This window comes from Calonectris borealis, chromosome 2 (genome assembly GCF_964195595.1).
Source record: "Calonectris borealis chromosome 2, bCalBor7.hap1.2, whole genome shotgun sequence".
In the NCBI taxonomy this organism is placed as follows: Eukaryota; Metazoa; Chordata; class Aves; order Procellariiformes; family Procellariidae; genus Calonectris; species Calonectris borealis.
In genome coordinates this window covers 91678130-91818750 of record NC_134313.1, presented here as the reverse complement: position 1 = coordinate 91818750, position 140621 = coordinate 91678130, and the positions used below count along the sequence as shown (strand labels likewise).

Here is a 140621-nt window from a genome sequence, read left to right as displayed (position 1 = left end):
AAAAGCAGCCATCTCCAAATCCAGCAGCACTTGAAAATGCTAATGTTTTTCAATATCAATTAAAAAGTCCCTTTTAAAAAAAAAAAAAAAAAATCCAATTAAAATTCTCTAAGGTAAGAATTTTTAATGACCTCATTGGACAAGTCATCCAAAATTGCTGCTCTTACCTTCTGTTCTTGTGATGATAAACATTGTCAAATATATGAGAATCTTTCAGCTTTGTCATTAAGAAAGAGTAAGTATCATGCCATCCAAAGGAAAAAATAAGAAAAAAACCTGTTTTAATCTTTGATGCTTAAAATTTGTCATTCAATACTGTTGTCTCCTTCCTTCTTCCAAAAACCAAACCAAATGTTTTAAATACATTTTCAACCTGTAAGAATATTTCAGATTTTACAACCAATATCATGGCTCAGTAGGTGTCTACACTAACAATCGAAAGCAATCTATGTGTTACTGCTTACTGTTTTTTGAATGAGGGCTTGACCAGACATCCAAAATGGTGGGACACCGCCAACCTTATAAGCCCTCAAAACTTTCAGAGAACTCAATGGCTTTACCCAGCAACTAGTTTTGAGGACTTCACATTCCTTTTGCTCCCATTGCTACCAATGTTTTTTTCATTTTTCAATGTTTTAGTTGTTTGTTTATTTGGTTTTTAATGTGGTCCCTAGCACTACTGTCTCCTATTTCACAGTTCCCTTATCCTTACTTTTGGTTAGCAGACACAGCTTCAGTCCTTGCCCACTGTGAGAAAAGAAAATAAATGACCTTGACCTCTTTGCCCTTGCAAGTCCCATGTCAACATTTATATCAGAAATCAAGTGCCAACAGCAAGAACAAAAGCCTCACTGCGCACCCACGCAAATAAAATACTGACTCTTTCCAGTATAATTTTGGGGGATTCTGTCAGACATTTTAAGAGAGATTGTGAAGTCTTCAGGCATGTAGTGATGTACTTTTTGCAGCTTATGTTGTGAATTTATGCAATTGGATTAAGTTTGGCATCTATTTCAGCTGGCAGCTTATAAATGGACATTTATACATGTAAGCAAGGAAAGAGAGGTAAGAAAAGGCAGAACTGTTGCCTAAAACACTAGAAAAAGGCCTATTTCAACACTGACTGCTGAGAAGCAGATTTGGATAGAAAAATATGTTAACCACTTTCAAATGCATGCTGAAAAATAATGAGGTTTCATTGTAACATAAATACAATTCTGTGCCATGTGCTTGAGATAATGATGGCTTTAAAAAAATGCATTAAGGGTTGAGTTTTATGCGAAGCCAGAGTATAAATCAGAGTATAAGATAAGATACAGCAAATCAATACTTTTTATTAGAAGTGAGGTGATGAAACTTTAATATCTTAAGATACAGGGGTGGGAAATAATCTAGCAAAGCTGTAATAGGTATCTGGAGTTTAATTAGGAACATATTTGAATAAGTGTTTGGGGTAAATGCAGATATATATGTACATATTTATTTATTTATGAAACATCTGAAGTTTTCACTCATTGCAACATGATACTTTTTTACCAAGGGAAAAAAGTCTCCTCTGTGTTCATTGTTTAACAGGTATTTAAATATTGTTTGTATTGTACAGTATCCAGAGATCTTCACTAGCACTGGGGCTTTTCATGCCAGCCACTATATGAACACAAAATGACAGGCAGTCCCTGACCCAGAAAGAAATAGAAAGAAAGCAACGTCTTGAAGACACCAACCAGGTCAAGGGTAGAAATGAGAACAAAACCTGAGTCTGTCAAGTCCCAGCTGAGATTTCGTCCTCTCTGCATACCACATAGTTACTTATTTACAGCATTTAGCTTTAGATATAGTAGTTGTTTTATTTCTGTGGGCATTTTTATTAATGTGGGCATTTTAAATTTCACGCACAGTAGACTAGAATGTGGTTTTACGTAATCTCTTTCATACTGAAAGCTTATAAAAGTCATTTTAAAAAAGTGAAAGAAAATTCAAGTGGCTGGTGCTGCATGGTAGGAGTCTCTCTCTGCAGCCAGCACGTTCACGTTTGCCTGCCTTTGCTGTTGAGCTCCTGCTGTGGTAGCTGGGGCTCGTAGCTCCAAGGCCCACCGTGATGGTGCGTGTGACAAGCGTCACTCAGGTAGTAAGAAACAGTGTCCTTGTGCTGCGGTGGAGCTGGCGTTGGCTCCGTTATATACACGCACAGACAAGGCGGGTCTCTGTTCTGGATTCACGGCCAGGCGTTACGGCTGTTGGTTTTTTAAGTCTGATTGTATCCTCACCAAACCCATTAGAAGTTAGTATGGCTTTAAGCACATACAATATACTTCCAACATGGTTACAAAAAAAAAAAAACAACATGCAAACAGCTGTGCTTTCATTTATGCGAAGTACTTGATTTTGAAATGCCTAAGCAATTTCCTTGGTTCCTTGAAAAGAAATTCTTTGAGAACTGTTTGCCTTCCAGTAACAGCCACAGATAGGTAGAGGGGGCCATGGGTTAACGTCACTAAAAGAGAAGAGCGTCTCCTCTCCTTAGTCTCCTGCTGCCGTGCGTACTTGCTCCTGCAGGAGGACTAGCAGCCACCCACCCCGGTGGCAGTATTGGGAGGTGGAGGTGGGGGCAAGAGCACTCGCCGCACGCTTCAGCGCGGTCCCCGGGCTGGGAGCGTGGGGCGCCGGTGCCGAGGCAGGCTAGTGGGAGCGCATCCAGTGCGTTTTCAGCGGGTAAGGCAGGGAGAGGAATAAGCATGGGTTTTAGCCCAGCCGTGACTGGCAGAAGCTGATGAGACAGGAGTGAGAGCTTAAAGGTAAAAGCAGGACCTCTCTCTTTACAAGCTGTGGTTAATCTCCGACCGAAACAGTATTTCCTGCGAGGTGGTGAGGAGGAAGACTGGAGATCCAGAGGACAGTATGCTTGCAAAAGAGCTCAGTTTGATCAGCTCTTGCTTCCATACTGTTTGGTAACAGCTTATCTCATGGCTTCCCATGTTTTGAGGGGATTTTTGCCTGGTCCCACACGTGCATGCATTGTACAAACATATGTATGCATACATGTGCATGGAGTTAAAGAGAGGAGAGTATGTGTGTGTATAAAGAAGTTTGGGACTGCAAGTGTGGGAGTGAAGGAGGCCCAGAGAGACAGCTGCATGACTCCTCCGCCTCCTAGGCAGATCTGTCATTTCTGGCTATAGGATTGGTTTGTTTATTCTGTTTAATGATACTGACCTTTGTGTTGAATAGGTTGGCCTGTTGCAAAGCTAGGATTTGTGGCCTTTTGGGACTTTAGTTGTTTGGAAGACTGAGGATATTTTTTACTACATCGGGTCCAAAGAGAACGACTTCTGATGACCCAGCTGCCCTTATAACTCATTTGCCCTTTACCTTTTGACAGACAAAGTGACTTCAGATTTAGTCATATGTTAGAGACTGTCTAAATTTGAAGAACATTCTGGTAATAAATGATGTCTTATGGCAAAGGGAAATTGAAAGTGGGTTTGAAAATTCCTATTTTTATTATGTATTGCATGTACTTTCTTGGGGGAAACTAATCCTGAATTTGTAGTGTGAGTTTTAGAAAGCACTTATCTTGAAAAGTAGAAAAAAAAAAATAATTTGGATACATTGGAGGGAGTATTGCCTCAAACTGTCTTCCACAAGAGATCTTATGTGTCTCTGAAAGAGCAATCAGTTTCTCTCTTACAAGGTAAGAAATTGTCCCTGAATCTTATTTGATTTTGGGACCCCCAATCTGATTCCACAATCTATTTTAGCTAAGCGAATGTTTTGCAGCACGTCAACAAATAGCCTTGTTTGTTTTTTAGCCCCTAGACTTGTAGTGGCCCTGATCCTGCAATGCTTATGCCTAAAATTAATTTTAAGCACGTGACTGACTGTTAAGTTGAGCACACCAGCTAGGATTGGGAACTCGTGTTGTTTTGACTTGCATGTCATCACTGGCAACAGCTTTGCAAGCTCTGCTTGTACGTACAGCCCTCCGCTGTCTGCAGCGGGAGTGTAACCGTGGTCACAGTCCAGAGACCGGCGGGCTGCCCGGGTAGCCCTGCAGTTCGGTTAACAGTCCCGTAAATACACAAGCCAAAAATCCTGTCCTATTTCCTTCCCCTCAGCGGTATTTGTTCTGCTGGGTGAAAAGCAAGGAAGGGGGGGAAAAAAAATTTTTAGTACTTTTAATGGTAAGTTAAGCAGCACTCTTCCTGCCTTCACACAGGAAAGGGATCTGCTGAGCAAGAAAATGCTAATTTCACATCGTTGTTTTTTGCAGTAGAATTCCACTGTAAGTACCAAGCCTGAGAGGAACGTGAGCATAGTCAAATTAATGAAAAATAGGTTATGATGATAAATTATTCAAGTGGATAAAATGACTTCGGATTCGGAAGACGCTGAAACTTAAGGACCAGATCCTTTTCTGGTATAAAAAGATTCAGCTTCATCACTTTCAGGGAAACAGTGGGAACTTATATCATTCGGTTGAGAATCTGACTATGATTGGCAGCATAAGCAATCGTTTAAAACTCGGTGGCACATATTTCATCTACTTTGGGTGACAGCCATAAGGTGAATGTTTTAAATTCTGACGTGGCATAGCCTTTCTTTTGAGATCTGTGGTGTGATTTTAAAGGAGACGAGATAAAAGCCGTGCCTCTCCAAAGGCACCTTTTCTCTGATGTTAAAGGAAACAATGTAAAAATATGCCCACTAAATAAATGATCAGGGACTTTCAGAACAGATCATATCCTTCTGTCTTAAAACTTGTAATACAACTCAAGATGTTCACCTTAACTCAGTTTCTTTTGTTCAGCAATTTTTCCGTACAAGGAGGCATACGTAGAGAAGGCAAGTCTGGAGGAGAGACACCCCATCAGGAGAGGTTCCAGCGAACAGAGATCAGAAGCTCCAATTTTGACTTCTGGCATGGCACTTTCAGAAGTTTAATCCTCACTGATGCCTCTCACATTTCCAAGGAGGGGATAGTGGAGAAAAGACTGAGGGCTGTTATTTTCTGCAGGTGAATACCAGTGAACATACCTGGCTCTGCAGAATAGCCTCTGTTTTTTTAAGTACCTTAGCCAACATAGTGGAAGTGTGCTGATTTGGCTTGCACTGCTCTAGGATGAATTTTCAGTAACATTTGTCTTCAGCTTGCATGCACGTAAGCACGCAGAGCGGTGGAGGGAAGCATAGGCTGGCACGACAGGTTTTTAAGGACCAAGTCTGAAGTTAGAACTTGCAGCAAGTTGTATCTATAGAACAAGAAAATGCCCCAAACTTAAGAACTCCTGGCAAGTTCATCTACTGTATACTAAACCCTAAGGCTGAAACACATCCTACCAAATAGTAGACACTGAAGTCATAGCTATGGCCCCTAGGCCCCTGCTGTGATAAGTGGAGAGAGAAAGCAACACCTCCAGAGACTCGTTCATGGCTTCGGCAGGATGAATCAGCCACTCTTGTCTGAGAACCGAAGGGTGACAGCTCTTTTTTCTTTCTGGTTAGTCCAATGCCCATATTTAGATGAGTTGAATCTAGGCTTTAAACGTTTGTGGCATGTAGCTGTAATAAGACACAAATACTCAAATTGAGCCAGCATGGCATAACTTCCTTAACACCCTTGCATAGCTGTTGCTGTGAGGAGAACGCTGCTTTATCCCCAGATGACTCCTTCAACCACCCCCTATGTGCAGATATGAGGAGGAGTGACAGTTTCTCCAAAGTGAGAGTATTCTCAAATGTCAAGAAGCTTTATTTTTTAATGTGTTAAACCATATAAAATCCCCAGATAATATACCTCATAAATGAAACGAGACTAATTAGTAGGGAGGTAATGAGAGAGCATTTACAGAGGTTACATCCCAAGGTCCGGTCACTGCTATGGAAAACGCAGGACGGGTAAAAACTGCAGTCTGCTTTCTTCCTCTAGCACCGGCATGCACAGTTGTTAATTAACCCCAGCAAGGGCAACTTTAGAATGGCAAAATGAGGAGAAAAATGTTAAGGCACTATGAACTTTGTCATTCCTTTCTCTCCCCTTTGCCTCCCGTCAGTGTCCCTGGGCTGGCACGAGCTCCTTACTGCTACACCAACCTGCCCTTGCATCCATAGCAGTGCTGGGGCTCCATCCAGCTTTCCCTGCGATACGGGCACATGCTGGGGAACTCGGGTTCAAGTGCTTTTTCCAGGAAAAGCTGAAGAGCTACTGGGACACCACAGAAGTCCTTTTGGCATAGGTCATTTAGGTTATGTAGGCGCTCAACTGCTTTTTAACTGAGAGTCAATTGCCCATCTGCAAAAGCAGAAAATAACACTTCTTGACCTTAATAGTATTGGAAGTGTAAGTCTGTTCCGGGTTTTTGAGCACTTGCATACAAAGGTATGGAGAGTTGTGTGAGGACTTAAAACGGACCGTTGAATTAGAATGCAGTCTGTGATAGCAGAAGTGGAAGCTATTCTACTGACTGCATGTTAAAGGATCCAAATGGCAAATTTGTGTTCTGGGTTACTTAAGCTTGAATAGAAGTAGAAGGTCTCATTCTACACTCATCTGAATTGATAGGATCCTTCCCTTGACTTTAATAAGTGTCTATACTGAGCTGAAAGTTGAACCTTGAAATGAAACCTTGGAAGCGAGTAACTCAGACTTTAAAAGCATGAATTTACAGTTTGTCAAAATATCAAGGAGATACTGCTGATGAAACAACATCTATGCTGTGTACTAAATCATCCTGTACTTAGTGAAACACAGATGTCTCTTGAAAGAAAAGACCTATTGAAAACCAGCCCCATGTTGAACAAGGGTCATCCATTTGCACAGCTTTTAACAGTTGCCACTTACACCTGAACAGCTACAGGCTCTCTTGGAACATGACAGAATTCAAAATGATTGAGGCAAATGCAACTGAAGGAACATACAAGTCAAATCAGTGCTCACTGCAAAAGAAGCATCTGTGTCTATATACTGATTGAAGGAGCTGGATGGAGAGGGAACAAGATGATGAGCTGAGGAGATGCGGTGACTGAAGTATATCTGATGAGAAGTCAAATAAGTTAAAAAGAAAAGAATAGCACTGATGTCAGCTGTCACAAAAGAAAAAAAATTACGAACAAGCAGGTGTAATGAGGAAATAGGTATATTGCAAGTAACAGAATTTGAACACTGTGCCAATCTGAAGCTGATCAGACCATTGTGGAGAAAAATCATAGACAGGGTGCTAGGAAGACTTTGTTCTTTGTTTCCTCTCAAAACTTAAATTTCACAGATCTGCTCTCTTCATCATTTTATTCTTGGACCAGTGTTCTTAAATATGTGCATTAATTCCACCTCAGCTTTCTTTGAATTTTTCACTACCCTAATTACTCTTAGATTTTTGCTCATGTTTAGCTTAAACTTTTCCTTCCACTGCTTATGGCCATTACTTCTTTTTCTGTTTTCTTCTGAGACTTAGCGTAATTTCCTTCCTTCATTTACATTGTTACCTTGAAGATATTTACAAGCTATGTTCATTTTCCTCCTGAGGTTTCTCTTTTCCCCTGTGTTGCTCTTTTCGGTTCCTTTCTTTTTTCTTCTCTTTGCCTAATTTGTATGCTCCCCATCTTTTTTTCTCACCAGTACAGCTAAGCATTTTGACTAATTTTACATGTGATCTTTTCCTCCTATGTTTAAGACTAATAGTTAAGTAGCAGAACTGACCTTAAAATGCTGTGAGGCACATCTCCACAAAAACACTGCATAATATTCTCTCTTTTATCACACTGTTTTGTGCTTTTAGTGTCCATCAGCAGCAAACTTCTTGTATTGTTAACCCAGCGGCCGCAGTTACACACATATGCAAAAAAATTCTATAGCCTTCATTTTTTTCAAGTAGAACTTTATATTCCCATTGCTTTAATTTCTTACTGGTGCATATCTTATTTGCAAACTGCCCAGACTTGCATAGGTTCTGCATAACTCGTGGTACATACATGAGTCTGGTGCGTGCATTTGAACAGGCAGGCAGAGTCTGTGCGCCGCAATTAAAATGCAAGAATGGCATTCAGTATGCATGTCCTGCTTCGAATGCTTTTCCATTTAAGAAATGCCAGGCCAGGTTTACAGCTGTATTTAAGCACGTTGAGCTGTGTGTAGATGTCTAAGAGGATTTTCAGAAGTGACTAGGCAGGCTGAGTTCCTAATCCTTTATTTCCTGCTTTTATCAGTTTACACCTGAATTCCTTTGGACATCTGCTACCTGTCCTTGGTAAGTTTGCTGGGGTGGGAACTGCCCTTTTCTCCGTGCAGTGCTGAGAACAGCAGAGCCCTGCCCTTACCAGTTCCTCAGCAATACCAACCTGAAAATGCCTAACAGCAGCAAAACAAAAGCAGAGTGATGCCAAGGGGCCATGCAGTGGGAATTAATATGAAGTAGAAGCAGCCAAGCAAAAAGACACCATGCAATCAGTTCATCTGATGTTGAGAGAGTGAAACATCTTTCTTAGCAATTCAAGATGAGGCATTGCCTTTCCATTCCTTGCAAATAGACTGATTAAAAATATCCCTAAATAAAGAAGTAGGTTGGATGTATAAAAAGTGCAAGAATGTACTTTTCCTTGCAATCTCTGGCCTCATATTTGTTTGTAAAGATTATCTAATAGAGGGACAGCTGCAATCTGAGAACGTGCCTGCGCTGGCAATCCAGCGCCAGGGAATGGGAATCTCGAGCCTGTCAGAAAAAGAAATGTGTATAGCAGTCCACGAGCTCGAGAAGATACAGCTCCTTCGCCCTGAACCCCCTGTTGTCACTGGCTGCTGTCAACCGGAGGGTTTGGTTTCAATGTTGTGAGAAACCTTAGGCAATCTCACACAATGCAAGTGAGAAAATGACAGCCCTCTGATGATGCAGCCAGTTTTCCTGATCAGCGTGATTGTATGAGAGCGCTGTACTTAGTTATATCGATTTGTCTCTGAGAGCTCTTTCTGCCACATAAATCTCATCGAAAATCTTTAAAGACCTTGCCCCACAAGGCCACTATGTTTTCTTTCTCAGTAAAAAGAAGCAGAGCCAGGAATTCATTTCTCAAAGTTTTAACTAGAATGGTCCATTTATGAGGCAGGTCTGAATGCATCTCTCTTACATTTTGAAACATTTAAAAACAGTGCTGCACTTTATGATTAACGTTCACATCTAAGCAGTACTACAAAAAGCTGTATCTATCTCCTCTCCCTTTCTTTCTTAGTTTGAGAAGCTTGAATAAAGAAAATCACCTTTCTTTTAGCTGGGGGAATTCGAAGGAGCATTGTGCTTATTGTAGCTCAAGACTTAAGTACAACAGGCACCACATTATAAGGATACTATTTGTGCCACTCTAGTTAAAAAGACTAATAGTGCTTCCCTGATGAAATTTTTCTTTTAGAGTAACTAAGATGATTTTCAAAGTAAATAAATACTTTAAATTAAGAATCAAGTTTTTCAACTTGGCCAGAGCTAGGGAAGCACAAAATACAAATTCATACTAATTCTCCATAGAATTATCAACAAGCCTGAGTCATAAACTGTGGCTTTATGCCTGGCAGACTCATTTCTTCTAACATATATAGAAGTAAATACAAGAAAACACAAGAAGTTTGAGCTTTTTTTTCCCTGACAAAAATACTTTTTTGAAAAAAGTAATTATTGGGTCTGAATTATCTGTAACACAGAAAGAACCTGTTTGCGTAAACACGTACACGTGTGTGAGTTTGAGGCTGTTCAGGTACAGAATAGCTTGTATGATGGGGCTATAAATGTTTCAGTAACACTAAATGTTTGGTAACATTATTATTTTTTCCTCTTTAATAGCCTGGTAAATTATTCCTTGGCTTACTCTGTCGCTCTGCACAGATGCAGTGGTCTGTCCACACACTGTAATAGGAGACTGGGGACTTAATTTCTTTCTTCTCTTTTTTTCTTCTGAACAAACTCAAAGACCTTTTACAACCAATATATGCCACAGTGTCATTTATTCATTTAAACTGTGCAGCCCAGTGCAACTTAAATATAATTACCGCACAGCAAAACAAAGCTAACTTCATAAAACCAGGACATGGCAAGCAACATCTGGTCAGACAAGCATCCTTCTACAGGTGCAGGACCATTGGCAGCAAAGGAGGGTATTGCGTTAATCCAGGACGTAATAGGAAATTAAACAGGCCATCATTTTGTCATTTATTGCAGAGGGATACACCAGTACATTTGTATAGAGCCAGTTTCAAAGAAGTGAGTGCTGTAGCAGTCCCCCCAAAATGGAGCAAGTTTGTGGATATGGCATTAATTGTGTTAATGAATCCTGGCCTAGAATATATTCACGTGTTTGTGAGTTCTCTCCAAAGCTGCTTCGTCTAAATATTCTTCTTCTGACTTTATGGTAAATGACTTGAAGTTGCTACAGCAAATGGATGAGAAATCAAATGTAGTAAAGCAGGAGGGTTTTTGAGGATAGGAACAGACAGTGCCTAACAGTACATGTGATGATTTTGTCAGGAGTATAACCTCTCATACCTGCAGCATATCAGCATGTTTCCACAAGCATGGAAGTGTTTTTACAAATAACAGTCCAGACTGATTAGAGTTTGAATCCTTGTCCCAGAGTTGAAGAAAATATGCCCAGATTTACGCATATTTTTCATTTTATGCCCCACAACTAGTGCCTTTAGTTTCAGTGAATTGACAGACTGAATAATCATAAAATACAAAAAGAATAAAAGTCAGTTTCTGAGCCCCCATCAGGTTTTAGACACCAACTCCATGTTTTTGGGAGCAGTCTTTGGATTTCTGAGTTCCCCTTGATCAGCTCTTGTGTGCCTGCGATATCAGTGGTTCAGGATTATGGGAGAGATGAAAATATGTCCTCTAACCCTTTTTGACACTCCAAGTTGTATTTCTGTCAGGAACAGCGTTTCTCCAGCTGACCCTCAGCACTCCTTTACATTTCCTGCCCTGTCAACCCCTTTTTATCCTTAGGCGAGACAAACACAGACAAACTCTTGTCTCCCTTTTCCATGGCTGGTACTAGGGGGGTGGGGGGGTAGGAGGAGAGCACTAGCTGGCCACTGTTTTCATAGGAAAAAGGGCTTCCTAAAGCTACTTTCTGGGCTTTCCTTTCAGTGTTGGAGGAATGGTATTTGTGTCTCCCTTTCTGTACTCAACACCCCTCACACCAAATAAAAAATGTGCCTTATTTGCTAAGGAACCTAAAAAGAGTTCTGGTGGCCTCTAACTCACTGCTGTCCCAAAGAGATTGGGCAGTGGGAAGGCAGTCTAAGTGGAAAGCTTTTTCCCTTGAGTAATCAAAATATCTTCTGGAGCTTGCATTTTCTCACTTCATCACAATACCAGCTCCAGCAATGACAGGAATAACTCGCGTGCTGGCAGTACTGCACATACAGAAACAATTGGACTTTACCAACGATTAAAAGGTACTTAGTGAGTGCCCAGAACTATGTGCATCAGTGAAATGTGAATAGTCCATTCACACTTGTAGGGGTAAACCAGAGCGTGGGCTAAGTACCCAGCAGGGTTTCAAAAGACAAGATGGAGTAAGATGATAAGACTGAGTAATCATTAGCATAACAGCTTTATATGTGTATAGTTAGTATATAGTGTAAATGTTTATGAACATATGTAGGCTATCCAGAGGATAAAAAAAAAAGGAGATGCAAGAACAAGAGCTGAATGAAACAAAAGTTTGCAGTTCAGCTTTGGTCCAGTTGGTCTAGAGGCTGGCTGTGCAGGAGGGGTGGCCAGAGCTGGCACAAAGCGAGCACTGCCTGCAGCAGGGACATGACCTTCCAGTGGAGAGGAATTGAGAGAGAGAAGGGAGACAGGATTTGATGATGTCTCAGCTGACATACAGTGAGGGTTTTTTTTCCTTTTGCGAAGTAATTGTTAACGGGCAATAAAATGAAATGCTGAAGTCTTGGCACAATGTTTTATATATCCTCCTGCCAGAGATCTTTATTCGTATATGGTTCTTTTATTTCATAGTCCTCAGGAGCAACATCTATAACCTGGGTCCCTTTGTCCTCTGCTGCACTTCATGCTGGTCATCAAATAGTTAACCTGTATTGTCTTTCAGAGGTCCCATTTCACTCCTGCAAGAATCAATGATAAAATTCTGACTGCGCAAGCGAGTGAGCCCATGGGCCAGATGGATATTTGGTATCAAAACATTTGAAAGGCTCTTTCTGCAATAAAGAGCTATATGAAGTATTTGCTCTAAAGAAAAGTACCAATCTCTTGTCTCCAGGGCATTTGTAATCAATATTATATTACAGGTTGATTAAATACCAAGATATTAGAACGGTGAGTCTCAAAATGTAGTTTTGACTTCTCTTTGTTACTCAAAAACAACTGTAAAAATTGTTTAGAGAAATGTTGACAATACCAGAAACCAACAAAATCAAAATAGCATCATAGTTACTGTTTCTGAACGTGTGAACTTGGCAAGGGGGAAACAACACTCATCATTGGATCGGTACCTGGCAGATGCTGTACGTGGGCAGAATATTATAACCTTGTGGGCTAAATATTTTGCCCGTTTATCCTGCGCTCTGTGCAAGTAGATAGTAGAAAATGTGGAATAATTTCTACGCATAGCTTCTTCGACTAATATCCAGCATGTTGGAGCGGCTTCAGAGGAGGGCCACAAAAATGATCAGGGGGGTACAACGCCTCTCCTTTGAAGAAAGGCTGAGAGAGTTGGGGTTATTCAGCCTGGAGAAGAGAAGGCTTTGGGGAGACCTTATTGCAGCCTTTCAGTACTTAAAGGGGGCTTACGAGAAAGATGGGGACAGACTTTTTTGTAGGGCCTGTTGCAACAGGACAAGGGGGAATGCTATTAAACTAAAAGAGGGTAGATTTAGACTAGCTATAAGGAAGAAATTTTTTACGATGAGGGTGGTGAAACACTGGAACAGGCTGCCCAGAGAGGTGGTAGATGCCCCACCCCTGGAAACATTCAAGGTCAGGTGGGACGGGGCTCTGAGCCACCTGATCTAGTTGAAGGTGTTCCAAGGGGCATTGGACTAGATGACCTTTAAAGGTCCCTTCTAACCCAAACTATTCTATGATTCTATGTGCATAAAACGTGGGTGCCTCTCAAAAAGCTGGTGGCATCCATGGGAAGCCAAATAGAAAGGTTGAAATCTGTTGTCTTCACAGATATGTAATAAGGGGTGTGTCTGGTACAGGAATCTCTAGATTTGATGCATTTGCCAGTGTGATAAAAAGTGGGTAAACAAGAGAACAAAGGCCATGTGAAGAGGCATGGCTAACCCAGCTATAATTTGGAGCAGTAACAGGTGGCTTGGCCCTCTTGTCACTGGATTCCTTTTATCCCTTTAGGCTTTCTGTCTTTGGCAATAGGTATTAGGTTCATGTCCATCTGAACACGAGTGATAAAATCTGGGACCGGTGTGAGAAGGAGGAGGCAGAGAGAACCTGGCTCCGTACTCTAACTATAAAAAAGTTGGGCCATCAAAATGTCCAGCAGTGGCAAAACAAAGGTGCACCTCACACTGTTTTTTGGTTCTGACAGGGATGCCTTGGTACGTGGGGGAGAAAAGTACATGAAACGAGCAACAGGGTGAAGAGTGCACCCCCTGCGAGCCAACAGTAAGCAGACTTATAGGAACGCTGTGTCAGAGGCTGAGCCAGTTGGACCCCCACTTTCTCCTTCTGTCCCTGCACCAGCTTCCTCGCTCTTTCACTTACCAGAGCTCTTTAATGTCTTGTAACCAAAGTTTAGGTTTGTTCTTTGGGGGCGGTTTTGGTTTTATTTTATTTTATTAAAGGAGGTTTGAGAGTTTGTTTATTCTAGTAAGCTGGAGCTGTAATTGGCAAATAGGTTAAGCTTGCTTCCAATTAAGATAATTGATGTGAAATACCCAATTGCATCCTGAGAGAGAGAGAGAAATAAGTTCCCCAGCTGAGTTGTAGAAGAGAGCAGCTTTGTCTAACAATGTAGGTAGAAGCAGATGTTTAGAAAAACATGTAAAAGCAATCAGGAGGGGATTTATTAATTTGTTTATTAATTAAGATGCATGCATGAGCAGACAGCCAGCCAAGTTCTGAGTTAAGAAAGGCAAAGTTCCAGCAGGGGGTACAATGAAAGCTGTATACAGGTGATTCTTGTTTTTGGGTTTGGTGTTTTGGTTTGGTTTGGTTTTTGTTTTGGTTTTTTTGTTGTTGTTGTTGGTTTTTTTTCTTTTTAAAAAGGAGGAACCACCCCAAAGCTTTTCAGAAGATTCAGGTCAGCATGTTCCTGTGAATACAGTCTTCCTGACTCTGTTCCCCTGATCCTAGTAAGTTTTTTCTCTTTTGCTTAAAGTAAGATACATGATAAGGTCCTATCAGGCCATGAGTATGTCCACAACTAGTAAAAATATACATGGTTTTGTGCACTCTGTTGTTTGCCAAGGTTAAAAAATGCATAATGAGTAGAGCGATTCTGAAATAGTGAGTGACTGAGGACTTCTGATGATGCTCATGTTTGTGTTTAATTTGTGGGGAATAAGGAAAGTGGAATCAACTTTTCTGATTGGAGGGACAAAGACGCTTGGGGATCTGATCTGGAGACAGAAGCTGCTGAGAACCTGTTAGTTGGTGTGGTCAGTTTGGAGAAAAGAAAACGTAGAGGGTGGCTATTTGCTAGACAGCTGGCTGTGCTAAAAACAGGAAAAGATGTATTAGTGCTGGTAAGAAAGAGGAAAGGCTTCAAAGGCTTTGTATAAGAATATGTACTTCTTTTTTTTTTTTTTTTTTTTTTTAGATATCTGTACCTTATCCAACAAACTTGGATTTCATTTACAGCATCAAAAGTAACGTTATCTGAGATTAGAATTGGAAGGACCAACACTGAATTCACTTGGCTGCTCATGTAAGTGATCATTCCTGCAATTTTTATGCAAGTATTAAAGCATCAGTTAAATGTATTGCTCTTTTCTTTGGTTTCCTTGTTTGAGCTGTTCTTGAAATTCAACAGGGACTGGTTAAACTTTTTTAAAGTAAGAGACTGTAGGCTTTAATGGCTTGTCTAGCTAACTTGTCTCTGTGATGACTTTGGTAGTATTAATAAAAGATGAATATTGGGGGGTTTGTGTGTTGCTTGTTGGGGAGCAGATATTTTACATGAGTAAACCTGGTAAATTAATGTCTGAGAATCAAAAATGTTTTCTGGCTGAAATGCTAGCCTTTAGTTGACTTTTCTTTGTGATTGAGATGCTCTTTGATATAGTAAATCAAATAAGAAGGTAAGAAATATGGCAGATTCCTCTTTCATGTAAGTAAAAGTGGTAGGGTCCTTCTGTTCTGCTTCTGGCACTCAGAGCCTCAGTACACGTGTAAGGTTGCAGAGCCTGGACCACCCCTCAGCAGGTGGACAACCAGGATTCCTGCTGCTGCTGTTCTCTTCGTTTAGAAGCTGAAGAGCTCAAGCTGATGTTTTATGAAATCTTATAGGGCTGCTCTAATACAAAAAGTAAGAAAGCCAAGAGATGGGGTAACTGCAGCCTCTCTATGCTTGCACCTGCAAGTCTGTGTCCTTACGGGAGGGTGTGGAGGGGAAGTAGATACATCCCCCATGTGCAGTGCAGTGCTTAGGTTCTGTGATTTGGTGCTCAGATAATGAGATAGTTAAAAATAAACACTTTTAATTAGCATGTAGACCTATGTATTTATAGCCTTATGATCTACTATTGAGTGTCTGAAAAAGCTGGTTTCTTGGGCTATTGATACAGAAGTTTTCTTCTGGAGGTCCACCAAAGTTTGCAGATGGATAGTTAGGCTAATTCCTCTCATCGGTTACAAAAGTTACTCAGTTCTTTCATAAACCACATACGGGTTTCAATGTTAACCTGGTTGTTTTTGTGGATTGTTCTAATGCTTTTGATGAAGTATTGCTTTGCTGTGACCTTTCCCACTCTTTTCTTTATCCTTGTATTTAGGAAGAAATTTAAACATGATGGAATTTCTGGAGATGTAGACAGAAATTTTATTAAGGAAGTGTTAAAATGAATAATTTTCTCTGGAGGTTGTTATCCTTACGTAAAAAGATATTGCAAATGACATTTGGACTCTCCATAAGTGAACTGAGCCTTTAAGTCTCTTTTGGACCTCATACAATGAAAAGCAAATAACTGAACAGTGCTATTATAAATTCCATGATCTTTATATGCTTCAAGGAAGGTATTCCACATGCTTTACTTGGGCAAAGCTCCTGCTGACTTCCTGGGAAACCTTGGCTAGTCAAAATTTTGGCATGTGATCATAGACTAATATCGTCCTCATAGTAAGCATCACTAAATGATGCCTTCTGAAATTATACTGCTCTTTTGGGAGGCCTCACTCCCAAAATAGTGATCCCAGAATAGTGATCCTACTGCTCTTACAGCATGTTGCAAGCCAGACACTTACAAATGGCATTTGAAAAACTGAGCCAATTTACCCCTGTGTCTTAAAGTGATTGCAGAATCTTTTCAAAGGCTTAGCTTTATGATAGCTTTGTAAATACAAACCGTAGATTGAGAGAACTAGGAAAAAAAAAACCAAGTTAGAAAAAACAATTTATTAAGTAGTATCATATAAATAACTTGTTACAAAAATCCATTTGCAAAAAGGCAAATTCACTCTGTCTGTGAGAAATTGTTGTTCAAATTGGTTTCTCATTAAATCCTTAAATTTCATTTCCCCCCGCCCCCCACCCCCCAGAAAGAAGCCAGTACAGTGAATAGGAAATATAAGGGGGAGAGTGCACACTTGCCATCTGACTAGAACAAATTGCCCATCCACGCTGCAGAAGAGAGAATCATTCCAGCATGGGTCCCTTTGCAACACAGGGAAGCTTCTAGGTGTAAATTTCTTGGGTGACAAAAATCTTGTCGCCCGCAAATGTCCCTCTGTGCTGAGCAGTGACCGGATCCATCCGATGCTGAGGCTCCCTTGGCACAACCAGGGGATGACACCGTGAGAGACTGTGTGGCTGGAGCATGCCAGCAAGTAAATCTTCCCAGGTGGTGGCATCAGTTTCAATTTATGCTTGGAAGTAATTTTTAATTAAAAAAAATCAATACCGAAAAGCATTTATTTTAAGGGTTTAAAAATCACAAATCGCAATAGGAGTTTGCCAGATTGATTTCGCTCAGTAACACAGTTAAGATGCACATAGCATTTATTATAAGGCCTTTCTTTTAAGTTTAATTTTTCAAAGCAATGAAAGTAATCACAGAATTAAAACAGTACAGTGATTCTGAAGAGTTTTTTATGTGTCAAAATCCAGAACAATTTTGTGTTTGCAGTGTTGTTTCTTTGTTGTGTTCACCTGAATGCTTAATAATTCTATACATTTGTTTCTTTAATAAACACTAAAGTAATAGATCATAGAAAACTAAAAGCTTATAGAAAGTGTCTCCAGGTATATTTACATAAATAGTGCAGTCTCATAGGAAAGGTCAAAAGCCCATGGGAGCGGAAAGGATTTCTCTATATGCTGGACTTATGCCTTATTTGTCAAATTGACTTTGTGGAAGGAGAAATTTGAAGTTAGCAGCTCCTTTTTTTTTTTGTTGTTTTTTTCTTTTTTTTAAAGAAAGCAAAAGACACATGCAGAAAAAATATAAGAGCAGGTTCTGTAAAAACTCCTTTGAAATCCAGTAACTCTACATGTAATATGACAGCTTTGTGGCTTTTAAGTGCCATGGGCCTGCCTTGCATATGACTGATTGCCTCCCCCCGACCCCGCCATGCAATTCACTTTCTGTTCTTCTTCCCGAAATCCGCAGTTCTCTGACTCTTGTACTCCCTGTAACCCCAGCCACGGCTTTTGGATACCTACTGCTGAATTTTCTGAACTGTTGGGGAAAGTGTTTAGTGTATGACAAAGGCAGGTCTGGTCTGAAAAGTGTAATATTGCAAAATGATGGGCAGGATCAAGATTGTTTCAGCTGTGCCTAAATAAAACTATTAAGGGGAGAAACTGGCATTAAAACATTGCGTTGGCTGTTGTGTTTTTTCCCCTCCTTCTGGAGCAATGCATGAGGCTGTAGACATTAAATATGCTTTTGTTCCTCTTCTTTAAGTACAGAAACAATCTCTAGGAAAACAAGTCTTTCTGAAGAAATAAAAAAGGTGTGGCTTTGACATTTATTGGAGGAGGCTACTGTTTCACAGGTCTAGAGGGGTTGGGAAAAAACCCTGCCTTTCACAACTTACGACATAGTTCATACTCATTGGAAGTAGCTGAAGTAATGACTGTTAATTTGTCAGCTCTCATTCGACAAAGGAGCTCAGACTGCAGTGTTAATTGAAACACAAATGGGCAGGGGATGGCAGCATCCAGCTGGGACGGTGGTCTTCTGAAACACTTCGATACTATTTATAGCCAAAGGAAACATGGAGAGATTTAAAACAGATGGTGGCAGGAAGAGCTGACACGGTGGTGTTCGCGGAGAGTTACCTGCTCAGAACCACTGTCCGTAATTCACCTTGCAGAAGGCCATCAAGATAGATCTGCTGCAGAAATTTAACACCTTTTAATAATAATAATAATGACAAAGGGACTTTCTTTCCTAGAGATTTGCATGGAAATGGCCTGGATTTAATTTGCTTGGTCTGAAAAAGATGATGTCTTTCTTTCTATCCATGCAGATCTCCCTCTGGCTGCTGCAGGAAGCCTGGGAGTGCTAGAAGTGACTGTGCACTGTTGGCCCTGCTCAACATGGGTAAGTCTGGTTTTGAAACATGGCCAGCTTCCAATGTTTGTTATTTCTCCTCTTTTTATTCATGCAGACACACATTCCCAAAGCCATTTCTCCCTGCTCTACTTGTTTATGACTGTTCTGCTTTTTACGGTGCTACAGATATTCAGTTAGTTGGTTTTTGTGGGATTTTTTTGTTTGTTTGTTTTGTGACAGAGAAATGGAAATGTTGTGCCTTGTAATGTAGCCTGCTACTTCCAAAAGGTTGGATCTCTTGAAGGTTGCCTCTCCCATTCACATTTAACAGCTAGGAAATACCTGTCCATAGAATGAAGTAAGACCTGACAACTAACAAAATAAAAATGTCAGAAAAATATATCTGTTTCTTAGGACAAATTTAGAAAATATTGGTGTTGGTACAGGTGGAGTGTTTTACTTCTACTCAGAATCCTTCCCAGCAATTTTTTTACCAGCAATAACTGAAAAACACAGACAACTTGTTTTTCTCATTGTTAGACGCATCTCTATCTATGTCAGGTTTGGGAACACATCCCAGTCCTGTGGTACTGTCGGTGGAGCCCTGTGGAAACCCCTGAATTCCCTTGTCCAGAGCTCGCTGCAACTTTCTGCCTCAGCTCTCTTCCGAGCGCTTGTCTACACAGAGAGATGTCCTGGCACAACTGCATTGGAGGCATGTGCTGCCGTGTCTCCCCATACTGGTGCTGTTATGGGATGGAATTGTTTTTAATCTGACATAATCATTCTTCTGGAGTAAAAAAATAATTTTTCTGGAATAAAGTGGCTTTGGGAGCTGGGATGAAACAGCTATCCTAGAAACCTTATTCCATTTCAAGTGTAGAGATGTTATTGTTCTATTGCAGTAGCAAGGCTCCTCCACGTATCTGAAATCCAGATGGTACCTCCTGTGTGCCAGAGCCAGATTTCGGACAGGTTGCCTCCTGGATGCTCTGATTTCAAGGAAGCCATGAAGGGCTAGATTTTCAAAGGCTCTTATCTTAAATTACTGAGGGGCCCTCAGGAGGACATAATAAGGGCTTAGTCATGCCATTGCTGTTGTGATGGGTGCGACAGGCTCAGCCCCCCTAAGCGATGGAGTTGGGCACCTCACTCTGATGGACTGAAGCACCGTGAGAGGCCTCCATTAGCAAGACCCAGGGCTCGGGACCCTTTGAAACTCTGGGCTCCTCCACTCTGAAAACCCATCTAATATATCATGCTGGGCATCTGCAAGCCATCAGCTGCCTTGCCCTAAACCTGTAAATGCGCAATGCTCTCCACCGTGAAGGACTCCTTCCCAGTCCCAGCTGGCCACCGCAGCATGGCTGGCTCGTCCTCTTCACTGTGAGCTGGTTTGCAAAACCTGAAATTGTGTCGTCGTGCTTGTAAAAGTCTAATACTCGGGAATCTTACTGCTCTCTCTGTTTAACTCTCTAGGAGTAATGAATTCCAGGGATTAACTTTTAATCCCTTTTAATTTTCTGTTTATTAACTTTTTTCCCTTCTCTTTTTATTTTTAGAGTAAATTGGAACTATTGTTTAGTTTTCAAACTGATTCACTTAAGATTCGGGGGAGGGGGAAAATAGATCCATGCCTGTAATTCTGGTATTAAATACTGTTTCAAAATGAAATAAATGAGATCAGTTATGTATGAGGTATATTAAAACAAAACAAAAAAAAACCCATCCCCTCCCCCCCCCAAAAAAAAAAAAAAAAAAAAAACCAGAAATTCCTTCTTTCCTTGGCACAGTGCCATGGGCTGTGTCCTACTTTGGGACACAAGCTATTAGCTCCTGGAATTGGATATGTCCCAGGGCAGCCCCTTAGGGTTTTCTCCAGATAGCCTTTCCTAGATGGCTGGGTTTGAAGAGCAGTGACTGCATGCGTTTGACAAAGCAACAGAAAATACTGAGTGGTGCACAAGCTGTAAAGAAAATTGTTTTGGCCTGAGACTATGGCATCTTGCCCCACCCCACCCCTGGACAAAAATTACTTAGCTTGGCAAAGCAAATAAACACACACAGAGAGACTGGTGATTAAAATTTTACCTTTCAGTGAAGTCTTTAACAGCCCTGGCTGAGTAGTTTATTTAAAAAAATGAGTCATAGTTATAAACCCTACTTTTCAGGCCACTGGAATGACAATTGAGTCTCGCTTACTTGTGCATTCAGGGCTTGAATTGGGGGGAAAAAAAAAGAAAACAACCACCCAAAAGTATGAGAAATTACTTCCTCTGGCAGAATGCCAGCATTTTCCACCTCTAAAGCATTTTCCAAATGATTTATATAATTCTTGCAACATCCTGATGAGGTAGGCATTATTTTCCCACTTTACAGATAGCAAAACTGGGCAGAGAGTCAGTTCAGGAAGCCACCCTGGGCATCCAGGCAGGGAAGGTCAGGACAAAAAAGAGCACTCTTTCCTCCTTTGCAGTTGCTTCTTTTGCCCCAACGGGTGGCAGTCACCTTGAGGCTACTACTCACCTCCCGCACACGAGGCAGAAGTAGATGGATGTGAAAAGCCTGACTCCCACCTCCCCAGTGCAGCGGCCATCACTGAACTGACGTGCAGGTGGAGGCCGACCGAAGAAGTACGAAGAAAAGCACAGTTATGATCTGCTCCTTCCTCCAAGTCGTGATCTAATCTGGAGTTGGATTAGATGACTTTCCCCGTATCACAAGGCAAGTCTGGGTTAGAACTGGGAAACCACCTAAGAATTAGATATTGGGGCTACTGACCACACACACATGCACGCACACACATCTCTCCAGCAATGCTAGGTCAGAAGAATATATACATAGCAGTCAATGAACTATATATATGTGTGTGTTAGTATGATTCAGTGCATAGGGGGCAATGGCGAGTTCTAGAAAAACACTTAGGTTTAAATGACCATTAGGCCTTTCTACCCTCCTCATGAGTAAAATGGCATGTTTGATGTTTTTTCTCAGCTTACTCTACTTGTATAATAAACCTTCATTCCATCACCACTACTTTTGACTATAATACATAGGGTAAACTAGGGTACCTCATTACATTAGGATGTGCAATACACAATCGACAGAGCAGCCGTCCGAGCTGAATAGTCTGAATACAAGTAAAAAGAGCAAGTGAGCTTAAACAGTAATATACTCCAATTTACAATATAAGCAGAACAAGTAAAAACATTGCTCCCCATCTGATCCTTTTTTTCCCCTCCGCTACTGCCGTGCCTGTAAACTGGATGCACTAAAAAATAAGAATTTTGCCTCTTGGAAGCTCATAAAATGATACTAGAAAAAGTTTTCTGACAGCTGATCCACACAGACTGCAGTCATTATACGATTCGAACGGGTAGAACAGAGAACCCTTTCACACAGCTGTGGAGAAATAGAAAGAAATAGCCACTTCACATATCTCAATGCTGTTTCTGAAAATGAGGAAGGGGGGGAAAAAAAAAGGCAACATTTTAAGAGTCTTTGTCACTGTCCATTGCGCCATACATATCTGCCAGCTTTTTAAACCGAGGCCCCCAGTCACTGAGGTAATCGTAGTCCTGATCTCCGTCCGTAGTCACCGACTCCAAGGAGCTGAGGGACTCGGCCACAGAACCATTACCTTCGTACGCATAGGTTGCTAACGAGTCGTACGGGGGTGCCGTTGGGTCTGTATCATTTTCCTTTAACCTTTGGTTAATGAAATCTCTGACATCCGTGTTATCTCGCGCTGTTGCAGTCCGCCGTGGCATAAAAAGTGTTTCCGGCACAATGTCTCTGCGTAATTTATTATCATCTATGGCTTCGGGATTCCTCAGCGTGCCGATATCAAATGCCTGGGTGTCTTCCTCGCCACCACCTTCATCATTATAACTGACAATGTTGTCTCTGATGTCTTCTTTGGAAATAATCAGCGGCTCTTTTTTCCGCTGCCGTCTCAGAGCTGCAAACAGCACCACTGTAACTGGAAACAAAAATAACAGCGGGAGAGAAAGGGAAAGGTTAACCACTAACTCCATGAAAACCCAGAAGAAAGGCTATGCCTCTGCTCAAATTTGAAGTTTTAAAAGATGTTTTGCAAAACTGCGAATGCGCACGTCAGGGTTTCAGACTGTGCTTGCTCTGCCTGCGGAGATCACCTTGGGAGCTGAAATGGCATGGATATACACCAGGAGAAAGGAGACGTCAAACTTGTAAGAAGCCAAGTGGAGTATCTTTTTTTTGTCAGTAGGCACATTTTTACCCAGAGTCATATAGCAATTTTGTTGCCTTGAGAACAGAGCTAGTTTCATGAGAGTTGGGAAGGGAGAAACACTTTCTCCAAAACAAGTAACATCAGGTGTTATTTACCTTGAACCCCTGAGATGAGATGCAACTTCTGCTATGGACAAGGCTAATATGTACTGGGCTATGACAATAGGTTAGCAAAGCTGCATTTCAAGATAAGTAAATCTATCCTCCTCTGGGAAAAAAAACTGGAATACGGAGTGGATTTTCAGCCAGCACAAAGTCCAAGTTTTACTAACTTCCCTGAGATGTTTTTACAATGTACATTACCTTAAAAAAGTACATGACTTAAATCTTAGACTGATGAGATATGGTAATGGTATTATTTAATCTTCCAAAGGCATGAGATTTCTCAAACAGATAATTTTATGCCTTTCATTCTAAAGTGTATCTGTATATACATATATATATATTTCATTTATTTGGAGGGCAGGAACTCCTTCCAAGGCCCTGATCCAAATTTAAATATTTTTACTCAATAATGATCCCTGGTACTGTTGGAGAAGTGGGCACAGAGGGTGGGAAGGGGATATGTTCAAGATGTTATTCTGTCACATCTCTGATGCTTGGGTTTTCTTATTTTGTGCTGAACTTGCAGGCAAAAAAAAAAAAACATTAGAAGTTATATGTCAAAGTATATCACCTTTACTTGCCTGGCAGTGTTTAGCAGTATCTGAGGCCTCCTGATAAGCCGCTAGACTTGCTCAAACTGCAAATAAACCTAGCAATTTACAGGCACTTTTTTTTTGCTGCTAAACTTTAAGTTGTGATTCAGGTCTGCCCAGAGTATTGTTTTTCACTCAGTAGTGGTTGCACATGCAAACCCTGCAACCAGCCTGAAAATAGAAAATTATATAGCTGAGTTAATTGAAAATCTGCTTATGGTGCATGGTGGCGTGAGCAGTAATTGACATAAAGTGCTGCTTAGCACACAGAATCAATTATTTTCGATTGACATAAAACAGGAAATCGTTTAATGTCAGATTGATATTAATGAGCACAGTTGTAGTAACGAGTGCAAGACTATCTGCAGCATTAGATTTCTTTTTCTGGTAAGGAACTTGATACAAAGTGAGCTAAGCCCTTAGAGGCAATGATACCAATGATACCCCAACGAAAATGGGATAGTGCTTATTTGGGCAAGCCATGACTATATTGTTAAAGTCCGAGAATCACAACATGGTCTTTGACTCATCACTGGAGTGGGAAATTTTGTTAATAGTAAAGATCAGGGTGATTTTGCAGTGGCGATGAGCATGTCCAAGGAAGATACGAGTATGGTAGAAAGAAGTGGAATCACTGAGGAAACATTTTCTCCCCTGCTTGACCCTACTGCTCTAAAATTGACTCCATTCTTTTCTGGCCAGATACTAAAGGTGACTAATAATGTCTCCCTGAGAACTGCCTGTGTAGTATTGTACCGTTCTCCCCAGATGAATAGACTATGGCTAAAGGCCGAGGGACCTATTGTCTCTGCTGTACAAGAGGGGTGGCACCTGAGTGAGAGGAATGTGAGAGATGTTGCAAACTGTCCTTATTTTTATAAAAAAATAAATGTTGGTCACCTGTAAGTGCTGTAGCCAGAGATCTATACATCCTCCACATTCAGGATCCAACCTCTTCAGGTGCCTGAAAGGGAGGACCCTGAGCTTTTGAGAGAGTGCTTTAGTAGCCACCTCATTTCAGCATCCTTTTCCAGCAGAACAGAAGCGCTGAGACTTGTTTCTCCTCAGTTTAGACACAGGAAGTTAATTGCTTAAAACTAAGTTATCTGGCCTCCTTCTAAGATCAGCAGAAAGAGACGGACACCTGCAGAGGGTGATTAGTCTGGTCCCCCTCAGATACCAATAAGGGGATGGGGTGCATGTCTCTCTACAGGTGCTGTCTCTTTCCATTGACCAGAGGGTGGTGCCCAGCTGTCTTCTCTTGCTTGGACATTGCTAACTTTTAGATAACTAAGATTAGATAGAACATGTTCTATACACCATATCTGTGGCAGCCCTCAGGGGAGGAAATACAGTGATACAAATGCAGGATAAGAGAAGGATGTCTTTGCTTTGCTCTTGTCCTAGCCTTGGCATGATCACTTGTAGCAATGCAAAATAACCATGAAAGGAACAAAATGCCTCTGAGCTACTTACCGAGTAATATAATGATACAGAGGAGAATGGCAATAAGAGCCCCAGTGCTAAGACCAGTAGGATGAATCAAGGCTTCTGCATTACAGGACAGCATCTTTCCTCGGTGGTCACAAGCACATACTCGAATAGTCACCGTTTCAGTGCTGCTCTGGATAGGGTAGTCATTGTCTGATATTACCACTGGCAAGAAGTAGGTACTCATTTCATGCCGGTTATATCTGGTTTTTCGGGTGAAAATCCCTGCTGTGTTGTCTGGAAACACAAAGCACACATTAAATCTTCATCTGAAGACTGAAAGCAAGGATGAGATAATAAAGAAAAGTCTTCCTAGAAATTCACCTCTGTTGTCCTGTAGTGTAAAGTTTGAGCTGCTGGCTGCCTCAGGAGCTAAGGAGAATGAAAACTGATGTCCACCGTAAGAGTCATCTTTATCAACAGCACTTAATGTTTGTATCAGCTGAAACAATAAGAATAAAATTATCTTCAAAGTCAGTGGACCTTATGCTTATTTATGTACTCTAGGATTGTAAAGCAATCTTATTATATTCATTTTTTTTCTTCTGCTCTAAGGCAGCTGATGCTACTACAGCGATTTTAAGAAAAGTGATCCATGTGCTCCTGATGCTGTTTAGGATCACCACGCTATTGTATCCCATACCATCAGCCAGTAACATAATGAATTTGAAAGTTGGCAGGAAAATCATGTTGAATTCAAGAGCAAGCTTGGGTTGATTCCACTCCAGATGGGTAGGAAAGCTTTGCATGTGACAAGCAATAGAGATGAAAGGTGAGACAGTCCAAGCTGACTGTATATTTATCTACCCAAATCTCATGTCACAGGAATTGTTTGGCTGAATCTTCCAAGTTATCTGCTACTTTGAACCATTTAGTAATAGGACTGGTAGAGTGAGAGTTATCTGGCAGGAAATAGTTATACCACAGACAGGACCTGTAACAGTTATGGACCTGCAACTGTTTTTGAAGGAGAGAGTGGAGGTGCCTGAATAAAGCAGAGAATCACAGAATGAAAATGAATCAGGGATAACAAGGTGCAGCACAGAAAACAACAGTGTAAAACATACTGTCACATTAGCTGTAAGAATACTAAGTGTAATCAGATACTGTGCAGCCACTGTTTAGTTTAATTTTGCAAAACTGACAGTTTGATGCAATGCAAAGTATACCTCTTGATGAGGTGATGCAAGTGTAGTAGCAAAACTCAATTAATTTGGAATATTTTCGTAGTACAAACAGACAACACACCTGTTCTGCCTTTGCATTTTCACAGACGAAGGTCTCGTAAAACATGGCAAACTCTGGAGCATTGTCATTTACATCCAAAACCTTAATGAACACTGGGACACGGCTGCTTTGTTTTGGGTTGTCTGAAATGATAAAACCAGAAAGAATAGATATTTTATTTAGACCAACTACTGACTCAGTGCAGGAGAAGAAAAGGACAGACTTAGAGTCTCATCGCCTTAATTCTTCTCACTCGCAACACTCCATTTATATTCTGTTGATTTCTGGGGAATGCATTATGGGGTGAATTCCACAAAACCTTGCTGTGTTATCATTACTCTGATTCTGTGTAAGCTATACAGTTAAGATTGGGTAGGAGTCCAGGATTTACAAATTCCTTGAACACTCCAGGTACGATTATGAATGTATGTGTGACATACATATAAAAAAAATATAATACTAGAATTAAATGAAATCTGTTTATTAGCCTAACTAATACAGTTTGGTGGCAGCAAAGTTTCTAGAACATATTCCCTTCCTTAACTCTGAAACAGGAAGACTGAAGAGTCATGAAGATGGGATGGAATGGTTTTATTCCTCTCCACCTGTTATGTATAATATTCTGTCACCTACAAATCTCATGACACAGTTCCTTAAGCTACCATGATTACCATTATGTTATATAAATAATAACTGCAGCTGTGATCACAGATATTTTCTAACCTGTTGTGAATTGATTTGGCTGATACTCTAGAGTTAACACTAAAATGTATATCAGCTGAAGAACATAAGCACTATACAGGCTCTGCAGATCCCCATATGTAAACATGTTTTTTCCCCTATAAGGACTGTATATTGCCAAGAGATTGAATTTGACAAGGATATTCTTGAACATAAAATACTGATGAAAATATTGTTATCTTTCTAGATAAAAATGAAAACGTTTGGAAATGCACCACATTGTATAGACCATTACTTTTCCTGTTGGCCTATTGGTCCTGTTGGACCATTCCTTTTCCTGTGGGGGAGAGACGGGCTTTAGTCATGAAGATACACAAAATAAGGAAGAAAAGCAACGAGCAGCAACTTTGCCTAGGAGCCATGAATGGTGAAATAGGCAAGATTCTGAAGCAAAAAGTCACATCATAACAACCGTTGACTCCAAAAAGGTACAAGACCTGTCCCCAAACCAATTTGTTATCACCAATCAAAAGGAAACCAAGAGACATTGCCAGGACTTGATCTGTGTCCTTTGTGCTCTATATCACACAAAAAATGATCTAGGCCAGGTCACCCAGACATGCCCACCTCAGTGCCTGGGAGTGTGTGGGTGTGGTAATGGAAGAGAGTGAAAGCTATGAGGGAATGAGTGTGAACAAAATTAGTTTCATTTAAAACAAATACTTTCCCCCTCCCTTTCATAAGGGCTCACACCGAGTTTTGCGACGCTAATCTCCTACCCATGTTAATATAGTTTATTAATGCATTTTAACCTATGATTCAAGTGAAAAAAAAAAGCAATAAAATATAGCAGATCTAAGACTCTGTATGCTTCTACAAGCTTTCATTATAGTAGCTTATTGAGTTAGGCTTTAATAGAAGTCCTATTACTGTGTTTATCATACTTTTATAAATTTGAAAATGCCTTCTCCAAAATTGGCACTGTATATTTGTATTACAGAGCTCAGTCATTTGGACAAAATATTGAGCTTTAAAGCTGCACAGTCCCATTGAAGTTAATATGATTCCATTAAGGCATAAACCACTTTCTAATGTGAACCATTGGGCTAAATTCATTCAATGTATAAAATAACAGTTTATGTATAATATAGACTAGGCTGAATTCTATGCTAAAATACATCAATGTTAAATTTTTATAATAGGCAGAGATCAAAGGTACTCATTTGAAGTTCAGGACTATTGGCAAGACTATTTTAAAAGGACATACCATTCTAAAAAACACATTCAAATATATCGGCAAATGTGTTTCTTGTCCTCTCAAGAATTACAATTGTTTTCTTTCCTGCTTTTTGAACCATGAACTACATATTTTCATTTTACTTCTAGGTGCTTAAGATTCTTACAATTTAAAATGATACTGTAATAAATAGAAGCTTCATAAAATCTCTATGGACATGGGCCTCTTTTCTGATTTAATGGAAATGTAAGTTTAAATATATGTATACATCTTTAAGTCTTTTTTCGTCATCTTTCAAATTATTTTTGCAAATTAATTGATGTAAGTTAATTTGTTCGCATTATCCTTTAATTACTGCTGGGCTTCATCTCCAAAAAAAGCTCCACAGACTCAAAGAACTGCTTAAATTTATTCATCTCTATAGTGGTATGTTTTCTGTTGAGCCAGCAACCAAACTCTTAAAGTTTTTTAGGTTTTTTTCTGAATACACCCTTAAAGTCCTGCCAATGTTTGATTTACCCTTAAGTGTTAAGTAAAGAATATTTAAAATTACTCTGGGAATTCTCTCCGGTAAATCAGATGTAATCCTGCAGCTATGAATCAGTAGCCCTGTGTACTGAGTTTTATTGCCAGTTTGCCTACTGACTGTGGCAGATGTACTGACCCAGTGTTTCACCAACTATTTGTTTGTAACATTCACAGCATGATTCTCCGAGCTGCTGAGCAACTGCAGCTCATAATGTTTTAATGGAACAACATTAAAAAATGGAGCTATCTACACTTACTGACAATTCTAGACAATTAAAGGCAAAACGACTTCCATATTTTCATTTTTTTTCTACTGTAAAATAAAATCAAGAGCAGTCATCACTGAAAGGTGTTTCTCTTTATGACTTTATCATTTTTTTTTTACTTTTTTTAATATCAAAGGCAGCACCTATCCATCTGAATGCTCAACTTGCCTGTAACTTGACTGGATGTTTCTTTTAGATTACTTCAGTGAAATATACCTGAATTTTGACGTGATATTATGTCACTGAGAGCAATCAGTGATTAGCTGGAATTTGGTGGAATGGGACTTAAGCTAGCCTTGCTAGAAATTACTGGTTTTAGCTAGGAGCATTAAGCAGTGGTGCTTTCCAGTCTAGTCTCTTGAGACCAAAATTAGTGAGGTAGCCCGGATCAGACCAAGGCTTGTTTAAACAGTAGCTGCATTTCAACCAAGAAAATTGCCTTTGGAAGGTATCTACCCCAGTTATGCCAAATTTGGTCTAGGCTCAGTGAAGCACAGCCTGGGAAGTATCTTGTTGCAGCCTGGAAGGATTCAGACTAAAGAGGAATGGTAATTAAGACAGAAGCCTGTGTCAGACACAAAAGGTTTATTTGAGAGTGTTTGGCCCAGTAGAAGGTCTGTCCTTAGGGGAGGAGGCAAGGAACTAAATGAGTATTTCATATAGATGCTAAGTTGTTTTCAGACAGTATACCATTTTCTATACTGTATATTATTTCAGCTTCACTGAGATCAATGCAAGTGTGCTTCCTAAATGTTCTTGCTATTCTTTCCTTCTTAGGTGTTTATTTTTCCCTTCCTCCTCTACCCAGAGCTCAGTCTTGACCTTAGATCGCTCCTCAAAGACTTAATAGAAACACAAACACCTAATTAACAGTGAGCCAGAAGTCAGTGTTTGGTATGCTGAAACCACATACCTAGCATTAAAAGGTGCAAACTTTCGCAAGAGGGAGAAAACTATTAAGAAACATGATTCCTGTAAGCTCTAGCCCACTACTCTTTTACATAACCCCACCTGTTTGCCTCAATAGTATTGTTTCACATCACTTTTCAGTTTTAAAAAGACTTACAGAATAAAGAAAGCTGGAGTCAAGTACTCCTTAGACACACTTTTCTCACCGTTCAGCAGCTGATTGAGCCATATACACATATACACAATATAAGAAAGTAGAGCTTATACTGTGTCAGATTATGTTTAAAAAAAAAAAAAAGCCATTTAGCCTCTGAGTTGCCCAAAGACTTTGTGACGGTCATAGAACTGGTGTTTATATTAGATCTACCTACCATTCTACCATGCTTCACAATTATAGGCACTGTGACTCTGCAAAAGCAAATAGAATTGCATTCCCTAATATCTGAACATGTCACATGCCTATAGTTAATGTATTAAAATAAAGAGGATTGTTTATTAAGGCCACCTAGCATACATGTCCTTATCTAGATCCCTGGCATTTCAGCTCCTAAAATCAACATGACTAATATTATCACAAGATTACTTCTGAGCAATCCTAAACTAAGTGACAGACTGATTTGTAACTGTGGCTCGTGATTTCAAAGGACGTGAAAGGAGTTAAAAATGGAAATCCTTAAAACCGATTAAGATCTGGCACTTAGCTCAGCCCAGCCACCTTAGTCTTATTTGAAAAGATCCAGGCTGTGCTGTATTCAGGCTGGATCAGACTGAATTCAGCCATGGAATGCAATTTGGCTTTAAACCATCTTCCTTGCTGCATGCCAATTTCAGAATCCAACAATCATGTTCAAAATTAAGAATGGCCGTTACTGATTAGAAAACACAGAATTGTTACCTTTCCTCCCTGCTCAGCTAAGTTACCTCTTCATGAACTGTGTCTCTAGTAAACACAGAACTGCAGACCACCTCTTGCAGAGTTTCCACTTCTTCATTAGTATTGAGTAGATATCCATATAACCTGACATCTGTCCAGCCGTGCTTTTCACACGCTCAGCTAGAAGGCTAAATTCATTACATCAGGGACAGCAGTGGTATTTAGGTTTGACTTACTGATCTCTGCTGCTATTACTGTAATGTTGTGCCATAGCAGTGTTTCCCGGTCAAGGGGTTTTGAAGTAAATATCGAACCATTTCCTGAATTGATGTTGAATACTCTGTCCATATCAGTGTGTCGATCTACAGAGTACCTGCAAATACAGAGACGGGGTTAGGAGAATACATTACTTCTAATTTTGATGTTCTTAAACCATTTTCTAAGACTAGACGTCAAACAGCTAGTAAATGGGATTGCCTTTTGTTTTCAGCGCAGGCTTCAGAGTCTTTATATGTTCACACAAAGAGCTAGTTCTGAGGTACTGGATAATGGCACATTGGAGGTTGGATTTAGAAGGTGAAGCATTCACTGAATAAATGAATTACTGCGCAATTTACATACCTCTGAGAATCATCAAAGCTTTGTTTTTAGTGAGAAATGTGAAGTCTGTGTCCTGAAAGATATGAAGTTTATTTTAAGGCTGAGTTGGCTTTCCCATTATAAAACCCTCTTTTTATGGTTTGATATCTCAACTGTTCCAAATAATTTCTGATATAAAATTTGACAGCTGGGGTGTGTCTCTGCCTTTCACTTCCCAGCATTAAAAAAGACTGCCCCCCAAAAACAAGTCAGCATGGAACAGAGATTCATTATTCCATAGTACATATCACATAAAGGTTTGCTGTAATTCATTAAAACTAACATGCTCAGCCCTGCTTGATGGTATCTAGATGTGAAAATGAACGCTAACAAGCTCTGGAGGAGCTCAGAGTCTAAATACAGATTCAAATCTTCAATCTGATCTTTTGCTTTTTCTGCTGAACTAAATCCAACTTTAAAAGCAGAGCTCTCCAGTTCACGGGAGAGGGTGCTACTACCCTGATTCAAATGCTGTGACTTGGTTTCATCTCTCATGAAGAGAAAATTCTTGCATAAATTGTGGAGGTTTTGACAGAAACACGCCTCTGATGTTGCTAAAACAAGAATGCAATTGCATTGTTCTGCTCTTGTTTCAAGCCCAAATGTGTGCTGATGTACAACCCAGGACAGAGCCTTAGGAAGCCCAGTGTCCTCCCTTGGTCTCCTTGCAGGCCACATCGATGGAGACAAGGCAGCTACTGCTGCCCCTTGTGTCTAGATAAGGATAAAGAATTGGCTGAGCTGGTGTGCAGTCAGGTGAAAACTGGGCCAGGAGAATGGCTGGCAGAGTTTACTGCCACTGCAGAACTGAGAGGAAAGCAGAAGCTGAAGAAAAATTTCCGTTCTCTGCTCTGCTCTAGAAGCAGCTGCATGACATGTCCCTGATTTCTGCACAGATTTCCCAGTGCCCGTGCAGTGTCTCTTAGCTGCTGAGAAAGATCTTGCATGGAAGAAGGAGGGAATAGAAAAGTCCAGTTGAAACATGTGATTCTGACAAAGCTTTAAAATGAACTAACTTGCTAATTACCTTGTAACTCCATTTTTTTTCTTCTTTGCAAGTAAAAAAATGTGATATAATATCCCCAGCAAATTAGATTGGTCTTATTCTAAAATGAGAATTTTAGTGTAACCTACCTTCCTAAACAAAACTATAGCAAGTATTAATTATTTGCACTAAATTGTTTTTCTTTTTCCACGTTAAATTCCTATGGATACAACCAAATACGATTCAAAGGTACTCGCACAAAAAGCTCACTTTTTTTGGTAGGACTTGCATAGGCACACCTTGCTAGTTTTTCAGGAGTTGATTTAATTTTTATTTGTTGCTGTCACTTGACTAATAGTACCACAATTTCAGCTGCATGAAGTCAGCTGTGGTGTCACTAACCTAGTTCCTTCATGCAGCATTGTAACGTTACCATCAGCTTGAAAAGAGTATGTGAGAAGGTATGTAATACGCAGCGCTGACTGATGGGACAGCTCCAGCAAGCTGTGTGGTTTTGTCCAAATCTAAATACTACATGTGAATTTGTTGACTTAGCTGAAATGTTTGACGGAAACAAGTTTATACAAAACTGGCCTGACTCTCTTATATTTTGACAAAGTAAGTATTTGATATGGTAAACATTTCATTTTAACTTTCATTCATTCAGGCTTTTATATGATATTGTGTTGGTATTTTGTGAATTCAATTATTTTTCAGATATTCTGTAGCTCATTTCCACATCTTTCAGCTGGAATACTTTGGTATTTCCATTTTGCCGTAAATCTAGATTCTGCATTCCTATTTGAAATTAAATATCAGGATTTTCCATAGATTAGCTGTTCCAGCCAACTGTAATATTATGTTTCAGGCTCTTATTCAGCAAGATATTTAAGTAAGCAACTAGTTTTAGGCATGAGTTGTCTGTTCATTGTTTTTTTTTCTTCAGTTATGCTTTCACTCATGCTTCATATTATGAATGGACTTAAAAGATCTTACTGCCTTAGCACATTTTAATGCCTTGGCATATTGTAATCACTATCTTTGTAAGATTTCCCAAATTCAATCTGTGGTACAGTATCTGGAAGAAATGAAAAACAAATTGTTCTGGACTTTTTCTAAGGTTACCAGAGCTGTAACATTGAGGATTTCTTCTTCAAGATATTAAGAATTTTAAAATATAAGTCCTTGTAAAACCGTGTCAGTCATTTGTACAGTGGAAAGTTAAACTCATAAAAAACAAAAAAACCCAAAAAACCCAAAACAACCAGAGAACAACTTCTTAATGAAATGTTAATTTTATTTCTTCATATCCAAAAGAAAATACATACAAGGTCAATGCAGTTGAAGTATATTCTAATTATACCATTAACCCTGGTCTGGAAGGATTATTTTAATAAGCTAGACTGTCACTTCTGTTTCTCAGTTTGTATAATCCAGTCTCTTTTGATCAAAGACTGTTAATTATGTTGAATTGGTGGTGATTCTGACTTATGGATCATAACCTAGTAAGAATTAAGCAGACAACATCAAACTCATTTTTACATTTATTTAATGAAATTACTGGTGTGTATTTGTCAGATTTCAGGACTTCAACCCTTTCAAACCTTGAGGAATTGACAAGCTAGGAAGTTAAAAGGTATCTATGTAGATTCCAGTCTCTCCTTGTACATAACAGGAAGAAAGGGAGGGTGAAAAGGAGAATCTAACACATGCAAATATGTTGTCAGTAAAATACACAAACAAAATTAAGCCTTACATTTGTTTGCAGATCATTTTCATCTGGGATACTTTAGTAAATCAAATCACAGCAGGGAGACAGTTCCAGTGACTGATGAACTTCATTATGCCTCTGAGGAGTTACTATAGCAAAAAAACTCAACTAGCAATTTAAAAAGATCTGATGTACAATATAGCAGTGCCAGTTGCAGCATTATTTTTTTCAGTATGCAGCGGTTCATAATATTTCTGTTTAGATCAAACACCAGCAGAATGCAAAACTTTTTTTATAACACAGCTGGACAGTGGAGTGCTACTCAGGAGTGTATTAATGTCGCTACACATGGATGCATATTCAAATATAGCAAAACATCTATTGGTGTATTTTTGTATTTTCTTAATGTCATGTCACAGCAAAGCTACCAATACACAGGTCATGAATGATTATGCACTCTTACGACCAGGGCAGATATTCGTTTCATATTTGCTATTGCTTCATTGTCTTCTGATGTTCAGCAGCTTGCTGTCTAATGTAACCGCAAGTCAGGAAGATTTGTGGGTCAGGAAGGGATGTGTGTGTGAATTTTTCATAACGCATTTTCATAATGATATTGTGAAGGTTTCCTTTAATGGAAGATCAAAGGGGCTTTCATCTAACAGAGTTAGGGCTCAGTTTGTTTAAAAAGAGAATTCTTCACTCGAGTAGAGGAGAAAATGGAAGGTTTTCATTATAATATCAAGTGTCTAAAGATTTTATTTTTAACCATCAAGAAAAATTGACAAGCAAGTGACAAGTCATATATATAGTCTAATTGCATCTTCCCCGAAGCTCAGAGTGAAAATCGGATTTAGCATCTCTATTGCATGATGGAAAAAAAAAAATCACCCTGTCAAAAAGATGCAGACTCAACCCATGCCCCTAAATTCTAGGAGATACCCAAGATATTAGCACCATAAAATTACATTTATTGCAAGCTAACATCTCTCAGGCTGATTTCCTTCCCATCTTACTGATTTCCATGTTTCTTCTTGCAGTGTTTATTTCTATTACTCTAACCTCTTCCTCATTTTTCTTTTTCTTCTCCTTTCACCTTGATTGTTGCATGCTATTAGACTATAAAGGAGACAAGTTTTCTGCTGCACCGCATCAATTTTGACACCTCTGCTAAATTTTGCTCAATAATTATCTGGTAGTTCAATATGCAAAGTACTATACTGTATTAAATAACTGCCCTTTGAAAGATAGGTAAGTTTTAGCACACACGTTCAATTAATAGAAAAAAGCCAGTAGGCAGTACTCAACAATGAACAGCATAATCCCTGTCCACTGTAAATCACTTATAATTAGGAGCTGGTGCTGGTGTGAAATGCAAATGGTTGTAGTTATCACCACAGGGAAGCAGAGGGAAGCAGGGGAGCACTCCCCTCACTCTCCAATGCCATTAGATATAAAAAAGCAGGTTCATATGAAGACTGCAAGGGGCCTGGGTGTCACCCCAACCAATTTTTCATCCTCATGCTAGCATGCCCATGAAGACATGCTATAGGAGGTCCTCATTCTGTCCCTGGGCTTCACCAAAATCAGCAAAACATTATGTTGCTCTGTAAGTTACTATGCTCTGCTAGTCCAGAACTCCATATATGTTGCATGTCATGATACAAATGAAAGCAAACCTGAATTAAAATTAGAAGGCTTAGTCTTGAACAAGAATTCATGTGCAGGGCATTGCACGTAAACTGAAGACAGAGAGGGTTTCAGCCAGAAACGTTTTAGGTTTAGTTTCTTCATCTAGGAAATTAAGATGATAATATTTACCCCTCTCACTCTCAAGATGAGCTGAGATCTTAAAACTTACTTATGCCTCATAAGCATTGTAAGATATCTTGATGAAAGATAGTTGTTTGCGGAAGTGCAAATTATTGATGGACTGGATTTTTATTAAACCTGCATTGTTCTATTTTGATCTTAAGACTGCTATTGCATTTCCAAGGTGCCCAACCCAGAGACATGCTGAAAATTGACCTGGATTTAATATTGCTGTGTTTTTCATTTCCTCCTTTTACTGCCTTGTCAGTAGCAATGAACTTTAATTAAAGCACACACTATTTAAAAGTTCTTTTATACTCTATCCAATATGACTTAAGTACTCCAGTATGTTTTCAGATGTACTGAAACAATGTAGCTGTTAATTTACAAAAAATGAAGGCTTAGGTTTAGCTACTCCAACCTTAACATTTCCTCCACTTCCTCTAAGACTAGTTTATTGATTCATGGCAAGTGTAATTTATGAAGTCCATGAGACTGATTCTTATCTTACTAACCTTACACTGATACAAGTGAGATTAGAGTCCGCGTGTGCACATGAGCTGCTTTTAAGGCATTTCTACTCGCCGTTTAGAGAAGGTAAATGTGACCTCTTTTAAGCAGGTCTGGACAGATGGGAGAAGAAAGGACTGCTGAATCACCCCCCTGTCATATAGCCAAGAGGATACACTGCACTGCACTGGAAAATGTTAAAAGTGGAAGGAGAACACAAACATCTTCTTAGTGCTCTTTTTGCAGCAAATTCTTCCATGGTAGAAATAACCACAAACATTAGTTACTGAAGAGGATAGGATGTAATTCAAGATGCAAGGGCCATGCAAACACAATCACACACACCTAGATATGCTCAAGTGTGAGAGATCATTTACCATCTACAATACTCCATATTTAAGCATACCTGAACAATTTAATGATTAAAAGTGATTTTTTTGTGTGCTGACATGAAAAAAGCAAAATTAAAGCTGTAAAATTTTACACACAAGCTGAAATAGTCTATGCTTACTTGACAGGGTTCCTGGCAGCATCTGGATCCTGAGCAGTTATTGTTCCTATTACACTGTTTATTGGAACATCTTCTTTCACTTCCATTATGTATGCTGGTCTACTGAACACGGGGGGCTCATCTACATCCTCCACCTGAATTCTGACTGTAGCTGAGTCCTTGAATGGCCCCAGGTAGAGGAATCGAGGGTCCACGTGAGTATTGGTGGCTTCCACTTTCAGAATATACAGGTTTTTATTTTCAAAATCCAATGCCTGGGAAGAGAAAAAAAAAAAGTTTGAGAGGTCTGTGGGGATTGCTGTGGCTTGCAGCCAGATGAGCCAAATGAATGAGGGGATGTCATGGAGAGGCCTGTGCTAGATAATAGGAGACTGAACTGACTTTTAGACTAGATGTAAGGAAGAAATTTTTTACAATGAGGGTGGTGAAACACTGGAACAGGTTGCCCAGAGAGGTGGTAGATACCCCATCCCTGGGAACGTTGAAGGTCAGGTTGGACGGGGCTCTGAGCAACCTGATCTAGTTGAAGATGTCCCTGCCCATGGCAGGGGGGTTGGACTAGATGACCTTTAAAGGTCCCTTCTAACCCAAACTATTCTATGATTCTATGATTCTACAGAATTAAATGCCAGCAGAAAGGAGAAAAACAGGGTTTTATGCTACTGATGATACAGTACAGAAAAAAACACTTTTTCAGGGAATTCTATGCTTGGGACTCCTAAACATCAATTAAACTTTCCTTCTCAGTCTTAACTCTTCATGCCTTTTATTCTGTCATTTTTGGCATTTTGATGTTTTCTTGTCTATTCCTTGACCCTATGCACCACACACTAAAGGGGGGAAGATTTTCTTGGAGCTGCTTGTTTAAATATTTTCATTCCATCACTGAAACGAAACATTGTGACATCTAGTGTCTGGACATCCAGGACCACCCATCAAGGAAGACATGATTTTATGATAGGCTATGACTATATTACACTCTGTTAAAAGTATGAAGTCGCATTTAGCGACTCTTTGTTACAGTACTTAGAGAAATGTGGGGAGAGAGTAGTCACCCTGTTTTTCCATTATGTTGTAGAAGATTCACAGCTTCTGTCAGCAACAGACAGAAATACAAACAGAGTTAGACTGATATCATAATCAGACCCTGGAAGGCATCTCCTAAAAAACAAGTAATGACAGGTGTCGTACTGATATCAACAAGCAAGTGCATGTTCAGAAAATCTACACAATGTCTATCTAGTGATGACTGAACTTGAACTGATGGAAGATGATATCTGTAACCTTATCAAGCTTGCCTGATAACCCACTGTAAACAATATTTCTCAAACCTTTTCTGACAGTCAATGTGCAACCTAGTAGATGATGTCCATTGTGATCCAGCAAGGCGCTGTGATTTTTTTTCTAAAGCAAAAGCATGCTGATGGATTTATTAATTACATTTTTACAAAATGTGAGTCAAAAGAAATTTGTCTATGTACTTTAATTATTATAGCTATACAATTCAACACCTTCTGGTAATGCAAAATAGGCAATGTGATACTGATTATTTCTGTGGTCTTAACACAGCACCTTCTAGTAAGTGAGCAAATCCTGTAAGCATCATAGGGAGAAAATCACAGATGGATGGTGGTGCCTCCTTGAGTTATTCCATGGATATGTTCAGACTGTAGAATTTTTTCTCAGTCCTGTTTCACTCGCTAGGTTATTTACTCTCTCAGGTCCTTCAAAGTATGTGCATTGGTTTAGTAAAGGAAGGACCCCAATTGCTTGTTGTCCTGGTTTTGGCTGGGATAGAATTAATTTCTTCCTAGTAGCTGGTATAGTGCTGTGTTTTGGATTTAGTATGAGAATAATGTTGATAAGACACTGATGTTTTAGTTGTTGCTAAGTAGTGTTTACTCTAGTCAAAGACTTTTCAGCTTCCCATGCTCTGCCAAGTACACAAGAAGCTGGGAGGGAGCATAGCCAGGACAGTTGACCCAACTGGCCAATGGGGTATTCCATACTATATGACGTCATGCTCAGCATATAAGGCTGAGGGAAGAAGAAGGAAGGGGGGGACGTTCAGAGTGATGGCGCTTGTCTTCCCAAGTAACCACTATGCATGATGGAGTCCTGCTTTCCTGGAGATGGCTGAACACCTGCCTGCCGATGGGAAGTAGTGAATGAATTCCGTGTTTTGATTTGCTTGCCTGTGCGGCTTTTGCTTTGCCTATTAAACTGTCTTTATCTCAATCCATGAGTTTTCTCACTTTTACCCTTCGAATTCTCTCCCCCATCCCACCAGGGGGGAGTGAGCGAGCAGCTGTGTGGGGTTTAGTTGCTAGCTGGGGTTAAACCTTGTATAAACACCTGTATAAAAGAAACTTTACGTAGCTAATGTAGAGATTCCTAATAGACAGCATTCAAATTAATAAACAACACATGTTACACTAAAAATGGAAAACCAATAAGTGCTAGATAAAGTTTGACTGGTATTTCAGAGGCTGGGATTAAGTGTGTTAAGATGTGTACCTTTTTGACAGTTATAATTCCTTCCTGTGTGTCCTTGTCTGTGGTAATTCCAAACATGTCATATCCATCCCCCTCAGTAATGCTGTATTCAATCTCTGCATTTTCATCCACGTCAGCATCATTAGCTTTTATCCTGCCAACTGGTGAGTCAGGTGGCGTAGACTCAGGAGCTCTGAATTGGTATGTGCCTACAGCAGACAGAGAAGGAAATTTTGTCAGTCAGTCTCGTGGTACTTTGGACACCGTCTCTCAGCCCGCTGTCCATGTTGGGCATGCACAGATGAGTTAGCAAGTTGCTATGTCTTCAGGCCTTCCGGGGGCAACAGCCTTCAGCTTCTGCCTTACTTTCATGTGGATAAAAGTAACTTATTTTTCTATCTATTTTCTAGTATGAAAGATGGGTATTTTGTTTTGCTACATACATGTATCTTTAGCAATTTATCTAGACATTATCAGGGTCTCTGTTGGCCACATCAAAATTGTATATGAAAAATGTCTCAAGGCCAAAAGACAAATATTAAGAACTGCCAGAGGCCAATGCAGCTTAGTAATACTAAAACCAAATCCAGCCAAATGCCTATTAATAATGTGCTACGTTGAATTCTCCTCTGAAAAAACTCTACTTGGGGAATGTTGGCATTATAAAGCTGTATCTTTGGCTTTTATATTGAAGACACTTATGTCCAGAGATGTATAATTAACTCATTGGAGGCAGAGTGCTATATTTTCTCTTAAGTTGCTCTAATTTAAATGGAAACGCTTTGCCCACAGCTAAGAACAGACTTTAAACTTAAATGACAAGTTGCTTCCAATAACTTTCCCAGTGACTTAACCGCCAAAGCTTGCTGATTTGTCTGATGGTATCTGCAATTATTTTCTCTAACAGCTGCTCTTGACTTCGACACACACTGACACTGTGATACACACACATCACACACAGAGAAGTGGTTAGACAAATTAAAAAAGAAAAAAAAGAGGGAGAGAAAGAACGAAGAAAAGAAAGAAAGAGAGAAGGAAGGAAAGAGAGGGAAAGAGAAGTGGATTAAAGCTGAGTCACTTTGAATCATTTATGGCCATGAGTGGTCATTAATAGAAATTACTTTCTAAGAGATCTGGCTCAAGTGATTCCCTTAAATATCACACAGATATCTACCAAATGATCTGAGACAGAGGAAGGAAAATAGGTGGAATATCTGGTATATTTATGTACGTGCTATTCTGTATGCAAAGAATATAGGAAAATCCATTAAAGCAAATACTTCCTGGGTGTAAGTATTCATTTTGATAGAATTGCTCTTGGGATCATTTTACATACTTAAATAAATATGTTTCAAAACTTAAATATGTTAGATTAGAACAGATATCTTAAAACGCAGTCAATGACAAGGTCTAATAGAAATAATATTGATCAAGAAATATAGATTATATCAGTCAAAGCTATTTAATGGGTAGGAAAAATAATGTTTCTGTACATTAATTCACCTCTCAGACTATCTACTGCAATTGGAGTAAAAATATTAAAGATATGTTTCCCAGTTATTGCAATTAACTTTAGCATGATCCTATTACTTGCTTGTGCGTTGTCTTTTTCTTTCTTAAAGGAAGTCTGATACTCAGTAAGTTCATGACAGCAGAAACAATATCTGAGGTGAAAAAAAAAATCAATTTTTGTCCATGTTACTGTAAAGACATAGAATGTAAATATTCCATACTCTGGGGGAAGCGAGGTGGATTGTCGTTTACGTCAGTCAATGTGATGTTCACAGTGGTGGTTCCTGATAATCCGCCCATCTGGCCTCCCATGTCCTTAGCCTGGATGACCACTTGGTATTGCTCCCTGTTTTCACGGTCCATGTTTAGCAAAGCAGTTTTAATAATGCCTGAAAACATGAAAATTAAAGAGGAGTGATTCACAAGTAAGGTGCTGACTTTGATGGAAATTCTTATTGAAAAAACCCCACAGCCTAAAGAACAAAACAATCTCTGCGTAATAAGTAAACTTTGCCCAGTACAAATATTTACTGTTATGAGATGGCACATTAAATTACAGACTTGTCATATCATATCTCAGGCTGCTGCCTATGTGACAGACACAATATTAGTGGCATCCCCAGAAAGATGTTCTACCTATTTGTGAGCAGTGTTATTTTACATAACTATTTACCCCCTTTCAGTTCCATGCTAAAGTCTCTCACTGAACTGGAAAAAGGCTTGTTGTTCATTATAATGTGCTCCATTTTTTCTCTCCTGTTCTGTCAATATTTTTATTTTGACAGATGTGGTAAAAAAAAAAAAAGCTAACTTCAGCAAGACATCATTAAAGAGGCAGTACAAAACATTAAATGGGAGAAGAGAAATTAATTAAGAAAATTGTGAGCATTCAGGCATGCCCAAGTATATATATATTTCTATTTGTACATTGATTGAAATGATTTTGCCAGTCACTTCCTTCTTCAAAGGCACAAATATCAGTTATGAGGCCAACTCCTACTGAAATTCAATCAATTTAGATTTACCATGAAGAAAAATGTTTGCATTCTCACTGGGTCTCTTAAGGCTAAGAACTGACTCCTTTGTAGGCAAAAGGGGTGAAATTCAAGTACTGAATTCCATGGCAAACTTCACAGCAGCTTCGACAGAGACTTATTTCACTCTAGGAGTTTTGCAATTTATTTCCATGGCAGGAAGATCAAGCCTGTGGTTTACCTTGCTTCCCCTCTGTGCCCTATACAACCCTCTTGCTAAAAGATTATTACTGGTGAACTCCCAGCTACATTATCCTTATTATAACTCTAGATGGAGGAGCACATAGTGTACTGTCCAAGTCAGAATGAGTGCATCAGTGCAAAAATCCTTGCTTGTAGTATCTAATACCTTATGCTTGAAGGGAAGCTCCCTTTGATTTTGACTCTCCCTCTTTTCAGAATTATGTACATTTTTTTCACCTCACGTTTTTCTAAAACATCTAATCTCTCCCTCCTTTTCCCTGCGTGAGTCTCTAAGATTTATTTAAGAAACAATGCTAAAACCTGATTAATTGTCTGGGATAATCCATTCTTTTCCTGTAAGGATGCTGAGGAGAACCGATTTCTCTAGCTTCCAGCAACCTATCACAATGGATGTTCCCATTTAAGGAGTTTCTTGAGATCCTTTGTTTCTTGTTGGAGAATTTTGTTATAAATCTTGGGAAGACACTGTCGATGTAGTCAGATAGTCAACGGTACAGCAGATTCAGTCAGCCAGAATTAATTTGTTTTACATGCACGTGTTCCAAAGCTGTCTGTTATTCAGCCCATAAAAAATTCCAGTCACTGCGTATAATTTAAACATCTTCCAAAAACAGAACTCAGAAGTTTCGGATTCTATTTGTGATCTTCTAGTGTAGTGCAACAGCCAATTTTACCTCTTCTATCATTATTCTTAATTAAGATTTCTTTCATAAAATTAGCATTACAGTGATATGTTGCAGATGTACAGAAATTATAATTACTTTAAACAAGTTTTGAAGAAGCAGAAGGAGAAAAAAAGAAACCCACCTGAACAAAACCTCTGTCTTAATTTAGCCATTATGAAGATCTATGAGGATTAAGCACTTTTTTCCACACCCACCTGTTTCTCGTTTTCTTCTGAAAGCCAACCTATTGGTTTAATTTAAGCATCCACGGCAGTCTCTGTACCCACTGCTTGTTAAAAATGATTGAAAACTGGTGCACATCCAGTACTAATTGTATTTATTAGACTTTGCTGGTAAGATTAAAATAATGTAGGTGTCATGTTCCCAGATGTATCGCTCTATTAAGTTTGTCAGATTTTGCACTGAGTAAGATGTAATCTCTTTGAAGTTTTTGTCTAATATGTCCTAGCTTGGCTCAGTATGTCATTTTAAATTATAGACATTGTCATAGAATGACAGATAAGGTCCCCTGACCTGTCTCAGATTCAACGGAGAAATATGGTTGTCCCTGGAGAATGCTGTAGACAACTTTAGCACTGTTCCCATATGTAGGATCATCGGCATCAGTTGCGGTGACTTGCACAACAAAGGTACCTGCAATGATAAATTAAAGAAAATAAAAATCCACAGTTTTTTTTTCATGGCCAAGACAGTTTATGATGTAGAAAAAGCATAGTTCAGGTTCAGGTCAAACTTGTTGCAAAAAGTTAGAGACATTCTTATTTTGTAGAAGTTTCTCTGTTCATAAAGGACATATAGATACAAAATCAAAATGATAATTGGCTTATTCTCAGTTCATTAAAATACGCAGTTATTGATTGGATATGTAGATCCTTCATCATATTTCTTATGAAGAAACCAGAAACACACACTTCCCCAGATATTGAAGACATTCAGAATTTGAATCTAGGTCAAGAATATACCTTTGCAAATTTACTCATGCTTGCAAGGTGTTTGACATAGGAATGTAATTTTGTTTTTTCATATGTCTTCTGGAGAAAGAAATGGTGTTGAATCCCAGGCAAAGCGTTAACAAACATAAAAAATGAGCTTAGGTTTTGGCATTTAAAACAGATTTGTGAATAAAGTATTCACTTCACATATTAAAATGTGAGTATTAGGTTCTCTCTTCACCAGATGAGTTTTCATCCATGTGACAAGTCCCATGAATGAGAGGAGAGAGTATGCCCCAAAGTCTTTATTTTCATATTGCTTGAGCTTTATTTTAATCTCATTCTTGATTATGATTAATTAATGCTTCTCTCCCTGGATATTATTTCAGATTAGAAATGTGCTTCTTGCAGTTTAACCATCCATCGCTCTCTGACAAAGAAATCAAAATGACCTTCCTAAGAATGAGAGACAAAGAATCAAAACCTGTCAACTTCTCTGGAGAAGATCCAGTCTTAAAATATTCTTTCAAGGAAGTTATTTTCTTTTCTTTTCTTGATTGATTCTTACAGCTTGATACATTTTAAATCAATAGAAAGATTTCAGTGGACTTCAATGGACATTGGAGCTTTGTTCTTTTGCGTGAAAAGAGCAACAAAGGTCATAGGAAGTTAATGGCATATATCAGAATCAGTGATGAGTTGATTCGGGTGACAATTTCCACTCCTGAAGTGTGTACAACCCTTTTCCATTTGTTTTTACCCTCCTGAACTAAGGAAGGGTTGCTGAACAGATCTAGGGGTAGTATGGATACACTTAGGTGACCATGGATTACCATATTATTACACTGCTACTAAATCATGTTAACAAAGCATATTAAACTCTTTACAGGTGTCATGTAACACAGCTTAGCTCAACTCACTTTCACTGTGAGCTAAACTAGATTGTATTAACTTGCATTTTTTGTGGTACAACAGAGGGAGTGGGTTTTACTCAGCTGACACCTATGATTCCAGCAAACTCTTGTCACTATTCTCCTGGAGTTAGATTTTTTTTTTTTAAATGGCTGAGGTGCTTTTACTCCAGACTCAAAGAGCAGATGTCTGTATTCAGTGCCTGTAAACTTTGGGCCCTTCATTAAGTCCACAGAAAGAAGCCAGACCAGACACTGAAATCAATTATTAGTTAGCACCTACCAACATCTGACATTTCGGGAATGCTGGCATTGTAAACGTCCTTTGTAAACATTGGCTCATTGTCATTGATATCATGGATCTTAATGATGAACTCAGATTCTGGTTCCACTGGTCTTCCAGTCCTCCTGTTTATAGCCTGGGCACGGAGTATGTATACAGGCTTTTCTTCCCTGTCTAGTCTCTTTGTGGCCTGGATGTCACCAGTGTTTTCATTGATAATGAAGAGGTCTCCTGCTCCATCTCCAGAAAGGATGTACTTAAGTGATCCATCTCCTTTATCCTGGTCTGAATGCAGCTGGTGGTGAAATGGGAATAAAAAAACAGAAAGGAAAATAAATAATTGGGACACAATTCTAGATACTTTAACTGATACCATGATACATGCTTTATTATTATTATTAATACCCAGCCAAAAGGCTGTACACTGCTTTTGGGAAACGAGATGATACCACAGTAGCAGCAGTGAATTGATAGAGTTGTGTCTTGATGTTGGAATTAAAATGGTCTGCACTATTATAAGAAATTTCCTGAGGAAAACCATGAACTGAAGCTGCAGATCACTTTCCCAAGCTAAGCATACATCAATCGGATATAAATGTTAGTGGCTTAGGTTGAACCCCAGGAATATGTAGGACATTGAGATCCTATAGTGGAAAACCACTGGATTCAGGAATTGCAGTAAGCAAAGAATTAAAAAGTGGCGAGGCCAGCTACTTCTTGAGTTTAAATTCTGGATGCTCTGCTCTTACGCCCCGTGGACATTATGTAGTATAGCACACAGTGCACAACATAAAAACATACCAAATACATACATGAATAGCAGATAAATACATGCATTCACAGATGTGGCAAACTAAGAGCAGAGGCAGGCAGGCACACTAGACCATTCCAGCACTGGCAATGAAGAGATCAGTTGCCTTATTCAAAGGGACATGGACCAAGCTGAAACATGGTGGGGGCAGGGGAAAGAAGAGAATGATAGTAATTAGCATACAAAGCATGAGCTGCCCAAACTCATAATCTTTTTTTCCCAGGAGATTTCCGCATCTCTTGAAATGCTGCTTAGCACACACACAAGGTATGACCAATTGAATCATACTCTCATGGCTGTTCCTTTGGTAAAGGTTTATTTATCCCTCCTGACCTTAAAATCAAGGCTAGTCAACTACAATTTTTTTTTGTTGTTACATTAGAGAAAATAAAAATTAAAAAAATGAAACATTAAAATGACTTTGAAGGTTGGGGCATAGGTGATGAAATTAATGGGAAAAAATGAATCTATTAGGTAGCAGATTCCTGGAAATTGTTGATTTCATAGAAAAGACACGTTTATGAGTCAGGAGAGCTGGACTTTCTCAACCAGCTCTTTGCTTCTCTTTTCCTGCATACAAGTTAGAAAAAAAAATACCTAGTTGACTATGTGGCAAAGTACTTAGCATTGCTGGATGGCATTCTTTGTAGAAGAGAAAGATTTGTAGGTTGAAAGAATATAGAAAATCTTCACACAGACTTTACCCCTGGCTATGACCCTACCATGCTGGAAGGGCAGCCTCCACCATGACTGTATGGTCAATGTTTTGGGCTTCCTCCAATCTTCTGCCCAGATCAGTGCCATGCTGGCAGCTTACTGACAACCCAGTTGGTGGCACAGTGCTCCACCATGTGCACTTACGCCTATGGTCCCTACAGAGAGCATGCTCCATGCAACATGCCTTTAAGGGCGAAACTCTTTGTCACCACACTTTCCAAAAATGTCCAATAATACAAAATATCAAAACGGCAGCATGTTTGATCATTAGCAGATGTGCTGATGCACTCTTCTTAATATTCTCCTTCAGGGACAAAACAGGCATTCCGTTTATTTTTGCACAGAGCCCTTTCTCTTGATAATAAGAATACCAATAAGTAGCTTGTATGCAGCATTTTTCATAAGCAGATTTCAGAACCCTTCACAAAAGCAGTCAATACCATTTGCTCTGTTTTTTGGATAACAAAGCATAGAAACTTGAAGTTTTTCAGAACGCTAGTCTTGGAACCTGGAATAGAGTTCAGGTCTCCTGAGTCCCGTTCAGTTGGCCAATACACTCGGCCATAGGACCTAGAGGAATTACATGATTTACTAGATCTAACCTCAGCCTCTGATGAATATCTGTTAGACCTGCTTGTTAAGAAGTCAGACTAGAAGTCTACTGAGGGAAGTAATTTCAATAGGATTTCCTCAAAGGCAACCTGCAACAGAAAAGGCATGAAAAGAATTTTGTCTTTAAAACTGTGTATTTTTAATGATTGTTTCACATCAAAAATTCAACTTCTGTTTGCTTGAAAGCCTCTTTGACTTTGTCTATATCACATTGGGACAAAAAAACAGCCCTCAGTAACAGACTATCATTAATTCATATGAATCGTGGAATAGTGCTGTTGTGAGATTTGTTACAGGCTGAATTCCCAAACTTATTTTTATCATCATTTTAATTAAACCTGGTTTCAATGAACAAGGTAGAAAAAAAAAGTGAAGCTAGAAAAGGTGTTGGAACCACTGGGAATTGTCTTCCATAATATTCTTTACCTAGCCCAGACCACCTAAAGAGCTAAAAAAGGAAACTTGTGTGGTTTTTTTCAAGTCCATAGTTTATGAAATTTCCACTCTTCCTCCACAATTAATCCACCTATGTAAAATTGACTGTGACTTTGGATATCAAGACAAAGTATATCTCAATGTAATGACTCATCAATATTGAGAATGAGATGATATTCATCCAAGGTTCAATCTCTAGCCCTTCAGCAAAAGCACTAACTTTTGAAAAACGTTCCCTCTGACAAGATCCTTTCCAACTTCAATACCTTTAGTTTTACAGCTTTCCTAAGACATGACGGAACAAACTAAGTGTTCAGTTGGCCAGGCTGTGAATTATTTACTGTGAGAGCGAGACCTGGGGGAAGTCATGTCCTATGTACTGGTGTACATTACGTAGAGCTAAGGCTGGCTGAGTGCCTGCTCTTCAAACCAAGAGCGAACTTACAGTGCGTCACCAGGTGTGGCCTCAAGAACCTGGTTCACAAAGGGTCTCAAAAGGTATGATTACAATCTGTTTGATTTCAGCAAACTAGGATAGTTCTCTAACTGCTTGTCATCAGGGTTTTTGTGGGATAGGCCTATATTACAACACCAGCATCAACTGCTTAATAGCTGGGCCAAAATAGTTTGGATTTTGTTCCCTTCTTTTCAGAAAAAAAAAATTTGGTTTTATATATTAGAAACACAAGCGTATGTCTAGAAAGGTTTCTCATAGATGATAAATTTGTAACATTCATTTGTAAGGAAAATATAAAAAAAAACAATTTAAGTGTCAGTTTATCTTGGAAGCAATATTTTGTCTGTGTGACCTATATGAAGGGGGAAATTGCTACTGTAACCAGGTTAAAAAAAATAAATTGGGAATAAAATTAAAGGAGAAACCAAGGGTGCAAGTTGAGGCCAAAAGAAGGGCCTGGAGGCCAGATGCACTTAAAAATACAGTTGATGTTGTTGTATATAAAACTTAACACCATTGTTAAGTTCTGAGGACGAAATGAGTAGTAATAACTCAGTTGAAGTTATTTTAGACACCTCATTGCAAAGGAAGTTTGCTCTGATGAGATATGCATGTAAATTATACTGCAGATGCTTTTAGCAGGACCGATCCTAGCCAATGCAAGATATTATAGCTTCACTCTGTGTGCTAACCTATGTTGCAAAAAAATGTCCATTATCCTCTGCATAAAGTTGGTCAGATAGCCATGGCAGATAGCCATGGGATAGAATAAAACGTCTTGGGACACAGTGCTCATGTCATCTGGGCTGTATTGTATTACCATTCCTCAAGACAAAGTTACTTCAGCCAAAGGTTTTTAGCACTCTACATAAAGGTAGATTTTTTTATTTCCATAGGAACGTAGTGTTACTCAATGGCATTCATTTCAATTGGTGACTGAACTGAGAAATACCACAAAGGTAAGCAAAATTGTGAAGAAGTAAGTCTATGCAATAAAAAGTAAAGGCATCAGCAATTGCACTGTATTAATATTACAGTAAATTGATTCATTCAGAATCTAATCTGGACACGTGTGTGAAATTGTCCATCAATCACTGGCTAAGGCTGAGGATGAACGACAAATTAAAGATTTTACTATGCCCTAGGCATACTTTTACTCATTTTGCTTTAATACCACTGTTAAGTGAACCATCTGGTTTGCTTTTAATGACGTACAATCAGATAAAGACTGTCCAGCCTCTGTCTTTCTTCTGCCCCCACCCAAAATGTCCTGGCTGAAAACATTCAAATACAGCTCCCTGAAAACAGGGAAGGCTTCATGCCTCCAGGAAGAGGCATTTAAAGTGCGTGCAGGATGGCAGCATTAGCTGCCTGTATTTGACATTCTGCTTGTTGTCACATACATAATTACTTTAAAAGGAGAGTTGTTGTTTTTGTTTTCATATTAGCCACAATCTGGAGTAGCCTCCTTCTCTGCAGTGTCTCCGGCAGAGCCCTACGAAAGAGCCAAGCGTGGTGGCAACGGGGTCTCTTCGGCACGACGAAAAGGAAGAGGCAAGTGAAACCTGTGCTCAAAGTATTTATACTGTGAGCATTTTTTTTTTTTAATTTCTGGAGTGAATATATTTACAGCATTTGGGTTCGTGTCCAACAGATAGTATTGCTTCACTTTAAAACAACACTCCAGGATAATTTTACCAGCATTTTAAAAATTGAGTTGGACCCATGCTACATACACAGGAATTACTTTAGCAAAGCACGTGGGAAGAATTTAAGGTGTCTTTCATATGCTTTTGCAATAAGACTGTAAAATGATACGGCATGAAAACAGCAGATCCAATTGGCATTAAGTTGTACAACTCATTATTGTCCATCTCTGGTATTATAAAGTCATGAGCTATACTCCAAAACGTCGGCAGCACTTCCAAAAGAAGCAGTGTTCGTGTGGTTGAACAGAGGTGAGGGACGGTGGCTCCCTGGGCGGGTGATGGCAGGGCCTGGCAGCCAGGGCCTATCCCACCACTCCAGCCCCGGGCGCTGGGCACCTCCCTGGGGATGGGGACAGGCCAAGGCCAGGACAGGACTGGGCCCGCAGTGGGCTCGGCTCAGCAGGGCCCATGGCTGGGCAGGCAGGGCTGCAGGGAGCTGGAGATCAGCCCTGCTGCGGCGTCGCTGGGGCAGGGGCTGAGGCCCTGGGAGGCTGAAATGGGGTCCTGGGCCCTGGGCAGGGTGGGGGGAGCCCCAGGGGTCTGACATGGGTCCTGGGCCGTGGGCAGGTGCGGGGGGGCCCTGGGGGCGGGGCAGGGACAGTCAGGGCTGGCGGTGCCTCAGGGTCCTTTTCTAACCATGCTAAATTCACCTTGATATGAAAGCGTATGAAACAGCAGTACCAAAACTGTATAATGAAAGTGAGATCCCGTATATGTTAATAGGTTAAGGCTAAGCGCTAACTTTTTTGTGTGTTTAAATGGAATACATTAGAGAGAAGCGGCTTTCTAACATGCATATTTGTAACAAGGTTGCACTGAAAATGTACTTTTATAGCTGTGGTAATTAAATTCCAAAAAATTGAAATTGTAGGCCGTGGATATTCTCCAGAATGAAATAACATTCCTCTTCTACCTCACTCTATAACACTGATTTAAACAGCATAGTGAATCTCATTTATGAAGTGGCTTTAGGTTATGCAAGATGAATGTAAATTGCAGTTTAGCTCCCACTAATGTCATATTGCTGGTTATGATACCTGGCAATTTGGTGGGTAAGATGGTTTTCCATCCATCCTACAGACCAAGTTCTGTTTCCTGTTGTGAATGTAACACCCTACTCGCTGAATTTCAGAGCGGTTACTGAACCTGTGGAAAGATCAAAGTCAATTGACCTTGGGATGTACACACTGAACTATCAACCTACAATTATCCAGAAATAAGCTGCCTGTTGTGTCTTATTATTTGTTTGTATTTATAAGATGAACTTGCTATTCTGCGGTTGCTGTGGTCACATTTTTGTCTCCTAACACAATAATGAAATGGAGACCAATTTTTAAAATAGTAAGTAGGCAGTTGGTAGGTAGCTAACAAAGAGAATCACGGGTTTACTCCTGGCAGTATTCAGAGCACGTGATTTCACTCCAAATTGAACAGATCCAAACAGCAGAGTTCTGTCTAGTAATGAATAAATTCAACCACATATATTGCTTGAGGTTACACAGTGCAATGCTGCAGCATTCAGAAAAACTAAAGCACTCAGAACGAGACTGCTAATATTATAATATTGCACGCAGTTTCTATTTCAGAATAATAACAAACTTGCACTCTTCCCTGCCTCTTCTGGTGCTCTGTATCCCTATAGCATCAACCAACCTCCTCAATTAATATCATAATCAACACCATTAATATCATCAAATAATCAGCACCAAAGTTTTTACTCCACTTGGTGACTCTACGTTAAAAGGAAAATGGCATTGTTTTTGCACATTAGGTAATAAGTATTTATGTATATTTTGCTGAAGTTTAAGTATAGATGTCTTCCTAATGCACAAAAAATACTCCCAAAACACTATATATGTGTTCCATATACGTACATATACACACACTATAACATCAGGGCAAATACCTACACAAATAATTTATTTCAAGACATAAAAGATCCTTTCTTCTAAAAAGATATTCCACAAGATCCACAGCAAGATCCAGCACCACCAGAAATGACAGATCTCCTATGGATGTGTGTGCCATGTTCTTATGGCCTCAATTATGCCAAACTCTGGTTCCTTCCATGCTCCACATAACTCTCTCTCTCACTCACCCCTAACGCTGCTCTCCCTCATATCGCTTAGCCCACTGCATGGTATTTTACACTTCCTGCTCCAGCCCATGTCCTCAAAACCTCTTGACTGCAAAATGCTGCTACTTCTTGTGTTCTCTAAATACTGGCTGGAGAAGAGACAGCATGAGCTGCGGTTAGTGGTGGTTTATATGTGTATATTTATGGAACAGCCAGCTGACCAAACAGTCAAGGGACAGTGTAGCTTTATTTGCCTTATGCAGCTACTGTTCTTCCAAACTGTATATGAAATTAATGGTTTTGACACCTTTATTCCTCTATAAAATTTAATTGAAAGTGGTTAATGGACTTAAAAATTTTTTAGAGGAGGCCAATGGAGAGAGATAGAGGCTAGAGCGTTGAAGCTAGTTATCTGCTCAGGTCAGATATCTGGAAGGTTATGTCAAGACTTAGATATACCTACCCTTGAGGACCACTATTTCAAAAATTTAGCTTAAATTTCTGTTAAAAATGGGAGGATAGATGATAAAAAAGAATTTGAAAGACAATGGGAGAAAAATGCTACAGTGCTTCCAACTTTTCTTGGTGTTTAGAGAAACTAGAAGAGGTGATTCCTTTCCATTCTTACATAAAGTATTTTGAAGATTATAGGAAGATTTATACTCTACATCCTCAAAATAGCGGGAAAACCAGAGTTTGAAGTAAGATTCAAGCACTGTCATTTTCAAAGACAATAAAACAACAAAAAAAATTTGACAAGATTAAAAAAAAAAAATGCAAGCAGACTCAGCCTTACCAGATGACAGAACCATGATTCCAGATGTACAGCTGTCAGAAACAGCACTTCCACACAGGGGCTGTTAGACTGCTACAACAGACGCTTAAAGTAGATTCCCACTTTTTTAATCTCCTCACTAACCCAAGATCTGCTGTCCTAAGCAATCAGCACTCTTCATTGTTCATCACTTTCTTGACCTTACAGATGTCGCAGTTTATAGAATACTTAAATTAGTTAACTATAGTAAGTGATTAGTTTACTATAGTAAGTATAGTTACTATACTATAGTTAATACAGTAACCCTGAATATGGCTCAGTGTGACTGATTCCTGAATGTTTCAATTTGTTAATGCAGTTTTAACTTGCTTGCTTCCCACTATGCCTAGTGAAGAAAAAGGTGCAACAGGTACACAGTTCCCATTTGAAGAAATCGCCCCTCTGGTGATTAGAAAGAATCTTGTTTCCCAGATTAGATGTGCTGTTCTTGTCCCAGCATTGTTTTTCTGTTTTAACAACCGCCTCCCACATATATACATTCTTCCTTATCCAACATTTATAGATAATAATTCCATATGCTCTCATTATTTTTCTTTGCTAGGCTACCAGCCTATATAGAGTCTTTGCTTGCAAAACAGGCACTTCTGAGTCCTCAGCTGGAATCCGGTTTGCAACCCCAGTCTCTAGTTTTCAAGTCAAGTGGATTCCAAAAAAGGCCTATGAAGAGAAGGCCAGATATGAAGGGCTGGTGATCCTAGTAATTTTTCTGTAATTGCTGCATTTCAATTGGCCTTCCTTCTGTATGAATGGACACAGGTCTTTGAACAATGATGTCAATATTTTCCTATCTCCATTAGAAGTGAGTACAAACATTTGCCATTTTCATTGCTGTATCAAACTAGCTTCTTCCTGTCATCCCATGACTGACTAAAACACTCAAGTTTTTCTCCTTCTCTTGCTGTTTCTAATTTATGACCTTTCATTGTGTATTGGATTTTCTTTTAATAACTCCTATTTCAAGAACTTCATGTTTTTATCCTGTCTCTATTCCTTCCATTTTGAAGAACATTCTTTTCCTCCTGTAAGATATTCTGGTCAGCAATAAAGGATAAGATTCAGTACTGAAATCAGGCATGCAAACATTAAATATGTATTAAATTAATGAAATAGAACACTGAAGAATTACTGAGGTTATACAAGTTTTCTGCATTTTGGGGTGTTGGTTTCTTTGAGTTATTGGAAAATATACTATGTCCTATTTGCATTGTACTTACTTTTTTGGGTTTTGTTTATAAGAGGTTGTATAGCAGAACCAGAAATACTTTAAACCCTGGCTCATTCAGCTGTGGAATCCTGTTAATACAATAATACATAACAGCCTATGTTTTTATATAAAATTCATATCTGCTACTTTTTTTAAGGAAACCATATCAGCCCTGATTGCATGGAATTAGGTATGTTAGAAGAAAAACTCAATAAAAAATAAAATTAAAAAATTGGTAAACTATACAGGGATCCAATACTTGGGCTATTAAAATGCAAATGAAATGTTTTATTAAGATAACCACCTCAGAGTATACCAGGGAAAAAGTAAAACAATAATGCCCTCTAAGGGGCCCCTTTAACCTATGTACTGGTTCTTAGTTCTAACCCTGAGGCTTTTAACAAAAAAATTCCATGAGATTCAAAAAAATGAAAAAAAAAAGCTAAAATTGCGCCCACTGCAAATGGGGAAAAAGCTAGATGTCAGATAGAAGTGTTCAATAACAGCAGTATCATCTGCAAAAAAGATTGTCCTGATATCAAGGACTATAAGAGGAATAAAAAAACACCTAGGAAAAAACCCACCAGGGTGTTGCTATCTTTCTGTTTGTTGAGAGTATCAAAATGTCAGTGATCTTTCTCATTCACTCTCAAAAGTAGGAGTGCCAATCTATTCCCTGAAAATGAATGGCACTAAGAGAAGCTAAAAACCAGTTTTGTGCTGCTGAACAACTTCAGCAAATGAATGGACCAAAAAGCACTAAGAACATTTCAAGATTCAGAAGCAACTAGGTACTCAAAAGGCAAACTGAGAATAAAAGATGGTGGCACCCGATTTCAAAACAAACAAACAAAACATAGAAAAGACACTATAATAAGAATATAGAGCGTTGGAGTGAAAAAAAAAAGGAGTAAGAAATAGAGTATAAAGGGCACCGGAATAAGAATTTGTCATTACACCAGGGACAAGAGGCAAAGTGCTCTCACTTTGGAGCCTCCAGGCTCACACCCTCCAGGCAGGCTGGAAGACTCCTTTCATTCTCTTTTTGTGAGGGCCATATATGAAGCTGCATGGCCTGAAGTAGACAGGGACAACAGTTTGGCTGATGTTGTGATCCTTCGTTTATGGAACAGGCTTCCCAAAGAGTAGTTGGGAACCTGTTGTTCCATTTTAGATGTATGAAGCTAAGAATAAACATCAATACTCTGGTGACTCACACCTTTGTTACACACCCTTCAAAATCACAAATGGGTTTTCTAATCTGAAGTGCAAACATGCAGCCATAGCTAATCAGCTTTGCAAAAAATCAATTGGAAAGTGTCAATCCTTTCGACATTGCCTAGGGCCTATCAAGTCTTTTCCCTCTTGGGTTCCCCAACTGCTGCTGCTCTTCATTGTGATTAAGCAGGGACAATGGCACAAGAAACTTTTGTCCTGCACTGCAGTATGTCAAACTAGAAAGGTCCCTTATTCTGTTGGCCTTTCTCTCTAGGGGCAACTCGTTATCAAATCTTAATGAATATTTAGCAAAGCTGCAAGCTAGGTAAAGGTGTCTCCATGTTCTCCTGAGCTGAGTGCTGCTCATCTCTCCTGTGGTAATGCAGTTTTATTTGTTCTTCTTCCTATTATCTCTAAACACAATTATAGCAGGAATTTACAAAGTTTGCCTTTACAAAGACAAACAGGTCTTTAATTTATAAGGCACAAGAGACTGTGGTGTCAAGTCTGATCTCTATACGTATGGGCCCTTGAATATCATGTTCTTTTACCAAACTTGCTTTTCTTTGAACTACTGTGTAACAGTAAGAAAGATAGCCAATCTTCCTTTTAGACTCTAAGGAACTCAAAACAATTCTGCCTCCGAGTAATAACTGACCTCTCATTTAAAAAAAAGTAAAAATCCTTGGTTGTAAACTGAATTTTCCCAGTTTTACTTAGCAGTTGTGTTTCATCATGCCTTTGTCTGAAAGATTAAAGAGCCCTCTCCACCTAAACAGTAGTGATGGTAACAAAAGAGCATTGTACAGACTTCTGCAACTCCCCTCACAAAAGTGTGGAGATCTGGTTGTTCTCTTAAGGAAGGCCAAGGCAGTTTAAAAAAACCTGTTTTATGCTTTTTGGCCCATCTATTACAGCATCTGGCATTTCTTTGTCATACTGACATCATCCTTTTTTGCCAGTGTTTTTAAACTCTGTGGTAGTAACAGTATCTGGTAGTCATGAGGAATGGTTTTAGTTGAGGCATCAGCATTCACGTACTAAAAAGGACTTAGCCACCCCCAGACTTGTCATGCCCTAGCTCAGGTGCTAAGAAAATTCTTTTACATGAATATATAAGCAGAAGATTAAGAGAAATTAAAAGTTATTTTCTTACCTAGTGTATACACTTCAGTGTATACAGGAATGAAAATTATCAGGAATTATTATTATTATTATCATTATTATTATTATTATAAATTATTTTCATTCCTGTATCAGGAATGAAAATTCAAGCCTTTGAATCCTTGAAAGCCATAAAGAGCTGTACAAAGTCATTTTGTTTTAGGAGACAGCTTTCTCATCACTGCAAATTTACCACCAGAACTGGATAGTCAGTCATTGGATTCAAGTGTGAGTCTTAAAGACTAAATGGGAAAATTAGTTTGAGGCACCACTGATGATTTCCTTGGTATAAAAAGAAAATCCAAACAAGGAGTGAAGCACAGTTAAGTGTGTCTCTTTGACAAAACACAAGATATGCAAGGGAAAGATAGGCTTGTAGCCACAAATACAGGACTGGCAGGTTTTAATATTGTCTCTGTCACAGTCTTCCTGTCTGATCTTAGACAGATCACTTTTTGATACTTCTACATTCTCCCTGCAGTAAAGTCTGGGTTGTTAACAATGTCCAGTTCTGTATGTAATGATTATAACATGATCTGAGAGCCTTGGGTATAATTTGTTCTGTGTTAGTTTGTGGAAAGACTGAGGATGGTTTAACTGGAGTAAAGATTAGCAATACTGTAGCTTTGTCTCAGCCTCCTGCATTTAGAGGATGGGGGGGATGGCCTATTCCTAATCCAGCTGCAATGCTAGAAAATCTAATTGCTCTCAGGTGTTTGTTATTATCCACCAGCTGCAGGTTACTGTCACCACAAGTTAGCTAAGGGATGGGGTGGATAGGGGAGTTTCTGCACTTTGGGATGGCTATATTAGTTCAAATAACATTTTGAGGTACCTTAAGACTTTGTGGTAAAGTGAAAAGGAATATATGTGCTTTCATTTCTACCGGGTGAGCTATGGGGTTAAGGAAAATTAAGTGCCTAACTTGTAATGACTTTCAATGGGAATACAATGAGTCCCTAAAGGGATGCATACCTCCCTGGGAAATCTCTCCCCTAAACCCCCATTTTTTAATGAGAATTGTGCACATAATTCAAGAGCACCAGCTTTCGTTACAGCTTTTTTCCAAGTCAAAGCAAAATAGTTCCAATATCCTGATATCCTTGTATATCTAAAAGACAGGTATGTGCACATGAAAAGGAACCTACAGCATAGTTAATGTACCTCCACTGTTTAAGCTTACTAATTAATATATAAACTATGTCCCATTTTCCTTTTTTGCAAGAAAAGATACTCACTGAGCCAAAAGGCCTGGATATATACATTATCTTTTAAAAATTACACAAGAAAAAAAAAATCATATGAGTTTTTTTGTGTACCCAACCATTTTATGACAGAATAGTTTTGTGGGTTCGATCTAAATATTTTTTAGTTAATTTGAAGGCCTTCAGCCGACTATAAAGGCACTTCTGTCCTGTACTGCATTACTCAATCAAAAAGGGAACTCACATAGTAGTAGATGACAGCAGGTATTCTACTGAGATTAGGAGAATTTTTTTTTTTTTTTTTCAGAAAAGAGTACATTCAACAAACATGCACTTCTATAATTAATAATTTGTTTTAGTATATGTCCCTTAATCTCTAAATTATGTGATGTGTATAGTTAATGAAATCAGTCTGTATTATACGCCCAGCTTTGATTGCCTTTGATTTTTCAGGGAATTTACCCAGGGACAGTTGTTTACTTTTTATCAGTGGTCAGAATTATCCATTCCATCATTAAGAAAATGTTTTCTTTGGACTTATGAACTTTCAAAAATGCCTCAAAATTATATGGTAGGCAAATACAGCACCTTAATTAAGGTGTATGAACAAGTACGTTTCTAATTCAGTGCAAACCTCTGTTCTCCTGTGGGGGTAGGGAAGAATATAACTTAAAGATGAACTAGGAAAAAACCAAACCAAAACAAAAAAATCCCTTGGCCTAATATTGAAAAATGTTTTTACTGAGATATAGTTGAATAAAACATCAGGCTGCTTCAGCAAGTAACAGCTTCTGACTACTCCCTGATGGATGGGCTTGAAAGCAAATGCTCATCCTTTGCTTACTGACAAAGGTGACCCTTTGATATTCTGAGCACTTGATGCTGACAATCAAATCCTGAAATATGTGTATGAATTTTATATGCTATATAAAAGTGTGTGTGGCAGGGAGGAAAGTAGGGGGATGGAGAAGGCAGGATATAGACAAATGCTAAAACAAATGAGAACCTATTCAAATTTAAATGAAGACTTAACAAGAAGGAAATTAATTCATATCCACAGGTTTAGTTGAGACTTTAATCTATTTGCATGCCTGGGTCATCTAGTTCTACAGTTCAGAAGCTGGGGAAAGGAAAAATATCTCCATGCTGTCATGTTCCCCAACTTTGTTTCTAAACAAAATTTTGTGTTGTGTAAATAGATAATTAAGGATTTGTGTGAGACAGCAGGTAAAAACTAAAAGGCTGCACATTTAAATCTCAACAGGACCCTCTTGAGGAAGGCTGCTCAACCAAGAATATGTTTACGGGAAACCTTAGCCAAGGCTGCCGTTGACTTGATTCTTCTTTCAAATGAGTATTCCTCGAAGTGCATTAGTCAGGATGTGAAGGGATAGCTCACATGACTTGAATGCTGCAGCAGAAGGATGTAGACCCTTTAGAACGGCCAGGCCAGGAAGGCAAGGAGGTAGATTAGCAAAAGATCAGCTCAGGTAGATGGAGCTTTGATTTGGAACAAGTGACAAATCAGTCAAGAGATTGTGGATAAGAGGACAGACCAACACAAGACATCATGGTAAGCATCTGCTAGAGGCTGCCTGCTCAAAGAGATGACATAGATGAAGTCTTTAGACAGATGGAGGAAACCCTATGATTGCAAGCCATAGTACTCATGGGGGACTTTAATAATTCTGATGTTTGCTGGAAGGGCAATATGTCTGTGTGCAAGCAACCCAGGTTTCTGCAGAATGTCATAAGACAATTTCTTGACCCAGGTGATTGATGAGTTGACCAGAGGATGCATTGTGTTGGACCCATGACTCATGAATAAAGAAGAACTGCTCTCGGATGTGAAAGTGCAATTTGCCCACAGGCCCCAAAGATCCCTGACCCTAGCAGAAAATTTTGGTGAAGTGAAGCATTATCCACAGCAGACAGAAAAAAAAAATTAGAAGCTTTTTAAATAAATTGGACAAACTCAGTTCTGTAGGACAACCTTGGATGCAACTAAGGATGGTGATGAAATGTTTTCTTTCTATAATGTCTGAAAAGTCACAGTGATTGGGGAAGGTTCTTAAATTCTGAAAATAGGGAAAGTCACACCCATCCTAAGGAAGGGCAAGAAGAAGGATCTGGGAACTAGAAACTGGCCAGCTATACCTCTGTTCCAGAGAAGGTTATAAAGCAAATCCGCTTGGAAGCTAAATCCAGGTACATGAAGAAAAAGAAGGTGATTTGGAACAACTAACATGGATTTAGTAGTGGAAAATCATGCTTAACTAACCTGATTGGCTTCCATGACTGCATGGATGGCACTGTGGACAAGTAGGGAGCAGTGGATATTGAATGACTTTAGCAAGGACTTTGACACAGTCTCCCATAGTATCCTGACAGACAAATCAATGAGATATGGACTGGAAAAATGTCCAATAAGGTGGATGGAAAAGTGGGTGGATAGCCAAGCTCAAAGGGTTGTGATCTGTGTATGAAGTCTGACTGGTGGCTGATTACTAGTGATGTTTCTCAGAGGTTGATACTGGAAGTCAATGCTGCTTAATGTCTTTATTAATGACTCAAATGATGGAATGCATCCTCAGCAGTTTTGCAAATCATAAAAAAATGGAGTTTTTTTTAGTTGGTGAAGCGCTCTCAATATCGAGAAGGTAGAGCTGCTATCTGGAGGGACCTTAACAGCGTGGAGAAATGGACTGATGGAAACCTCACAAACTTCAGCACAGGCAAATGCAAAGTCCTGCATCTATGCTGGAATAATCCCTTGCAGCAGTATAGGCTGGATAGAAAACAGTTTTGCAGTGAAGTTCTTCGGCATTCTGGTAGACAAGAAATTGAACATGAATCAGCAGTGTGTCCTTGCTGAGAAGAAAGCCAACTGGTTTGTTTCAGCAAAAGTATAGCCTGTTGATTGAGGGCATTGATCACTCTCTTCCATTCAGTTTGTAAGAATACAATTGGAGTACTGCACCTAGTTTTGCCCCTCCTCTGTACAAGAAAGACATTAACATATTGCAGTGAGTTTACAGAAGGTTCACCAAGAGGGTTGGGGGGCTGGAGCATAAGATGTATGAGGAGAGAAGAGAGAAATGGTTTTATTTAGAATTAAGAAGAGAAAGCTTATTGTTGTTCACAGTTACCTAACAGGAGGGTGTAGAGAAGGCAGAGCTAGAGAAGGCAGTGATAGGATAAGAGGCAATAGACACAGGTTGCAATGAGGGAAATTCTGATTAGATATTACGAGGAAAAAAAAAAAAAGAAAGGAGAGCTGGTTAAGCACTGAGAGAAGTGCCCAGAGTTGTGGAATCTCCATCCTTGGAAATGCACAAAACTTGACCAGACACTGCCCTGAGCAACCTGCCCTAATTGGACCTTCTTTGAGGAGGGGGTTAGACCAGGTAGCCTTCTAGGGGTTTCTTCCAGCCTTAATTATTCTGTGATTCTATCTGGCAGAGTGATATTCAGTCCCAAGCTTCAGGTAATAGTTCAAGATCCAACATTGCCTGTCTAGGAATGCAGGTTCATTTTGACTGGAGAGTCTGGAATTCTTTTGGTGAGAATACTTGTGTCTATGCTCTCCCAATCATGTCTAGTATTCATGAAAGAAAAGAATTCTCTCTGAAGCACATATAATTGGTGTGATCCTATCAGTCTAAATAATCTAGAAGGAATTTTTCATAAAATATTTTCTGTAGGTAAAATAATAGATATTTGCATGAGGTGGGTTTATTAGATGAATGGTGTAGATCCCAACAGGCTTTGTTACTTGGAAGTAGCGTGAGGCTCAAGCTCACATCAGTTTACAATTACCGTGAATATATATACATGCAAGAGATTTTCATCCACGGGGCATTAACTCTTTGCCCACAATCCCCTTGGCAGTTGTTATTCCCTACGTATACAGGACATTCTGTGAGGAATTTTAGCAGTTGTAAGCAACATTAACTCTGCTTTAAGCAACTGACCTGAAATGTGTAAAACCACAGAAAGAGCATGGAGTGGAAAGAAACTACGAATGCTCTGACACCTCTGTTTACATGCCCTTTAAATCCTCTGCCGGTGCCCCGATCAGCTTGATTGCAAGGCTTGCTAGGTAGGAGGAAGCATGTCACAAAGCCAAAGGTACACTTATAGTGTTTGGTCCTGTCTTTTAGGGAGAACTTAACCTTCCATTAATGATAACATGATGCTAAACACAGAAGTTATACAAATGACTTGACTTAACTTGATGTTGCCTTCCAACATGCAGATATAGTATGGTCAAAGCTGACAAACATGCTAATGATGACTGAATGATCATTTTGTGAGCCTGTATGAGACAGCAAAACCTTCTTTGTTCCAATAGACATCTAATGGTGAAATATCGCTTGACGTTTCACAAAGAGACAAAGTAAGAAATAGTGCCAGATAGATGATATTCCTATACAGAGAGGCTATTCCAGCTGAGCTCTTCTGGAGCCCTGCTCTGTACAACACAGCTTATCAAGTTGGGGTAGAAGGACTGCAGTCTCCTTTGGATGATATGACTCCAAAATAAACAACTCTGAAAAGAAAACAGTGGGAATGATAGTTCTAGCATAAATAATTGCTTCTCCTTTAATGTACGTTTTTAACTTCCATCTCACTCAGTGTTTTATTTCTTTACATCCTTTGTTGTTGTGGGGTTTTTTTTGTGAAATTAGAAGAGAAGAGAGAAAGGACTGATATTTTTCCTTTCTCCTTTGCTTCCAGAGGGTGATTCTTCCTTTTCCTTCATCTGCCAACTCAGACTTTCATGATAACTACAAGCTTCACTGAATCCTGAAGTTTATTTCACCCCATTAATGGTGAAAGCAAGCCACAGTCTGCATTAGCGCATACGGATCAACAGTAGGTATTCACATCACAACACATTTTCAGTTTGTGTTTTGAAATGTTACACTGACTGGCCACAGCTCTCAATCTGCTGCTGCCCCACTGTGAGCCTATGTTCACCAGTGAGGGAAATGGCAGCAGAAGAAAAGGGAGTCACAGACAATATGAGTCGCATTTAACAAAGAGATTTCTCTAAGCTTTATGGTTTAATATTTTTGGTGAGCCAACTGTAAACAACAAATGGTGGAATAACAATGGTTCTTTGTCTTGAGCCTGAAAGAGGGATTTTTTTTAGCTGTCGCTAGCCTGCAAGTTCTATGTTCATGACATTGCAGCTTTATAGTGAGGAGTTTATTGCGCTATACAAACAAATAAGAAAATGTTAGTCACAGCTGCAAAGACCTGTGATCTAAGTAACCCAAAATAAAGCACAAACTTCACCTGCAGTCTCTCCCTGGGGAGGAAGATTAATGTGTGCAGCTGTTTTTCTATAGCTAGAAGTCTAGGGGCACACAATTCGGGAAGACATGCAGATTGCTAACGAGGGTAGGACAGGACGATCTGTGAAAAGATGTGGCCCAAAATGTAAGCCCTGGTTATGAGCAGATCATTAGCATATGGAAAACGAAATTGTTTAGTTCAGGGCACAAAAAATGAAAAATAAGGATTAACAGAAATATTGACTTGAGGATCCCAGGATTTGCTTCTCTAGGTGGAATGGGAAGAAGGAGAGGAGGTTATGTACCATTACCCTGTAAGTACCATCATGTGCCATAATGTAGAAAATGTGGTATGTTTGAAACAGATGGTTGTAAGGCTCTTACATTGTGTAATACATTTGGATACAAGGATGATGCCAAGTAGATTCACAATTATGATGATCGTAAACATTAACCATGCTATATTTCCTGCCTTTTCATTTTCTGAATAACATTCTTGCCTGTCCCACCCATTTCTCATTATCTCCTTTCTTAGCCCCCATATGACGGTTTAAAATCTGCAAGCTGTTTCTGGATTGTCCTCCTGGGCCTCTAACCTCTCAACTGTCCCTCATTTCAGAGTTATCTCTATTCCACAGAGACTGACAGTACAGAGAACTTCTATCAGCGCCAGTAAATCTTTCAAAGAGGAATATAAGACAAGTGTGTGTATGCGTGTGCAATTCAATATAGGAATGAAGGGCAGTTGGGAAAGTCAAGTGGTGGAACATAAAATATGAATGATGGATAAGGAATAAAGGAAGTGCAGATGCGCCACGGCATTTGTTCTACCTTTTAAGAGAATGACAAGTATTCAGCCTATTGAAGCAAGAGACAGGTGACCTAATAATTTAAACAGGGGGTGAAAGGGCCTAAGAACTTTGATTTTTTTTTTCTTTAAAAATCTCAGTTTAGAAATTTCTGACTTTTAGCTGTGCATAAAGTTATTTAACCTCCCTGTATATCAGTTTCCTCATGTGTAAAAGGCTGGTTTTAATGCTTCTTTCACCACAGGGTTAAACATAGTATTGCAACTAACTAACATTGGTATGTGTAAGGGACCCTGTGACTTTCTTGTCAGGAGCAAGGGCTGGAGTGCCATAAATCGCCCACAAAAGCCCTGTGCCCTGCTAAGAGAGAAGTTATTCTGCAGAGAGTGGTGCAGACAGCCGCTAGTGCTCTCCGAGGACCACAGCACCCTCACACAGATGGTGTGCTGGAAGGAGCCTAAATCTGGAAAGGTGCAAAACTTTAGTCCTCCTCCTTCTGCATGGTGAAGGATGTGTAGGTCCTCTGAGAAGCACAGTGTAAAGTCAAATTTCATGTGCACATTCAGCTGTGAAAGAAGACCATTGAGGACTTGCCAGGGACAGGGGTCCAGCCCAGAGCCTTGTGTACACTGTGGATGATGCTGCAACCCACAGAGCACCTCAGATTGACTGATGCAACCTAGGGATGACTGATAACTGTCTTCTGTTTTGCTGTGAGCTACTTCAAGCCCAGGAATTGTTCAGGACTGAGAGGTCATTCAGAGACTCAAAGCCTGGCTCTTGGACTGCCAATTCTCATGGAAGCGGAGTGCAGAATCTAGACCCGGAGAAAGGATATTCAGAGCATCAAAATAAATTGAAAACTCTTTTGAGTAGACTCCCTGAATAAATAGAAGTCACAAGTGGAACTTTTAATTTTAGGCCTCGTAAAGATAACAAATAGTCACTGTGTTTGGAACAGGAAACTGAAGGCATCAGGTGTATATCATAGTGCAAGTTACAAGGTAAAGAAAACAAATACTGAGCGAGCGTTTGCCAATAGAACTGTATAAAGGATGTTAGAAGTGCAGATGGGAAGAGTCATTTTAGTTTGACTTTTCACATCTTGCTTTTTTGGGGGAACAAAAATTTTGATGATAAGTACAGAATGCTAGCATACTAAAGATCTGAGAGAAGGTGAAGGTTTCTCTTGCTAGTTATCACGTCATCCAATGAAGATATGATACCTTCTAACCATGGGAGTAATGTGACCATTACTGTCTCACATGCTGAAAATGCACAGACTGTATTACACGACAATAATTTTCCTTGTTTAAATAGCCTCTTGTGTGTGCTCACAGCCAGATATTTTTGTCTCAGTATGTGACTGAGTCCCACTACTTGCAATAGTTTCGAGATATTCCACCTTTTGTTTGATTTGCTTCTGGTGAAATACACTGCAGGGAACGGTTCTGCTTGCCTTCAGAATAGTTGTAGCCAGAAGTAAAATCAGGGAAAAGACAGAAAAACAGTACTGAAACTATATTGTGATACCATTTAGTTCATCCCCTCCTCCTCCAAAGCAGGATCAATGGTACCTTAAACCACTCCTGACAGAGGGGAACTTTTCTTTCCCAGTGGTTCTTTCAACACCAAATAAAAGGATTCTGGTTTTGCCTAGAAAGGAATGCAGTATCCTTTCAGCTGTGGCCAAGCCACACAGCAGCAGGACTTTGACTTTATCTTCCTTGAAAAATGGAGATGTCAGCAGAGAATGATTGTTTATGACGGGTTGTACAGGTAGTAACATCAGATAGCTTCCAGGCGAGCATACTGCTTCAACTATCTGAACATCAATAAGACACAGAAAAAATGAAAAAAGTATGTCTGGAAGTTTCCTTTTAGTGCCAGACAGACAGAGTGTGACAAAACCATTCCACAGTTGTGCCTGTTATTAGGAAAGCAAGTTGCTCCTTTCCACTGTAGGCTGCCAGAAGCTGTTTCTGGGTTAATGAGTAAGATTTAAGACTTGTTCAGATCTTTCTTTAGTCTAAAGGAAAGAGGCATCCTATCTCTTTACGTAACAACGATTTGCAGGTTTGTGCTCTAACAAGACCACTCAGTGACGGATGCCAGTACATCGACTTTATGTAGCCAGTGGGACAGCCATGCAAAGACATCAAGTGCATACAAATGGTAACTATACCTTTGAGTATAATCTTGGAACAGGGCAGATTTTTTTCACTCTTTTGCCCAGGAATATTTTAAGACCTCTAGGGAACGTAGCATCTCTTTCTATATACAGCTGCACTACGACTTCATCGTTTACCTGTGATTTAGAGATGCATTCATCCCAGCCCTTTAAAATTGTACTAAGCAGCCACAGGTACAACTAGATCTCTTTTAAAACCCAACTCAAATATTGCAGATTTTGGCTAGGTAGTAGCGCTGGGCACTTCTCTACTTTGATGCTCATGTAATCCTTTTATTTTATTTTGGGATCAAGTCCCTGCCAAGTGCCATAATTTCTGAACCAGAAGAAAAGATATCTTCAGGTTAAAATGTCACTGTGCCCATCAATCACACTTCAGTGAATAGCTGTAGTTCACAAGTTATTCAGTCTAGAACTTTTCTGCAAGTTCCGTATATTATTATGTCTGAGACTAACCAAGACTGGAGGTGTGAATTTCTAATATTTTTAAAAGGTTTTATTTCATTAATATACAGGAATGAAATTCAGGAATACAAGAACTGGATAATAAAATGGTGGATCTGGTGACAGGACTGCAGCACACAATTAACTTGTGTTGATAACACAGGGAGCTTCTTGTCGGCAGCCACATATTCTTGTCCAGTGTGATAGAGCAGCATATTTGGGCTGACAGTAAAGTGTGTAGCATACAAAACTGGGGAGCACTTTTTAATAGCTGACAGTACCCATGGGTACCAGAAAAGGACTACTTTGTTTCGTAGGTAATTATCTCCAAAAGGATGGAAAGCATTTGGGTTCATTGGATATAAAGTATATGGGGTATGGAGCATAGTAGTGCTCTGGTCCATGACTCGGATGATGCTTCAGCGTTGTCTTCAGTATTGCCTTGAGCTCTGTCTTCAGAGAGATTACCTTTCTTTTTTATTATCTCAAACCTGAATGCATTCCCCTTCACTTTTTTTCCTCTTCTCTCTAAAACTATTATGACATAAATGTTGATTTTGTAGTATAAACAGTTACAGAATTTTAGAACTGTAATTTGGGCAGTTTATAGAAGTAATGCTGTTAGAATCTTTCACAACAGATGACTTACTTATATCTCAAATGTTGATGTAGATGTTTAAATTAAACAGATGTTAACAAATGAAAAGACTAAAGTAAAACCAGCCCGAGTAAAAGAATTTTTTTTTCCTTGTAGATTATATGGAATAATTTTTTTATAATTATGTTGTTAATGCCCACCAGCTTTAACCACAAAACACAAAAAATACCCCAGAAGATCCAGGTCTGACTGCTTATACAGTAAGACATAAGCACAATTCCCCTTTACATTTGTTTTATTGTTTTAAAATATTTTCCTGTTCACATTTCTTTATGATATAAAAGAATAAAAAGACTATAACCAAATATTCTTACCATTTTTGGTTCATATTTAAGGTTAACATTTAGTCCTCTGGGAAAAAAATATGCTTCATAAACATGTTCATTATCCTCATTTGCCCACACCAATCTAGTTTAATTGCTCAGTTAAATTGCCTGGTTACCTCAATTTGGAGACATTCAGCTGTTTCTATCATTTATCCTCACACCAATACTCAACTTTCTCTAATAATAAGTGGCTGCTCTTCCATGCCTCTTGGCTAATTGTTCGATTACAAGGGTGTGAGCAGTTCTGGCATTTGAAAGACGTGTGAAAGGCCACTTGTGAACAGCCCAGGGACACAGAATCAATGACATTTATGTGTCGTTTCTATGCTTTGTAATAGTAAGCGTATTAAAGTACCAATAGGCAGAAGAACAACTTTTAAAAATAACATCCACATTTTTTTCTCTCTCAATGACTCCAGTTCAAACTTTCTTGGTTTTCTGGTCCAACTAGACCATTTTTTAACTGTTTCTCAGCAAACTCATCCTGCAGGAATATTTGCTCCCCCATCAATTCCTCTGAAGACAGTAGCTTCTACTCTAATTCTGCAGTGGAGAGAATGGGGGACTTGGGGCTGAGCAGGTTTAATGTCAAAATTCATAGTGAAAATGACAGGCTGTAGGACTCGCCTCAGCACCACATGCTTTATCTTTGGAGAAAGAGATCGCCATTACCCTGACCCCCCGAGTAGACTGTGAAATAGGAGAGTGTGTGGAAGACTGCTGACTTTCAATTTGTTCTCTTTTTTTTTTCCTTGACTCCATATTTCTTACCTGTTGGGTTTTTCTCCCTTCACTGTCTCACCTTCTGTTTTTATTTGTGCTCTCTTTAGGTAATGTTTTTCTCCCAACTGCTGTCCTCTACCCCCATTTGATGTCCCTCTCCCCTCCTCTATCTTTATTCCTCTTTGTAAAGTTTCCTCTCTTTCCACCTCTGTCTTTCTAGTTCTTCCCTCTTACTCTCTTCTGGCTTTTTTTCTTACCCTCTTATCATCTTCCTTCTCTACTTCTCCTCTCTGAGGACTCTCTGCCTTTGGCTTTTTCCTGTAGATTGAGCTCAATGGTACACTTCATGAATGCTGATTATCCTGGTCAGAGCTCTATGAGTGTTACACCAGCTGAGTAGCTCTTCATTTGAATCATGCCTTGCAGCCATTTAGCAGGAAAGGAGTGTCACATCCAGCTTTGACTGACAGCTGATTGGCAGGCAAGAAAAGCAGCCACCATCTTTCATGGGAATGCTCAGAATCTTGCAGAGGGAGATAAAATGTCAAACCACTGTGATCTGCAGCCTTTGCTAAGAGGCTTGAGAGATCAAACTAGATCAGACACAATCCCATTTTAGTTTGGAAAACAAAACCGTATTGTTTCTGTTTTGAATGTCATCATCAATAGCGTAATTTCTGCATTCTGCAAGAGAGACTCCTATAGACTATGGCACCTTGGGCAGTGTAGACTCTCTCTAGACTTACCACAGGTGCATTAGCTTTACAATTCACATAAAGGTTGTTACCTACATGGGGGTCTGCTGCTCAGGGAGGTGGATATTCTCAGAGTTAAGTTGTGATTTTTTTTTTTAATTATTATTTTTTACAGACCCTTTTCTAACTGTCAGCATGTTTTGAGCTTAGAAATTTTCAGCTGCCTGCTGCTTCTTAGTGTGTAACCACAGTGTACTTCAACTCTCTGTAATAGCGTGGCTTGTGGTATTACGGTCATGTCACAGAGTCCTCAGTGGCACCACAAAACCTCATGGCTGCAGCATTGTGCAGTGGGGAATAAAAAGGGAAATGGGTGCCTTTTGCTGGGTAGAGAGAATCTTCACCAAAATATGGGTACTGTGAATCTTAAATATCTTCAACCAAAACCTCTTCTGGTTTATATAGTTTGACTCTAGCAAAATTAATGAGCATGAGGGAAAAACATATATTACATTTTAAAGCTAAAAATGTCTGGTTTAGACAACCCTATAATTAAGCTGCATTATTTCCAGACACAAATAAAAAGGAAAATCTTTAACATAATTGTGCATGATTGGTCATGGGACTTGCTGGTTAAATGAGGAACTTCCTGTTGTTGATTACAATTTGAAGCTGAAGCGTACTAACCTTTCCACTGAATTATTGCTCAGCAGAAGCTGGGCAGTCAGGAAGGCAAACTAAAAGTTGTAGCAGGCATTGTTCTTAGCTACTTGCTGTTGCTGGCTTTCCAGTGCTTCTAAAATCAAAACATAGATGCGTATGAAAGAATCTTACCTTGCCAACATATTGGTAGTCAGTTCCCGTGTATTCCTCCAATAAAAAGAACTGATTCCACATCCAGCTCCTTTTGGAACGATGGAGGTCTTGCCTGCTGCTTCCAGACAATACCAGAACCTTTTCCTTTTCTGGAAAGCCACTAGTCCTTTTGGATAATGGAGTTAAGAAACTTTGGTGGGGCTGACCAGCCCAAAACAGCAGCCAGAAGCAATGGTAAGTTCTCATCACGGCAACACAAGAAGATCTAACTAATGGCTTTTGTTCTTGTCCTCAAACTAACCTACTTTACTGCACTGAATCCAATCTCATACCGTCTTCCTTCTTTAAATAATCTTTGCAGTCTTGAAGGATCTCTGAAAAGAAAAATGACAACTTTTTGAGCATTTTCAAGGGTACTTAACATTCATCACTACAGCAAATAAGTCCAAAAAGTAGAAGACTAATAGTGGTTGTTGAAAAGCTGGGCTGTTTCTGGTTCAAAACGTTGCAAGTGATCCTTCAAATAATCTGAGTGAATCTATATTGAGTAGGAAGAAGGAGTCCTGATGTTTGGGTTTGTGGTTTTTTTTTTCCCCCTTTAACTCCATTTACTTCCATTCATCGACTAAGGCAAACCAGACATTTCTCTTTTTACTGCCTGGACTTTGGGATGTAACTGATTAGTTTCTGACTGCAGCTCTTGATGAGGTTACCTTATTACATTGAAGAAGGGCTAGCAAGAGTGCACACTGTCTTCCCAGGAGGCATTCTGTGGCTGTAGTTATGGGCTGAAGAGCCTGGACTTAGATCTAACTCCAGGATTTTTCCCTCACATTTAAGGAGTTTTGCCTTTGACTTAATTTAGGAAGGGTCAGGTAAACAGGTTAGTGAAATAAATGTGCATATTTGTCAATATCTCCCACATACTAGACCTGTTTGATTCTGTGTAGGAAGTTAAGTGGACATTTTGGTTTTCTCAGTTACCTACTGCCAGAGTTTTGTACTGAGTTTTGGATCTTTAAGCACATAGTTATATACGTAAATGCTTTCATTAATAACTTCTAAAAATTAAAAAAAAATCAACTAGTTCATCTCTACCTGTGGGTTCTCACTAGCTCCTTCTTCCTACTATTAATAATACTAAATATCTGTGCACCTACAAAATAATTATGAAAATGATACCTATCTCTGAAGATTGCATGATTTTCATCATGAAAAAAGCTACACATAGAGTAACACAGAGTATGCAGACAGTTCGGTTTTTAAAAAAGTTGAAAGCTTCTATTCAGGAAGAAAAAGTGATACTATGTGTCTCAGGTCATGCAAAATGCCTAATGAACAGCTTTGGAACATTTTATAATCTGAAGAAATCAGAATTAGTTGAAAGACACATTCCACAACATATATTTTTCATAAACATTTTGTTAAATTTTTAGTTCAAACAGATCCGTACTCTTAGAGAAGGATCATTTGATTAATTTTCATTTGGTTTCACACAGATGCTCTTTGGAAAAGTTGGTTTTTTTTCAATATTCTGATCAAAAAACAATAAATCATTCTGAACCAACCAGAAATTCAACACAGCAGCTCTCAATATTTGTAAATAAAGATTGTGGAATGACAGTCTGACTACTCCAGATTGAAAAGAGAAATTTTTTTTTGTTTTATTTTGTAAGCATTTCATACAACACTGCTTGGATCATATTCTATACCAGAGGCCAATTTTTCCCTATATAATGTGTGTTTTTTTAAAGGTGTAAATCAGGCAGAATTTAGCCTGTGAGCTACACTGATGGAGTTAAAGCATTTACAACGCCTCGGGGTAGCCACTCTTCTGGTTGTCATTGTTCTTAGTAATAAATTGTATAAAATAACCTCAAGTCTCCTACAGTTCCTCTTAGTAAATAATTTTCTATAAAGAAATAACCACTTAGCTTTTAGATGGATAGCAGGTAATGGAACAGGGCTGTTCGAACAATATTGTTTTACTGCTTCACGAGGTAAATTACTGTAAAAAGGTAACTTCTGGGTGAAAAGGAGTCAGGTTTTTAGCATTAAGAGGAAGAACGGAAAAGGTACAATTAATTCTGAAGCAGTGTAGTTTCCTCCGGAGAAGAGGGAAGGTTTCTAGTTAGCTCTTATTAATGCCAGTGAACTTTCTGTAGGTAAAACCTACAGAAGCTCTGTCCTGCAGGTCATGGGAGCTGCGTCCACGTCAGGCTTTGAGTGTTGTGAGATAGGCACAGACACATAGGCATATATATACACACATACATGTAAACACGCACACACACACACACAGAGGTATAACAGCAAGAACAGACCCGCTGCCCACCACAAGCAGACCTTCACAGAGGAGGAACAGAAAAAGCCAGTGTGACTAAGCTTTACAATGTGTTCAACAATTGCCTTCAGTGCGATCCATAGAGCACCGGCAAATAAATGTGCAGGTCGCTAGAGGGGGACACAGGCAGGTTTGGGCACCGGGCTAGGGAGAGCTGAGGTGGCTTTAACCCCCTCCCAGTTTTTATAGTCTCTCTTATCCTCCTCCTGTACCCTTCCGAACTGCGTAGGGTCTTGTCCTTTATGGCTCTGCCAACATCCACTCCTCTAACCACCGGCTCTGAGTGGAGTCTCTTCTGGTGGGCATCTTCCCTGATGTGATATGAAAGAGGAGATTATGTCTCGTGCAATATTTTTGACTTCAATTTTCTTGCCAGGTTTCTTTGTGGGGAGGTTGGGGTCTGCCCAGGTGAGTTAATTAGTGCCCCGGGCAGCAGCAGAGCTGCCATGTAACAGCCCGCCTGTCATGATCTCTGCTTGGAGTGCAGATGTGAAAAGATGGATGAGACTTTAGCTCTGGCTGTGTACACGTGGCTCGCCTTATCGGGGAGGCAGGGTCTGAGGTAGGGAGCACAGCATATGAGCAAACCTATTATTTTGCTATTAGTGAAGTCTGCATGGGTTACTGAGGTGTGAGGGAGTGAAAATCATCACTTGACAGGCTCCCCCAGTGCTCGTCTTATTACCCCTACGGCCAAATCCCACAGCGGGGCTCCATATCTCTGCTCCTGCACGTAACGTTTCCTGAGCAGTGCTGCCTGGAGCAGCATTACCTGGACAGGATTTGTGCCAGCCTTTTAAAGGCTCAGTCCTTCAAATGCCAATTGCCAGGAAACAATTATTCCTGCAGGGGAATTTTCTGCACTTGAAGTCAGATATATTTCACAGCTCTGATGTCATGGGAGAGGTTTTATGGTGGCTCATGTTGAAATGTAGCTCACGAGAATGATATCATAGCTGTGAAATACAGCCTTTTACTCTTTTCTGCAGAGATGTGTCCAAAATGCTAGAATAAGGGCATGATCCCGTAATGTCCTTCTTGACTGGGTAGTCTTCATGAAGCAGCAGAGCAGCTAAGCCCCAGCCTCTTCACTGTGAGTGGCAAGAGAGGAGACATACCCTTACAGACCTCGGCTTAAGCGTGCAATTGGGGTAAGTACCCACTGAAGTCCAGGGTGTCTTTGCCCTATCGGTGCGGATAAGTGTTTTACAGGTCATAACGATAAATTCAGTTGAGTGAATAAAAAGGACACAAGCACTATACTCTGAGCAAGGCTTTAGTAGAGGGCGAGCTCCTGTGGCTCTTAAATTCCATTTTGTGCTCCAGTCCCAATGTCTCATGCTCCAGACAGGTCTCTGCAATGTAATAGTTTTTTTCATGCAATCTCCCCCCTTTATTTTGAAAACAAGTCATTCACCAGGGATATTTTATTTTCTTTAAATGGAGATGTGCAAATATAACTGATGGGACCTTGGTACGGGGGCTAAAATTTCTTTGTTTTCTTCACATCGCACAAAGACAGGCAGTAAGACAGAAGGGGTGCTTTAAACATGGCATTTCTCTCAACCATCCGCTGGTCAGCTGGTTGGGAACTTGCTGTGTTAATCAACTGTCAAGAGTGAAAAACGATTTTACTGTACAACAGCCTCAGACAACTGGCTTAGCTCTGTCAGCTCAAATATATAGCAAATCTGGGCTTTTTACGGGAGAAGGAGGAATCTGCACACCCAAGCTTAAAAAAAATTCCAGCCTAACTTTAGGTATGATGATTGTTAACATAAAAACAATGTCACTTGCAGTCACAGAACTGTCTTCGGTGTGACAAGTTGCAGATTTAAAGTTTGTGTTCATGCCTCTTTGAAGGATCAAAACCTCAGACAATTGCTTAATCATTATAAATATCAACTTACTTCAAAATTATTTCGCCTAGGTGATGATATTCATAGTCAACCTTTCTATTCACCCTCTCCCCCAGTATCTCATTAATGTAGGTAATGTCTTAATACCACCAATGTGAGAATACAGTGCAATTTACACCCTTGCAGAGAAATACTTAATTATTTCAACTATAAATTGAAGAGGAAATGCATCCATTGGAGTCATTCCTATGAATCAGGGACCTCTGCCCTGGAGATGCCTTTTTGGCACCGTGACAGGCATCAGGTACAGGTTCTTGACATGAGGAACTCCAGAGAGGTTCCACCTCCACTCCCACTCAGCAGTGTGGGTGTGCTGCTCTTCCCAGTTGGTGGTTAAATAAACCAGACTAGCAAAGAGCCTTCCCATGAGAGGCATCAGCAAGGAGAGGGCAAACATTTTTTCTTCATTACTTTCGGTTCAGCCCCATAGTACTCGCCTCTCAATAGACCCTCAAAGGAATATGCTTTATAAAGTGTCCTAGACTCTGGACTTGAGCATAATTTCTTTTCAGATCCCATGCGTTCAATTATGTTTCTGTACGTATTTATAGATCTCGGATGTCATGGGCTCCTAGATTTTAAGTAGCCTCTAAATATGCCAACAACCATCAGTGTCTCTAAAGTTTCTGACATAACCTTTATTCAAACAGAAGTGCCAGTATAATAGATCTTTTATTCCCTAGTCATCTAGGTACAGTTTTATTGTTTGAGGGTTGGGTACAAAGCTTCACATATTAGGATTAAGATCCATTAGTACACTGGAAAGAACATTAATTGTATTTTCAAGAATTGATAATGTACTGTTATTCTCACACTGAGACTGAATGAGGAGGTGAAAGTTAATAGATGATGTGGCACAGTAATTTAGGAAACTGAGCATGGGAAATGATACTGGTATACTCTGGCTGAGGGTAATATGGATCTGAAAATTCAGCTAACAGGAATAGTTAGTTTTAGGTTTTGGGGTTTTTTTTCATTCATGTGACACAATAAACTGCACCCATCCTCATGGGGATTGCTTAGGTTCTTGGGGAAAGATGCACGAAGGCAGAGGATAAACCCTGCTCTTTCATTATAGCAGATTACACTATGAATGCACCAGTGTATGTGCCTTTACTGCCCCCGAATCAGGTCTGATTTATGATCGGTGGTGGAAAGATGCACTCTAGTCCCTGGCTTCATCAACAGCCATATTATATGAAGTTTCTACCACTGCCTTTGGAAGAAAAGGAGGGTTCTGCCCTGGAAGCTTTAATTTATATTTAATTTTGTAGAAGATGTGGGGATGCACTGGAAATATTCTGATATTGTATCTTCTAGATGCTTACCCAGCCAGCACCAGTTGAGTTTGCCAGGCAAACTGACCCTGCTTAAATCCCAAACAATTCTACAGAGCAAACTGCCAGCCACAGTAACTGGACCACAGGCTTCAGCTTCACAGTTTCCTGGGCAGGAGGGTCAGTTGCTAGTCCTCTGGTGAGACCATGCAGTGAGAGATACTCTCACGGTCCTGCTGGAAGGACCTTCCCCTGGCTCAAACATCAGGTGCAAGTGTTTAACGCATCAAGCCTGAGAGAAAGGAATACATCAACACTTCACTGTCAAAGCCTGAGGAACGAAAGGTGGGGAAAGCATTAAGGGGGGAGGAGGATAATGGCCAAAGAGCGAGTCCTGTGTTTGCTGTGTAAGGTGTGACAGTCTGTGGTATGGAATGAGGCATGCTAGGTAAGGATCTGGTGATTATTTGCTTGGATTTTACCTTGTTGCAAAGCTATGCTAAAGAAGCAATGTCCAAGTCCCTAAGACAACTTGAATGACCTGGAGGAGCCAGGACCCTATGCTGTCCTTGGGGCTGTCCTTGCAAACATGAAGTATGTGGTTCTGCTACCCCGCAGGCAAGACTGCAAGGAAAGGATTAAGGCTGTAAGGAAAATCTGCAGAAAAATTACTTTCTCATCACGAGGCAGGGAGAGAGGTTAAAGTAGCAATAGCTGTACAAAGAAAAGAAAGTATTCCAGCTAACTTAAAAAAATGGAGGCTTCCAAATTTATCACATTCACTTCTTTTCAGTATCATATTCATATGTTTTAATATATCATATTGATACATTTTCATATATAGCAAAGAATTCCTTGCTAGATATTTTCAGTAATAGCTAAGTTTCATGTGCTCAGAAGCTGTAACATTGCAGACTTGTCCATAATTGACTTGGACTTAAAAAGCAGTTGTTGAGTTTGAGCTTACTTTACAATTATGTCTCTCTTATAAGCAGTCAGATCTGAAAGTCTCCATCTAATAATTTTCTCAAGTGTGAATTAGTTTTTACAGTTCTGAAATACAAATGCCCTCTTTTCTTCATTGTCCATGAGGCATTCCTTTGTAAATATCAGGCATAAACAGAAAAAAAAAGTCAATTTTTCAGTGCAAAGATAGCTGAGGAATTCTTAATCTTCTGATGTTCACTTTTTCTGATATCTTTGTTATATAAACCCATATACTCTAAAGATCATGCCTGTAAATACATCTCTGAAATAACAAAACAGAACAGAGCCAAGAGAGAATTCAAACTGAAAGATTTGTGGTTTTAAACTAGAGGTACTTTCTGAAGACATCAAGTACACAATGTAATTGCAGCCAGCAATGGTTGATTATAGTGTCTTTCAAAGTCATTTTTTAATTCAGTTCTCTCAGCAGGAAAAAAGGTCCAGAACTATAAAAAATAACTAAATGCGGCAGAAATGTTAAGATAACTACTACCTCCATCCTGCATTGGGATCCATTAACGTGGCCCTTTTGAACAGTGCAACTGCTTTAACCCTCGTGGACTCGAATGCACACGAACACCAGCCTTCACAAAAGCACACGCTGACAAAAGAGAGAAAGTGAGAAGTTTATCTCCTTCTCTAGTTCATGAATGGCGGTGGCAAAAGATGACTGTATGACTCTATTCAGTAGCTGGTGAGTGAATTGATGATATTGTTTGTCTGCTCTCAGATATTTTTATTTTTTTTTCACCTGGCATTTGAAAAGAGCCTTAGTGTCATCTTGTTTCAGAGGTGCCCACTCTAAGTTTTTGTATTTAGCTACACTGGGAGCATATCCTTTATCCACTGTGCATAAACAGTCTCAACACACAAGATAGAGGAATGGCACAGAAAAGGAAATCTTGTTTCCATTGTATGGTTGCATTATGTGACTTTTCTGTGGTCTGTCAAGAATATCTGTGGTGGGGCTGGAACCTGGACTTAAATTTCCTGAGTCATACAGCAACATTTCAAACACAAGGTTATTCTTTTTCCTTTCTGATGGTGTGCCAGTCCAAGACATAGTATCTGTGCTTTAACTACCACGTGCACCTTTGCTGCACATACCGGACACTGTAGCTGGAGCACCTGGAGAAGGATCTGACATTCCCTGGGTGTGCAGGCAAGAGCAGTAACTGCTACAAGAGCAGCAACCTTATGTAGGTGTCACAGGCTAGTCACCTCTGAAAGAAGCTGTATGGAGGGGGAAGGACGGACCCAGCTCCAGCTGATCCTGTCCTCTTTGTGGGCTACCTCTGTGTGGCATTAACAGGAAGCAGGAGCTGGTCTTGCAAAAGGTTTCCAGCTTCTTCTGCCTTTTGCAGGTGACACGGGGACAGGCCTCCACGGTATTCATTGTCCTCCTGCAGAGGGAAGCATTCTGCTAATGCTGCGTTATGATCTAAAACAGGGGACAAGTATGTGACTAGCAGGTAATACAGAATACTACTGTAAATTATATTAAGTTATTCCTTGATGGAGAGAAGACTAAACCAGTTAAGCAATCGACTACATTTAGTAGGAGAACAAATCGGTAGCACTCCGACTGCTGTGCGAATCTGGTACATGGGTCTTTTATTCCGGATCAATACCTTAATGACAGAGAGTAGCAGATGTACATGGAATCATAGCCAAAGGGTTTTCCCAAAGCAGTCCCAAAAGTGTCCTTGAAGCCATGAAAATGCTGTAGGAAAATCTTATTCCTTATTGCAGTACTTGATGGAAGTCTGCAGTGTTGTCATCCTGTTGTGAAAGTTACTGTTGTTTTCAGGCATACAGTAAGCTACTAACAAACTTGCAGTTGCTTTTATAAAGTTGGGGGTTTCCCTAACCCTTTTTATTTATTTATTTTAGGAAAGGGAACTAGCAGGTTCTTCAAAGCAGGAGTGCCATCAAAAAGAAATTCAATATCTACCTTATGCATTGAAAGTTGATGTCTGAAAAGGAGCCTAGCCTCCTTATCCAGTTAATAGAAAGTGAAAGGCTCTTGGGTGTCTTGAAGTGCCTAAGTTAAAGCATTTTGTCTCTCCACTGAAAAAGCTATGTAGTTTGAATACCTCTTATTCTGTTTCTTTTTAGACTCTGGAACTTGAAAGTCTCCTAGACAGACTCTTAGAAGTGATCAGTGACTTTTTAGGCTTTTCATTGTAAAGCAAAAAATAGAGCTATTTTAAAAAGACTCCATTCTGAGAAAGGTATGAGATGCCACTGCCCAAAAATCTCTAGTAAAGGAACTATTCCAAACCTTTAGACACATTAAAAAAAAAAAGCCTGGTCAGCTTCTCCCCGAAAATTGTTTTTCTTAATGTAGGTGAGATATCCTGATTTGCTTTTTCCATGCACACTCAACCTACCATTTATCAGGCACCTACCTCCATGCCATCAGAGGAAAATTATCCACAAGCTCCATAAATGAGACAGAACCACAGACAGCAGATCCTTTCTGTGCTGATCAGCAATTACTCAAGGCCAAGATGTCAGCTATACTCTCCAAACACAGAGAAAAATCTGGGCTTGCAGCTGTTTTAGTGTCATTGCAGTTCTCCCTCAAGTATTGCAGTGTGATAATGAAGGCAGAGGCTATACTGTCACATGCATAGCCAGGAATAAAAGAAAGAGGAGGTAAGGTTTCTTTTTCAACAGGCACCAGCATCTCTTCCTATCAAAGACCGACTATTTTTGACAGTAGTAATTAGGCAGTTCAATAACAGACACAAGTAAAAGCAAAGTCTTTGACAAGAAAGTTTTGGTCGTGCTTTGGGCAGTGTATTTTGTTGTCAAACATGATACTAATTGCTAAAATCCTGATTTATTCCTTACAGAAGAAACCCACAGACTGAGATAACAGAATTGTTATAGCAAGTGGTACAACTGAGGACAAACAGGTAAGCTGAATTCACCTGATTCTAATATAAGCATATTAGAGCTTATGCACTTTTCATATGTACAAAAGAGATTGTTCTTTTCTATTTTTTATTTACAACTGTCTTCACATTTCTAGGATAGCCACAATCCTACATGTGATTGCTACTGTCTTTTTTTTTTTTTTTTTAGTTTTTTTTAGCAACCCTAATCTCTTCTGCCTGCCTTTTGCAGTTCCCCCTTACAGGGACTCTCCTCGCTACCCCCATTCCCAGTGTGTCCCATTTAATCTGTGGTACAGCAAAGCACTTTTCTGTCTTAAGTAGTTTTCAATTCACCAGCTGCTGTTTGCTTCCTTCTCTCTGCTAGAGGCTCAGTGCTCACTATATTTTTCTTTACTTCTTGACAGAAACATATCCTAATTTCCCACTCTGAATTTAGGCAAAAACAATCGCTAGGTGAGACATGAGGTACTGGACCTGAGGAGGATAGAAACAGCTAAACTTCGGCTTTGTCAAGGGCCTTCTTATTTCTCATAGACTTTCATTGTCATTTACCACTGTGAAATGGATGCAGAGCGCTACCAAATCAGAAATGCCTGCAATGCTCGGCTTACTGTGGGCAAGTGAACTCCATTTGTGCAAATAGGCTCCAACAGGAGCAATCAACTGGAAAATAAAGGGATGCCCATTAAGACTCATTTCATTACGAATGTGCTATTAAAAGAACTGTAGATTAGTAGGTCATGTCTCTTTTTTGATGAAAGAGTCTATTATTTCTTTGATCGTGATAGTAACTGGCTACACTAAAACGCTATAGCTTCTTTAAAAGCCTCTTAATGTTACCCCTATTAACTGCACAGCTTAAGAAGCTGTAGCAAAGACAGGAGAGCTAATGCAGATCTACTGGCCTCCCTTCTCAGATCTCTTGATCCTACTTGGGATCCTATTAAGGATCTAGGAGACCTTCTCAAGCAGGACTAAACTCGATGGCAGAGGGTGGAAATACCTGTGGCAAGTCCTCCTGGGCTAGCATTAAAAAAGGCTGCAGTAGTAAGAGGGACTGACCATTTCTGAGGGACTTCAGAGTTACTAGGACTGGATAATGATTATTAAAATGGGAATAAGGCATGCTTGTGGTTCATCCAGGGTGAATAAATACCACGCCATGATGGCAGTCTGACTAGTAGGACATTCTTGTCCAGGCAGGATGATATTTATTGATCGTACAACTGCACGCCACAAGTATCTACACTCTGCCTGTGACTTCAGGTGAGGCAATAAACTTTACCACTTCAGTGTGTATTTCCAGCCACGATGACTCATTACTTAACTGAGGTTTTGTGAACAGTGAGTGATGTTTCTGAAACTCTTGAAGTTTCTTGAATAGGAAACATGCATACTTGCTTTTCAAATCACTAATCTGAGAGGTAGCTTTCTTCTTTGAAAAGGGCCTTTTAATATGTTTTTGCTAGTAATTTTATGTTTCTCAGAATATGAAAATGTATAAAAGAATAATGTTACTTGTGACTGAATAGCTTCTGAAGTATTTAATAATGCCACTTATGTCACTAGTTCTTTGAAAAACCTTAATGAGTTGTTTAATTAGGAATATTGAGGACATTTGAATCACACTTTTTTTTTTCCCTTTTTTTTTTCTCTCTTGGTTCATACATACACTGTGAACATCAAATACTATACAGGTGACTAACCCCTTTGCTTATATTATTAAAGCATACTCCTCTGGGCATTCAAACCAATAAGAAAGTTCCTTTCAGTGGTATGTGATGAGATCCCTGTAAACGTGTTGCTGCTTAGGAGTAAAAAAACAAAGGGGAAAGATTAAAACAATCGGTGTTCATAGTCTTGTTAAATTCTTTGCAATTATATGTGGAATCTCTTTGGGATATAAATGGAGTTTATATTTTTTATAAGTGGGGTCTCTAATGGAATTACTGAAATCTTCCCCTTGTTTAATGGAGACTTGAATATGGTGCTTTATTTTTAAAATCTATTCCAGACAGACTCCTTGCTATTGTTTTCCCTGGAAGGGAGCAGGAGTCATGCTGCAACTCTTAACTATATTGTTAATGCTAAATAACTATGTGATCATCATATGCAGCAAATTAGAGATTAGAAGCTTCTAGGACAGCTCTGCTATTATGTTTTAGACAAATGAAGGAGCTAATCCTAAAAATATAAAACGTGTGATGCAAGTGGTTGTTCTCGGTCCAGGATTCAGCAGAACATTGCTCTGGGCAAGCCACTGAAGACAGCTAAATTGGCCTCCTTTGCTCAGTGGAGTTTTGGGTTTGATTCTGAATTAATTTCATGGAGTTGCCAGGATTGATAGCCAAGATCAAAAACACTGGATAAGTGGTTTGGGAGGAGAAGAATTAAAAGAAACTATTTCTGCATAATTTGTGCTTTCATGCTTGTAAACAGATGTCTCTGTTTAAAAAAAACAAGGAGATACTAATCTGGACAAGAGAGACTTCCTTCTTATTTCAGAAAATCCTTTTCATCTAAAATGTATTCCCCTGAGCAGTCAATGCTCACGAAAAGTATTTCCAGCAAGAAATGAAACTTGACCAACTGAGGTGTCGGTACAATCTCTGACACCACTTTCCACATCAGGGAGGGGTAAATCTGCTATTCGTCCATTAGTGGAAAGTCTTAAGTATTTTCTTGAGCCAAAACTAAACTTCTCTGATGCTTTTACAGAAAGCGGTAAACAGAAACAACCAGCCTCAGTCTTGTTGAAACTGATGAGAATTTTGCGTCATTAGAGCCAGCGTGTCACTCTTTTTTTTTTTTTTTTAATGTTTCTTAGTTCTACTATTGTTTCTTTCAATTGTTGCTACTCTTTTTATTGGCAAAATTTCTGTTAGCCTGATTTTAATGACTACAGCTGAAGACACTGGAGCTTAAATACCACATGAAGTGACCAAATGTTTACTGACTGTATCTAGAGAAACCCATGCTTTTGCAACAAAGGATGCATTTAATTAAATCTCAAACGTTCCTAAAAATCACACTTATTTGCACTCATAATATGTCCCCCCCCTCCCCAGTATCTTATCTGTCGTCAGCTTAGGCTGCTTCCTTCTGGAGAGATAAAAGCCTCCTTCCTGTCAAGGTCACTTAGCTTTGATCTTAAAGTCCTCCCACTTTCTGTTTTCCTGTTTCCTTCTCACCTCTAATTATGGGCAAACTGATGTAAGCTGAAAATTGTCAAATTGCCCTGAAGGCAAACATGAGTGTTTATTCACTTGTCTAAGGTACCCGCATAGTCTCGATTACCAAGGAGTTCGATCACTTAATAATCTTTATTGTATTTATCCTCAGAGTAATTTTGTGAGAATTGCAAAGCTACCATTCTTTAAAATGGAAACAGAGTGAATGTAAAGACCAGACCTTCAAAGGCATTTAGAAACCTAACTGTTACTGCAATCAGGTCAATGGCATTTAAGCCTCTTATCCCATGATGTTTTAGCACTAATTCAAAACCAGAAGACAATATGGACACCGAAAAATCTGAGGAATCATTATAAACTGAACATGGATAAACTCATAAATACATACACGTGTATCCTTCTCATTACCCTGCAAGATTTCACGTATTTCTACTCAAGTCTTGACAACTTTGTTTTTAATGATCTTTTCTTAAATAAGCTGTAAGACATTTACAGTTTTATGATATTTCTCACCTGCTGGATGAAGACAAGTTTCAAAACAAAATCAAAATTACACCAGCAGATTATTAGCTCCATCTACGCATTATCTGTTGAATTGATTTTCTTGTAATGAAATGTTGTTTCTTCAGTTACATAACCAATCCATAATTTATCTGTTTTAAACCAGAAATTAGATTCTCTCTCCTATTTAAAGCCCTTGCAACTTAGCAACAATGCGGGTGTTAGGTACACGCAGGTAATATGAGGGGAAGTCTGCCCTGGTGTTATCTGCCTCTGCTCCCTCCCCATAATCTCTAACCAATCCCTCTTTCTTCTGATTTACTGCAGGTTATTTTACACTGTAGGTTGTAAGAGGACTTATTTTCAAGTATAAGCACTTATAAAGCAGTAGGGATTATCCAAGATTCAGGCTGTCTATGAAAAAATATGGTATTTCATTAAACAGGCAATCTAAGATGATTTTAGATTTTCATTCCTTTCTGTTTATAAATGCCAGAAGTTTGTCGGAAGTGTGATATATTGTCACTTAGTACCATATTCCATATACATGTGTATATATAAATATATCTCTATAAAAATATATATATTTATGCCTGCACCTGTGTGCTGTACACTACTACCTATACTAGTAATGGCTGTAGTAATGCTATTATTGCTGGTGGGAACTGAACTTTGATTTCAGTGCTGAATGGCTAAAGCGTTTCCTTGACGTTAGTATCCAGAATAGAATGGAGGCTTAAAACCACAAGCCACTGTTCCTTGAAATGAAAGCGTGACTCTCTCAGATGTGAATAAAGCTGAGCGACTTCAGCTTGAAAGAAAACCTCAGGTGTTTGGGGGAATAATATCTAACACTTTGACTGCAGTTCATTTGACTGTAACTGGAAAAAGATCAGGTAAGCCGAGTTTTACTGACAGAAGCATTGACGCAATTGGTATGTACGAGAGCGCGTATAAATCAGCAATACCAGTGTGAACACAGCTTTTGTAGCCCTGCACCTGAGGAAATAAGATGTTGCCATTGCTACCGAAAAACTGCAGATTTTGCTTTACCTTAACACAGGCCACTTCAGGCCTTTTCTGGTGTCGAGCTTATGTCAGTTTGTTTTAGCCGAACCAGCAATTGCCTAACAGGTGACTAATGTCCAGCTTATTTTTTGTGTTAGCTTAACTCTGTGAAATTGCATGGTTTTACCCTAAAGAAATTATACTATGTATGTTGTTCCAACAACTCCTAAGTGAATATTCTGTAACTAAATTTGGGCACCAATTAAAAAAGCGATAGCAACAGACTGTGTGAAAACCCCAAGCGGACCCAGGACCAAAGAGGAGGAAACTTTGAACATCAACAGCATACTCCTCCCAGTGAGGAACTTAGGGTGCTAATTACTTGCTGTTGCTACTCATCAGAAAGGTGAGTGTGACATGACAAAAAGAGGTAGATACCAGGAAGATGGTGACTAACAAATTGGATTGTACTATTAATGAGAATTAGCAATAATTAGATAATATGGACTATAAATGTTAGCGTCATGTAACTGGACTTAGAATAACTGTTTGATTAATTTTGATTTTACTGTTGAAACGCTAATTAGACTAACAATAAACTCTAATTGTTGGCTCTGCATATAAGGTGTGTTCCCCTGTGCCCATAATGAGATTTTGACTGTAAGAGTCTTTGTCAGATGGGCAATTTTTATGCAGCAGAAGTGTGGAAAAAGGGAAAATAATGAGAAATAGCAGCAAGGAGAAAGAGAAGGAGTGGCAGCAGAGAGGCTCCCAGCTTGGCAGCGCTTCAGAGCTGGGACACAGCTGGTTATCCAGCTGTGAGCCTGGGACGCAGCCAGACGAGGAAGACTCAGGACACACCCCCCAGATGAACCTTTTCACTGCATTTATATTAAGCTCATGCTGGTGGCACTCTGACATATCGATCAGCGTCGCAGGGGTCAGGTATTTTCTTAGGTTCCAGCCCGGCAAGGAATTTGAGTGGGTGTCCCTCCCCTGTGCTGTCCGCTTGGAGCAGCATCGAAGGCAGGGGACTGCGTGCAGTCACCAGCGCTGTGATCGCCCTCTTGGTCACAGCATCAATTTTGCTCTCGAAGCAGCCCCCTATTCTCAGCAGTTTTGCACCACAGGGACAAGTCCCCATGCCAAAACAGACAGCATCAATTCATTAGTCAAGGCTGATTGAAATGCGGAGGCGCATCTCAGAGGTGCAGCCCGTAATTTGGACGCCTGAGGGAAATGTGGATGAGGGTGACGTTAAGCAGCCTCGCTTTCTGGCATGCTCTGGGGCCTGAAGTGGCCCCTGACAAACCTAGGCAGTCCTGGGGAGCTCTGCAGTCACTACAGCAGCCTGTGCTTTGCTGCTTAGTCTCTACCCACCCAAATCTCTGCATCTAGACGCTGCAGTCCAAGACCATCCTGGACATGCTCCCTGTGCTGATAATGCATGTGAGCAGAGTCGCTGCAGTTCAGTTCCTGCGCAAATGATGAAGTCTGGGGGAATGTGTCCTTCCTGGCGATGTCTGGGGCCTTTCAGGCTCCTTTAACAGCTCCTTAAACAGACCCTTTAGTAAACACAGGGAATCTGGGAGAGTGATGGATGGCTCCCTATTCGTATCCAATTGCGACGTACAGTGTGACACACCAGTTGGTTTTCTCAGTCATAAAAAAAGAAAAAAACTCACTACTCTTGAAAGCTAAACAGGGAGAGAGAGCATTTCACTTCAGGGGAGTTGCATACCCATTGAACTGACATGGTGGGGAAAGGGCTGGGACGCGGTTCCTAGGGGGGCTCCCACTTAAAAGGCACCTGAATAAGCATATGAAGGAAAATGAGTTGTCTTCAAGGAAAAATGGCAACGTCTGGCCTGCCTTGCCATTCCTTCTCAAATAGGGGAGTATAATATATCATCCCTGCCTAAACTCTGCATACTGAGTTAAGCCTAACATTTGGATTTATTAATAGTACAACTTCCCTCCTTCATTCCCCCAGGATAAGAATTCAATCTTTTTTCCCAGGAGCTGCATTTTTATGCATACTTATGGGAAGGCAAGGTTTGCAGAAGGTGACTCCCTACAGAAAATGTGTGGCTTCTTAACGTCAATTTGTTTCTGCATTTGCTGGAGGACCCTGTAGTAATCTGGATGAATACTTGCTGTAAATTGATAACAAAATATGATGTCCTAGAAAGTATATGCTAGCATGAAACATGAGGGAAAGAGAATCCCCATTCCATTTAAGATTAGCAAAGTTGTTACAAAATGGAGAGATTTCCCTTTGTGTTCCGAAGTAATTTATAAGGGTGTTTTTTTTTCATTACAGCTGTTTGGTGAGTGGGATGGGAAAGAGACAGATAATTGATGAATGTGCTTTTTCTGACGTGGAGGGATGTAAGCACAGCTTGTGGCTGGGGGAGAAAGGAAGATTAATTGTCAGTTGGTCTATTGTGCAAAACTTCGCAAACTTCTACAATGTGGAACCTACACTTTTTAAATGTCGTCTTCTTTCCCTGGATATATGTGAACGTAATACTCGTAGTTCTAGGTTTGGCAGGAAGGAGAAATGCAAAACTGCAGGAAGAAAATTGGAAGTAGGACGGGTCACCAGTTTAATTCTGAACATTTCAGAGCCTGGGAGGGACGGGAAAGGAGCAGCAGACAACTTTGGCTCGGTCAAACAGAATTTCCCCTGGGGTTTAAAAGGGAGTGCGTGCTGCCATTGCATCTCTTTCAGCCACTGTGAGGGGATAGTACCCCATGAGCACTCTGAGTATCTAACCCTATTCCTCGTACTTTTGGCTGGGTAACATCAACCTTGTGGCTGTGGGTCCTCTTCTGCCTTTTGCCTGCAGCTGCACTTGTTTTAGTCACGATTACTTTTTTTTTTCCTGAATTGCTTTTAATTGCATTTTAAGGCTGTTGTATCCTACTTTATTTTCATCCCCATAGTAGAAGGGCAAAATCTATAAATTCTATTTTAGACAAGCAAAAAAGCTCTGAACAATTTTTTAAAATGTTTTTCTTACTTTCTGTTATTTATAGGCTTGATCTCCAACCCCATGCCCCAGCTCACCTCTGTACCAAACCACATTAAGACTTAACGAGAAAATCTTTAGGGTGAGATCATAACAAATAAATAGCTGTTTACCCATGAGCCTTCCCTATTGTTTCTCTTTTTGTGTGTGTGTTGTAGTATTTCTGTGGTTTGATAGGATCAAAGTAGTCTGGCTTTTGTATTCCCATAGCTGGTCACAGGCTATATGAACATTTTTCAAATTCAACCTTCCACCCAGGACATGTACTAGCTCTCAAGGAGGCATAAAGGAAACATCCCAATCCAATGACTGCTGCAGATGTGTTCAATAAAAGAAGAGCTGTAACTACACAAATTACCTTTGCTAAGCTGCAGGGTGCTGCAGAACTCCTGGAATGAGTTTCTCCCTGCCACACTTTTCATTCTCTCTGCTGGTTGTGAATGAATACAAATTAAGAAGAAATCCCTGAAAGAGGTTATAGGCCTATACAAATATCTTACAAGAGAATTGGGCTGCTCATGCAGCTTATTTTTCACGTTGCAGAAAGTTTTAGGAAGAAGGGGATGCTTCTGCCTCTTTAGAAGCCTGCATGCGTGGGGCAGGAATGTGAGACGTTCAGCACAGCCGATTGGCAATTTCATTACCAGTCTTGCAATAATTGATATTTTAATTAAAGCCCCAGCTCCTGGAGACAGGGGATTGTTGGAGAATCTCCATTTTCATTTAGGAAAGCATGTTTCTAGTCTGATGTTTGCCAAATAATATTTGGAAATATAACCTGTGTCCTAGCCACCCGAGAGCTGGAATGCAATGAAAGCCAATCTGTACTTACAACGCGTTTTCATTGTTTGCGACAAAATACCTCCTGAGTGGAAAGCCAAAGCAATACATGTTGGGGCCGGGCCCCAGACTTTCAAATGTGGTATGGTTAATTCTGGATGCTTAAATTCAAGAGCTGAAATGTGCTGAGATTGAGAACAGCAGATGGAAGGGGCCATGGCAGCCTGTCATGGGGAGAAGAGTGGAGGGGGGGGGCGAAATACCTGTTGGGACCAGGAGGAACAGAATAGTCACAGCAAATTCTATCTGCTAGCTGCATCCCCAGGAGGAGCAAAAGCATGCCCTCTGCCAGGGAATGAAAAGCTAACAGAGAAAAATTGCTGTCTTACCTTCTACTGAGGAAAACAGTTTCTTACAGAGACTGATTTACTTCATCATTTGGCTCCAAAATGCCATTAAACAGTGTATTCAGAACTATGTGATACAACCTGAGCCCTGATTTCAGTCCACAGACAACCCAGACTCTCTCCAGACCTCTATACCTGGCTAAGGCTCAGCACAGTTCTTACACCAGTGGCATCCTCAGCTCTGTAGTGTTTTAAGAAATCTTCCTGCTTCTCTGGCAGAGGCGCAGAGGAACTGGTTGTATTTTGGCTTTGTGGGTGTAAAGGCAGGATTTTAACTTTTCTTCCATACTTACAGGTCTGTTTTATTTCTCCTAGCAACTACTTTGTAGTTGCTTCTGCTGCAGATCCCTGGGAAATGAGACCAGGAGTTTACCTAAACAAGAGATATAAGCTGCCATAGTTTTTTTGCTATTTGTGAATTTGCTATGCACAATCAATTTCAAAATGCTATAAAAAGAGCCAACATGAAAGAAATTCAAAACCCTTAGTGGAGTATTGCCTTTAAAAATAAAAACATTTTGGCTTCAGGCCAACCATGCTGAGAACAAATGGAAGAAAAATTCTCTTAAAATATTTAACATTACACAGTGGATTATACTGGATTACAAATAATCAAACATGTCTGTTTATTTTAAAAAAGACATTCATGTCAAGTGCTGTTCTGTAGCTTTCATGTTTGTTTGTTACTACTCGATAATATTTTAGTAAAAGCCTCTTACTGGCCAGAAAATAATACTTTATTCTTTATTGGGTTTGCCTTTTTCTTATATCTACTTAAATTCAGAGGATTTCTTGCATGGACTTCGAGAAGAGTAGGGTGGAATCCATTTCCAATTAGCAAATGGTTCTTTCTCCTTCTTTCCGTACCTCATGAAACTTGTCGCGTTACACATACAAGGATGGCCATGGAGTGACCTAGTTTGTTGCATCAAATCATGGGTGTGAATATAACCAGTTTTACATATAATCTGCTGTGACATTAGCTGACAGCATAGGTAATTTGATGCCTTTTTTCTCCCAAATGTAGCTGATAACAGTCTCCACTTAAATAATTGCCAGAGTTTCGGGAACAAGCTTTACTAATTTGTCCTCCTTTAAAAGGATGAGTACATCAGGAAAGAAAAAAAAAATGGGAGAAAGGAATGGAGTAAGAGTGGTTATTATGTGGGATTTTTAATGGATTAGTGATATTTGAGGGACAAAGTGGGTTAAGAACTGCGAAAGCAACTTTCAAATTATGGAAGTGGTATTTGTCCAACCACTGAAATAAAATAGTCAATAGGATCAATTCAGGAACAGTCAATACGATCAATTCTCCTGTCCTGTCTGCTGGACAGAGAACTTGGGCCCTGAAGCTCAGTATTTAGAGCCTTTGAACCTTTTCTCAGCTGACCCTGGTGGTGCCAGAATTCCCCAGGCACTCATGCTTCTGCCATCAAAGCCCTCCAGGTGTGTGCACTTCTGCTACTGAGAAAGGGCAAAATTATGCAAATCTGATGCAGGCAGGCAATGTGGCAGCTAACGCTTGGCACGATTCACAAGCTAGACCCTGCTTTTCCTATTTCCCCTCAGGAGCCTCAGCTGGGACATCAAAACATGTCCACCAAACTGGAACAGCTTTCAAGCCCTTTTCCAGCCTCCAGCCACTGTGCTCTGGTGGGGCTCTCTGAGCTGGATCCTTTTCAATTTGTTATGCTAAGGCTGTGTAACATACTCTAATATTCATAGCACCCAGGCTGTCCATCAGATGCCCTAACCACCACATCTAAGCCTCCTCTCCAGCCTTTCTTTGGCCCAGTAGCAAAGGGAAAGTTTTGGCTCAAGTTCTTTCTCCTGTCTGATTGTTTTCGTTTTCCCTGCCTAAATGGGTAGAGCATAAACTGCAGCTCTACCTCACACAACCAAATGGGCTCAGATGGGGGAGCCAGGTCTTGTCCACATGTTCTCTCTCAGCTGCAGCTGTGTTGGCTAAAGAGCCTTTTTGTCACCGGGTACTCATCCGTACACCCTGCTAGGAGAGGAGGTTGTTAGCTGTACTACACCTTAACCCATCTCAGTTGAAATAAGCTCCTTGTAGCTTGCAGATCTCTAGGGAACCTATACGATCTTGACACAAAGGAGGTGGGGAGGGCTCCCAGGAGCACGTCTATGTGAACAGCTCTGGGAAGGTGGCCTGCAGGTGGAGGAGTGGTGGTCCCTTTCACCAGCGCAGCCAGAAGAGGTTGTAGGAAGAAGATCTCATCTGCATCGTAAAATGGGGGCTGATGCAGCTTCTGTGCAGAATGGATGAAGGGACTGAATTGTGCCCGAACCCCTGTGCTTGCTTGTATTTCCTGGCCTGGGCTGCAAGATGCCAATTTAGCTATTAAGGTCTAATAACAAAATGGAAAGCTCAATTATAAAAGATGAAATGTTGCATTAGAGGTTAATAGAATGGTCTGATAAACAAATCAGTTGTATTTCATCTCCCTGTTACCAAATTACTGGTTTGTCAGTTGTATGCTTCGACCGTTCCCTACTCTCTTTCCATGTGTTTTTTGTTTGTAATTTATATATTATCTGTCTTCTCTTTGAAGATAACGAAGTATAACTAAGACTTAGCTACTTTGCTTTAGCTAAAATATCTCCTGTTCTTTTATCCCTCAAATCACAGCTCTTGCTTCAGTCATGCAGAAATGGATGAAATGGGAATCAGACTTGGGGGATTTAATTGCAGTGCCAAAGGGTATGGAGAGCCCTTGGGATTCGGCACCCTCTTTTAGCCGTATGATGTTGACACCAGGGAAATTTAAAATGAATATATCTGATAGAACAGAGCTTGCACATCATCTCCATAAAAGTCCCCACTGTTTCCAGTTTCACTGAATACTTAGGCACTTCTGCCACAGTTGAAAAGCACTTTGTAGGCACTGAGTGGAGCCTTGCAACACATCTTTATGCTAAGTGATATCTTTATTTAAAAGATTGAAAGGGGAAGGAGAAGAGGGAAGGGAAGCCAAGAGGGATTAGTGCCAAGAGGGACTTACAAAAATACTTGCGAGAGTTAACTTAATGGGAATTAGGCACCCAGCTGACTTCTGTGCATCCCGTGAAGGCATCTAACTGCCATGGATGAACTCCCTCAGGGACTTTTGCAAGTCTCTTGAATTAAATCTTGGTAAATCTCATACAGAAGAGTGTGTCAAGCCTGAGCTAACTGTGATTAGGGCTGAATGTTTCTACCTCTCATTGAAGTAAATGGGACTTGGGCTATACAAGAGGTCAGCCTAATCAACTCTGAGGGTATGACAGTGAGCCTGAGTAACGCCAAACTAGTGCACGAGCTGGTTAAGCGTGCTCAGACACGAGAGGCTCCGCATGCTGTGGCTGTGCGTCCAGGATCAGTATTTACCTGGTAACATTCAAGGTCAGGTTGGACGGGGCTCTGAGCAACCTGATCTAGTTGAAGATGTCCCTGCCCACGGCAGGGGGTTTGGCCTAGATGATCTTTGGAGGTCCCTTCCAACCCAAACCATGCTATGATTCTATAGTACTGAGCGTGGCCCTCGGTAGCCCCCACAAGACTAATAACTCTGTGGTGACTTGCACATGCCACTCCGTAATGGAGCAGGAAATAAAATCTAGCTCATCTCACACCAGCCATGGAGGTGGTGCTTCTTCTTGGTGTAGTTAGCGGCAGGGTAGGGAAGGAGCCAAGGCAATAAAGACTACAAGGAAGCAACCTGCTGCCCCTGAAGTATTGAGGTATCTGGTGCTCTTTCGTGGCAGAGTTCGGAAATGCTCAGTATTTGCAATGTAAGTTTTTTTCTACTTCTGATCCTCTGATCTCTATGATTACACACAGGCTCTACAATCCTTTTGAATTAGAGGGTATGTTTTAAAATCTCATTGTCTTTTCAAAAATCAAACAACATCTCCCTCCCCCCAAAATCTCAGCAAGACAACTGACAAATCCACGCTAACAGGCAAAAAAAAAAGTACAGAAACTCAAAAAGTACACGGACAACAGAAAATAAGGTAGGAATTCAATGATATGTAGTGTACTGCACTGCACCCCCTGAGCACAAATATAATGCCAGCTCAGTATAGATGAGACACTGTCAGAGCTTTTGAAACCTTTTCATACATTTTACAGCGTGCTGCAAAACTAGCAGGCTTGGCCTCAGTGCTTCTCTGATCATGAAGCAAAGAGAAAAGCAACAGCAGAAATGAGAGCTACGTCTGCTGATACAGCGAATGCTATATAACCTGCTGGAGCATTGCTGATAGAGGGCTGCATGTAAAAGTGTGTGTGTTTGCTCAGGTGTGAATATATGTATTGCCTCCCTTTGTTTACATGGATGCTTTTGTTTCCTGTATTTATACAAGCTTGTTTTAAAGGCTGGCACATCTCATCTTTGAAGCTGTGAATCCCTCAAATTCCACCCAAGCACACTGCCAGCAATCCACAGCTGTACACAGCAAGAGCAAGTGAATAAAACAAGTGTGACTGGAAGGAAAGCAATGCCGCTTTGCTCTTGTGTGAGCTTTCTCTTTAGTCCTGTGAAGGACCCAATTTAGCAGAGCACTTTACTTTCAAACTGCATGCTTTTACTGAAGGCTGCTAGCAGACCTAAAGATAAAGATGTCCCTGAATGCTTTGCTGAATCGAGGCCCAAGAAGCAGAGCATCACAGAGAAAATGTTGATCATTATCTAAGAAATGATGGGCTGGCATCATGCTGATAGAAGTACTTTTTCAGTGCACATAAAAACAGTAGGGATTACAGGTGAGGAATGGATTTCTGCATCTTATCTCTCACTCATTGAAATAAATGGTTTTACGTTTCCAGCAAGTTTATTTAACTTATTCTTTCCAAACAAGCATTTTGTGTTTGAGCTGGGTAGGAAAGAAGGTTGAATGAACTCTTCTGATTGTTCTGCAAGTTCAGGGCAGCCTTAGTTTTTCTCCAGTGACACATCTGTAATTGTGGTGGAAGGCTCGGTGTGGGACGAAGCTTTGTACTGAGACTTTCCCTTTGCCAAATGGTAAAGAACATTTTGTCTTACAACAGGTTGGCAGACCAGGAGCGAGGTGACTCTGTTTATCATCTATGCTGGAGACCACTGCACCTTGCCATTCCCAAAGTACAATAGCGTTTCTGAAACTGGGAAAAGCAAACAGTGGTTTGGTAACACAAACATCTTCCCTGAGTTAACAATTTCCCTTGCAGGGAAAGAGAAGGGAGAAAAGAATTTGAATTTGAATGTGCCCCCCTCCACGCACACACACACACACACCCACCCCTCCTGCCAAAAGACGCATCTGGTTCTACAAAAATCCCGGATCCTCTTGCATGAATGCAATCTGAAGTCATAGGTTTGCATAAGAACCAAATCCTCAGCCAGAGGGCTGTGAAGTATCTGTCAGCTCGTCAGCTGGATACATAGAGAGCGAGCTATTTAGAGCTGATGTTGCTACTTGGAAGACAGGGACTTGGTTTTCTTTTTACTTCTGTGCACCTGTAGCCTACCTTGCTTATTTCATAACGCTTCTACTTTTACCTCGCCTTGTTTGAGCTAAGGGCAACTTCAAAGTAAGTGGCTAACGTTTGGGTGCTCTAACCCTTGCGCGTGGCAAACCTTTACCCAGGGACAGCGAGGCAGCGCAGTGCCCAGGTGCCGTCTTGTGAGCCGGGGAGGGAGAGACCTCCGTGGAAGGAGAGCCCGATGAGTGCCAGGGAGAGAGGCAGTCAGCAAAGCCAAGGGGAGCGCATCTGACCCATCAGGTCTGCAGGGAGGTAGCTTGGGAAAGGCCCGCTTTTGCGAAGGAAAGGTCTGCTTTTACAAAGGAAGCAACTGCAGCGCAGCAAGAGCCTTATGAAATAATATTAGGTGAGATTCACCAGAACCTCCCACCCTTGTCTCAGGTGATACATGCTCTGCTTTAATTTCTGGTTCAAGCAAACTACAGGCTTTGAACAAAACAGCCAAAACAGTGCAGGTTAAGCAAATAGGCTTTCAGAAAATCATAGTGCATGGTTGACCATATCATTCTGCAAATAACTGCCTTCGTAACAGAGGGCAATGACACCACTGACTCTCTAATCTTTTAAAACATAAAAGGAAGATAATAAACTATGCTTTTGGTCCCATCGTCTCTAGATCAGCTACAGGTCTCTACAAGCTATCAGGAAGTTACTCAGAGGAGATACTGCAATGCCTGTAATGCCGGTGCCATCAGAATCTCTTCCTAGATGCAGGTGCTGGCCAGCAAACCTGAAATTAAATCCCACTGTGATGTTCTTTTTCCTATTCCACTGAAACGAATGGGGTAGTGGTTCACTGCTGACGCCTTCTCAAAGTGTGGTCTGTGACAGCGATCTTGGAAACGGGTCTGTGAGGCGAGCTCTCCCGTTCCTGCTCTGAAGTGCTCTAGCAGATTAAAAACAGTGGGATGGAGAAGGAGAGGTTGCTGAGCAGTTAATGGCACTAGAATGGGGAGATTGCATGTTGTGATGAACATTGCCATAGTTTGTGACCTTGCCTGGTGCATGCGGTGCTGATTATACCAAAGGATCAAGCAGATGTGAAGGAAAATTGAGTTTCATCTCCTCCCAGCTATCACAGGCCCTCTTTGGTAAGTAGAGGATTATGATATTTTAGGAAAATAATGTATATATCTGTGCGTGGCTGCAATAATGATGGATTTTTTCCCCAACCAAAGTAACTGCAACTGATGCAGCTGGCTGCAACCTATAACGAACACTAAGGTTAATTGGAGCCAAGGGCACAGCAGTCCTTAAGTAGCGTTATTCTGTGGTGCACTCATGTGCTGTCATTAATTTTCCTATTTGTTTGACTTTACAAAAACACATAGGAAAAGAATCTGAAAAGAACAGAAAAAAAGCTCAATTATACCTCTTACAAGGTAGTACTGAGGACGGGGAGGAGCTGAATCACCCAAGAGCTTGATGACATTATGCTTTTGTAAAGCATAACGCCTCCAGGTAACTGGAGAGCATACTGTGCAGTGGCATTTGCTACATCTGCGCTCTTCTGTCTCTTCTAGCTGGTGCATTAAAAGATCGGGCATCATAACACTTCCAGGCCACAGCTATTTTATTACAGCAGAGTTCAACCTGAGTCAGAATTTGAACTCCTGAAGCACTGAAAAAATATATGGAATATAGGATTAGAGCCATTGTGCTGTGTGAGAACGAACGCATGGCAGATCTAGTCTGGTATCTCTTCTCTGAAGGTGGCCAGCATCTCGTGGACGGTCAGCATCGAGAGGAACGGTCAAAGATCCCAGCAATAGGCTGATGTGGAGATAATCTGCTTTCCATGTGGGGACCCTAATCTGGTAGAGTTAGAGACTGCTTTGAACTCTGAAAATCTGAGGTATTACGGACTTTCCAAAAGCAGTCATGGGGACCCCGGGGCATTGTCATTCATAGTCTGCTGTTTGTGTCCACACACGTGTCCCATTCCCTTTTGGACATTTGTGAAATTGGGTTTAGCAGGATTATGTGTTGCAGTGGTTCCTGCAGTACATATTCCTGTTACATGAAAAAAACCCAACATTTCCTTTCCTCTGTATTCACACATTTAGGGATGGGACCACAAAGCTTAGATTTGTGGGGTATACTGCAAAGCGTAAGAGTGGAATTACAACAGTGACATGAATGAGAACCGATAAATCACAGACATCTGACAAATGATTTTTATCTCTGCTGATCTCAGTGTGTTGCATAAATATGCAAGACGAGTCAAGGCCATACAACATGTGAAACATTACATACTTGTCAGAATGCTCCAGACAAAAACCTACCAGCCTACTCCCTCCCCTCCCAACAAATAATGCGGTATAAGATCTTTTGCTTTATTATAGAAGTCAACAAGTCAGAAATGATTCATATTCATATATAAAATAGATTTTTACAAGGTTCTGTTTGAATGAATAGTGACAGTATATGGCTACATTAGGTTGCGTATAAGGAGAGCTTTCAGTGTAATGATGTGGTATGAAGGACATATAAACTAAATTTAAATTACAGGGAAAATTAGGTCCCTATGATCCACCTGAAGTGATACCCTAACTTCTAACACCTTTGCAAGATTTCAGGGCAAACAATAACATGCCAGGTGCAAAACCTACTGCCCAATTCATTCCATGATAATGGACAAATGATGATGTTTGGCTATCAAAAAAAAATACGCACACCAAGGAAAATGACAAGTGTCTCTGTACTGCCTACAAGTAACTCCGTATGTGTACTTTTTCACACTTGCACCCTTAGAACATATTGCAAACTCGTGAGGGAGAGGAGGAAATGGGAACGGGGGCAGCATTCCTGCATGTTACAGATACTGCTAACAGCTTTTCTTCAGTCTTTCCCTAAGACCTTCTGGTTGCTGTATTTCATACATGAGAAAATTTCAAGATCCTTCCCTTGTTATCACTTATTCTAACAACTATGTGTGCCCTGATGAGACTGTTTTCTTGGACATATTCTTATTAGTGCTCTTAAACGTGTATCTTGATATGCCTCTTTTGGCTCAACTGCAGCACAAAACTGTAGACGTACTGGAAAATAAGGACATACACTTTTCCAGACTTTTGCAAAACAGCTAGACTCCTGAAGAAAAGGAATTATTACTGCTTTTGGACTAGTCGTTTCTTGGGAGACATGATGCCCTGCCACTGTGTCCAGTTTTGCATAGAAGTTTATTGGGTGAGCAATAACATCTCATTGTCAATCTAACTAATAAGCAATGGAAAAGCTGGCAAGTAAATTCAAGCTCCTGAAAATGGTTTCTGAATACATTTCACATTCACATTTTTAATTATTCATTAAAAGAAGGCAGAATGACTGACAGGATCACAATCCTTTTCAGTGGGCCCTTAAAATAATCAAGATATTAACTCTGCCCGTGGTGGGTTTTTTATTTTTTAGTGGAAATGTAGGAAGAAAGTAGGAAAAGCAGAGGTACAATTTGAGACAATGCATTCCTTAGTCATTATTTTCATGTATTGTAAAGGAGTAGAACAGTGTTCATGTGCCGTACGAGCCTGTATTTTATATGGGGATATATTGACAGGGACATAAGACTTAGGGCAGTACATTACCACAGTGAGCAAGATCTTGCTTCCGGCCAGTATCGAACGATACTATTTTATCATGCATTTTTCAGCTCATCAGTATGATGTTACGAGATCCAGCAGAAACCGTATGGTACAAACTCCTACACAGTTGCAAAGCACTCGGGCTTTAAAATGAGTGCCACAAATCATTTTGCCAATGCATTGTACTTCTAGAAAGGATTACAAAGTTAGCATTGCACAAAAGCAGCACAGGGGAGCCTGACTCATTCCAAGCCATGGCTTAAGAGCAGCTCGGGGAGCAAAGGTAAGGTTAAAGGTGGCTTTAAGCCATCCTTATATACTACTAGTCCTCAGTCAGTTTCTGCCAGATCATACCCTTGATCTCTTCCTTTCCTTTATTGCAATGTTTTGCCATTTTTAAGCTGCTTCTGCACCTTCTACTTCAAGTCTCAGGTGGGTTACAGGACATAATGAAGGGTGAAGTGTGCTGTGCACTCCTGCAGACTAGATGTCTATTATGTGGAGACTTGTGATTATGGGAGAGCTGGACTCAATGCCCCAAATGATTCCTCCTAGTGCTATGTTCCCAGGAAATTCAGCAATATTTAGAGTAGCCTGAAGGCTATTTTAAGTTGCACCAGCTGCTAAACACAGCAGGGATTCAACAGGGTGATAAAGGACATTTTAGACCAAGTCCTGACTTAGATTCTCTGCAGGGAGTGTAATACAAAAACTGCTAGGAAAGCTCTCCTCAGTCTGAGAATTCCCCTATTTTGGGACAAGCCTTCCAGGGCTGAGAGAGGGCAGATTTATAGTAGAGGAATGGTGCCAATCTGCACTAATGCAAACAGGGTCTGACGGTGGAAAGGGAATAACAATAGCAGAATTATTTAAGGCCAAAGATTGATATTTGAGACCTAGCTGGCTGGAGGCTGGGCTTTTTGGTATTTGATTTTTCATTCATTAAACCGATAACTTAACCCATTTTCAGTCCCCGTTAATGCAACTCAATTGCATGAGTGCTTTACCAAGCCATTAAAGGAACCACCTTATAGAAATAGATGGGCAAAATTGTGTCCATATTACTGCACTGTGACTCTCATCACAGGCATAATGTACTGAGCATGATACAGTGCTCCTTCAGTATTCTCACTGGGGCTAGGAAAAGGTAAAGAAAGAATGGGATGTTCGAGGGAAAATCTCTAAGCTCTGCGCTTTCACATGTGATTCAAAGCCGGGATTTTGAAATGACACTAGCTGGGTATAAATTGAAGCTGCAAGAAGCAGTAGCGTGTCCAGATAAGTGCATACTGCCTTGTTATATGTATCGAAAGAAGGATACTGAAAACTTCAGGAAAGAGTTCATGCTATCAGCCCTTGTGACTTCTTGTGCTTGCTATCTTGGTGAACTTTTGCGCTTGCCAGAAAAAAATATTCCTCCTCTGTGGCTGCATGTTGCTAATATAAGTGGTGGAGAGGGGCCAAAACCACTCTCTCGCTCCTCACAGAGGGCGCAGGCTGACGCAATACACAGGCGCCGGAGCTCACCGAGGCAACTGCGGAGATAAGGGCCATAGCCAGATGATGCAGATACCTCTGCAGAGCTCTGACCAAAAGGTCAGCCACAGCACCTCAGCTGGAAGTCTTTGTCTCCACACCTAAACGCAGAGAGGTCTACATGGGCGCAGTCCTCAGCTACTCTGGTACAAAGTCTGCACGCTTAATTTATACATGAGCGGAGACTGGTTTGAGTAAGTCTAGGCGATTTTGCACTGAACTTAATATTGCACTCTACCAATACTAACTGTTGGTAGCGGCACGGCAACACACAGCTGGGGGCAAAAACCTTTTAAGCCATTTCTACTAAGCTCATCTGCCCAGAAGCCCCTTCTGTCCCACAGCCAAATGCCTCCAGTCTGAATGCTCGGTGGAAAGATGTGGGATTTTTAGCCCCCCACGCCCTGCCTGTGCGTACAGCCTTTGCTGTGTTTACCCCGTCTGTCTGGTGGAACAACACAGCCCTCCTTCATGGAGCTCCTCTTCTTCTGTCAAGGGCCATGACCTGGCCTTACAATTGCCAGGGCATCTATGGCCCCACTGGGTCACACCAAAGGTCTGCAGCGTCAGGGGCCTCCCAGGGTGTCTCCAGGCTGGAAATGAGCCACAACCCAAGGGGATGACTCAGGCCACCAAAGTCTTACTGAACCACTCTCTGGAGGAATTTGTTTCCCCCTTCTTCACTGCTCTAGGAGAAAACCTTGCAGCAAAACTAGCCTCAGTAAAAACAGTGAAAAAAGGCTGGTTTGGTTTTTGTTTTTTAATGATTAAAAGTGGTGTTGCAGTGCCAATTTTAACGACATACGTTTGCATCTGATGGCAGGGAAGAATTTCTGGTTGACTCCTTGTGCGATATTCCCAGGCGGGAGGTGCAGGGGAAGCCCGCCCCGGTGGCGGGTGCAGCCCCCGGCCCCGCTCCCGCTCCCGGCCCCGCTCTGGCTCCCGCTCCCGCTCCCGCTCCCGGCCCCGCTCCCGCTCCCGCTGCCGCTGCCGGGCGCGGCGGCCAGGCGGGGGAGCTCCAGGCTTTGCAGAGGCCGCCAGCCCGGGACTGAACTTGTCATCGGACTCGCTCTGCTGATACTTTAAAAAAAATTAAATCGGTGCTTTGATGGGATATGTAGCTCGGCAAATAATTTAAGGGTAGAAGGGAAAGGACTGCCAGACTTTTTAAAAAAAAAACAAAACTGTCTCCTTCACTGATACACATTTTAAAACACAAATGGCAAATCCTTTCGCTGTTTCCTAGTAAAGTATTTAACTGCTGCAAAAAAAAGGGTTTTTTTGAGCACTTTAAACAGCTCAGCTGGAAGCACAGAAATTAGCATGAAGTGAAATATTTATGGGAGCTTAATAGAGTTTAAGATCGTTATTTTCTCTGCCATAACACACCAGGGCCAATTAACTATTTCCAATTAAGTAGCCTAAAACAAAATAGCATGCAGCAAGAAATAGTGGCCGAATAGTTATGACCGGATTGTGGAAAGAAGACAGATTGACCCTGAATGCGAGGTAAATAATTTTCTGATACCAAAATATAAAACTACTATAGCACGAAAAGGCAACAATTGGATGAAAGAACGAGAAGGGAAAAATCATGTTCAACACTGACGTTATTAAATACTGTTCTTTTCAAATCCTATCCATTAAACATGAAGCCTTTTGTTTGTCTAGATGTGCATCATATTGCATCGCATAATTCTGCTACACAAACGTGTAGCGGAATGCATTCCTCTCTACTCATCTGCCAAATTCCAAACTTCAGTAATTTTTTGCGAGATTTCTATACAGGACAAAGTTAAACATATACCGTGAGAGAAATGTATTTAGTTTTGTCTTTGAATGACTCAAAAATTAACTAATCAGCATGTTACCAGGCTGCAGTTATGTGTGTTTTATTACTCCAGATTTTTTAAAATTATTTTTTATCATGTTTAATGTTCTTGGCATCTAAACAGTTGACATTGGAGTTGGCAGTTTGTATCTCGTTGTATGAATGGGGAAGAGAGTTAAAATTTCTCTGAAATGGATGAGGTAATGTTTACAGATTCATAACCAGGCTGTTGCTTGTGCTGTTGTTTGCTCTTCAAGGTTGGGTTAACAGTCTAACTGCCATGGTGACTCTCTGGAAACGGAGAAATGCAGAACAGCACTTCAGCGACTGAGAAAGACAGAAACCTAGTGTTAGGTTACAGGATACTTCGCAGCAAGGGGAAAATTTTGGAAGAAATCCCGCAATCCCAGAGGTGGCTTTTATTTTCACATTGATGATTTATGATTACAATTTTCTCACACTTTGTAATGACACCTCAGGTAAACTGTCTTGCTCACAACACAGAGCTTGTGGGGAGAAAAAGCACACTGCAGCCTCACGGGTAGAGCCTGACAAAAATCTTAAGATGTTCTGATACTTTTGGGTGCTAAAAAAGCAAGCTCCGAGTGGCTTTCCAAATGACAAATGTTTTCCTGGGAGCCCAGGATGAATATATACATCAGCGGTTATTTTTCAACTGCCGTTTTTCACCGTTCAGCTGACTTTGAGTTATTTGCGTTGGAATGGTATCTTAGAGAGACCTAAAAAGGTGTGGGTTTTCAAGCTACATTGTAATGTTGATCTTCCTTAAGATCATGACATGTAATGGTCAGATCTTCCTTAAACCTTTCTGAATGATAAGCAAAACTAGGCGAGTGGCTACACATATAAGTGCTTGAGACTAGTTGTGTCTCTAAAAATACATCCGTGCATAAGTGTTTGCGAGATTGGGCTCATCTGCTCTAACCTGCGACCACCAGAGCTAATTTTCATTTTAGCTTAAATGAAATTTTTTTGCACTTTGTCCGATACCCTGATAGCTTTATCTTGCTATTACAAAAAGAAGCCGCTACTTTAATTGCAATTCGGTGTGAAAAAATTTCCAAACTCCAGAGAGGAAAGAGATTTGCATCGACCTCGCATCCACGTTTCACAGTGCTCGGGAGCTCTTTCTCACGCACTCCCATTCTGCTCCGAACCTGGGATAAAGCACTGCACAGCGCTTGCCGCCTGCGTCGTACAGAGTCGTGCTCTTTGTCTGCAGCACTCGTAAGGGCATGCCTACAGGGCTGCGCGGCGGAGTGGGATGCGGAGAGCCCCCAGCCCTCCCAGGCGCTGCCAGCAGCCCCACCGTACCAGCACCGCGCTGCACCTTGCCTCATCCGTCCTGGTGACGGGCAGAGTCAACCAGCCCGGACGCGGCGCAGGGCCGGCACAGCTCGGCTGCCCTTGTGGGATCTCTGCCTGGCGCTGGACTCGACCCTTGTGCGGGTACCAGCGAGCTCTGGGACCTGCAGCACAGCACCCAAGCCCTCCGTAAAGATGTTCTTATCACCTCGGTATCGAAATCAACAGTAGCGCTATCAAACGCTGCCTGGGAGAGACATCTGCTATTTAAATGTGTTACAGCGGATGAAAGGAATTGAAACACAAAAAACAAACACTTCCCTTTTTCCTAATATAACCAGTATTTTTAAGCAGTTTATCTGCTTGTTAATAGGAAGGTTTTAAAACATTTTGCTTGAGCTGACATTCTTTAATTATAATATTCATACTGCTGAATATGCAGTCACACCAACAGAAGCTCCATTGTGAAAGAACGCACAGATTCAATCTGTTTCTTTCTCTGAATTTTTCTGACTTGGTCATATTTTTCTGTTTATCTTTTTTTTTTGTTTGCTTCTCACATTTCTTCTTAAATGTGTGGGTTTTTCCCGCTTACTCTGTTGTTCCACTTGAAAACACCAGGATTAGCATGCAGATGTTTTTTTGATCAGAGATTTTTTTTTTTTAATCATTCACATTTTCCACAGTCTACTTGGGTAGCTGGGGATTTTTGTTTGTTTGTTTGTTTGTTTTCAACCCTGTCCTGTTGTTTGGTTTTTTTCCTGATAAATGCATTACCCTAGTCTTCTGAGTGTAAACACCTTCTGTTTGCTATTGTTTTCTTAAAAAAAACATTTTAGAAAATTAACTATTTTTTCTAGTTAAATAAATCATGGGCTATGCTAACTATGCCAATAATCTAGTATCTTCCATGGTTTTAGTGCTTTGCTAACCATGAAAGCTTAGGTCAAAGAGATACTGTTTTAGGAAGGTTTGGGGCGGGGGGGAAAGGGTAAGTTTTCAGCATGTCTGTTATCTGTTGTAAAATTGTGCTGTAATACCTTTAAAAATTGGTTTTATAATTCGCTCAAGTTATAGGATTTACTGAACATACAGTAGGTGGAGGAGAAAAGTAATCATACTTCTTGCCAATAAGAAAGGACCAAATTTTTATTTATTTAAAAAGAATAATGACCTCTTTAAATGAGGACCATTTTGGAATTTTGACTACCTTGTAATCTGCAGGCTAACGTCCACAGGAGTTGAATTACACTTAATTTTTAGAAAGCTGAGAGGAGAAAAAGATGTTCAGCAGCTTAGCCTAGGGAAACTGCCATCGAATGCCGCTTAAGCAATGAGCAGCAGAAAGAATACAACCCGAGCTGTTACCGTCCATGAAACTGGCAACATCCACCTTCATTAAAACTATATTATAAACACTGAAGAGGTTCAGAAATGCCTTCTCTCTTGCATTAGAACAAGTAATCAATGGATTTTACAGGGCTGGCATTTCAATATAAATTTTTAATGTCAAGAAACTAAAGCTGGGGGGTGTGTTCTTCCATAACTGTGAACATTGCCAGTAACGAGGGTACCCACCACTGCCATTTAGTGGCTGTATATTTTTTTAAGAACTTCTACGCCCGGAGCACCCGTGAAGAGGGAAGCTCACCTATGCACCATCCCTTACAAGGAAAAGCAAAATTGCCTTCAATGATGTGTGCTGGGCAAGCTCAGAAATGCCATAAACTTCCGTTGTTTGGGAGCTTGGCCAAGTCAACAGAACGTCCTGCTCGTTTCCAAAGTTTGTTTAATGCCTAAAACTTTTTTGGTTAATAGTTCCCTCCCATCCAGAATGACTTCGTCTCTCCCTGGTGGGCAACTGTTTTAAAAAGAATTGCGACACCACGTCCTGGGATCCCTGAGGAGCAGCTCCAGGGCAGCCCCACGGGGCCTGGAGAGAGGTCAGTTCAGCAGCAAGAAAGCACAACGCACACAATTTAGTTGCCTCTTCCAAAGCATCTGCCACCACCTCTTCCATGCAGTGGACTTAATTTCTGAAAAGGGTTATCAGCTGAAGTTAAAAAACAAGACTACATTGAAATGTGAATTATCCCTTGAAAGTTTTTCTACAAATAAGTAAATGCAGAAATCCCTGGATGATGCTTTTTCCTTTTCTTTGTTGCTAGACACCTCGTAAAATATGGGGAATTTTTTTTAGCAAGTTTTTAAAACAAGCCATTTTTCTCCCACAAGAGAAAGCAGGAGATTATCTATTACCTGTAGCTATAATCTGTTTTTTCCCTGCAGTCCTATTTCTTTTTGCTCAATTAATTAATTTTTTTGTGACATCACATACTTCAAGGAGAAAACACAACACGACTGTGCCACAGCAGTACGAGCAGAACAGCAAAGAGGGTTTTTTTTTTCTCTCTTGCTCTGCAATATGTAACCGAAAATGCTTTGTGGGTTAGTCAGCTTTCTTTAATCCCGTGGCAGTTAAAAAGTGTTTTCCCAACCCTTCTTCTGTGTCCTATCGTGAATAGACAAAGGCAGAAGTTCCTGTAGCCCCGCAGCTCCTTTGCACCGACACAGCTGAAGCAAAGGCAACCCCTGCAGGCAGGGTATCAACCTCTCCCCTCAAAAAAAGAGTAGGTCTTTGTGCGGGAGTCTAGATGTGTGCCATCTCCAGTGAGGGGCCTGGGTACATGAGGTTACAGAGGGATTATCCTAAAGCTGCCTCCTTCTATCTTCTAATCTAGTGATTTCCTATCCCAGCACAGCAGTTTATTACAGTAAGGACACAATTTAGCATCTCTCTGAACATATCATTATTACTGAACGTATCGTAATTAGTTCCTGCTTGCGAAGCACTTGGACACGGAGGAACATGAAAGTGCTAAGTGTTACAGTCATTATCGTTCACCTTTACTTGATACATTTCCATTTTATTTAGCCGCTTGTGACCAAGGCATCTGCATGTCTTTGGCCAGACTGTACACGGGTGAGCCAGTGAGACCACAGGAACTGCGAGGTGGAGTCCTGAAATCTGCCTTGCTCCAGAAAGCTGAGAGATAAGTTTGCTGGTAATGTAATAAGCTACTAGTTAGTAAGGAAGTAATAAATTATTGCAATTAAATTAACTGTATTGCCAACCCTGAGTCTCCAGATAAATCATAAGTTGGACCGACAAAAATAACTCAAGATTTTTCTTTTGTCTTTTTTCCCCTTGGTAGACTTCATGTTTTCAAGGCTTTCTTTATATGCAAGAGTTGGGAATTTTACTTTTTTAGTGAAAATTAAAATCCCTGTATAATAACATCTTTACCTTAAAAGGTCAGAGCTTTAAAGAAGATGAATGCTAAGAGTAGACAACAAAGAATGACATATGCAGTGGATTTCGAGATGAAATAAACGCCACCAAAAAACTAAAATATAAGGGCCCGATTCATCGCTACTAGTCACATAAGCTGAGAATAATTTCACCAAAATCTATGGATAAAATCTCAATCTCTCGAACTTGTAGAAGTCAATTGAAAATGTTGCCAGGATCTCCAGTGGAGAGGGAGGACCAATAATCCAATGTAAATAAGAGTGAATGTAGGTCCTGTCATTTGACCAGACAGTCTAAATCTGAAAACAGGATCATGTCCTCAGCTGTTATAAATTTCACATGTTTTTACTTTGCTTTTCCCTTGGAGAAATACTGATTTGGCTGTCTGATGAACTGAAACTTAAGGTTGAGCTTTAGGTCTGACTTGAATTTAAGTGGAAGAAAAAGGTGTCTGCATGGGATGAACAGCTTTGCATTTTAGATGCATATACATCTATTCGTGTGAGGGCAAAATCTGTCCTATTTATGAATGCATGCCATATGGTTTCTTTCTGCATGCCCGTGCTTCTGTTAAGGTGCATGTCTACAAAGCATGAATACTCAGAGAATCTTCAAACCCCGGTGTCCAGGTCTGCAAACTCCTATTCAAGTGAGTCACCACTGGCTTCATGAAATAATTTTTCCATTGTAAATTTGCAGATGATCTGCTCTGGGGTATAAAGACCTTAAAATGTACTTTGTAAAAAAATTTGAACTCAGCATGAGAAAGGATTACTCACGAAAGGAAGGGCACTGACACTTAAACCTTGAGTTATCCAATTCCTTTTTAAAAACTGGTGTCTAATGGATGGTTGCAAAACTGTGAGTGTGTTTTGTCCCCTCTTTCCTGTTCCCCCTCCATCTCAGGAGATATTGCAAATCAAAGTTTTAAGATTTAAAAATGTGGCTTAAATGCATCAGGTATATTGACTGCAGGTCTTTCACTGCATGACTAGAGTGTGAGAAAAGTGAATTCCACCCTGAGATAAGAGACTCCACTGTATGTAGTTCTCTGCAGATAGGAGAAAACACAGGCTATGGGCTTTTTGAGTAACTCAGGGGCCCGAAAGTTCAGGAATGCTTCCTGTGCCTGCCTCCATGGCCAATCAGCTAGGAATGAGCTTTTTTTTTTCTGCTTTTAAATCTCTCTACTGATGCAATGCTTCTGCAGTGTAGATCCTGGCAGCTGCGGAGGCTGAAGAACTTTATTTGTCCACAGAACAGACAATGGATAAACAGCAGCAAAGAGAATTTCTTCAGCCCACCTCGCCAAGGATCCTAGAGCTCATTTTGCAGGGATGTACTCCACACTACTTCTGCTACTGGTTCATGGGCCAGTGCCACTGAAGTTCTCAACAGATGATGCTATTAATACAACCCCCCACTATTTCTTTTTTTTTCCTGTACGAAAGGGAACAGAAATAGTTGTTTCGCTTAGATAGTCCTCTGGAGAGCCATTAGGTGGTTCTAATGGTGCTTCTGACTGCTGGCATCTGTTCTAGCTGGGGTTTGAGTAGAGGCCTTGAAGGTAGAGGGCTTTCAAAACCTGTTTGCTTGCCAATGCCCTCAGGAATACCAGCTATGTTGGTATCAGCATGCTGAAAGACGTGTGACACCAGCCAGTAAGCCAGGTGCTCTCAATGGCAGAGTAATAGTTTATTGGAAGAGATAGGCATTTGAGGGTGAGCCATGAAGTAAAGATGCAAAATTTCTCTTGTGAGGCCTTTTAAACACTCTTACTGAATTACCTTGTCCAAGTAGTGTTAGTTAAAAGCTTTTGGAGAGGGTTCTGTTCTGTTCTCAGATATCCCTCCCCCAGGGGCATTTACCAGTCCACCGTATTGTGGGGAAAAGATAAATGCTAAGAGGCTCTCTCTTTCTCTTTCTTTTTGAAAATAGAGAGAATTTTAGAAGGGAAATATAATCATATTCTTTATAAATCCACTTAAACAGCAGTTTCATCCACAAACACCATTCTACATTTCTTTCCTTGACAGTCCTGTATTTTCTTCCAGCGCCAGTGGCCTAAATAGTAACAGCGTAGCATGAGCCTGGCTGTCACACGCTACTCATCCTGAGCAGGAGTCGGGTCAAAATGGTCACTCTTGTGTCCAAAAGAACTGGGGTTGTTATTTTAATCTTTTAAGGTTTTTTTTTTCTGATAGAGGAAAAAATCCCACAGACAACCTGGTGGGAGATCGTCCTACATCTTTTTCCCTCTTTGCTTACGCTTTTAAAGAGCTCATTTCTGCAGGACCAAGGGTTCAGCTTCCTATTTTTGGCACAGTGTCCACGCTTCTGACTTTGCATGAGAAGGATTAGAGCTGAGAAAGCAAAGCTGAGTATTTATACTACAAGGTATGTGAGTTGCGCCTAGAGCCAAGCAGTCAGAAGTGCAGAAGGCTTGCGGTTTGTAGGTATGCTCCCCAGCAGACAACAACCAGAAAATGTACTCCCTCCCTTTGGCATGCCTTCAGTCAGGCAGAAAGAATGCATAGCCCAAATGCTCCAAAGCATCCTCTGCTTTGCAGTGGCAGAGGCCCATTCATCAGCTGGTAAAGGCGATGACATTCCCTTAAAGTTACTAGAGTTACACATGGATTTACTCCAATTAAGGACTTGGCCCAGATTATTTTTTTTTTCCTTTTTTTAACGCATTAGCAGATGGCAAATATGCACTGAGCACAGACAAACTACTGGTTTTTGAGGGCAATAGCTGCTTGCAATGCTAATTTGGGGTTTTATGTTTATGCATGCTAACCTAGAGGGACACATTTCAGAGCTGGGTTGAAGCAGCAGAAAGACTCAAGCCGCAAAGTGCAGAGCTGGGTATCGGTAACCCATTTAAAGCTGGGGTGTGCGGATGCAGGGCTGGGTGTCTGTTCGTTCTGAAGAGATTCAGAAAAAAAGGCAGGAGCAGAAGTTAAGAGATCACAACTTCATGCATTTCCCTCATGCAGTCATGTCAAGATGAGGTCACTTGCACAACACGGACCTCAGTTCAGTCTCCAAACACCTTCATCATGTGAAAGTATTTGGCTTTATGGTTTGGATTCAGGCCAGCTGACATTCTACTCAAAGCTGATAACCACATGTTCCCCTGGAAATGACGTCCACATGAGAAAATCTTAGTGCATTGGTGTGTGGTGGAACTCGATTAGCAATGAGCATCTAAAAGTAGAGGTTGAGAGATGTGTACAAACCAGGTGTTGACAGATTTTTTTTTCATCTAGCAGTTCTTTTGACGCATACACCGTGTCCGTGTCTGCAAACTGTGGCATGCTGTTGCAAATTCATGTGGAACAAAGCCAACATTTCCCACAAAACTGTTATTCTTGCTGCAGAAAGCAACCTGGTATAACCATAAGATACCTATTGACCAAGGTTGAACAGCTTATATATAACTAGGCACTAACTAGCACTAACTGTTCAGACTGTGCAGTCACAGAATAGGAATAAAATGAAAAAGCAAAGAACAGGCCATTTTCCTGGCAACAGTCCTATCCACAAATACAGTGGAAAGATGTGTGACACTGAGGGCAGAATTTATCCTGAAGACCACTGAAGGCATATATTATGGTCTCCACAGACCTCCAGGAGCTCCCAGCAAATGTTTTGTACTTCACTTTTTATTCCCTTGTTCTTTCTCTTCCTTTCATCAAAGAATTGTGATATCCTTATGTTAGACCTGATACCATGTTTTTCCTCCGCATAAGATATTCTTGTGCGTTACTGTCAGACCTACTTTTTTTTTTGTTGTTTTTCCATTTCTGATTCATTTAAGGGAACCAAGAAGCCATCATTGTGAGTGAAAACCACATTGACCTCACCTGAAAATTCGGTAACAGAAGACTTTAAAATCATTCTAGTGGTTACAGAATGAATCATAATATAGTAGGATTTAGCTACTTTTTTTTAATAAGTGTGCTTTAATTGGACAAAAGCATAGCTGACATGTTTAACTTACACATCTATTACAGGGTAGAACCCACTTAAGTACTCTGTTCTAATAGCATTTGCTGCAAAGTTAGCCACATTTTGGTCAAATAATCTTGCAACCAAGACTGATTTCTCTGAACATATTTGCTGGCTGGGACTCTATTAGGTTAGAGCACCGCTTCACGCAATTAGGACCTGTGGGCACTAATGTAACACAAATAAATAATAATATGTTGCTGTAGAATAGTTTGGATAAATAATTCATCACACAGATTAAGTATGAACTATTTGCTTGCGCTGTTGTTTGCTGTGTCACTGGCCACAGAAGTCCCATCATATCGCTCCTGCTCTCTGGCTACATGGCTGAGGATTTTTTAATGGGAGAGTGAGGAGAGAGTGGGGGGAGCTGACTGCTCTCAGTTCCTGGGCATGTCCACTGTTGATAATTTATTCATGTTTTTTCTTCTGCTTGCTTGGTCCAGTTTTTCAGCTCATGTTTATCATTACAGGTCCCTGGAAGTCAACGGAATAATATTCATTTGTCCTCTTTTGACTGAGAATGTGACTAGATAAAATTTCCGTCAGAACTAAGAATAAGATAGAAACCCTGAGTGTTGCTAATCCTGAATCTAAGGGTCTCATTCCTCGCAGGTACTACTCAGTCCCTGATTCAGCACAATCTTTTGAGCATTTGCTTAAATCCCACTAACAGTAATGGCCCACAAGCACATGCTGAACGCAAGCACAAGAAAATATTCTGATTGCGGTTCTCAGAGTCCTTCTAACAGCAGATCCCTGAAATGAGAATGCAGCCCTAAAACTAAAATTCAGTTTATCACATCCTGAAAAGCCAGGAAAATGAGAACTCTTCCTCTGAATGTGTTCATGCTTGTTTTTGCTTTGAAGAACCAGCAGTTTTCAGATTATGGCTCTAGTATTTTAAAACTTAAAGCCCTAGTGTCCAAGACAAAAACTAACCTACTGATTAAAAGAAAAGCCATGGAGATGTTGCGAGTTCAAATAAAGCAATGAAGATGCTTAAATATCAGCATTTCTTTTGAGCCTTTTAGTGTCTTACTGACTAGGGAAGCTCAAGAAGACAAAAATAACGTCTCCCTTGCTGTGAGCCAGTGGAGCTCATAGCCCCTAGCTGACAATCTTTTCCCTTAGCTCTACAGGCTACGACCACCACATCCAACCCTTGGTGAAATGAGCGTTAAATTCACTGAAGAGTATCAGAAATGGAAATACACAGGGGGAAAAAACAAAAGATGCCATAGAATTTTCTGAAGCAGCTGAACTTGGAGAAGACAAAGTCAAGGGGGGGATTACGTCAATTTGAAAATAGATAACAGAACAGACCATTGTTATTTGAACGTTAAAAAAATTTCAGAAAATCAAAAATAGCTTTGCCAGAAGTGGAAAAAATTCCACTCTGTTCCACTAAGCTGCATGTCTTTGGCCTGATTTTATACTCAGGAGAGTGAGCAAAGTTTGGCAGCAGATTTACTGGTATCTACTCCCCACCCCCTTCCACCTGGTAGCATGCTCCTTCCTGGGCTGCCTTTCTAATAGCAAAAAGCGACAGCTCCTGCTCCATTGCTTCCCAGAATATAGCAGCAGGATCACCCCCTGCCTCCTCTCCTAGCAGAGGCTGCCCAGCAGTAACCTAATAAGCAGGGCTGGGAGGCTTATAGAAAAACATCACCGAGACAGAGATGTGACTACTTGGACAAAGTAAATGTCAAAAAGGAAAATTCCTCTCTGGGAAGGTACGTCAGGCAAGCCTTGGTCACATACATCTGGATTTTATGCTCTAAAGTAATGTTAGCTGGACAACATTCAGCTCCTGGGTTTGCAGATCTCAGCCTGACTCTGCCAAGTGCTGATCACCCTCCATCCCAATGGACTTCAGGGACAGCGAAAAGCAACTGAGCCCAGGAAGAGAAAAAGCCGTCATTTTGCAGGATCAAGCCCATCGCATGATGCAAGAGGCCAGTTTTTCCTCTGACACGTGTGAGGGGATGAGGTACTAAAAGATCAGTACAACAAACTGGTGCCTGCAATGTTCACATAAGCAATGTTTTGGAGGCAGCAATAGTAATAACAAAAACAATAAATAATGAAAATGTAAACCTGGGTATGGTTTCTCTTAGATGTAAATTAAGATTTAAATATAAAAATTACAGGCTTCTGCTAATCCTTCTTAGGAAGTCATAAATTGTTAATCAGACCTTAGGCGGTGTTGTTTAATACCAACTGTAATAAAATAGCTGCCTGAAGCAGAAAGACAGTTGGGATCCTGACTCTAAAACTTTGGTAGCCTCATCCACATTTTTGTAGCCTGAGGCTCTTACACTACCATTGATACCAACTCCTTTGAAATATGCTCATTTTTTAAGCTGCTAAATTATTAAACACCTTATTAGTAGAAAGATTAGGTGGAAGAAAAGTCATCTCTGTATGATGGAAAATGGATTGGAAGAGGAAGGAAAAGTTGAGGGAATATTTACATAAAAGATACAGCTCTGTTGTTGACATACGGAGGTAATCCATAATCCATAACTCATTTAAGAAATGAACCCATCAAATTACATCACAATGCATGACAAATTGCTACTGTTGAGCTATCCTACAATAAATTACATAGAATCATTCCTGTCAAGAGTAAAACTTGTTTGAGACTAAAAAAGCAATGTCGTTACAAGGTTATTTTCCCTGTTGTTCCATAGGATTTGTCTATCACACACACAGTCTCACATTTCCATCATATACTTTGACGGGGGTAGCAAAAGTTCCCTTGTATGGGGCAACCACAGTCTGCCAAATTAAAACTGCTTTGAAGATTGCAAGAAAGGGGAAAGGAAAAAGAAGGAGAAATGTGTCTTTCTCATTATTCCTTAATAATATTTGTCAGTCAGGTGAGCAGATCTTTAGACTAAAAAAAAAAAGCAGCCGTCATTTCCTTAAGTGCAATGCCTTTTCACTGTATGTCCAGAGCAGCTTGTTAGCATGCTAATTGTTTAGTTTAATATGCAATACAGAGCACACTTACTGCTTTGAAGTGCTTATTCATGATGTCATGGATATTAGTGTATATTTCTTAATTACACAACAGGACAATCTTTCCCCCCTTCAACCTACACTTTCTGTTGCTCTGATTGGTTTCTCTAACTAGCCAGAATAATCATTTTGCCACACAGAAGCAGATAAGGGGGAAAAAAAATGTAAACAATTTTAAAAGCCATTTTAATTTAATAACAAATTGGGAGCTGTACTTTGTGTTAAATTAGCACTGCAAGCCTCATATCAATTCAAGGCAAGGTTCCTTGTTCGTTACTGCTTAATTAATCAGTCCTGTTTCCATCTAAATGAAAAGTTTTTTCTCTCTCCCCTATCATCTCTAATATCTCATTTTAGGCAGCACATCAAGTTAATCTTGCTTACATTTGCAACTTATTTCTAATGGCTCAGCTCAGTTATTTACAATAATTCATTCCATCCCAGCTTGCAGCTGAATCCTGCTTGCTCTCCTTGCTCTGTTCGGACAGTCGGAGTCAATGGTAAAACAGCAGGCGCAGAGCGAGCTCATCCAGCCCCGTGACGCACCGTCTGAGGATGAAGACCTACTTCCAACACGCTGATGCCTACTGGACTTTTGGCTTCCTGGTGTCTCTTGTCTTCCCAGCGGCCACATGCAGAGAGCTGCGCAAAGGATCGTTATCTTATAAAACAACAGATAAGCATGAAGCAGTCCAACGGAGGAAGAGAAATATGTAAGGGAAGGAGAACATACAAGGTTGGGTGGTGCCTGAAAACATGTCCTCATTACCCTTTATACAGCACATCCTGTAAATAAAGCTGGGATAACCTTGAGTCCTGTGCTACCATCAGTGGTGTATATAAAAAACATCAAACCTTCCACCATGTCATCTTCGAAGGAAGTGAAGAATGGGACTTCAAGCACCAGCTGGCTGAGTATCTCCTCCTTGTGCTCACCCCACCATTCCCAGAGCTGGAAACTGCTGCTGCTGCCATAATCTGGTACTTTCTGCCACCGCAGTAGCCAAGCACACTAAGTTTGGGACTTAACAAAAGACCTCTGGTGTTTTGGATTGCATCAACCTGGCCCCAGTCAACCACCTACTGAAGCTGTGGTCGCTGATGGCCACCTAGTCTATGTCCTCGCCGTTGCTGAGTTCAGCCTCTAGAAGTAAGTTTTCCGGCTGCCTCCTGGGGCTGGGATGCCTGCTGCCCATCCCCCCTCCCTCTTCAGGCGGCACCACCGCTCCAGCAGCTCCGTCCCTCGGTGACCCCCAGCCTCCCAGACGTAACAGATACTTGCTCGGGTCAGGGCTCGAAACTAAACCTGCACCTGAGGTGCCTGCATCACACGAAGGCTGGTTTTAATGCCAGTTTGACCAAACATAAATACCTCTGTCATAAACACAAAATACACTTCATATTAAATGAGCCATTCCAAGAGGACAAAAACTGTTCCTGAGTAACCCCAGGGTTTACTTTTGCTCATCCAGGATTCGGGATGATATTGCAACCGGAAACAAGGATGTGCAGTGTATTTTAACCTCCTAGATTTGCGGCAACCAGCTTCTGACCTCACATTTAGCAGCCTGGTTGAAATTACAACCTGTTGCTAAGGAAAACTCGGTCATACCTTAAAGTAACTGTGATATCAAGTAGCTTTGAGGTAGCTGACAAATGAATTACGATAGATTAATGAGGAGCTGCTTCAGAAATCCTGCAAAAGACACCCTAACATGTTCCAATATGATAATACATTTCATTTAATAACAATATAAATTCTGTGCTGAGAAAAGTGGGAGACTCTTTTTGTGTTGTTCTGTTTTTGGGTTTTTTTTTTTCCAAGAGGAAGAGAAAGCCTTTCTACAAATCAGAGTCACACTTCTGTTTCTGATGGGAAATGCTGCTCTGAAAAGCACTGAATTTCAAAGCTGCTTGAGATTAGATTGTCTGCAGAATTGTGCTGATGGCTGTAAATATTAATAAATAAGATACACTGGGCCAGCTTTTTTCCTTGGATGCTTATGCACTGCTTCCTCTTAAGTGCAGATGACCTGAAGACACAGGCACCAGGAGGAAGAATCCGAGCTAAGAATTGGCTTTAGAGATGTAACGCACAGTGACACTTGCACAAAGGAAAGATGCTCCTGCTATGTGCCAGCAGACCCAGCCAGCAAATGACAATCTCAGTCCAGTCTTCTGCATCCCCACTGCAACTGCCCCCAGCTGCTGACGGGAGCAGAAGGACAGCAGAGAATCCATCTCCATGCTGTACATATGAGCCAGGGCTATGTTGCTGAAGGGGCTTCAATGGGAAATGATGATCATTCCTTACACAGGTGCTTTTCCATCCCCACTTTTCCTAGTCTACTGTTTAGGGACACCAAGTATACAAATTTTTGGAGGTCATGGTTTGGTCACCATGGAAATAATTGCAAAGTTGTAAACATTTCATTACAAAATCCTGACATCTTGATCCAGGAAGGCACTTAAGTATTCAAACAGTCTGGTGAACTTCAGTGCAGTTTATTGGTATGTTTAAAAGTAAACTGCTCTGGGACCAGGTACGATAAGGCAGAGAGAGAGAAGAACGCTGCTTTGTTTATAGCAGAAATAACTTGGTAATTATCAGCAGTGAGAAGGGAAATACCATAGCAGGGCATTAATATTATTTAGACTTAAATGGAGTTTAGATGAAATACAGAGTTTTATAAAATTGGTTGGCGTAGCATGGATTGCTTAAAGGGATGTGGCTGGTGGACTTAAAAGTTGCTTCTGCATCTTTTTCCCTTTCAGCAGTGACAGCTAAATTGAGCACCAATTTCACAAAAGGAATTTGCTCCCTGAAAGGGATTCTAACTCTATATATTCCTGCTCTGTGATCTCCCAGAGCACTCTTCGCGCTGTGAAAATGAGGAAAGAGGCTCTCTTGAATTCTTGTAGTGGTTGATCAGTTTGCAAGGACAGCTCCAAAAGCATTAGGGTATAGTAGGTGGGACGCAGCTTAGAACCTGGTACTGTTTGGATCTAACCCTGCCATATAACTTGTAAATTTAATGTGTCTTTTTTATGCATCTTTTCCTACTTCTTCCTTTATTTATTTATACTAGGATCAATACCCATGCCAGAGGTATTGGTGTACGCCATGTCCTTATTCAAGTAACTTTCCTTTGACTCATCTTCATATCTATGGTCTAGGAATAATACTCCTCAGAAGTTTACAAAGCAGGGGTGCTTTGAAGTGCATTCGTACGGGTGTGGAGGTGCACAGGAGAGTGCAGTGTGACCTCTGGCTGCCCCAAACCACGGGCGGCAGCATGCAGAAAAGGCAGCCTTTTATGAGACTTTTTTATCCCCTTCTCTCCCACAGGCATAAGTAGGTGGGAATGGATGAGGCAGGGAATGATAAAGAAACTCTGTGGCCAGTCCAACCGGGCCAATGCAGAGAGGAAGGTCACCGCCACCTTGCTTGGGGACAGCTCAGATTACTTTCTCCTGGGAATAAGATATTCAGTCTTGTCCCGGGCGGCTCTGGAGCTACCCAGCCTCCCCCTTCCCCTCCACGCAGAACATGGTTGAACAAACAAGCGAAAAACATCCAGAAAATCCTTTGGGGAGAGAGTGTCAAAGCGGCTGCAAGGAGTCCTTGAGAAAAATAATTGGCTTTCTTTTGGATGAAAAAAGAAACCCAAATCTGATTTTTTCCCCGTCCATTCTTTGATCAGCTCCAACAACTCGAGTGAGCAGCAGAGAGGCAGGAGAGTTGACTGCAAGCGGTACTTGCTGTAGATCCTGGTTCAGCATCCCTGCTGTGCTATGGCCTCCTCGTGTGACCTTGGGCAAGTCACTCACCTCCGCTGTGGTTCGCTTCCCCCTGCTGTAAAACAAGGCCAATTATACAGGCCAGTCTCGCAGGGGGGCTGGTGGTGAAGGCGTATTTTTTAGACATTGTGGAATACCTGAACAGCTTTTGAGTGAAGGCCCTATGTCAATCAACTATGCCTTGTCCCTTACTTGAAGCAAGACTCCCAAATGTCCACAGAGCATCTCAAAATGATAGTGTTATTTTATTTGGCAGGATACTATAAGCTATTTTGTTTTCTTTTTGTCCATGAAGATGCTTTTATCAAATAATGATTGCCAGACTAATGACACCCTAAAGTTACAAACCACCAGGCACTCAGAGAGAATCAATTCAGCGAGGAAACAGATTGCACCTGAATGCTTAGGGCAAAACTAAAAGTAACCGTGCTTTTAATTATTTTTGTTAATGTATTGGAACTGGGGGGGGGGGGAAGGGAGGAGGACACATGGATATCTTTCTAAGCGAGAGGGCTTCCCCTCAGGTGAGAGCGTCAGTTCGGAGGTTGGACCTCGCGCGCGCGGTGTCAGCACCCCGGTTGGGACCCACCGGAGCATGTGGTTCTGCCACCGCCTCACACGCCAGACAGGTCCTTTGAGAACGCAGAGCAGTTATTGTCAGAGGCAAGTATTTTCTTTGAGTTTGGTCTTACCCTTCACACCAAAGCAGAGCTACATGCTAATGTTCGTGTTGATTAAGCAGCCTTTGTGCTTATAGAAGCTATTAACTGACAATTGAAATGCAGCGGTTGGGGAGTAGGTGGCTCTGCCTAACACCCAGACAAGCACACACCTGCAGTACCTGGGGAAACTCGACTAGTGTTTAATTTCTGTGCTAATTTTCAATTCCTGCTGACCCTTCTCCTAGGTCCTCCTGCTCTGGCTCTGCGATTAGATACAGAAGTGGGAATGCTGGAAAGATACACTACCTATTATCTCGCAGGCAGCTGTAAACATCACAGCAAGATAATGGAATCAGTTTAGCTGAGAGGAATTAAGGTACCCAGATAGTACAGGACCAATCTCATTCATAAAGTGCTCTCTTCTGCGCGTTGCGGTGTGTCACTAGGGAAGAGCTGAGGGGTTACGATGGGTATTCGTGTTGCAAATGCAATCTAATAGTCACATTCTGGCTAGAGCTAAGCACTTTCTGACTATATATAAATACATATGTATATCCTGACAAGATAGGCTAATAAATCCATAAAATATTTGCCCACAAAGCCAGAATAAAGCCATTATTGAACCAGTTACTTAAAACATAGCAAGGTTGGCACTGTCCCTGAATGCAACCAGGTGGAAATGTATATGCTCTTTTGTCTGTGCACTTGAAGAGCAGAGTATGGAGAGGGTGTCTATGGCTGGGTGTGAAAAAATATAATGCAGTATCAGTGTAATCTTGGATGTTTCAGCACAGCGCTATCAAGTGCTCTGGCACCGTCACAGTTAAGCAACCACTTCTTTGCTTAAAGCTTCTTTTTGGAGGTCCAACACCATAACTCATGAAGGACACTATGCCAGATGTGCCTTTTCCATCCTGGCAGGGCTCGCAGGCTCCCCTCACCAGAAGGACGCAGTTTCCCTTCCCCATCAGCATTGCTCCTCGCCGCTGCTAAGGGGGTTGCAGCTGCAGGGGAAACTGTCTGTTCTGGTTTGTTTTGAAAGAGGAAAATACTCGAGGAATGGGCAGCTCCACGAGACTGGATGTACCAACCAGTAACATTCATTCACACCACTCTAAACAGTCCTGATCTACAGTTATCCTACCTTCTTCTGGGAATGCTCATGTTAACAAACAAACAAAAGCATAAATATAAATATTCACAGTATTTGTTTGGGCCTTTCAGTGCCAAGTGCACAACCGGGAAAATAAATAAAGTGGAAGACAATGTTGGCAACCAGCCACACCTGGAGTAAGTACAGAAGGTGGTCACGGGTGCAAGGAGGGATAATGCAGAGGGCAATAGGGAGGGGAAGCCGCTGATGGGTGATCAGGATTAGGACACACAGCAGTGCCCTGGAGAAGCTTAGGAACTCGAGGCTGGATGGACTCCCAACAGATATCAGCCAGTCATTGGGGAAGGATGAGAGAGAAGCTCTTAGGCTGAGATTTATGGCAAGAAAAAACCAAATGGATGTGAAGAGAAGTACTCAAACTCAAACTTTAAAAATGCTTTTATCCAGCACTTTCTCCACCTAGTTCCACTGCAGGGTCACTCATAACACAACCCAGAGAGGACGACTTTTTCTGCTGATGTTTTGCATTAATTATGCATTCTTCAAGGGTGTTTTTAAAACTCAGACAGGAACTAATAATCTGCCCTGTACCTTTTGTTAAGCAATAAAGACAGATAACAGCTGGGTTTAATCGCACTAAACATTCTCTCTACATCACGTCTCTCCCCATCCCAAAAGAAACAAGGCGAGATGTCATAACACCTCTCTCCTCACAGAGCCCGGCTTCTCCAGACCCCTCGGAAAGGGCTGCCATGACTAAGCAAGCAGCATGAGCAAACCAGCTGCTACTGGATTTTTTATCTCAACCAGAACACAGTTAAACTTGAGAACCATGTTTATGCTGCAAGTTGAATCCTGCATAGAGTCAGCAGAAGAGACTGGGTTTGGCGGCACACAGAGCCATTCACTTCACGTGCCGGATGGGGACTCACTTTGAAGGTTTGTGTTGAAAAGGTCCTGAATTTGGCCCCACATGGCAGTCAGGATAATCACAACTAAGTTTATCAATCATCAGCCCTGTTTCTGAGAGTTGTGAATCCAAGTAATTTTTTAGAAAAAAAGAAAAGGAAAAAAGAAGCAAACCCCAAATGACGCAAAGCCTTTCAAAAAATCGGAACAGTTACTGCAGCTAACTAGGTCTTTAAGGGGTTAATGAAGAAGTCTCCCAACACGCAGCTTCCAAGGCACAGCCCCTCCATGGCATTTGCCGCACACTTATGATAATCAGAAGATACTGAAAACCAATTCTGCTTTATTCTGGTATAATTGCAGCAGAGCCACTAGAGGAATTGCAACCATTATGCAAGATGAGGCACCATCACAGCGGGGCCTGCTGTTTCCAAAGGATTCTACCCACTTGTTTTTATAGATTTCAGCTACCTTTCATTTTAGTAATTAGCCACCATTTTCAAGGAGATCCATAAGCAATTCCCTGCCCACCTTGAGCCATAACGCTACAAAATTGCAGTAGAAAGGGAACATAGTTTAAAAGTAGTCAACAAAAGGCAGATGGCACGCTAAAAAGTTCAGTTAAGCAAGAGATGGAGACCATCATTTCATTTAACAACAGATAAATGTTAATGCCCTCTAGATCTGCTTGACCACTACACAGCACACAGGCATCCACTGGAAAACCCAATAGCGATTCCTTCCAAACCTCGAAATACTGCAGGAGTCTATTAACAAGCAGCAGACTGGTGTGCTGAAATCTTCAGTCAAAATAAAAACGATGTAGGAGACCTGAGGGGATAGAGGACTGGCGGGGGGGATCCTGCCCTGAGGAACCCAATGTGCCCTTGAGTAGAGAGTTGCTCACAGAGAGAAGGTGCTCTAGCAGGATCTCAGCTGGTAAGGAGCACAGGCACATTCATAACTAACTTCTATCAAATTTGCATTAGTTTTCAGATCTTCAGCAGAAAGGAGGGAAAATAAAACCCCCACAACATTTTTTTAACGTGTGTGTTTTGCTTTCAAGGAAGTGTCTCAACTAAATATTATTGAAACAGCAGATGGCAAAGCGCAAACTTTATGAAAGGGAAGGCTGCCTTGAGCGGCAGGTTACCGTTTGCATGAGAGAGCTGTGCAAGGCAGGGAGGGAGGGAAGAGTCAGAAGTTAAGATGCATATTTCTAGCTCAACAACTTGGTTAGAAAATGATGACCATGTCTATAAATGTGATCTCTGGAGTGCTGGTATGGAGATATGCAAGAGCTGTGAACTGGTGAAAGCTAAAATACCTAAAGGGACTAATAAGTCCCTATGGGGACCCCAGTTCCTTAAATGGCTGCAAAGGATAATTGCAGAGAACTACAACAGGACTGAATCAATGCCATTTTCCCTGGAAAAAAAAAAAAATGTATTCCTGCCTCTGATTACGTTATTCTGAAAAGACTGGCTGCTTTCCTCCTCCCTCCCCCAGCTCAAAAGTCAACTGCAAGCCACTAGAAATATGTCCAGAAAGATTATGGTGCAGCTGAAAGCCAGAAGCATATGAGATTATATATTTACCGGTGCTGTATCAGATAACATCTGAGAGGAAAGGAAAAAGGGATTCAGCCCTGCAGTCTTTATTAGCATGTTTGGGCAGTTTAAAGGAGCTATCCAATTGTGTCACTGCTGGCAGGCCTTTAAAACTGTATATATCCATGATAAAGGAATCTACTTGATCTTGATCACAAGCCTCCAAGCCCTACCCGACTCTCCTGTGACATGCAAACTTATTGCCTTTAAACAGGAATTAGAAAAAAAGAAATGAATAGGGATGCACCATTACCCATAGCATTATATTGCTCAGGAACAGATGTTAATCAATTTTATGGAATGCTTTAAGTAATATGCAAGCACTTTTGCAGAGAACTGACTGCATAATAGAGATTTCAGCCCAGCAAATACATGAGATAAGCCTTTATCTTGACTGGGAGAGTTATGTCTATTTTGATTAAAACCAAAGAGGTCTGCACGTTCAAGCAATTTTATTGCCTTGGAATTATGTTATTTCCAGGGTGCTACTACATATGGTCCTACGACAAAAGGGAATGGAAATAACCTTGCTCTTGATTGTAGTGTTCTCTTTGCGCATATGTTCATGCACATAGCTCATAAAGTACACATGTAGGACGTATGTACTGTCCTCACAGATTCCTGAATAGACAGGAACAACTGTACTCTCTATTCCAACTGTGCTAGAAGAACAGTAAATTTGGAGAAAGGACTGACCTTACACTCTGTAAGTAATTTTTGCTACACAATCTCCCATGCAGTGCTAACAGAACTTTAAAATCCCACATCATACACAAGTACAAGGAAAAATGTGCCCCATCTTCTCAGTTTGTATAAAAGTAGCAGCTGTGCCATCGCGCTGGGAGTAATTTTGGTCATTAAACTTCTTGATCCTTGAATGTCATCAGGAGTTACTTAGGTGACCATCCACTTGCACTTACAAAGTACTGCATTTAACTCTCCATAAAATATGGATTTTATTGCAGCAGTGACAAGACTTCTTTCCACAGCCACTGACCTCTACTGCTATTCCTTATCTCTTGACTCAACCTTTTGCATAAGAATACATATATATAATATTCATACTGTGTATTGGTTTTCCTGTGTGAGCATGTAGATGTTATATACATGTGAATATATAAATAGTTCAATCTATCTGACACACAAAGTATGTTACCAGCTCCTTAGAAACATTTACAACGTAACCAAATTCAGCGCTTTCTTTCTGCAATTATCCAACTTCTCTCCTGTAAAATGCCTGTACGCCTACCCCCTTCCTTCCACCACCTCCACCACTCCCCAACCCATTCCTTTATCAAATAAAAGACTTCACATTTGTCAATTCCTGTAACGTCCCCGGATCTGCCCCCTCTGCCCCCTTCTTTTTGCTGAGGGAAAGCCTCATTTCAACTGTGCTCTACATTCAGCTCTGCACTTTGCCTCGGATTTTGCTCGTGATCCTGAAGGGTTTTGCCCTGTATCCATTTCACAGCAACTAGGCAAGAAACCGAGACAGGGTTTTTTTTATTATTATTATTTTCTCGATATTTATCACGCTTCTCCTTTTATTATTATTGTTGCTGTTGTTATTATTATTCCCTTCCAAACACACGCGACCCTCCTCCCGCTCTCACCACCTCCCCTCGACCTAAGTGTCTTGCCGGCGATTACAATTCCCAGGAAAACGCCGCATCCCTTCGCCTGACTTAAAATGACAGCAAACGTGATCCCCACACGCCTCTGAGCCGCCGGGCACGCCGCGGAGCCCGGGGGGGGGACCCCCCGGCGCGGCAGTGGGGTGCGAGCCCTCCGCCAGACAGCTGCCAACTTTGCAAAATAAGTGCTTGGCCTGCCCCCCCCCCCCCCGCCGCTAATTAGCATTCCCAATAAGCACTGCAAAAAGAAAAAGGGAAGAAGGCAGCTGCCTGGTGACAGTTGAAACTTGCTCCTCAAGAAGTGCAAAGCCGCATCTCCTTACCGGCAAGCAGGGACGACGGGGCCGAGCCTCGCCCGGGTCGGCGGCGCGGCGGCAGCGCGGCTCCCCGGCCCCTTCTCCCCGCCGCTCAGCCTCCCCGCCTCTCACTGGGGCTCCCGCTCGGCCAGCAGCACTTTTTAACTCCAGCATGCAGGCAGTCCAAGCCGAGGGGGCTCTCTATCTGATTGGTTTCCATTCAGTGCTCCTGATTAATAAAAAAAAAAAAAAAAAAAACGGGGGGGGGAGGGAAAGGGGAAAAAAAAAAGCCAAACTCCTCCCTCCCTGCCTGCCTCCCCGGCAGGCGCACACACACACACGCACACGCGAGCACACACACACACACACACGCACACTCGCAGACACACGCACACGCACTCCCGGCGCTGGCGCTGCGGCTGCCGGAGCCGGCGGAGCTGCCGCACCGGGGACGGGGAGGCGCGGTGCGGGCGCGGAGCGGGCGCGGGCGCGGAGCGGGCTCCTCGGGGCGGGCACGGATCTGCAAGTGAATGCGGTGGGAGGGCAGAGGGGGAGGGCTGTGCTAGCGAGCCCCCCCTTCCCCCCGAGAGCCGCTCCGTGCTTGAGATGGAGAGCAGCCAGCTTCTTCAAAATCGTTTGGTAGCGATAGTAAAAGCGGAATAAAATCGGGGAGGGGAGGGGGGGATAAAGAGGAGGGAGAGGCATGCTCCTCTGTTGTGAACTGTGTTTGTGCTGTGCCTCATCCTCGGAGCCGTTTTTAAGTCCTTCTCTTGACACCAGAGATGCCCGACTGTTCTTTTCCCACACTTCCCGGGAACTTCCTGGACTTGATGAATCAAGAATTTCAGTGAATTATTAATGGAGATGACACTTTGCGGGGGTGATCACATGTGGCGGTTTCTATGTGAATGGGAAGCAGTGGAGGAGGATTTTCCAGGTGCCTGCCTTTGCTCGGGCCCCCTCTTCCCAGAGGGCTCCCCACTCACGAGGTTATGACTAATCTTAATGCAGAAAGAACTGAAATCTCGGCTTTTGCTGTGGGACTCGTGGAGCCCCTCTGCACACATGAATGTTGCACAGCCTCCCCCCACCCAAGTCTAGCCTGAAATAAGGCTTTAGGTGTTTTAATCTAAATATTAAGTGACAAGATGGAAATTGCCTGCCAGTTTATTGTTTACCTGACAAGAGTCCACTCCAATTCAGCTGCACGGTGTCCCCTTAAGATTCATGGCAAATGTTGCAAGAAGTGAAGCTTTCTGCCATTTGCCTCTCACATCTCCACGGTCTTAGGTTTGACCTTTATGATGTATTTTTTTTCCCCTGCTAATCAATCTTAAGCTGTCTTTTTTTTTCTTTTTTTTTTTTTTTTTTTTTCCTTCCCTTCCTCCTATCCACCTCTCACAATTTCTGCTTGCTGTATGTCTTAGGGATGGGTCTGTGCTGGCTCTAAGCCACCTTTGTGTCCTCCTGTTTCTAGACCATTTCAAGGCTTTTAGTATAATTTAAATACTGTGAGCACCAGAAGTTCAGGTAACGATCTTGCTGCTTGTGCTGTAATTTCTACAGTGCTGCAGCAGCATCTCCACAACATAGCTGTTATCCCTGAAACTGGTACTGGGCTCCTTAAGGAAGCCTTCAAGCTATTCCCTACAGTCACTGTGTTGGCGGAGTCCCTCTTCAGCGCAACATTGGGCTTTTAAGGACTCTGTATGATACCTACAAAAGCCAAAGCAGTGTAAAGAGGCTGGATTCTGCTTTCCATATTTTTGCAAACTCTACTTAAGCAAATCACCCAGAAAAGCCACTAAGGTACCACTGCCATTATCTAGCCATTTTAGTCTTTCCACACAGCTGAGTTTTTCCAGCCTGCAGATCGTTCTGATTGCTCTTCTTTGAACTTCCTCTAGTTCCCTTTTTTTTTTGTTTTTTTTTGTTTTTTTTTTTGGCAATGACAGGTCAGGAGCTCAGTGAGTATTTGCAGATTATTCCCATAAGAGCCTTCTGGACACAGTCTGTCTCTCCTTTATGACAGACCACATTTGCAGGCTTTCTTTTGCCCTGCCATATTGCATTGTCGATGTCTGATTCACCGCCCACTCTGACCCTGAGGTCTCCTTGGGCATTATTCATTCCTGAATGTATCTCATTCTGGTTAGGTCTAATAAGGCTGCTTTAGGCTTCTTTTTTTTATTATTATTTTGGCATTATTTCCTCAAATGGGACAGGGTTATGTACGTCCAAGATGGACTTCCGTATTTTTGTCAAAAAGGAAGAGTTAGTGCAGGAACTGTTGTGTTCTCCAGAGCATGTACATGAGGTTTTTATCTTCTCATTAATGATATGAATTTGTGGTTGTCAATTTTAAGTCCATAGCTGTGTGAAGAAGACTTTTTTTCATTTTTGAGGGGCATTGTCAAAAGGATGCTTTTCCTCCTCAACCCTCTTCTGTTGACAGCTATAATGATATTAGAATTCCCAGACTAGATCAGGTCATTAGCCCATGAAGTGTCCTGTGCCTGACACATTAGCTGAGTGAAAGGCTCAGCTAGGCTTGTGAAAATTAATCAAGATCAGCATTGGTTGAAATCAACTGCCCTGTCATGCGGTGGAGAATTTAAGAAGATTTGAAGAAGGACTGAATGTTTATGAGTCTAGCTAAGACTGGAAAGGAGATAAAACTCTTTTTTTTCCAGCTCTTGAACCAATATAAAGTTTGGAAATCGGGATGAGTAGTCCATGTAAAACACACTGTCTCACATCTATCTTGGCTGTGGCTCTTCTCTGAAGCAAGTATTCCTGCCCATGGGCAGACACAGCACTGAATTAGCCAGAACGAAGATCCAAAGTGGCAACTTCTGCCTCTGCGGTCTCTGTGGAATGCCCAGACCCTTCAGACTGTGACCAAAATGTCCGTGAATCCCAGCCATCAGCACAGAACCAAAACAGCATGAGCTGTGTGTATGGTTTTCTCTAAGCTATTCAGGAGAAATCCTGTTTCCAAACAATGGAAGATGTCTATGTGGGATTTAAGGACTAAGAAGAAAAATCCTGAAGCTGGTGAAAAGCCACCTACGGTTCACTACAAACTGCAGTATCTGTGAAACAATCTGAAGATCTCACTTTGTAATTCCACACATGAATCAGACACTTCAGAATTTTCCCAGCCCTGCTCATTTTCCAAAAATGTGGAGGGACCTTATTCTGCATTTATAAAGGGGAAACCTCAGTCTAAGAAAACTTCTCTTCACTCTTTTCTGCTTTTTTTTTTTTTTTTTTTTGCAGGGGGTGAAAGCACAAGGAAACAGAAAACATTCCAAAAAAGAGTATGGCTGCAAATTTACATCACTGCTGCAGAAGGGAAAAAATTTACATTGCACGTCGTAGGCAATCAGATGATGCCAAAATTTTTAAGGTAGAATAAATTATTAATTTGGTGTCACATCATTACGGATGCTATGCGTGGTCACTATCCAGATCTTTAAAAATCCACAGTTTAACACTTTTGACCTTCTGTGATAATGAATTCCACAGGTGAATCGCATGCAGCATAAATGTATCTTTATTTCTTTGTTTGCTTTATATTTATAGCCTTTTAATTTCAGTGTCAGTTTTATATGAAGTATCAAGAAAATAATGAGCTCCTGGATAGTTTTTAACCATATTTTTCATTTATTCTTGCTAATAGAATTCCAATTGTTTTAATTTTTGCTTTCCCAAGCTTGAATGCCACATCTTCTAAGTCTCTAAACCCAGTCCTGTGGATCTATGTGTAGTGATCGAGGGTTAGCCAGGCAATTGTAAGAGGCTGAGATAACATGTTGCAATTTACCATTCCTCAGGCAAGACATGCTTCTCGTAGCACTGAAACCAACCCCTTGTGGTTTCCTAGTCCTAATCTGTTGCAAATGCAAAAGAAACAGGTTAGCTCCAACCACTTGCCCATCTCCTCCTGTTCATAACCCTGGTCTGCTGGACCGCTGGAGGAGTGACGGTTTGCCAGATGGATCCCAGTGATTGCATGCAACCCTACATCGCATATTTGTTCCCCTTCTCTGAATAGTTTTGTTCTTTGTTGTTGTCCTTCTTCCAATGAGGCCCCCAAAATTGGAGAAGGAGGTTCTTCCAGCAAATCTGAATGCTTTATTCTAATTTGAGTTTGTTAGATGTTTTAGCCCCTTCTAGAAGCGATGAAGAAAAGTAGGTGGTGGCTTGATTGTTTGCTTCATAAGCCACATGAGGAACTACTCCATTTATGCCTATTCCATAGGTATTTTAAGGTGAAAGAGATTCCCATTGCGAGGTACAAAAGAACAAAGAAGCAAAATTTGCATCAGAGCTTGCTGATTTCGTGGAAACATTATGAAACCTGCCTGGTTTTTCTTAGCTTGCTGTCTGAATCTCTCAGCTGCCTCCCAAGTGGGAACTGCAAATTCTTGCACTTTCATGGCTTCTTGAGTGTCTGTCTTTCCCCATTTCAGTGGTGAAAGTCAGGAAATGAAGGTAATTAGAAAAAAAATAGTAGTAACATTTTTGGTTTATCTTTGAAATAGTTGTATTTATTCACTAATAGTGTTAGCTCCTCTTAACAATCTGGAACTTCTGTCTTATTCTCCTAGTTGAAGATGAGAATTTATTTTAAAAAGTGTTCTGGAAATTCAATTTTCCAGTCAACTACCATGCTAGCTATTCCTCTGCTGCTCTGTGTCCATCTGAACTGTCCCAAACAGCACCATTTTTCTTTAAGAAATAACTATTACTTCTGAATTGAATAATCCTGACCGTGATGGCCATGATGGTCTAGTCTGTGTCTTTTTTGCCTAGAGATGGCAAAAACAATCTCATTTTGAGTTAAACTCATGCTGAAACAGATATTTTCAAAGCTGTCATACACCTCTGAATTTCTTACCTCTCCTAATTCCAGTGGTATTGAAATATCACAAGAACAGCTGTTGTTATGTTGCTTCTGGAATCAGTAATTACAGAATTGTGTTGTGAAAGTATCAAGCTAAAGGGTGGCAGATAAGTTTCACATACATCTAGTTTAGATATGTTCAGCTGAACTGAACCTTTGCACTTGAGGGTTCACCCCTCACTCATTGCAAACTACAAGGAAACTCTGCTGTTAAGAATGACAGTAAGGGAGTCCTTCACCTCTGCATTATCAATAGGTCTGATTGATCGTTCCTGACAGAAGCATAAAAATGTGAGCATAACAAATAAGACATGTAAATAGCAGCTAATGCCTCAGGAGTTTCATTGCCTCAACAGGTACATGAAGTTATAATTGCTCAGCAGTCCCACAAGCAGTTAGCACTTCTACTTGCCATAGAAAAGGCCTGAAAGGACAGAAACATCTTCCATTCAAAACAGAGATCAAATACATCACAACCAGTATGGTCTTTAAAACCAAAAGCTGGCATCATTATGATAAGTGAGGAGCCAACATACATCTGCATGCATGGGACAGTAGCAAATGGAAAATCAGATTCTATCCCTTTAGCTGAATAATCATTATATAATAAAATCAGTTCATGACCAAATTTCACTGTAAGTCATTTAGCTAGTCAGAATCTTGATAGCTTCTGTGTTACTGATGATAAGAAATGTTATCGGTGATCCTCTAATGCTGCTGTTGTAGGAGTTGTTAGTCATGGGCACTAGTCGGAATCTGTAGATGTTACTCCTTTCCACGTGCGATGTTACTGCAGTAGAATTAGAAGGCAATGCCATTTTGCCAGCTCTGTCAAAGTTTTGGGTGCTTTGGGAATATTTTACAAAATACACGTAAGTATTTCATAAGAAATGCTTCATTTTCTGATAAAACTTCCTTTAATTTATTGTGGAACCTGCAGAAATCTACTGCAGGTTTGCTTGCATTTGCTATCAAAATGCCCCACTTTGGCCATGAAACCTATTGTTTATTTGTGTGAAGCTAACATTCTTACCAGTCCCCCGTCTGTTTGTATCCATCGATTCTCTCTTCTCTTAGGGCTCAAACTTTCTGTGTAAGTTACCATGGTTTGACCAGTTCCTCCTCACTGCGTAAGCCACAGTAACTGTCTGTGTGTACTCTCAGATGGTAGAGAACACCATGTAATTTGACTTTGTCAATCCCTTGTCACAGTGCACTGGGCTAAAAAGAATTATCTTCCATTTGTTCCTGGCTAAGAGTGCCTATATGAACAGTTACTATGCTTCAGCTGATGTAGGCTACTCGCTGTGCAGCAATAACTTGCTTGTGAGTCTGACACGAACATACTTTATATTTTAATAACCTCTGGAGAATTGACTGTCTTTTCTGCCTCTGCTTGCACAGCACCTAGCACAATGGGAGAAAAAGCACTAAAAAAGTCATGCAAATAATTAATACATCAAAATCACAGTGTATTTTTCAGTAGTACACACACACACACATCTACTCGCAGACTTCCTGGCCCAAAGGGTTTGTCACCTAAATAGAGCTGAAAGGCAAACGCTGAAAGGGAAAGTAAAGAGATGAAGTGAGTTAAGCTTCACGCAGCAGGTTGGTTTAGATCTGGGGATAAAATCCAGGCCTGATTCCTACTCCACTCTAGCTCACACCAGTGTCTTATCCTCTTAATCACAGTGCCTGCCACATCTGGTTCCTACCAAAGGTTTCAATCCAGGCGTATCTTTCTCATTTCTCAGATAAGTATGCTGAGAACCATGGGTCACTCCTTCCCCCCAGCTGATCAGTTCCTCCTTCCCAGGATTATGATTTAGTTCAAATCTTCATCTTTCATGATAACACTATTGATGCATATACCTGTCTGTGTGTTAGGTTAGGTCATCTACACAAGGAATAGTAGATCATTTTTGAGTTGTTTTCTAAAAAGTGGTGCTTTGTTTTCCCCCATCTCCTCCACTTTTTGATTCACATAGTCCCAGGTATACTCCTTGCATGGCTGCAATGATCTATGGGGTTACACTAGGGTTGAATTCTGCAACACACACCTTACACTAAGGTTGCAAATCCACATTACATTATTCTTAACAAAGCAGTTTAAGTCATTTTCCCCTCCTCTATCTGTGGACTAGTCACTCCTGCCTCTGCCCCAGCTCACCTCCTTCCAGAGTTCTGTCACCAAAACCATCTGTGGGATGTGCTGCAACCTGGTCACAGAAATTCACCTGGTTAAAAATGACTGTTGCCAAAGTTAGTTTTTTAACTGAGATCATCTGAGTCACCTGTTGTAGTGGTAAATCTGAGGGAATGGTGAACTACTGCATCTCTGTGTATGTGCGGGAGAGTGGTGGTTGGGGGAAACTTCTTAAATGACTATGTCATTGGAAAAAATGTAGTGTCACATTACACATTAAAAGATACATTCCCTTTTCAGGAGAAATTATATAGTAGCATAGTAATAAAAATAATGAAAAGTCCCCAGGACATTTGTGAAAGATACTTTAGCTATATACAGAATTTGCAAAGTGAGCTAGAGTTTTGTATTAGCATTTACTTGAGCTAATGAGCAAATCTTCTACTGCCTTTCTACTTGCCAACTGATATTGTCATCCCAGAGAAAACAAACACCTTTTACACCACAGCTTCATGGGTTCTTTGTATGTCACTCGCTTTATCTAAGAAATATAACTTGATGTTCCTGATGTTTACCTGAAGGCGGGGGGCTAGCAAAGTTCTCGATGAAATTTCTTGTGGACTATTTTATTCTTCCCCACAATATGTCTTTTTTTTTTTCCTTCCTTCTTCTTTTTGGAATTCCTCTCATCTGCTTCCTCACAAAAGCCTTCATCTGAAGAATGGAAATTGCAGCTCCTTGTGCCTAGCTTTAAAGCTGCCAGGTGCGCTAGTTACATTACAGACCTCTTTGTGATCCCAGTTTTTGGAGTCCAGTGACCAGAACATTTTAATAACTTTCTTGCCCCTACCTCTTGTGGATGTAAAAGTCCTGTTACTGCAGGAGAGTGACACTAATCTAAGTCTGCATTTTAAGAAGGGAGAAGTATTTTGAATTTAAGTGGATGACTAAATTTCAAATGAAGGTGTGATTGCAGCTGGAAGGGTACAAATGCCTGTAGAGTGTTTGTAAATACATATACTTTTCCTAGAGGCTGCAGCATTTTTAAAATTTCCAGCTTATCTGCTTCCGTGCTGGTTGCTTGTAACCCCTCATCCTAATCCTTCAGTCATCCTGCATCTTCTATGCCCCAAGCCCTGGTCCTTTCAGAGAACTTGTAGAAACCAGGAGCCAAACTCTTGGCAGAATTTTTTATGACTCCCTTCAGATGAAGTTGCACAACTACACCTATGGGTGACATTAGGAGTACAGTCCCTAAGGACGTGGCAGCTTGCTGCAGATTGCCATGAAGTGCAAGGGAAATATTGAAACTTCGTAATGCAGCTGGCTATTCAGCCTGGTATTGATATAATTTTGGGTCTTTTTTCCTTCAATGAAGAGAAACATTCTCTCTGCTGTAAAGGATTTCCGGTCAGAAGGAGAAGCAGCAACCTTTTATTTTGCATTTAATGAGAATAGCCCCCACTAGAAAAGAGCATATTGTCAGGACCTTTTTTATTTACTTTCTCAATTAGTAGCAAACTGTGATAGTAATTCACAAGAGAATTAACACACTGGCTTCTGCATTTCACTGTCTCCTCTTCCTGTAGCTATTTTAGGAACTGCAACGCTGTGGGATATACCTAGTTCCTGTTAATAGGTACTGTACTGAAAAGGAGAGAGCTAAACATCCTCTACTTGATCCTCTTTCTAATTTCTTATTCAGTGGGCCTGCTAGCAGAGTGGGAAACATTTTAGCAGGAATTAGAGCAATGAAGTGGGCTTTTGTAAGAAAAGACCATCTTGTGGTTGAATGAAAATAAATAGACTAGCAAACACCCATAAAGATAAAACAGGGGAAGACAGTAGCTGCTCTGGGATTCCTGTTGGAAATGTTAGTTTGTTGATGTAGGTTGTAGCTAATTAGAAACAGACTGAGCTTTGGGCACCTGAGTAGTCCCCCCAAGGTTGGAATGACTGTCTTATGTCTTCGTTGAATCAGGGCTTGAGGTGCTATGGGGATTAGCGCTACAGTAAGCCCCTTGTGGACTATGAAGAGTTAAAAAATCCTGTTTACGTGTTCTCCTTGAATCGGACGAGGACATATTTCCTGAACCCACAGGTTTGTTTCACAGTTGAAATACTGTATAGCCCATTTGAATATTTTTGTAGTGCTTAACATTAACATCTCTCACATAGTTTACATTACTTTGACTTATGGAGGTCCCACTGTGGAGGATTGGGAAAAACTAAAGTTCTGTATTAGTAAGTCCGTGACAGAAAAAGAGGCAATTATCTCTTACTTTAAAAGCTCCAAAGTGTAATTCTTGCAATTAATTCCTACAAGGTTCAGAGAATCTAGGCTGGATTTGGTTTGTGGTAGATATTTACATTCTCTTTGGATCAGCTATATATTTATATATAAGAACAGTGATTTAAAAAACAATCATCTACTTAAACTTGCAAATCAAATAGACCCTATGGGGCATCTGATGTAAATTAGTGAACTGTTCTTAGAGGTCCAGCTGAGTATCTGATGCTATGGGTAAAAATAAATTTCTTGGCATGTCTTTTACTCAAAAAAAAAAATTTTCTAAGGCTCTTTCTTGCTAGAATTAATTCCCTCTTCTGTTTTCTCCCATATGATTAGTTATGTATTAGCTAAACACCACAGTAGGGAAAATACCCAACAACTATTTGGAGACATAAAACCAGCCTAATATAACACATCCGATAGGAACATAACCCATAGGAGCTGTTGGGGTGGGGCCTTAGGAAAGAGCCATAATTTATAATTGGCCACTGTTCAGCTGACAAAAAAGAGAGAAATTGTGAGTTCAAAAGGGACTTCAAAATGTGAACCTGTCAGAGCCTGTGCATTGTATTTGCTTTGGATAATGCATTAACATCTCTAGCAAAGCTTATGCTATTTTGAGTGATGGAGGTCCTACTGTGTAGGACTGAGGAGAAAAAAAAAAGTTCTGTATTAGTAAGCATGTGACTGGAAAAAAAGGCAATTATCTCTCTCTTTAAGAGCTACAAAGTACAGTGGTGGTAGTTTCTGACAAGAGTAAACTAGATGTGCACAGCTTAAAGGCAAACTGAGGACATGCAGATGAAAAGTTCAGCCCTCTCTTCCTTCCCCCCTCCTTTCCTTACCCACCTTTGTGATCACTTTGCTACAGTTTAAGAGAAAATCTGGGGCACTTGTTTCTTTTATTTCTTCCCGATTGTTATTTTATCTTCATTTTTGGTAGAGCAGTAATGATATCCAGTGCTTAGATGAATCACTGATAGAAATTCCTTAGGGATATTCCAGAAAAATGCATCCCAGCCAGGACTTGCTTCCTAAGTCACAGCATGAATTTGAAACCTATACAGTCTGCCAACAGTAATCAGCTCCTGTCACTGGTCAGGTTTCCATTATTTTTTCCCTGGTGCTTTTCTTCAGTCCTTCTATTTTCTCCACCCCCACCAGCAATTAAAAGCTGCAATGAATCTCTTACGTGCGCAAGAAGGCGAAAACACACAGAGGATCCTTTCTTACCTTTGCATTTTACCTCCAGAATACTACAGCTTTTTTCCTCCCTTTGCACTCACTAGCTCATGCTGGTTTGGTTTGGGATTTACAAGATACTTCCATTTCTTTTCTTGGGTACTTAGCAAGAGGAAAACTGGTTATACATTTCTCCTCATGGAAATCTGCAAGGAGTAGGGGCATAATCAACTGAAAAGGAAAGGATTGGGAATATTATAGTGAAAAGACAGGTGAGCTCTATTCAGGGATCCGAAATCTGGAAGTGAAAAATGACATGTGCAAAGGCTCCACATCAGTTAAGCAGGCGAACGCTGCTGCTGTATTCAGTGGTTGCTTCTAAAAGTGCAAAGTACTCTCCTCAAAGTGCAGGTTGTGTCACGAAATGACCTGACAGCTACAGAGGGGCTTTGTCCTGTTACTTCTGACCAGTCATCTGAATTTGGACCCTGCTGGTAGTGACCAGGATTGGTTTGAAACTGGGAACCGATCGTCGCAGAAGCTGCTCCAGGCATGTTACAACATCTCCCCGCAAAATCTCCCAGCTGCGGCGTTACCTTTTAAGGAGAAGTTCTTCACCCAGTACGGCTTTTGGCGTGGCAGAGCACATCAGCTCTCCCTCCTCGGGAAGGCCTTTCCAGTTGGCCTTCGCCGGTTGCATCAGCTGCCTGTTAGAAAGCAATCCGTCCCTGCTTTCACTCTGTCACACAGTGGCAAATTTCTAAAGAAAAACACCTTTAGAGCAGGACGAAAATGATTTCCCAAACTTGCACGACAATTTATCTGTTACCGTAGCAGAACCAAGAACTCCGGTGGCTCTTGTAGACGTAGAGCGAATGCTGCCGGCTTCCTGGTGCGCGCCCGTCCTGCTGCCGCAGCCAGGGCTGGCTCAGGGCTCGGGCAGGCCGGGCGCGGGGCCCAGGGAGGGAGCGAGGTTGCCTTTGCACCCGCATTGCCCAGCCTGTAGTTCCGCACTCCCAAGCAGCGGATCTGTGCATCTGGATCGCTGCACGACGGGCATCTGGCCTGGATCAAGAACAGGCTCACAGTTGCATTTTTTTTTTGTTGTCGAACTAGATTCATGGTAATGGATGATGGTGTGTTGGCACAGCGGCTGCGTATTGGCTATAGGGCAACAGACAACTGCTCATGCAGCCAACTGGTAAAAATTCACCTGTCACCACTGGCAGAGTGAGTTAATACCTGATCGACTCTGCATCCAAGAGCTATGATGAACTCTGAAGCCAAATGTACTATATTGCCAAAGCGCGGCCTGATTATTTGTGGGATTCTTGGTGAAAGGCGTACAGCTTCTAGGGCTGCAGAGGCTGAGGAGGGTGTAACTGCATGTCGCGTCTGGGGAGGATGCTTGGGAAGTGCTGAAGACTGCATTGCAGTTCACTGTCCCAACTCCCCAGCTGTGCTGACACAGCTCGATGAGAGCTGAACCAGTGAGCTAGGTCACTGAAGTGATTTTGCTGTTACTTTTCAGGGCTACTTTTAACCCCAAGCATTTGAGTGATCTGGTGTACAGAGCAGTCAGATAAATAGTTGTCTTGGCACACCAGGGAGGGTAAGACTGCAGTGTTAGATGAGAGGCAGAGCGGGTAACTATGCTGACCCAGCCGCTCTGTTTTGAGCTCTCTGGCAATCCCTCCGTGTCAGAGTTGAAGAATATGGTGTATATTTTGGAGCATTGCTCCCAGAGCTATGAGTATCTTAGGAACAGTGTCCTATTAAACTGGCACTTCTCACTGTACAGTCTTCGTCTTAAAATAGACAGAGCAGTCTAAAAGATGTTTGTTTACAGTAAAACAAAAGCTCTAGATGGAGCAAATTAGTCTTGTGGTATTTAATTTGTGATTCAGGCTCATCTATGACTCTTCCTGTTTCTCTGCAATTAAAAGAGCAGGTAACTGCACATAAACATTTAGCCTAGTCAGACTTGGGTGCCAAACTTCTCTGTCTTTTCAGTGGCATTTGGGTGCTAAACTGTTATTTCTTCCTTTAAAAGCAACCCCAGGATTAAAGTTTTTTTTTTTTTCTTTTTTTTTGTGCCTAGCTTTTATATTATAGGTATCAAGTAAATATCATACAATTCTCCTACTAGTATTGCAATAACAACTCCATATAATATTGGCACTTCTGCAGCAAAAAAAGCCACACTCATACACATAAAATTGTTAGCAGATCCTAGCTAACTAGTATATTTGCAAGGTGCCACGTCATGATCAAAAACTTGTGTTATTATGTCTGTAGGAAAGCCCCAGTGAGGTCACATTGCATTACCCCCTGCTGGGGATTTTCTCTCTCATGTCTCCTGCTTGGGGCTAAAAAGATTGTAAGCTGGGCGTTCCATGTCCCACAGAATTAGCCAAAATGCCAGACTAGAAAGCGGTGATTTCTGCTTATTTTAATCAACTTTGTACCAGTTTGGTTCATCATCCTTTCAACAAAAGAATTGTTTATCTCATTTTTGTTATTAGAACTCAAATTAGTATCTTCCAGGGGAGGCACAGAAACTAATTGGAATAATAAATGTATTCATATTTGCTGATACATTTTAGCATACTACAATTCAGATACAATGCATATGAATAGTGTTTAATAAAGGTTTGCCTAATGGGACATATACTAAAATGATACTTTTTTCCTTTGGATCTGACTATAGTGATGTGATTTCTCATGTTATATTTTCCTCTGTCTTTCTAGGCCTTTATACTGCAGATCAGGGCTCTGCCCCCTTAATATGCTCATGGGAGACTACCTGTGTACTGTTTTGCTTTGCTTTTTTTCATCTCCACCTGTGAATTGAAATGAAGTTCAAGTGTACCAAAATGTTTTTCTGATATTGGTATGTATGAGTAGAATTAATGACTGGCCTGGTAGATAAGGGGAGAGCAGCGGATATTTTCTACCCGGACTTCAGTAAGGCCTTTCACGATGTGTAACGTAATATCCTCATAGAGAAGCTGTTGACGTACAGGCTTGATGAGCAGTGAGGTGGATTGAAAACTGGCTGAACGGACAGGCCCAGAGGGTGGTGATCAAGGAAACTAGTTGGAGGCTGGTAACTACAGGTGTGCCCCAGGGGTCAATACTGGGTCCAGTCCTGTTTAACATCTTCCTTAATGATTTGGATGATGGGGCAGAGTGTACCCTCAGCAGGTTTGCTGATGATACAAAGTTGGGAGGAGTGGCTGACAGGTCAGTGGGTCGTGCTGCCATCCAGAGAGACCTTGACAGGCTGCAGAAATGGGCTGACAGGAACCCCATGAAGTTCAGCAAGGGGAAGTACAAAGTCCTGCACCTGGGGAGGAACAACACCATGGACCAATATATGCTGGGGGCCACCCAGCTGGAAAACAACTTTGCAGAAAAAGACCTGGGGGTCCTGGTGAACACCAAGTTGAACATGATCCAGCAGTATGGCCTTGCAGCAAAGGCGGCTAATGGTATCCGAGGCTGCGTGCGGCAAAGTATTGTCAGCAGGTGGAGGGGTGTGATCCTTCCCCTTTATTCAGTGCTTGTGAGACCACACCTGGAGTGCTGTGTCCAGTTCTGAGCTCCTCAGTATAAGAGAGGCATGGACATACTAGAGAGAGTCCAATGAAGGGCCATGAAGATTATTAAGGGACTGGAGCACCTCTCCTATGAGGAAAGGCTGAGACAGCTGGGACTGTTCAGCCTGGAGAAAAGCAGGCTCAGGGAGGCTCTTATCAATGTGTATAAATACCTGAAAGGAGGATGCACAGAAGATGGAGCCAGGGTCTTTTCAGTGGTGCCCAGTAACAGGACCAGCAGCAATGGGCACTAACTGAAACACAGGAGTTTCTGTCTGAAAATCAGGAAACACTTTTTCACTGTGAGGGTGACCGACCACTGGCACAGGTTGCCCAGAGAGGTGGTGGAGTCTCCGTCCTTGGAGATACTCAGAAGCCATCTGGACATGGTCCTGGGCAACTGGCTCTAGGTGGCCCTGCTTGAGCAGGATTGGAGATTGGACCAGATGACTTCCAGAGATCCCTTCCAACCTCAACCATTCTGTGGTTCTGTGATTCTTTGAATTGGTTATTCTCCTAGAAGGTCTACACATCTACTATTTAACCAGACATGAACAATCTGTAGTTATGCAAATTAGCCTCTTCCAAATCTCTGCTCCTGAAAGACCCTCACCTAAGAAATATTTCTGTCGCTTGCCAGGACAACTCTGTGTCTTCAATTCTGCCCTGCCTCTGCATGCAAATCAAGAGCATTTCAATTCTTCAATTAAGTTTTAATGAACGTCAAGACTTTTCCAATTCTATGAGCCATTACTAGTTCCAGTTCAGCCCATTACTAATAGTAGAGGTGTATGAACAAAGGGTGAAGTTGCACATTAAAACAGAAAAACTTATTGTCAAGAAGATGCAATTCCACATACTCCTGCAGGGCGGTGGAGTGGAGACAAGGTTACCCAGGTCCCTTTCCCACTGACGGTGCTGCAGGAAAAGTTTCTCCACTGTAGAAATAGGAACTAGCAATGCCTCTGTGGCAGGAGCGGCATCTGCCCAAAGAGTGCAATGCAAAGTTACCATTATCTTTCTGCTGTCGCCTATTCATGGGAAATGGAGAAATGCTTCCCCTGTCCCCCTGTCCCAGGCCCTCTGAGGAATCAGGCTGTAGGCTGCCAGTTGGGTTATACTGTAGAGTGAGCTGAACAATACAATCTTTTTTTCTATACAGCTCTATCATTTCCAACCATAAATTTAAGTGGACAGTTTAAGGATAGGAGACTGCTAAAAGTGAGGTGGTTTGAAAGTTATCGGCTGAAGTAAAAGTAATTGTGAACTAGAGAGGGTTTTCAATTGTGAAAAAGAAAATTAATCTATCTATTTCATTATTTGCATAGGTAATATCATCATAATATCTGAGCACTTTACAGGTATTATGAATTTTTTCAGTTCACTGTAGCTTCATCAGAAAAGATTCATGTTCTGTTCCGAAGTGGGAGCAGTATCAAGCTCACTAAAGGTGTACAACGTTTCTGCCATTGAACTATGTATGAATTTTGCCGTCTGTGGGAGTTGGCTGTTGCCCCCAACCTTATGAGAATATTAGCTGACAGCCACATACGACTAGAGATGATGGAACAAAAGAAGTGTGAAAATAATGCACCAGCATTTGTAATATTTTTCATTCCTCTTCTCAACAAAGTCACTGCAACTGTGCCTTAGAGCCTTTTTGCCCCATAGGATCAGTATCTGGACTACAAAAGCTGGGATGTGGAGCGTTTGCTTTATGTTAGGTCACGGTCCTGTATGAAGAGACTTAAGGGCCAGAGGAAATCCTTGGCGGGGGAAGCAGAAGATTGCTTCTTTCCTGTGAGCAGCTATTCAGGGAGATGAGACTCTGGAGGATGGGGCAGGTACAAGGGACTGGGACACTCCTGAAGAGGAGCAGGGGCAAACACAGTGTCAGGCCTCAGAGGTGGCAGAAAGAAAAAAACTTTTCCTGGGGACCAGAGGGCATGGTATAGCATTTTCTGCATCTCTGAATGGATGGACTGAAAGCAAGCCTGGAGTCAAGGAGCTCTCTTTAAGGAAAGTCAGTGGGATGAAGATTGGACTATAGCCCCCTTTTATTTCGCTTCTGCCTCACCAATTCTTTTGGTGACTGCACTTGACAAGTTCAAATTTGTACCAGGTTTCCTGTATTTTAGAAAGTTGTTTGTCTTAGTTTATACTTTAATCAAAATTAGGTTTTAAGCTTACAGGGCATTTTGATTTTGGGGGAAGTTCACCTCAAGTTAAAGGTGTATGTAGAGCACCCTCAAAGCTCTTGCTGATATGGGTTCCCTCCTCTTTTTTCACACTGCAGGTATTTAAAACAAAATTCTCCATGAAGTACGGTAATATGGATAAAAACAGAAGAAGAAAAAAATTGAAGGAAATTGCATAGGTATGATACAAGTTTGTGAGCACTCCTATAATGGGAACAAATGCTTCCAGATAAATTGTTCTCTGCAAACTCTTCTACTTCTGTACACGTCTGTCAGTTTGTAGTGATTCACAAACTGCTGGACTTTCAGCCAGGAAGCAATTTCCTTTCTGTTTGCGTGCTTTTTCCCTACACTATGTGTTCAAGTACTTCAAACCAAGCGAATTCTGGGTACCAAAATATTATGCATCAGAAATGAGAAAAGGTGAAAACTGTTTATATGGTGCTTGGATTCTCATTGCTCCCGGTGGTTTCAAATGCAGAAAAAACAAGCAGTTGAAAGGAAGAGGGAAAAGGCACTAGTGGTGGGTAGTCTGGCAGTGCCACTGGAGGTTAGAAGACACCACTGCAATGCTGCTGCAGGTGTGCAGATTTTGAGTATTTGCAGGTATAATATAAAGTGTTGCCACCTGAGCTGAACTGAGTATCCAGAACCCAGAGCAAGTGGGAAGCATACTTTACTGAAACCTATCCGGTTGTGTTTTCCTAGCTCATCATATGCAGGCTGGCCCACGTCGAGGTACGTGTGCTGCAGTCACGCATCTCAGTATCGCCAAGCTCTGCAAGGAAGACTGGGATTAGAGAGGATGGATGAGAGACAGAGAGGATGAAAGTATGTGGATTTATATTCAGACTTTATTCAGGACTTCTGGTCCACTAGTGCTGTTGCATTGACTACATCTGATACATTATCGCGAAAGGACTAGTTTGAGTTAAGAGTCAATTCAGTATGGGTGAATAACCTACACTGACCTCCATGTTATTGTGTCAAGTTTATTATGTCTGGTGTCCGTACTAGTTGGGTGGAAGCTAGATTAAGTGTCTCCATACTGTGCTGAAGCCATGTCTGAAGCTGCAATGTCAAGCCATATCTGAAGCTCCCCTAATGCCAAGGGGAGGGACTTCAGTGTACCAAGTCCTTGTCATGCAGTGAGCAGTGTAGGGGCCCAATGTTAGCCATAATGTTTGGTATCTACAAAATCCCGAAGCTTTATAAACACCTTCTGGGAAATTTTTTTTAAGAGCAGTTCAGAAGACTATGTTTTGAACTAGTTACAAAGGCATCATAATCATAGAATCATAGAACCATTAAGGTTGGAAAAGACCTTTAAGATCATCGAGTCCAACCGTCTACCTCAGATCCGGGAATCTTAACTGCTGTTTCTCAGCTGGTAGTTATAGTCTCTTTAAAGAAGACATAAGGACATTTCCTTGTTGTGGAAGGAAGGTGGTCCATGAGCATTGGAAGCAAGCCCTCTTTCCTAGGAGTGGGTGATTTGAGGTTGGAGAACTGTATCCTATAGTTAGGTCACAGCCTTTCAGTGATCCTTTCAGTAGCAGGATCTCCTTACCCTGTAATCTCTTTTCATCAAGCTCACAGGAATTTAAGACTTTTCCAGCCTCTGTCCTTTTGTCAAGCTTGTCTAAATTGGCCAATGAGTTCAAAAGTCATGGTGAAGACAAGGTCTTAGAGAGATGAGTATCTGCACAAACAGCAAAATCACTTTGGAAAAGAGACTTGAAAACAATACCACACTACAATAGAAAAGGCTGCCTTGGTTTGTGGAGCGTAGTGACGGAGTTGCCTAAACATGTGATCTGTCTGGGCAACAGTTTCACTGAAGTAGGATTTTATGAAATTTTATGGAGATAGAGCTCATTTATCTGTGATTGGTATGATAACTGAGGCATTTGCTTTAAATTTCCAGAAACTGTAATTCCTAGATATATAAATTTGCCTGGCAGTCAGAATAGCTATTGGAAATCCCACCAAAGGCTTGTTCTTTTTAATCCAATATCCAGGAAAGAACCCAAACTGTTCAACAGTATGTACACTGAGCTTTGTGAGCTCAAGAATTGAGTCTATGCTGGGTCCAAATAAGTAGTCAGTTGCTGCTGTGGTTTTGTATGGTCAGCTTTAACTCTACGTTGCACTCTCCAAGCCCCACAGTTGCTCATTTTAGTAGTACCAATGCTGACTCAGCAACAGTGGGGATGAAGCAGTCCTGCCTTCGTAACAAGGCAAGT

General features: G+C 40.8%; 1 protein-coding gene across 3 annotated transcripts; it reads right to left on the bottom strand.

Annotated features, from left to right (window-relative positions):
• Nucleotides 1–22064: 22064 nt before the first annotated feature.
• LOC142079034 (cadherin-6) lies at nucleotides 22065–69749 on the bottom strand. 3 transcript variants are annotated; one of them, XM_075142513.1, is made up of 11 exons: nucleotides 69522–69749; nucleotides 45095–45389; nucleotides 43482–43601; nucleotides 41266–41433; nucleotides 39554–39741; nucleotides 37037–37290; nucleotides 31105–31241; nucleotides 26395–26516; nucleotides 25471–25588; nucleotides 25132–25383; nucleotides 22065–22667 (listed from the first exon to the last, which is right to left on the bottom strand). In XM_075142513.1, the coding sequence occupies exons 1-11, from the start codon at nucleotides 69747–69749 to the stop codon at nucleotides 22177–22179; spliced, it is 2373 nt and encodes a 790-aa protein (XP_074998614.1). In that variant the 3' UTR covers nucleotides 22065–22176. The 3 variants fall into 3 exon arrangements, with proteins under 3 accessions (XP_074998614.1, XP_074998616.1, XP_074998617.1); XM_075142515.1 differs by having other exon boundaries at nucleotides 22065–22661; XM_075142516.1 differs by lacking the exon at nucleotides 43482–43601.
• Nucleotides 69750–140621: the final 70872 nt, after the last annotated feature.

Bases quoted from the DNA above. Each gene is read 5' to 3' on its own strand.
- LOC142079034 (XM_075142513.1), bottom strand. From the start codon at position 69,749: ATGAGAACTTACCATTGCTTCTGGCTGCTGTTTTGGGCTGGTCAGCCC. The intron at 45,390-69,521 runs GTAAGATTCTTT...TTTCACCACCAG, and splicing joins ACTACCAATATGTTGGCAAG to CTGCATTCAGACCAGGATAA. The intron at 39,742-41,265 runs GTATGGAATATT...TGTCTGCTGTAG, and splicing joins TCCACCTCGCTTCCCCCAGA to GCACATACCAATTCAGAGCT.